This window comes from Ctenopharyngodon idella, chromosome 21 (assembly GCF_019924925.1).
Source record: "Ctenopharyngodon idella isolate HZGC_01 chromosome 21, HZGC01, whole genome shotgun sequence".
Lineage (NCBI taxonomy): Eukaryota > Metazoa > Chordata > Actinopteri > Cypriniformes > Xenocyprididae > Ctenopharyngodon > Ctenopharyngodon idella.
The window spans coordinates 9,162,427-9,284,322 of record NC_067240.1 but is presented as its reverse complement, the minus strand read 5'-3'; the positions used below and the strand labels follow the sequence as shown (position 1 = coordinate 9,284,322).

At 36.9% G+C, this 121,896-nt stretch overlaps 4 protein-coding genes across 18 annotated transcripts in view; all 4 read left to right on the top strand.

Moving 5' to 3' along the window:
- Nucleotides 1–8,199: 8,199 nt before the first annotated feature.
- Nucleotides 8,200–13,724, top strand: LOC127504324 (glutamine synthetase-like). The gene is made up of 6 exons (XM_051878873.1): nt 8,200–8,368; nt 8,454–8,597; nt 8,799–8,945; nt 9,826–9,953; nt 10,908–11,107; nt 13,379–13,724. The coding sequence occupies exons 1-6, from the start codon at nt 8,200–8,202 to the stop codon at nt 13,722–13,724; spliced, it is 1,134 nt and encodes a 377-aa protein (XP_051734833.1).
- Nucleotides 13,725–16,295: 2,571 nt separating this feature from the next.
- On the top strand, nt 16,296–53,026 carry arrdc1b (arrestin domain containing 1b). Its single transcript, XM_051878051.1, has 8 exons — nt 16,296–16,531; nt 36,825–36,935; nt 43,457–43,507; nt 45,169–45,323; nt 45,505–45,687; nt 45,823–45,999; nt 47,201–47,675; nt 50,028–53,026. Exons 1-8 carry the CDS (start codon nt 16,414–16,416, stop codon nt 50,093–50,095), a joined length of 1,338 nt encoding a protein of 445 aa, XP_051734011.1. The 5' UTR covers nt 16,296–16,413; the 3' UTR covers nt 50,096–53,026.
- Nucleotides 53,027–55,718: 2,692 nt separating this feature from the next.
- On the top strand, nt 55,719–90,489 carry ehmt1b (euchromatic histone-lysine N-methyltransferase 1b). 11 transcript variants are annotated; one of them, XM_051876922.1, is made up of 27 exons: nt 55,719–55,809; nt 75,288–75,375; nt 75,707–76,191; nt 76,348–76,510; nt 77,244–77,407; nt 77,634–77,795; nt 77,969–78,037; nt 78,169–78,286; nt 78,403–78,540; nt 78,995–79,140; nt 79,508–79,651; nt 79,835–80,061; nt 80,316–80,510; nt 80,635–80,717; nt 80,797–80,903; nt 81,146–81,268; nt 81,397–81,498; nt 82,499–82,603; nt 82,760–82,914; nt 84,060–84,227; nt 84,328–84,472; nt 84,643–84,720; nt 85,300–85,415; nt 86,111–86,197; nt 86,397–86,475; nt 87,424–87,599; nt 88,703–90,489. In XM_051876922.1, exons 1-27 carry the CDS (start codon nt 55,789–55,791, stop codon nt 88,884–88,886), a joined length of 3,828 nt encoding a protein of 1,275 aa, XP_051732882.1. In that variant the 5' UTR covers nt 55,719–55,788; the 3' UTR covers nt 88,887–90,489. The 11 variants fall into 11 exon arrangements, with proteins under 11 accessions (XP_051732882.1, XP_051732888.1, XP_051732881.1 ...); XM_051876928.1 differs by lacking the exon at nt 55,719–55,809 and adding an exon at nt 65,005–65,074; XM_051876921.1 differs by lacking the exon at nt 55,719–55,809 and adding an exon at nt 65,037–65,078.
- Nucleotides 90,490–96,037: 5,548 nt separating this feature from the next.
- cacna1bb (calcium channel, voltage-dependent, N type, alpha 1B subunit, b) overlaps nt 96,038–121,896 on the top strand; it is a 150,965-nt gene continuing 125,106 nt past the window's right edge. For 2 of the 5 annotated variants that reach the window (XM_051876914.1, XM_051876913.1), the window contains exons 1-3: nt 96,041–97,420; nt 100,166–100,271; nt 104,729–104,868. In XM_051876914.1, the coding sequence (XP_051732874.1) occupies nt 97,158–97,420; nt 100,166–100,271; nt 104,729–104,868 (509 nt within the window). In that variant the 5' untranslated portion in view covers nt 96,041–97,157. Of the gene's footprint in view, nt 97,421–100,165; nt 100,272–104,728; nt 104,869–121,896 lie in introns of all 5 variants that reach the window. The other 3 variants (XM_051876917.1, XM_051876915.1, XM_051876916.1) reach the window with 3 other exon arrangements.

The following is a 121,896-nucleotide window of genomic DNA, read 5'->3' as shown; positions in this document are numbered from 1 at the left end:
TTGTTACGAGATTTCAAGGAAAGTCAGCTTTGTTCGGTTACGAGATCGCAATGACAGCTTTGTTCGGTTACGACATCTCAATGACGGTCGGTTTTCAGTGAAAGTCGGTTTTGTTCTGTCATGAGATTTCAAAGATGGTCGGTTTTGTTCCTTTGTTCCTTTACAAGATTTCAAAGACAGTCGGTTTTGTTCGGTTACGAGATCTGAATGACGGCCGGTTTTCAGTGACAGTTGGTTTTGTTCAGTTACGAGATCTCAATGATGGTCAGTTTTGCTGGGTTATGAGATTTCAATGACAGTCGGTTTTGTTCGGTTACGAGATCTCAATGACGGTCAGTTTTCAGTGTCAGTCAGTTTTGTTCCATCGTGAGATTTCAATGACTGTCAATTTTCAGTGTCAGTCAGTTTTGTTCTGTTACAATATTTCGAAGACAGTCGGTTTCGTTTCGTTACATGATTTTCATGATGGTTGGTTTTCAGTGTCAGTTGATTTTGTTTTGTTACAAGATTTTAAAAACAGTCAGTTTCGTTCTATTGTTCTTTTACAAGATTTCAAAGACTGTTGATTTTTTCATCACAAGATTTCAATGAAGGTTGGTCTCAATGACGGTGGTTCTCAGTGATCGACAGTTTTGTTCTGTTATATGATTTCAATGACGGCCGGTTTTCAGTCTCAGTCGGTTTGTACTGTTATGAGATTTCAATGACAGTCGGTTTTGTTCAGTTACGAGATCTCAATGACGGACAGTTTTCTGAGACAATCGGTTTTGCTCAGTTACGAGATCTCAATGATGGTCGGTTTTTCTGGGTTATGAGATTTCAAAGACAGTCGGTTTTGTTCGGTTACGAGATCTCAATGATATTTGTTTTTCAGTGACAGTCGGTTTTGTTTCGTCACGAGATTTCGATGACAATCGGTTTTGTTCAGTTACGAGATCTCAATGATGGTTAGTTTTCAGTGTCAGTCGGTTTTGTTCTGTTATGACATTTCAAAGACAGTCGGTTTTGTTCCTTTGTTCCATTACGAGATTTCAAAGAAAGTCAGCTTTGTTCGGTTACGAGATCTCAATGACGGTTTTGTTCGGTTTACTAGATCTTAGTGATGGTTGGTTTTCAGTATCAAATTGGTTTTATTCAGTTACGAGATCTCAATGACGGTCGGTTTTCAGTGACAGTTGGTTTTGTTCTGTCATGAGATTTCAAAGATGGTCAATTTTGTTTGGTTGTTCTTTTACGAGATTTCAAAAACTGTCTATTTTTTTCGTTACAAGATTTCAATGGTGGTTGGTTTTGTTCGGTTACAAGATTTCAATGACGGTCTGTTTTCAGTGTCAGTCGGTTTTGTTCTGTTATGAGATTTCAAAGACGGTCAGTTTTGTTCCTTTGTTCTTTTACGATATTTCAAAGATTGTCGATTTTATTCGTTACGAGATTTCAATGACGGTTGGTTTTGTTCAGTTACGAGATCTCAATGATGGCTGGTTTAGCTGGGTTATGAGATTTCAATGATGGTCGGTTTTGTTTCGTTATGAGATTTCAGTGACAGTCAGTTTTGTTCCGTTCAGAGATTTCAATGACAGTCTGTTTTATTTGATTTTGAGATTTCATTGACAGTCGGTTTTATTCTGGTACGTGAACTCAATGGCTGTTTTTTTTTCTTTATGAGATCTCAATGATTGCTGGTTTTGTTTTGTTATAAGATTTCAATGACAGTCGGTTTTGTCCCATTTTGAGATTTCAAAGACAGTTGGTTTTGTTCATTTGCAAGATTTTAAAGATGTACGATTTTGTTCTGTTATGAGATTTTAATGATGGTTGGTTTTGTTCCTTTACAAGATTTCAAAGACAGTCGGTTTGTTTCCATTACCATTATTCCATTATTGTTCCACACCTGTAAGATCTTCACTCATATTTAAGATTAATTAAAATATGGCAAGAAATAGCAATATATTCTATTTCCACTAGGTGAAAATAGCGATAGTTTCTATTTACACCATGTAAAAGTATAAGTTCTTTGCAACAAGAGTAAATAGTAATTAGATGCATTAACAGGATGCAGTGATATCATAGAGTGTAAATTATTATATTTATTAAAATGATTAAATGGATGCTGGATAAATGGACAAATGTTTGGGTTAAAATTCTTTGAAGTTCAAGTATTAGCATTATAAACACTGAATTACTTCCAATATGAAATTAAATTAAGGACATGCATCAGAAAATTTGGGAATGTTGGACAATATAACAGAATATAACAGCTTGACAGAAACTGTTTTTGCAGTGTTGTCTTATATTAATGTCCGTTAAAGCAAGACTATGTAAACAAAAAAACACAGCCACTGTGTCCAAAAGTGGCAATTATAGGATAACAGACACAGCAATGCATTGTGTTCTATAAGGTCATTATGTTTGTAGCGTGATCTAGGGGATTAAAACGTATTTCAGACCTAGTGGAGTAATTTACTCGCAGCCAGCACAGCTATGTGGGGCCCAGATGGGTGTCACCTGGGCTGTCTAACTGGGGCCCAGCCAGTTTTGTCCACAGTTTCCATGGAGGCCCCACATGGGTTAGCCCAGATGAAATGAACACTGCTCAGTGTGCACACTACAGGCTGTAACACAGAAACATGCTGGAGTTAATGAGATAATTAGGTGATAACGAGCAAACTCACCAAAGGACAGAGGAACAACAAGAACTACGACTTCAGCCCTTGTATACAAGTTTGGTATACAAGTTGTTATTGAGATCTTTGTGGAGATCTCAATAACAACTTTTGTAGATGCATGTCAGAAATAAATTCAATCTGGTTAGTAATAAGTGAAGCTGGTAATGCTGTTTGTGGAGATGTTTAATCAGATCTTGAGAGACTTAATGTCTTTTATCTTCAGTTGATTTCATCGAAGGCTGTGGCTGAAGTGCCCATAGGTATACGTTTTAATCCCCTGGATCAGGCTACAAACATGATGATCTTAACTTTATTAATTATTAATTTACTATTAATAGTAAATATGTAAAGTTGCATAAAATGGAAATACGTTACCTCAGATGTGTAATGGTTGGATTCCACAACTGATCACATAAAACATATATAGGTTAAGACAATACAACATTTACTGTAGGTGTCATAAAATTTACTGAGTTTGAGAAATGTTCTATTGCGTTTCTGATTTGGCTGTGAGATTCGCCGTAAGATGTGATGGATTCTATTTTCCAGTTGGCATTTTCAACCCAAAATGGCTGCCGCGCTACCGAAGCGCCTCCTCGTGGCTGTTACCCAAAAAACATCAGAGTTTCGTTGGATTCTATACTCTGTCCTGTGTTGACTAGCGCTCGTGTGAGGGGATTAAAGATACCAGCAATTCTATTTTAAATGAGCACAGAGACATTTTATTCTAAGTTTTGGAGCGAAAAAACGCAGAGACTGGACAAGAATGAATCTTTCTAGTGCGCATGTGTCGAACACATGTGTTCGCGCACGCTATCAAATGCTTTTGAGACTCTTTGTAACGTTACGTAAAAAAAAAAAAAAAAAAAAACCCCCCCGAAATTATGCATAAAACAAATTCATAAGTAGAAAAGGGGTTTAAATAATGAATCAGCTCCATAGTGAATTCCAAGCGATCAAGGGCTTATGCGTTTCATTAACCTTATGCACGAATTCCGCCAGTAGTGGGCACTCATGCAACGTAAGCAATGACGCACATCCGAGTCCACGAGAATATATTTACTTTATTTTGTAATCATGCCTATCTTCGTGCCAGCGTGTAGTTTCACTAGTTGTGTAATTGGTTTGCCATGAATAATATATAAAAAAAACTACAAGCAAAAATAAATTTAAATCCTGATTTTCAAATCCCTGTGTTGACAGGTGTGCATACACCTTGCCCTAAGCCTACCCAATAAATATTATTAAACACTCGTTAGGCAATTTATTTCCATTTTTAGGAAATTATTTTAATTTTTATTGAAAATAAATGCCTTTCTGGTGTGCTATGTGTTGGTAAAATAGTGAAGAGCGAGCTCGGCAAAAGGCAGATTCGAACCCGCGTCGATCGCATTTAAAGCCGGATTTAGGAGTTTTTCGCACTACTGATGCACCACTGAAAACGTTGAGTTCTTTCGTCTTTTTTCCAACTTGAGTGGCCCAACCATACATTGTTGGGTGGATCTAGTCCAGGGGTTGGTTCATTGCAGTTGGGGCCCCAGTGCCCCCCTCACCAGACCTCTGATATTAATTTATGCTTCATTCTTGTTATTATTACTAGGCCTAATATATATATATATATATATAAAACTAAATACGACCTCACGTTTTATACGTTTGCAGCCTCTTCCGTCCGTCATTAAAATTAATTCGGATGGTTCGATTTTCTGCATTTTTCGCATCCGTAACAAATATTTTGAGGGTTTTTTTTGACAATTGAGAGCCACCAAATGACGAATATGAAAAAACGAATACGACAGTTTCGGACTCAGTCAGGGTGCAAGGACCTTAAACTTTTGAGGCTTGCGCAGCTTCTCGAGGAGAAATCAAACAAATGAGCGCCGTTTTCTAAAGTCTATGAGCGCAGCACACACAAATAAACTAAATTGACATACTGCAGTTAAATTTCAAAATGTGGTGTTTTTATAATTATAACATTTGAATACAGTTCAGCAACATACATCACACGACCTGACGACCAAGAGAGCTGACAATTGACCATCACTTAATTTACCATCACCTCGCGATTGAAAATGTGACACTGATATGACAGTTCAACAAACAAGTTAATAATATTAAGTCACTTACATTTTAGACGAAATAATGACTGTTTTGGTCTATTTTAGCAGCGAAAATAGATCCGATGGATCCAAACAAAGATCACAACATAGCGCATTTCACAGCAACACTCAATCGTGTTTTGAATGATTCAGTGTTTTGAACAAATCGTTTGAGTCAAAGATTCAATGACCCATTCACAAACATCTGTCTCATTCTTGATGAATCGGCCGTTTGAACGAATCGTGAATGAACGACTCAGTGACTCGCTTAATAAAACCGCTTATCACCTGCATTTGCGCTCACTATCGACAAACCAATCAAATTTGTTCAAAACCTTTTTTTTTAAATCAGTCCAAACACATTTTAATTTTATTCAGGAGTTATGTATATACAAAACTATAACTTTTTATGACAGTAGTTTAGTGATAAAAAAAATTGCAATTTTTTTTTTTTCAGGTTTTTTTTCCTCCCATCCTGTAGCCTACTCGCGCCCCACCGGTTGAGAACCATTGATCTAGTCAATGTAAATAGCGTTTGCCACCAGGGGACGTTATTTGCACTCAGAGTGAATAGACACTCCGTTTAGATATTGCTGATGATCTCCGAAAGGTATGACTCGTCTATCGACAGAAATTTAACCGACACTTTCAAGGTCCAGAAAGGTAGGCTACTAAAGACATTGTTAAAAAAAGTCAACCTTAATTTGATGAAGCGAAAAAAATAGAGTTGCTTCCATATAAGTTGTACTAATAAAGCAGTAATGTGAGACTAGCTAACTAACTAATGTAACGTTAGGGATTATTTTTGCCCCAGGGTTACACCCCTTATTTCTGAGGTTTATTTTAACCCTTTATTCAGTACAGCTTATTGCGACTGCACTGGGGCGTTGGGCGGTATGTGAATGTGCTGTAGGAACTAGATTTCACCAGGGTTACACCCCTTATATTCTGAGGTTTATATTAACCCTTTATACAGTACAGTTTATTGCGACTGCACTGGGGCGTTAGGACCCACTCAGGCCACAGGTTGATCAGACCCGCTGGCCTCTGACACCTCTTCCCGCAGCTTCCCAGGTCTCCCATCCAGGTATAGACCGGGCCCAACCCTGCTTAGCTTCAGTGGGTGTGCAGGTGAAAGCTTCAGGTTGACCGCTGCAGGCGGTCAACCTGAGGCATCGTTCCAACCATAGACCCTCTTACGTAGCAAAAATATATGGGAATATACTGCAACATATAATGTGATATATTACATAATACATTTCCATGTTTGGGAAATTGCAAAAATTAAAAATAATTATTAAAAAAAAAAAAAAAAAAAAAAACAGAACACCAAGACATTAAGAATCAGAATCTCAACAATAGTGACAATCAAGTGTCATGCCGCAAAGCATGCTGGGAACAATAGTACAAAACTCCCAGCATTCATCACAGCATGAATAAATTATGCAGCTGAATTGTCCTATTATTTTCTTTAATTCTAACTATTTGCTTTTATTTTTTGCTGTGGTTTTTGTTCTGTGTTTTAGTAGCTTTTTGTGATGTCCAGAGTTGATCTGATTGTCTGAATATTTTGTTGTCACCATTGTTGAGATTCATATGCTGATTGCTCATATTTGTGTTTGTCAGTTTAGTTTATGTATATGGTTTGACTTTCTTTTGCTATTGAAAACAAATCAAAAACAATCAAAACTTTGGGGGTGTGCTACTTTTTTTTGTTGTTAGTGATTGTATATGCAAGTTGTATTTATTTTTGACAAAGTGGTTATAGTATAAGCATTATCTGACTTGGTTCCTCCAAACTGCAAATGCAGAATTACAAGCTGCTTTTTTTTCTGTGTTTTTCAGTCAATTTCTAGCTTTTTTTCCCCCCGATGAACAGCAACTTTTGGTACACGTTAAAGGCTCATTGTGATGTTTTAGTTTGATAGATTAGAGCAACCATAAACAATTCTGAAAACATAGGGTGTGAGCTAAAACACGCCATTTTTGTGTGTCTCCCTTTAAATGCAAATGTACGGAGCCCCGGACATGGCATGTAGGAAAAAAATAGTAGTGCACGAATCATGTGCACAATTTACTTATTCGTTCCCTCGATTTACTAAATCGTGTGCACGATTTACTACTTAGTTCCCTCGATTTATAAATCATACGCATGTCAATTTTCAAGCGAATCGGACAAACAGCCAACGAGGAGTTTGAAAAGGTAGGTTTTCCGGAAAATTCGAAATAGCGGAAATGATTAATTGCTCGTCTTGAGCCGAGGATTCCAATGGTATAAAGCACTTGAGTCTACGACAGCCTACGGACAGAATGGCCTATATGGGAAAATTGGGTATCATTTGACTCGGTATGCTGCACTGAATCAAAAGAGACCAGTTTTATGATTTTTGGGCAGCAGTTTAGACTCTCTTCTATCAGTGTGCCAAATTTCATAACTTTCCTGCAGGCGGTTCTATGGGCGGCCATAGAATTCAAGAGAGGAAGAAGAAGATTGAAGAATACTAAAGATAATAGGAACACTAACGGATACAATAGGTGCGTACGCACCTTTTGTGCTTGGCCCCTAATAATAACCAAAATCTTTACAAAAACAATAGGGTTTCAGCGCTTTGTGCTTAAACCCTTAAAAATACAAAGAAATGCATACCTGACAGTGAAGAGACGTACAGTGGTGTTTGAGTTCTGAGTGCACAACTCATGAAACTGACACAGAAATGCATGGGGGTTTTCTGGTTACAGAATCCTCCTGACTGTTATACCAGTTTCCCTTAAATACCTAGACCAGAACAAAAGAGTTGTAATTATTTACTACACAAATATTTTTGGAATTGTGTTGGGCCTATTGATGTGCCCCAAAGGGTTTCACATGGTTTCGAGGAGAGGAGCAATGATTATCAGATATCTTGAGGGGACGCACCCACAACAGAAGAACAGAATTCTTTTAAGTTTTCAGTCTTTCTTATAATATAAGTGACTTCGACTGTGAAATTGAGACCATTTTACCAATCGCACTGAGACATTTAAAATGATACCAAACATGAAAAGGAATCATATGTGGTATATAGACATTCTTAGTGGACTTTCAGTGACTGGAGTCAGGTGGAAAGGAGAGGGAGTAGGTAGTGGGGGATGCACAAGCGAGGAGAGAAATTTGGGCAAGGCGGTGTCCTAAGCCCTTTCTTTGAGATCTTCTCTCCAGATTAGTGAGTTTTATTGTTTTATTTCTGTCTTAGCAGGAAAACTAGTCTTACAACTCTAAGGTTGTAGGTCAAATTTGAGGACCTCCTACAGGTGACAGCAGATATATTCGATGTGGATCTGTTTAGTTGTCACACCAGTCACAGCTTTGGAAAAAGAGGAGAGAGTGAAAAGCGATCAGCAGACCAAAATATTCATATTTTTACTTGGATTTGCTGCATTATATCTGGTCCAGCATGTCTTGCGTTTCTGAAAGCTCACATCTTAACAAGTTCTTGCGGCAGAGATACCTCAGTCTTCCCCAAGGAGACTTCTGTCAAGTCACTTATGTCTGGATTGATGGTTGTGGTGTGGACCTGTTTAGCAAGACTCGAACCATGGATTATGAGCCAAAAATCACAGCTGGTACTACAGAAATATCTCCATAATGGGGTTTCTTGTGTTTTTCATGCTTCATGCTTATTGTTTTGTTATACTTTTTTTTTGATAGATATACCAGAATGGGATTTCAGTCAGCAAGGATCCAGTGCTGAGATGCTACTGGCTCCCGTCTGCATGTTCAGGGACCCCTTCCTTTTGGACCCTAACAAACTAATTCTTTGTGAGGTGCTCAAGCACAACCGGGAACCTGCAGGTAAAATGGGCTGATATGATGTGCTGAGATGTATAAAAATACTTTTAAGATATTGACATACATTGGGTTATTTATCTCTTACTTCACCATTGTTACTGTTGCTCAACTTGTAGACCATATGCAGGCACAAGTATCAGTATGAGTAGTTTTACAACATCTACATATTTACATTCATCCTTGTGCCTTGTTTTTTCCTCTTAGAATCGAATCATCGTAACAGCTGTAACAAGGTCATGGAGAAGGTCAAAGATCTCCACCCGTGGTTTGGTATGGAGCAGGAATATACTCTCCTGGGAGTGGATGGACACCCTTATGGCTGGCCCAGACTTGGCTTCCCCAAACCACAAGGTTATCTGAATATTATCATGAATTGTTACATCTACAGTCTAGGGTTAGAGTGCAATAAGAAGTATAAACAGTAATACTGTAACTCCTCTCTAACATAACAGCAAATGTAGGATTGATCTAAACAGCAAACAATTCAGTCAAAAATAATATAAAGAATATATATACGAACTGGAGCAAATATATGCTACTGTGTGTGTATGTATGTACCATAAGTATATTTGCTCCAGTCCAGTTTGTTTAATCCAGCTTTAATATTGTCATAAAGCATCGCAAAGCACTAGAACCTAAAATTCTGTGGAAGAGTTAGATGGTCATTTTTGTAAAATAAACCCTTAGAAGTTTAAAGAAGTAACTCAAATAGATAAACAACAATTATCCATGGGCAACGACGAATAATAGGAAATAGTAGACAGTCGGCTGCTGTCATTTTTCCACTGGACTTTGTGGGAGTTTTTCGCTCTCGCCAATATGACAGGAACCATAGTAGGCCTAACTGCTTTCTCATTCACTTCAGCTGTAGGAAAATGATTTTATCATGGATTTCTGCATAAATTGGTCGTAAAATGTGTTGAGATTCTGGCCTGCAAGTCACAAACACAGTCTGCTTAAGCAGACAAACAATGAAATGTTATTGATCACACCATTCACAAAACATCTAAAAGTACTGTATCTTTGTGTGGTTGTTTAAGCAAATGGTTTTTATTACTTTTTAAAATTAATTTTATTCACAATTTTCCATGAAATTGCATGTCTTAAGATGCTGAGGGACAGATATTGGTTAATTATTAGTATGTACCACATTCTTTTATGGCTTATGTCCAACTGTACATCTTAACCTGTGTCTATCATTTTTTCTTAATCATAGAAATTTGAATTTCAGGTATGTATAACTGCAGTGTTGGTGCTGACAGAGCCTTTGGCAGAGACATTATGGAGTGTCACTATAAAGCTTGTCTGTATGCTGGCATCAAAATCAGTGGCACTAACGCAGAGACCATGCCCTCTCAGGTAACTACCATGAACTTATTAGGTGTCACAGATACAGTGGGCTTCACAAATATCAGTAAATATGAGCAAAAATGACTGAAAATGTGTTTTTGCCATTTCTCCTCTTAGTCTTTCATTCAAAATGTTCACAAAAGTTAATTTACACAAAATATAAATGTGGAATAAAAAAAAAATATATGGTTTTCTCCAAAATATGTGTGCCAAAATTATTAGCACCTCTACAAACTCTAATGAGTAAAAATGTAAATGAAGTATATTCCCATTCATATGGCATGTTTTTAAGTTCATCTTGGCCCAGTTTACACCTGGTATTAAAGGGTTAGTTCACCCAAAAATGAAATTTCTGTCATTAATTACTCACCCTCATGTCGTTCCATACCCGTAAGGCCTTCATTCATTTTTGGAACACAAATTAATATGTTTTTGATTAAATCCAAGATTTTCAATAGAAAGATTGAAAATATAGTCTGTAATCTACAGTAGTTCAACCTTATGAAGCCACGAAAATACTTTTTGTGCTCCAAAACAAAAATAATGACTTTATTCAACAGTTTTTCCTCTTCCCTGTCAGTCTTGTACACAGTTGACATAGTGCAGAGCTTCCATGTTCTATGTCCAAATGCTGGCTCAGTATTGGCTGAAGCTGTTCAAGAATTTTTTTCTTTCAACTATTTTACTGTAATTAAAGGTTAGATTTTTGTGAATATTTTGAATAAAAGACAAAGAGGAGAAATTCCAAAAAACTATTTTCCCAGTTCTGCTCATATTTACCAATATTTGTGGAGACTCTGAACCAATATTCATGCTTTTCTACTTCTGCATTTCAGTTACATAAACATAAAAATTATTATTATTGTATCAGATGTGAAATAAAACAATATCCTTAGATCTATTTTATGTATAGGCCTATCTATGTTCTGGATGACTAGTGTGGATAGTTTACTCTCTCTGCAGTGGGAGTTCCAGGTGGGTCCATGTGAAGGGATTGAGATGGGAGATCATCTGTGGATGGCACGTTTCCTGCTACACAGGGTGTGTGAAGATTTCGGAGTGGTGGCCACCCTGGATCCAAAACCCATGACAGGAGACTGGAATGGAGCCGGTTGCCACATCAATGTGAGCACAGTGCAAACAAGAGAAGAAGGAGGAATTGAGTATGTACTGACTTTCCCCGCTAGAAATTTTACGTTCCCAGAACATTCTCAGAACGTACCCACTGGTGCCTAGTAATGTTCCCAGTACGTTCAGAGACGGTCACGATGTGGAGTTCTTTTAAGGTTTGGGGGACGTTATTAGGCGGACCTTCACAGAACATTCAAGACGTTCTCTGAACGTTTAGGGAACCATATTTTATTTGTGGTGGGGACATTATTTGGCGGACCTTCACAGAACATTCAGGATGTTCTCTGAACGTTTAGGGAATGCCAGCTCAGTATTGGCTGAAGCTGTTCAAGAATTTTTTTTCTTTCAACTATTTTACTGTAATTAAAGGTTAGATTTTTGTGAATATTTTGAATAAAAGACAAAGAGGAGAAATTTGTTCTCAGAACGTCCCTGCTGCCCTTGTCAAAAAAAATTAACTGAAAATTAGAGCTAAATTGATTAACAAAAGTGGCTGTTCAAACAAAAACTAATTTCTCTTTAATGTCTTACAAAAAATGCACTCTACTGATATTTTCTGGATTGTTATTATAAAACCTTTTTTTTAAATGCAAATCTCTTGCAGTAAGTCATTAGCTGACACAGCACAAGCATGAGCTAACGTACTGCATCAGCAACTACACAGTTACTGTGTTTAAATAAAGCAACATGCAGCAGAACGTCAGTGTTTCTGGCTCATCACTGACTGAAGCACAGGCTCTACTCTCCAGCACAATGGTAACCTCACAAAACTCAGATAACAGAAACAGAACATTAAACACTAACAGATCTCTCTAGATCTCAGCATCTTCACTTATTACAAACCAGTCTGACTTTATTCCTTTATTCAAAACTTCTTAACTAAGTGTTGATGTTTTATTGAAAATAATAAAGTTTGAAGTCACCGTTACGGAGGTAAGCGCTTGCTTTAGTTGGGCTCCTGACCCTTGACATTTTAACTTCAACTTTTCTCCAATTGTTGTAATTGTGTGTTTCTAAAGCACATTTGTTATAAAATAACTGGAATGAAATCTGATTTGATTGCTTATATCATCAAATAGTAGCCTTATTCACCGACTTCTGAATATTGTATTCTTTCTGTTCCTGTCCTGTTTTGATAGTTTGAAAAGTGTTGGTCATTACAAAGAAATGATTCAGACATGATCATGTAGACACACACAGACATCAAGATTCAGCGTATGAACCTCAACAATGGTGACATTGAAATTTTCAGATAAACAGATTAACTCTGAGCATCACAAAACAAGCTACTAAAGTCACAAAAAACATTTTTGTTTATTGTCACCATTGTTGAGGTTCACATGCTGATTCATGATGTCTGTGTGAGACACTGCTCAAAGCTCTGTCTGTATAATGAAATTTAAAATCTGAAGGCACTCAGAGTTTAGTCTCTGGAGAGAATCAGTGAATCAGGACACTCTATGATGATTGAATCACCGTCACTAAACGACCAAATTCATCTGATCAGTTTTCACTGTAACAAGCTTGTTTAAAACACAGTTAAAGCAGCCAAAGAGAATCCAATGTTAAAATGTCAAGAATCAAGAGCCCATCTAAAGCAAACGCTCACCTCCATAACAGTGACTTCAAACTTTATTATTTTCTATAAAACATCAACATCTAACCTGGTAACGTTCCCAGAACGTTCAGAGATGGTCACGATGTGGAGTTCTTTTAAGGGTTGGGGGACGTTATTTGGTGGACCTTCAGGGAACATTCAGGACGTTCTGGGAATGTTTAGGGGACTATTACTATATGACGTTCTGTTAACTTCCCAAATGTCCTCTTTGTAGACCATAAAATAGCCAAAATAGAACGTCCCCCTAAACTCATATCGGGAACGTTATAAAATGACCAACAGAGGACCGTGTGGGAACGTTCTGTTAATGTCCCAAATGTCCTCTTTGTAACGTTCTTATGTGACCATAAAATAACCAAAATGGAACGTCCCCCTAAAGTCATATAAGGAACCTTAAACTGCAGCACTTTCATTACCAAAAGAGGATGTTTTAGGAACGTCCCAAATGTTCTGTAAAGGTTCAGAATTTTTGTCACCTTTAGAGAACTTTTAGGGAACATGCGCAAGGTCCTGAGAACATCGCCTTCTACGTGGGTTATACACACACACACACACACACACACACACACACACACAATCATAAAAGTCAGAGACACTAAAGACAAATATAAAACGGAGAGTGTGAGTTGTGTTACTGTGATATTAACATGTCATCTAACTTTCATCCTCCTCCTCTTTGCATCAGGCACATTGAGAAAGCCATCGAGAAACTGAGAAAGCGTCATGCAGAGCATATTCGAGTCTACGACCCAAGTGGTGGCGAGAATAACAAGCAGCGCCTTACAGGTATTCGGGCGTTCTCCAGCATCCATGATTTCTCAGCAGGTGTTGCTAACCGCAGGGCGAGTGTCCGTATTCCCCTACGGGTGGCTCAGAAAAAATGTGGTTATTTTGAGGACCGCCGTCCTGCCGCCAACTGTGACCCATATGTTGTGACCTGCGCAATGGCCCGCACATGTATGCTGGAAGAGGAGGAAGAATTTAAATGGAATTTTGGAAACAAAAATAATGGTTGTTTAATGTTAGAATGAATACTCATCTAATATTGCATATACTTATCATATTTCTTTCAATTTAAGAATTAAAATAAAAATCAATAAAGATCAATAAAATAAAACAATATATGCACTAAAATGTGGCTTGAATTCTTTCACTAATGAACATAATAAAACATGGTCTGGTAACACTTACAATAGTTACAATACAAAAGTTTCATAAATTAGCTAATTACATAACGTTAACTAACATTGAAGAATACTTCTAAGGCATTTATTGATCTTAGTTCATTTTAATTTCAACATTTACTAATACATTATTAAAATCAAAAGTTGTACCTGTTAATATTATTTAGGTCTAATAGAACTGAGCTAACATGAACTAACAATGAACAGTTGAATTTTTATTAACTAGAGCTAACAAAAATTAATAAATGCTCATTGTATTAACTAACGTTAACTAATGAGAGATTATTGTAAAGTTTTTTTTTTTTTTATTATTGAAAATAGAACAAGTAACAGATACAGCATAGCATAAAATAGTGCAGTGTGACATTAATTGGTAACAGGGGCTCCGAAAATAATATCATAACATTTTAAACATGTTAATGACTTTTAGTTTTTTAACAATTTCAGAGAAGACATAAAACAATCAAATTCCACTAAAAAAAACCTTAAATATTGGGGATGAATTTTAGCGTTTTTGTTTATGTATATAACATTTTGCCAGTAATATAAATAAATTAACAATGCATTCAAGACCTTTGTTAACATTGTTTTCATAGTACACAATAATATCCTTTAATGAAAAGCAGTATTACTAAATTAAAAATAAATTCTGCCAATTCCCTCCAAAAACTTTGGGTTATTTTATATTCAAAAAAAATAAAAAAAATAAAGATGATTGTAAAGTGTTACCCATTATCTCAAAGATTGTGACAAGTATACAAATTCTTCTGGCTGTCCATAAGAGGGCGTAATAGGCAAGTGTTTGTAATCATAATGATTCACGAGAAGCAACCTTTTTTATTCAAATGTTTTAATAACGCAGTTTTATTAATCAATATCTAAGTGTTATTTTCTAGTAAAAAATATCTAAACATCCATTAAACAAGATATATGTACCTCAGAATAAATTCGCAAATGATATTAATAGGCTACTAGTTTTTTCAAGAGTAGGCCTTGCCTATATCTTTGAATGTATGTTCCCTTATTCATTTAGACGATTCTCTTGTTTAAAGCAAACTTCTTAAACTTAAAATTTACCATTTATTGTTTCATATTTTAAAACAGCTAATTCTTGCAAAGTTACTTAGGCTATACGGATCTTGTAGATGCCGATAATGCCTGTTGCTATAGGCCCCACAATAACGCTCATGTGGGTTAGCACTGACCTTCTCTCTCTTTCACACAAGTGTATTCGAACAAATACCAATTTGACATAATTCTTTTAATACTCATGCATTCGAATGGCTTTAATAAAATTGCTGTTTTTCTCCATTAGGCCCTAATTGAATATGGACTGCACAAAGCAGACTTCTCAGAACAAGACTCAATGCTGATGTCAGCATGCACAGGAGATGGATTTAAAGTGGCTTCTATTTTCAGCAGATGACTGATGTGTGGAGCGCAGGAGTGTGTTCATTCCCCGTCATGAGGTGAATTTATTATTCCCAGAACAATGGCAAAAGGGATGTCTGTTCAGTTTTATCAGTGCTTGTGTCGCTAGACAGATGGAGTTATGGATCTCTGCTGTGTTCTGCTGATTTTACTTGTTGGTTATAGAGAAAGCACAGTGTGGTGCTGTTTACACGTTTACATCACAGCATGTGGGTCAATGACGTGACACTCATTTTTTGTTTGTCAAGCTCTAATTATTCAAAAAATACATTAGAATTACAATGAAGATAAAATAATTTCTTGAATACACGTCAGAGAGACTAAATACAAATGCTTTAAAACATGCTTTTAAATTCAGAATTATTTTGTATATGTTTGTGGTGCTTCAAATGTATGGTGTAACTTCAGAGCGTGTAAACAAGAAAGCCTCATTAAAAAAATATGAAATTCTCTCTCTCTCTCAAAAAAAACCTTAGTATATATATATATATATATATATGCTAAGTTTTTTTTAGAGAATTTCATCTTCATAAAGAACTGACAACCTGAACTGACAATAAAGATTATTCCTATATATATATATATATATATATATATATATATATATATATAAATGTATATATATATACACACACCTGTAGTTTTGTTTTAAAATATTAAATATGGGTTGTGGGAGGGTTTAGGCCTATATTGAGACAATCTGTTATTGGCTGCTTAAATGTTTTAAACCGAAAATACAATAAAAAAAAAAAATTATTTAAACACTCAACATGTTTTTCAATATCCTATTTAATTTTCTGCTGTTGAAAATTATATAAACGTTTTGTTGTTTACTATTTTATTTAATATTTTGGATGCTAATGACAAACTTTCAAGAAGATTCCCACGCAAACTAAATACATTATAGGTATCATACGATTATTTGAAACAACCTTGAGGATCATAAAGAACAGGGGGAGCCTGACTGACAATCCCGATGACGTCAGCGCTCGTGGATGGGCGGAGAGATGAGAGCCGCAGGTGGGACGTGAAACTGGACGCTTTTACCCGTTAGTTTTACCGACAACCTCATTCTCTGTGAGTGTGAGTGGTGCTTCTGAAAGACATGGGGAAGCTTCAGGAATTCGAGATTACTTTCACTAATAACAAAGTGGTCTACAACCCCGGTGAATCCATATCAGGAACTGTGAGAATTAAAACAAGCCACTCCTTACAGTTTAAAGGTAAGCGACGCTTGCATGTCTTAGGCTACATGTGGTTATAATAGGAAAAATGATTTGAAAGAACAGCATAGATGGTAAGCTCTAGGGTTTCCCCCGTTCAAGTAAAATGAGGGTGTTACAATAATGCATGTCAACATGGACGTGTCGCAATATGAACGTGTTGCATGTTTGCATGTTGACATTCGGCATCCGTTGCTGATCCATTTCATATACAGTGCAATACTGTGCGTTTTATGGGAAAAAGGACGTGCGATCAGAGGGTATCGACGTCTAGACTCTTGTCATGAACGTCAGTGTACATCCTGTTTCTTTTGTGATGCTGGTTTCGGTCCGATTGCACAATCACACCCAAACCGTTTCTGGATCGATGAAGCATATATCTATCATTTGCGTATATCAACAGGTGTGTTTTGATGTGTGTCATCACTTGGTTTCCATCTTTAAACGTGCACAAATATGCGCACTTTTAGTGGCAGGCGAAAAGATCCTAGCGTTCGTCCAGGACGCTTTCTTGCGTTCAAAAACTGCTAAACTTAACTTTACGTCTTAAAACGCTACCAAACGAAGTGTAGCCTACATAAACCAAAAACGAAAGAACGCGCCAATTATCGAAAAAAAAAAGTGCTTCAAGAAGTTAACTATTATACCAGTGTTTAGTCATACTATTGAACATTACCCATACGACCTTACAGATAGATAGATGGCAGTTTTTTTTCTCATTGTATCGATGTCAAAATTGTGGCCAGTGAAAATGCTGAGTTGAAAACAATTAGCTACAATGGCTGGTGGCTTTTTTGGTGAGCAAAAAAAATAATGTCAAGCCCCGGTCAAAACCCAGTTTTCACAACACCCTTTCCCCCCACTAATCAAATTTTTGCATACTGCTCGTCATTGGTGAAAGAGATAAGAAAGTAGGTTAGACAAGGTACTTTTTCACACTGTGTGAATGTGTACAAAGAATGCATTGTACGTGTTTTCACTGAACGGTTGGGCTTTAGTGTGTAGGCGAGACTTACAGTACAGACAGACACATGAGAGAAAGACAGAGATTCCAGTGAAACAACCCTGTAAGCTTATTTTCCCCTTATTGTTTGCATTCACACTTGAGACTAATCTGATGCATGAAATTGTTGTGCATTTACACTCAACTCTATGACCCACCCTTAGTGTGACACTTATGAAAAATGATTGATGCTTTGTGGTAATGTTTCTGTTCCTCTTAGTTGTTCCTGTCAACAGTGAGAGAGTCTTTTTGAGTTCAATCACACTGTGGATTGGCATGATGTTTTTGCCCGCTGTTGTGTTTATTAGTGGAATGCGTGACGGGTGACACCACTGTTGTATGGGATGAGGTCATGTGACCGGCGTGATGAGTCATTTTCACTTTAATTTATTAGGTCTTCCTGCATGTTAGTATTTTGGGAAATTGCTTGGACCGCCCTCAAGTTGTTCCAAACCTGTATGAATTTCTTTCTTCTGCTGAACACAAAAAAAGATATTTTGAAGAATATGGGTAACCAAACAGGTCCATGGACTTCTATAGTATTTTTTTCGATACTATGAAAGTCAGTGGGCTCATGAACTGTTTGGTTACCCATATTCTTCGAAATATCTTCTTTTGTGTTCGGCAGAACACATTTTTGGGTGAACTATCATTTTAATGTTTTAAAAAACTCCTCTAATATGGCGTTCCCTCCAGCAGGCATTGTGCATTACACTTTTAAAAATAGGAGGTTCTTCATGGAACCACAGATGCCTCCATGGAACAAAACATTGTGCAAAAGGTTCTTTAAAGTGAAAAAAGGTTCTTCAGATTATTAAAATGTTCTTCATATTGAGTAAAAAGTGGTTCTTTTAAGAACTGTTCACTGAAAGGTTCTTTGGGGAACCCAAAATGGTTCTACCCTGTGGTTCTTCACTGGTATCTCTGTGAAAACCCTTTTGAAACCTTATTTTTAAGAGTGTAGCATAACAAAACTGTTAGATGATTTGAGTCATGGGTATTAAAGGAATAGTTCTTCTAAAATGTAAAGATATTGTGCCTAACTTCTCCTTTTATGTTCCATGGAAGAACATCGTACAGTTTTCTAACTTTCATGAAGTTAAGTAAATGATGACAGTTTATTTTTTGGATACTTTAGAAATGACAATTTAGTTCCTGGTCTTTTAATTAGATGTTAAAACGACCAAATCCAAAAAAAGCCATGCTTTTTCCGTTTCTGCTAAAACTTGTGCTTAATCAGTGTCATATTATCCTGCACTCTTAAAATTAAAAAAAGGGTTCCAAAAGGGTTTTCTCACAGTGATGCCATAAAATAACCATTTTGGGTTCCTCAAATAACCTTTCAGTGAACACTTCTTAAAAGAACCATTTTTTAATTGTGAAGAACATTTGAATAATCTAAAGAACGTTTTTCCATTATAAAGAACTTTTTGTACAATGGAAAGGTTCCATGGATGTTAAAGGTCCTTTGTGGAACCATAGATGCCAATGAAGACCTTTATTTTTAAGAGTCAGCATAGAACTGGATACTTTCATTAGAGTCTTGCTGCAAAGTGGAAGACATGAACAGCTGTGCTTTTCAGTTCACATTGCTCAGTATGTTTTATTAAAAAGCAGCTGACTCATGCTTTGGCAGTCTTATCTGTCTTTTTTTTTTTTTTTGTCTGGCTTCTTTGATAAAGAGTCCTATCATGGACCTGATGAGTGTGAGAGACAGTGACATTTTTTTTCAGCCTTGCTCTGCATAACTTATTTGATGAAAATGAAAATTGTGATGTGAATATTAAAGCGTGAGTCTCTTTCAGTACATAGACAAACACCCTTCCATTGAAATAGGGTCTCTTATTTACATCACACCCGATGTATAGGGTTACTAGTCAGCAGACTGAACAAGCAAGACAGTCTCAGCTTTGGCAGAAGACAAGTATAATCCTTCTTAACTATAAAAGAAGGGCTTTAGACTGTTTTTAATCAGTCAGTTACAGAAAACCCCAAAGAAGACATGATTGCTTGAATCTGAAATGTTTAGAAACTTTAGTTAGAAACTGTTTTAGTACTGTAGTAGGGGAAAAACTCTACAGCCATAAGTACTAACATTGACAACTTTTAGCTGACATAGATGCATTTTAATAATTATTTTTCTTCTAGGAAATTAGATGATGTCTCATTTTGTTGCAGGGGAGTATGCAAATTTCTGCCCAACCAAGCAGCAGTAGATAACCAGAAAGTTTGCCTGGATGTGGCAAACTAGATTGTTAGCTATTACAAAAAGACCTTTGATTATGTCCTGTCCAATGCACAATTTGGGTGAAAATCAATTTGTGATTTTTCAGATTTTTCTTTTGTAATGTAATATTTCACTGTAAAATAAATAAGTATTTAAGACAATTATTATTATTATTAATTTTATTTTACATTATAACTAAAATTACAGTACTTATATTTATGGTTGTCTTAATTTCTTAATTTTAAAACCATCAAGCTTTTATTTTGGTGGAATTTTCAAACCATCAAGCTTTTATTTTGGTGGAAAACTGCAGGGAGCCCTTAAAGCTTGTTTTTTGTTGACAATAGGCAGTAAATAAGTGCTTCTCATTACAAGTTTGGGAAGATGGTTGGCGCATGTTGAAGTGAAACAAACTCAGAAGAGATCCAGAGATGAGTTTGCGTGCTGAATTCACCTGATCATGAGCTGCATGCATGTAATTAAACGCAGTGCTGAAAAACGCAGTGCATATATTTAATGAATTAAATCTCCAAAATGAAATTCAGACTAATCCAAATTGGTTTTATTTGGAGTAATAGTGCAATCCTCTGTTCAAATTCCTTTTCAATAGGAAATAGGGTTATCAAACATACCATACTACTGGTATACCACCAAGTACAGGGTATATTCAATACCCGCTGATAGATGCTTTTTATAAAATGCTCTTGTTCGTGTTTTTTTAACTCTCTGAGCATCAAAGGTTTCTATTTACAGCATGTTTTTACAAGCGTTAAGCATTGTAGCCAATCACAATCATATCTGTTGAGCGTGTGAATGCAATAGCCTATCAGAGGTGCTAGTAAGTTGTTTAGAATCCACTTAACACCACTGAAAGTGCATGAGGTTTTGCTTTGTTTTGTTCAATCCTTTCATTATAACCTGTAAGCGTAAATAAGATATTCATTGTACAATAAAGATAGCTTTTTTATTATAATGTGAGTTTGCAGTGTACTTAGCAGCATGAAAAACTAAACTTGTATTCAGATTGTGAGTGGGTAATAAACAGAAAGCAAGAGAAGTAATCACTAAGGCTGTCAATCTCTCAAGCGCACTGAATTCTGCTCTCTCGCGAAAAGTTTCTGGATTAATAACTGTATTTAAATGCACATTTGAAGCAGAAACTGTGATGATTGACAATGATAACCACAGACGAGACAAAAACAGTTTTTGCTTTGGTCCCAAAATTGGTACAGAGAACCTCGAAATTGTATTGATGTTGGTACCAACTAGTAAAAATTTGGTACCGTGACAACCCTAATAGGAAATATGTCAACAAATGTTAGATATGCCAGTATGGTATCATGTTCAATTTGTATGCTTTAATACAGTACATCTAGTCTGGTATCAAATGCATATTAATGATTATGATTAGCTTGTTTGTAATGCTCCAGAGCCTTTTGTCTCTCTGTGTCTCAAAAGGCACTCACATAGACAAGCCCGTCTATTCATTAGCAGTGGACTGACTGTCTTGTAAGGCAACACCACTGATATCAACATGATGCCATTCTGTCTCATGCTGGCTCTGTGTGAGTGTTTGTGAATAGGCTCACTGCCTATCCCTTATTATAACAGGGCATTCACCACATTAACAGGCAGTATGGCACATACGCCCTTGTTTGTGTTTAAATATTTGCCACACTATTGAACACAAATATTAAGTTCAGCCCGCAGCTGTTTGTTCCTTTCATAACGGGAATCTCAGGCCTCAAACGTCATTATTTATTAATGGAACACACTTTATTTTGGAGGAAGGAAGGTGTTTTTTGAGTATTCACTCAATACCTCCTGTTCCTATATCTAGGATGAGTTTAGAGCAGGTTAGAGAGTTTATCTGAGAACCTTCTAAGGACAAAACCTGATATGTTTAGCTTCAAATAGAAGTTTAGTGGACAAACTAGTATCGTTTGTAAAGTTAAAGCTATTTTGGAGAAGACAAAAAGGGTCTATGAAAGTAGTCTGATGACTTTTGCACTATATTTCAAGCCTCCTGAAGCCAAACGATTTACGCCGTTTTAATTGCTAAAAATCTTACCCTTTGCCAGAGTTCTCAAATCTCATTCATGTTCAGGTATGTTCCAATATGGGAATACATCGTTGAGCTCTTAAAAACATCTTGATATGATAAATTCATCCTGATCACATATCCAGTTTTAATTTCAGATTCATAATGAGAAAAAAGTAACAAACCTTTCCATTCAAACCAAGGCCAGCCCTTGTTGACTCATTGCATTTTTGAGTTAAACATTTCTGTGTTCATTCAAGGGTATAAACTCTGACGGTACTGCGTGTCTCGGCAGGTATATAGGCTGTCGTAGAGTTAACAAGAACTCGATGACCGCTTCTGCCAGCTGCAAATAGCAAATGTTCTGAGTCACGGTGAGAATATGCTCCGGGGCATCCAACCCCTAATGTGTCTGGACTTGGGGGCTGTACCTTTTAATTAACACTTTGCACACTGTAGTCATGGATGGAAATAAAGTGTCTTTGTGAAAGCATCATAATTTTACTGAATTTCTTTTAAACATTTCTGGTCATTTTTCAACCATTAAATTTCTCCTTTTTTTGTGTGGATTCAGCCAATGTATTAAAGGAATATTCTGGGTTCAATTGACAGCATTTTGGGGAATAATGTTGATTACCAAAAACTTTACTTTCCACTCCCTGAACGTCATGAGGGTGAGTAATTCATGACAGAATTTTCATTTTTGGGTGAACTAACCCTTTAAGTCTTTTAATGAGTTTATGCCATTGCATTGTCATGGTGGCGAAGTTGTAAAATTAGATTTTACACAGAAAATGTTAGTTAATAATTTTACATTAACATTAACTCACACATATTGTTTACATCTTGTGGCTAAACTTTTGAAAATTGGGTGCACAATATAATAATTAGTTCCTTTGTTTTAATTAAATCAAAACGAATTAGTACAACATGGCCACCAGTTACTAAATCGAGGGAACTAATCATTATATCGTGTGAGCGATGTAGAATAATGAGGGAACAAATTAGTAAATCGTGGTCATGTCCATGTCATGTGCAGGGCTCCAAATGATTGAGCTTAACTTGCACAAAACCTGAATATTCCTTTACATGAAGTGTGTGAAGAATAAAAGCTTGTTTGACACTAAAGATGTTTCTTGTAAATGTTTAACCTCAAGGTTTGTTAGACCTTTCAGTGTTTGTTATAGTGAGATATCTAGATTGGCACTTTAGCTGTCTCTCTGATGCCAACGGCACCCATGTTGGCACCTCTTACCTTGCTTTTTCCTGTTTTCGCCTTCCAGCAGTCCTGCCATGCCAGCTGCCCTCGATGGGGCTCTTTTTTTGGTCACAGCATCACGTGCCTAGAGAAGTGCGTTCTCTCAGTCTCTTTATGTGTCTCTTCCTGTTTCTTTCTCTTCCTCTCCAAGCTGACAGGGAAAGGAAGGGAGAAGATGTCTATTTCTGGGTTTTAGATAAGACAGTTTTATCCACACTGTCTTGCTAAATGAGGGATGCAGCTGTAGGGTTTGAAACGAAGCTGAGGATGGGACAAATTTACTCTCTTTTATGTTTGCGACTAATAACGCTCTCAACTCCTTTAATGACTGTTTTTAAGTGTACGCTTTCAGCTCATTCTCAAGCAATAATGAGTAATGTAGGACACACTGTACATCTGGCCCCGCTGAACATATCTGGTGAAATTTTAGAGCACTCACATTGTCTTATTAGTCTCAAAGGGAACCAATAAAGTCTTCTGTTTCATAACAGGAATATTTCAAGAAACTGATTGCATGCGAGAACAAAAGCCTACCAATCTCTCAGTGTCCCTTTTTCTGTCTTAGTTCCTACTGTTCCTTAGTAAGTACCTTATATTTTTATTTCAAAATTTAAATTAAGTCTTCAGCATCCATATTCTTTTAAAGGGATAGTTCACCCAGAAAAAAAAAAGTCATCATTTACTCACCTTCATGTTGTTTCCAAACCTGTATGACTCTCTTTCTTCTGTGGAACACAAAAGAAGGTATTGTTTCAGAATGTTTCAATTGTTTTTGTCCATATAATGAAAGTCAATGCAGTCCAAAACAACTGTGTGTGTCACAATACACATAAAATATCTTCTTTTGTGTTCTACAGAAGAAAGGAAGTCATAACTATCCCTTTAATGTATATTATTTCTCGGTAGTGCTCGAAGACAAAGAAGAAAATGGTTTCCACATCCTTTTACAGTAAAACCTCTTGGAAATTTCATGCTTAACCCTGATGACCTTTCTTTGTTCTCTTTTGTTTGTCTGAATAGTCCTCAACTCAGATTATTGAAAGAAGAAAAGTGGCCACACTTGACACATTATGATTCACAGTGGAATAATGACCTTGTGTAGAGGCTAGAATGTAACGCATTCCTCTCAAACAGTGTTAAGAATCTTCAGCTTCTCAAATATTCTTGAACAGTGCCCAACAGTCCAATCAGAGCCTTTGTTTACTTGGTAATCAAATGCTTTTGTGGAATTTCCTCTGTGATTTGTTTGTTTGTAAGTGTGTGTATTGGATCGAGAGTGTTTTATTGAGGCAGAGATGAGGTTAGCCTTTACCTGGCAGCAGGTTTATGGCCGTTACTTGGGATATCTTATCGGAATGTGGTTGCTAGGCCACCGGCATTCAGAAGTACTGGTCCCAAGAGACGTATGGGGTTTCCCAGCCCAGATGTCCTTTGTGTTCAGGTGCCCTCTCTCATTCACACTCTTTCTGAGGACAAAGACTCCTTTACCTTCCCAACAGAGTGAGCTGGATTGATTGTGAGGGTGCTTGAGAGGCCCATGGATTTGAGAGGACAGCACATGTTTTAGTGCAGTTTAATTATTCAAGTTAATGATTAGATCAGGTCGGTTTAGTTTAAGATCCTGTGGAAAAGTCAAGTTTAATGTGTGTTGTTTGTATGTTCATTTTTAACAGTAAGTTAAATAAATCTCTTTCTTTTAACACAGAGTAAATATCATAAAACTAAATTGTTTAAAATATTTTACTCAAAGGAATATATTCTGGGTTAAAGGATTAGTTCACTTCTGAATTAAAATTTCCTGATATTTTACTCACCCCCATGTCATCCAAGATGTTTATGTCTTTCTTTCTTCAGTCGAAAAGAAATTAAGGTTTTTGAGGAAAACATTACAAGACTTCAACAGTTACCAATGGGTTGAAAGTCCAAATTACAGTTTCATTGCAGCTTCAAAGGGCTCTACATGATCCCAGACGAGGAATAAGGGTCTTATCTAGCGAAACAATTGGTCATTTTCTAAAAAAAAATATATATATATATTATATATATATATACTTTTTAACCACAAATGCTCGAATTGCACTAGCTCTGCAATGCGACATGCATTACATAATCACGTTAGAAAGGTCACGTGTGACGTAGGCGGAAGTATCAAGTAAGTGTCTACAAAGCGAACCTGCAAAGACTTAAGTCAAACGACTTTTACAAAAAAAAGGTAAAACAACGTTGTCGGACTATTTTGAAGTTGGAGGAGAAAATTAGTTTTTTACCCTATACCGCGGTACTTCTGCCTATGTCATGCTTGATTACGTAATGCGTGGTGCGTCGCAGAGCAGTGCAAAGTATATACATTTTCTTTCTTTTTTTTTTTTTTTTTTTAGAAAATGACCAGAATTATTAAAATTGTATAGGCTACTGTTTTGTGTATATAAATCACAAATCAATCATTTTAGTTGCTACAAGTAAATTTTGGCAACGTAATATTATAATTTACAGAAATTGTTATGTTTTTAAAGATTAACTTCAAGTGAATGTTAGATGACGGAAAAGTAATATATGAAATGAAAATGCACAATTAAATATCCAGTACTGACCAATACATTCTTATCTGAATCTCCCATCTCAACTCACCATGTGCTCCAAAACACTGTCATTAATTAAATCAGGTAGTTAAAAAATGCCACCTGTCCTCCCAGCCCTGAGGATATTGTAAAGTAAAGAGAGGGGCTGATTTGTCTGAGTCATTGAGAATTTAATTACAGATCTTCCATCACTTCACCCGGAAAGGCTTATTTCTCTTCGTCTAAATGCAGGAGAACACTCATGATTTTCATGATATAATGAGTATTTAAATATGCCTACATTACAAGGCCTCTTAAAAAAATCAACAGCACTTCAGGACTAAATACAAGAGAAATATATCTGAAATTCTGTTTTCTGCTAAAACATTTATTTTCCATTGGACAATACAAAATTCCGAACTGTATAATGTAGTAAAATATCACAGACATTGATGGTTGATATTTCAATGCATATCACAGAAATTGCTTGACACAATAGGCCTGTTTTTCTCGGTGTTCATTATAGCTCATTAGAAGCTCATCATACTTCAAAGGAAGGGGTGTACTTCCTCTCTTTGTATGTCCACTTGAACAGGCCGTCGTGAGCTAGACGAATGTTTCAGTAAATCACGAAAGATCGGATTCTAGACAGCATTTACCCTCTGAATGAAAAACCTCCTGCTTTTTTAAATGAGAAACTGTGTAAACACCATGATACTTTATATGAATATGGTGATCATTTTGTACCATGGTATATATTTCAGAGTTTGGTACCATAGTATCATTGACTACAACATCAGTTATTCATAACTAATTGGTTCTTTCTTTTGTAAGCATATTTCTCTTAGAACCTTTAACAAATGTTTTATAATATTTGAGTAAAGGGTGAAGATGTTTCCGGACATCACTTTTGCTCACTATACTGACCACACTACTGCTTATATATCTATTTTGATTATGATGCAAAATAGTCGGCACAAGCTTTAACCGTAATCCTAATGACGCGATCCCACAGTGAGTAAACAAAAGCATCATAAACCATTTCTGCCTCAATATTGTACTAAAAAATTAATCCACCAACAGCTCCTATTTCAGTTCTGTTTGGGATGTATTCCGAAAACCTGTTTTTTACTAGGCAAAACCTTCCATAAATGTATGGAGAAAAATGTCATTTAAACCAAGGTGACCTGTCTCAGTTGAAATTCTCAGTTTGCTTGCACTAATCTGCCTGTTCCCTATGAAAGCAGATGTGTTGTTACCATCACTGGTGTAAATCTGCCTCTGAATGCGCGGCCGGCTCTCTGTGATTTAGAGCTCGCTTATAAATTCTCATGTTTATGTCAAAATTTCATGTGTGTGGTATGCAACAAATTCGTTTTCTTGATAGGAAAGGCTATTTCATGGACAGGCACTGCTGATCCATCATTCTGCAATGTCTTTTCAGTCTGACTTATGACACGTTAAATAATATTCGTAAGCTTGGCGGCGGCTAAACGTCTACTTATGAGGGCTGGGGGGTGAGAGACTTAACTGAATATCTTGGTCATTGAATGAGCAGCAGATGTTGTGACTTTGAGGGGTCAAAGGCTAAATGGCTAAACTATTTTCACACTCCATATCTAGGTCTGAACCAAATGTACACCAAAATCTGACAGCAAAGGAGACATCTTCAAGTGTAGCCTTCCTTTCTCTTTCACATTGACATGGATTTATGTGTGCTAAACTTCCCTTAAGTCATAAAAAAATGATTACAGATAGCTTTAGAGTGTTATCTTTCCCTCTGTGTTTTACACAGCCTCATTCGACATGTGGTAAAAAAACAAAGGTAAATTAATAACCTAATAAAGTTTAGGATGGACCTGTGCTGTAATTGGTATGAAAGTTTGGGGACAGTGAGATGAGGTAGCGCGTGAGAGGAACAAGGGCTGAATGGCCACAGTATGTTGCGTAATACACATGGATAAGCTTCTTATTCATAAACAAGAAAGATGGGTCAATAGATTCTTATGTTATGGATTATTCAGTAACACTCTCCATTATAAATTTTGTTAATAACATTGTTATTAACAACAGGTCAGTAAAGTACAATTCAGTTATTTGAATTGTCAGTAAATGTTAATTCATGTATTTCTTATTATATTATTTTATTATTTTGTTTTGTTGGATTTGTTCATGAGAATTATTATAAGGTGTTGTCGGTTATTCTGCTTGTAAAACAAGTTAGTGAATCAGTTTTGAAACAAATGCGTTACCTTTTATTACGTATCTTTATTTTTATTTACTCATATTTTGTGATCCTTTAGATATAAATTTTAATGACTGTATGCCAGGGTTATTATCATTCACTAAAACTAAAACTTTTATAATTTACTTGTTTATTTTTGTTTACTAATTATGTGCTTGAAATAAAATAAACACTGAAAAAATATATAAAAAACCCTTAAACTTATTTTATTTCAGCTATTCTGCTATTTAGACATTTAAAAAAAAGAAAACAAAAAACTAATAAAATTGAAGAAAAAAAGTAGTAAAAATAACTAAAAAAAATTCAATTGAAAGCAAAAAATATAAAATAAAATTTATCAAAATATTAATAATATATCAGTGATACTAAAATAACACTTCTGTATCCATTAAATCATGAAATATATATATTTTTTTTTTAGGGATGCACGATATATCGGCCACCATATTAGTATCGGCTGATTTATGTTCATAACGTTATCGTTATAAATAATGGATTATTTCCTTCAACTGAGACACTTCAGATGTGCACTGTCTGCCATTATGCTTTTGAATTGCTTGAAATATGATTGAAATCACTTCAAAAAAGAAAATACAGTTAAGTGCAACATGTGCAGCGCAAGTCTGTCATATAAACTATATAATATTATAATGAGAACACTATAATTGTGTGCTTGGGACATGGCTTTTAATGATGAAACTTTTGTTTTTGTAATCAGGCTCTCAAAAATTATATAAAAAATTTTATTTAGATTTATCTATCAATATATCGGTTATCGGCTTTCAAATATAAAGAAATATCGTTTATTGGTATCGGCCAAGAAATATCGGTTATCGGTATCGGCTAAAAAAATGGATTTAGATTTATCTGTCAATATATCGGTTATCGGCTTTCAAATATAAAGAAATATTGGTTATCGGTATCGGCCAAAAAAATTTTTCTTTAAAAGTTTAAATATTTAAGTTTAAATAGAAATGTTTAAAAATAGAAATGTATTTTAAAAATATTTATGCAAATATTTACATATTTCTTCCATCAAGCAATGCTGTGGGATTCTTGTTTTGGATGAGATCCTCTTCATAAATATATAGCCTACAAACCATACTGCTCTCACTTTCATTCTTTACTATACAGCTGAAGGTCTGACCAATGATGTGAATGGCAGATGTATTGTAGTCTCTTGTGCTGTTGAACAGAGCTGTGTGTGATCTCTGGTGCCAGTGGATAAAATGCTGTAATAAGCTCATAAAAGGAGTCATGATGGGGTCATGATTAAGGTGAGAGTGAAGAGGGAAAGCAAGAGCATCTAATTGCTCTTGAAGTTTTAATGAGGACATGGGAGTTGAGTTACTCCCGAGCATCAAGGATGATGGAGTTCCTCAGTCCATGTGAAATGCAAAGTTAGACTGCAGCCTCACTATTCAGTTTGGTGTATTTAATGTTACTTTTCAATTCAATTGAAATTTATTGCTATAGTGCTTTTCACAATGCATATTGAAGCAGCTTCACAGAACATTCATGTTTCAATGTTACAATCAGGAAGTATTCTGATCAGCCAGAAATTAATGTGTCAAATAATGTCCACATGGCACTAATATACAACTATAAGTACTATATAATACAAGTTACATGGTTAGTAAACATCATGTATTCAGTTAAGCAGACATATTGTCTACTCAAAGAGATCCAAAAAGGAAAATTCTGTCATTTATTCATCCTTATGTTCAATTTTCTTGAAGTATTCTTCTCTACATTCTTTTCCTTCTGTAATGTCTTGTTGCACTTCTATCATGATTTAGATGGGAAGAAGGCGGAAAGTTTCATCCATCTGTGGTTAAACTTTGTGTCATTATGAGACACGTAATGTTTTCTATAAAGTCGTTCATTGTGTTGTGCTGTGGTGATGTAGTTAGTGTGTCAGTGGCACACATTCATTCTCTGGTGAAATAAAGCAGTTCATTGCTTCCAGCTGATGGTTGAAACCAAATAATTACAGAGTCTGATCTCAAACAGACATTTGAAGGGTTATATTATATCTCCTGTTGACTGCATCACAATGTCATAGCCACATCATGATGCTTTCTTCGGTTTGAATGAAACCCTTTTAATGGATTTTTTTTTTTCTTTCAATCAATTACATTAATCTCATTAATGGCACTTTTGAAAATTTGTTGATGTGTTATCTGCTGTGATACAGTCCTCGTTTGTGTTTTGGCCTAGGGATCAAGGACTTCTTCTGTGTGGATTGTCAAGAGGAAAAACCTGACCTTAGTCAAACACACTGTAGCTCTTTTGTGTGTCTCCACTCCAGCTGAATTGTATCTAGCCCAACAGTAAACAAGGAAATATCAGTCTCTACCCAATCCCAGCTGTCTGTTTCTATGCCAGTGCAGGCGGCCCTTCATGCGTGCTGACTCATTGTTGCATTGCTGTGGTGTCACAGGGTCAAATTCTCTCTGATGAGTTTCAGAATACAAAGCTGCCAGTTATGAAGACATTTTATTTTATTTTATTGTATTTTTTATTAATTTATTTTATTTTTTTATTTTATTTTAGTGTATGTTTAATCAGTGTTTTAAGTTAAAGTCAGCATGAAATCAAAATAGACAATTCATCTGATTTATCTGTGCGCATCATTATTTGTGTCCTCGTAAACTTTAATTAATTAACTTTAACTCTTCTCTGATGATGTGGCACAAGGGCCTCTGTCACTCACATGACATCGCAGCAATAGCAAACCACAACGATCCAACAATCAAATTAATACCCGATGGACAAAATCTAGTCCCGCCGTACATTTTTTCTTGTTTAAGAAACCGTTTGGATATATGGATATATTGAAAAAAAGACAATCGCAACTTTTATTTGACTTTCATGCCAACTTTAAAGTATGGAAGCACCAGCTGTCTTGTATTATAAACTTCTAGGTGTTTCTTAAAGGAGGTTTTATGGTCCAAAACAATGCAGATAATAGCTTTTAGAGCCAGTTACGCATTATCTATGTCACAAAGAATCCATAAATTCCTGTCCTAGGGAAGGGATGTTCTCAAAGGACATGGCCGGCACTGGACAGAATCATATTGCAAACAGATAATAAACCTTTCTGTTAGATCTGAGATTTTTAGCAGAGTTCATTTTGTTCAGTTTTCTGTTAATCTGGTTTGTGTTCAGTGTTTTTGAACACTGTGTTGCAAATAGGTCTTTAGTATTCTTAGATATAAACCCATTGATAATAGATGGGTGCGCAGTCTCTCACAGTCGTCTGATGACTGGCAACAGTATTGTTTACGCTGTGTGTGTTAGGAAGCAGGTTCAGCCCACGCTGTCTTCCCATGTGGAAGAGTTGCGATAAACACAGGAGACGCTCTGGACGCCCACTGCGGTGTTTCTCTGACACATGCGCTGAACCGTGTAAGCTGCCAAGAGGCCTGGACCAACTCCAGCGTGTCCCCCTGTAGACTCTGAGTCACATCCCAGCTCACAGTGTACAGCTTGAAAGGAATATTTCATCCAGATATGAAGTTTTTGTCATCTTTTACTCACCCCTCATGTTTTCCCAAACTCATATGACTTTCTTTCCTCTGTAAAACACAAAGAGCTCATTTTATTTATTTATTTTTTCCATGCAGCTGCAATGAATGGGAATTGATATTTTTTGAGCTTGCAAAAAGCATCATAAGTATATCATAAAAGTGGTCCATAAGTCATACAATAGATTTAAGATTAATAAAATTTAATGAGAGAATTCCGGTCCGATTCTTGAAGAATCATTCAGACAGGTTTTGCTAATCAGATCAACCGATTCAGTGAAAAGATCAGATTCAAAAGAACGCATAATTTACCAACGTTCATGTTTGGAATGCTTTTTCAGAGAATAACGACTCAGATTTTGGTTGTTTTCCCACTCAAAGCTATCATATGACAATACAGAGAATGAGTCAACTTTTGTTATGCTTTTATAGTGCACAGGAAATGTTCAATAGGAATCCATTGCCCATTAGTGGAATACATTCAGAATTTCCCCTTTTGTGTTCCACAGAAGATCGAAAGACATGTAGGTTTGGAAGAATTTGTCATTTATGATCATAAAATAAGACGATGTGAAACCAATGTCAGTTCCTGAACCGTTGAATCTAATGCAAGACTGAATAAATGACAGAGATGTTGTAATAGTAACAGCGCACATAAACCACGCACTCATGCTACATTCTCGTTTTGAGGCTGTGAGGCTTATTTCCATTTCATGAAAGCTTCATTTCCATCTTGCTCTTTTGTCTGTATGAAGAAATAATGAATCCAGCTGGCCTCACTATGTTGCACAAGAACTGCTTTCATTTTAATGGCCACGTTCACTGTCAACACCTTTTACTTCTACACTTCCAGATAGAAGTTACGTGTCTGTACATCCTCTGTTTGGTTGTTACTTCCTGTAATATTTGAGTGTTTCAGTCATGGCTGATACAGACAGTAGGCTAACACTTGTAATGTTGTGAACCACTTAGTCTAATATTTACAGGGGTTCACTAGAGCCATAATACCCATTTGTTTAAAAATGTCAAAACATTTAGCAATGTAGTCATATTTAATTTTCTTGGTTTTAACATTTTCTTATATTTTATATATATTTCATGTTATTTCTAGTGATGCACCAATACTGATACCAAGCTCATGTAATTGTACTCGTACTCGTAAAAATACCCCCGATACCAAAGACCGATACCTCACGTGACGTAACTGACAGAATTTTCCGTGCACAGAGACACCGGCGGCAGCAACATAAACAATGTCAGCCTCAGAGGTATGGAAATACTTAAAAATTAATAATGACAACACACACATTGCGAACTGCATGCTTTCAATCACAATTCGTTATCGATTAGTGAAGGCGGGATAGGCGGAATCGCGCTGAATGACACAGACTAGAAGCGCGCTCTCTCTCGCACGCGCTCTCTCTCTTTCTTGCGCGCGATCAGTTCTCTTTGAGCCTGAATGGTCAAATGCACACATAGTTGTCAAAATGTCCATCGTGTGGAGTATTTCACGTAAATACAGTCGGTTATGGCTTAAGTGGACGTAAACATTTGGGTGAAAACAGGATATGTGTCAGTATGGATTCGGTCTTAAAGGGACCGTAGCCTGTATAATTTTAATAAAACAACAAAATATGTTAAATAAATGTATACATGGTAAATAAACCTATTGTATCTGAAAAACAAGTTTATTTAATTTGTATCTCTATAGTATTTGTTGTATTGTTTGTAATTTGTTTGTAAATTTCTTTGTATATTACAACAATTATATATATTGGTAATTATGCCCTTTGAAGATTACTGGACACACTGAAATTTTTGTTCTTTAAGTTTGTGACAAGCACATAAAAATGATTACTTTTTTCATTAGAGTAATAATAAAGAAGCTGTCCTACATTCATTAGTCTCACTGTGTTGTGCTTGGAAAACTGCAACATCACCAAAAGAGAGAGAGAGAGAGAGAGAAAGTAATAAATGTATAGGCATCGGTATCGGCGAGTACTAGAAAAAAGTATCGGTACTCGTACTCGGTCCTTAAAAAATGGTATCGGTGCATCCCTAATTATTTCTTTGTTTAGATATGTTTGCTATAGCTAAAGGTTTTTATGGTTGTGGAACATCCAGAAATAAATGAAAAATTAAATATTATACTGCTTTTTTTTAGTATATAGTGTTAGAATATAGTCAGCATAAAGTTTCCTCATGCCAGCTAAAGTGCCCAGATGGCACACAGCAGATGGCACCGGTGCTTTAATGCCTATTTATTCGTTCATGAATTGTCTGATACTCGGAGGACCATCTCTCCTTTGGATTTTGTCGTCTTATTTGTGCTAGAGATGGAAGGGGCACTTATACCAGTGTGCCAGTGAGGGCACCTGCCCAGTCCAGTGATATGCTGCCATCTGCCACAAATGTTTTGTGTCTGTGGTGAACTGATGCTGCCGGCCACACACAAACAGGCTTTAACATTCCCCAGACGTGTGTTATGCCTGCCCTGATTTGAACCCCCTTCTGCCTCTGTCTGAAAATGCAAACTGATGTTTTTTCTCTGTGAAAATGATGCCCGGTTTCATTTATGATGAGTATAATGTGGCCTTACTCACCCTGAGTAGTTTATCTGTCTATATGGAGTGGCACTGAGCTCCTTGACTTGCATACTAAAAAGTAAGAAGTAGTTCTGCGGATTTTAAACAGTAGAACGCAGATATGTTTTTCTAATTACATTATCTGATAAGACTTCTGCAAAGTCATTGTTTATATGCTATGTGTGTGTCTGTTTGACCCCATGAAATCCAAAATGGATTTTTGTGGTTTTCAGTGTCCATTAGCTTTGTGGTAAACTGTATGCTAATGTACTTATAAACGTTGACAAAACTAGCATTTAAAATTTATAGTCTTTGTCTTCTAGGAGAATGAACTAGAAATATTGATGATTCATGTTGTACTCAAGGGCGTATGCAAATATTTGTCCAATCGAATGTTGAATATCCTCCCTAGTAAAATAATCTCTCTTCGGCTAGCAATAGCATATAGCAAATGGTTCATAGTTGTGATTTTAACTAAAAACTATTGCCTATTTAAAAAAGGGATGAGCACTTTAATGTGTTCTGCTCCAGCTTCCTGTTTCAATAAGAAATACAAATGGGAGGGAAAATTATATATTTCAATGCTTTTGCGTTCTCTCACAAAACTTTTTTGCTTTTCCTCTGAAGAAAATTTGCGTTCCTCTGAAGAAACTTTTGCATTCCTTCGCGAAATGTTTGCTTTCCCCTGAGAAGCATTGTATTCACTTGCAAAACTTTTGTGAGAAGTTTTGTATTCGCTTGCAAAATGTTTGTTATGGAAATAATGAAGTGGGAGAAAAAATTACATATCAAGGCTTCTCCTGAGAAAGTTTTTGTTTGCAATACTTTTGCGAGAGATCACAGAAGCACTGAAATGTAATTTTTCTTCCTATTTATTTTTAATTTTTTTTTCCATCACCATGTTCCTTGAGATTTACTATACATTACAGATTTTTATGTGTATTTCAAATATTGGTTTAGTATTTTCATGTTAGATGAAATACAAATCTGTCACGCACGTTCAAATCTACCGTCTGTTTTTTATCAAGGAGCGTTTTTATCAATGTAAGGATCCAGAGCTGGAGTTGTTCCAAAGGCGAAAATGTGGTATCGAGCCAACCATACTAAGAAGTGCTACTGACATCTGTTATTTTTTTATCTTTCACATTCTGCTTTATCTCTATCAGTCTTGCTCTGTCTTTTTCCACAGTGTTTCTGTATCTTTTTTTGAATGCGAATGCGAAATTTGATGTACCACGACTGCAGGCTTGCAGAAAACCATGAGGGTAAATGTTTTGAGAAGGTTGCATATGTGAGAGTGAAGCTGATGGCGTTTACCCTGTCCTGCTGTTTTGAGTCAATCCAATTGAGATTCCTTGGGCTTTACCCACCATTACATAATCAGATCAGCGTGTGGTCACATGGCTTAGTCAGTTTGTCTCTCTTTTCACTCAAATTCAGATTTGCACTCACTGTATATTTTTGAATTGCGTGACAGGGTCATGTAAGGTGTTTATGTTCATCCAAGCATTCATTTTAACATAAACACTTCTCAAAAGTCACACCTAAAGTCATACAAAATAAATATTAATCTCAAAACTGTGTTAGTGGCACAACAATGGCAAATGCGCCAACACTACAGCCAATACAGATGCAAATGTCTTTGTCTATATCTTGTGACTTTGAGCACTAGGCTGATTTCAACCTGAATATTGGTCTTTAAATTGTCTGATGTTGGTCTGTCTGGGTTTTGTATGTTAAGGTGTCTTTATGTTTCTGGGTACGCCGTGTTAAGTCCTGTGTAGAGCTTAGCATCAAGTAATTATAATGCAAATAAGGATGGCTGTTTCTCCTCAATGCTCCAAACAAAGGGGCTTTTCCGTGTGAGTGAATGTTTAATTCGTACGGAATGTCTGTTCCGTGGATCAGTAGAAATCAGACCGGTTGTTCAATAAAAAGGAAACCATCAACATTCCTATTCAACATTTGCTGTGTTGATCTAGCCATCAAGTGCATGACACTAGATCTGTTTACTGGGGAAAATCCGAATCGATTAGATTTATCAGACACATCATTACGTCATGAAGGTGTGGAGGAAGTTTTGCCAACAGCAAAGAAACTTATCAGAAGTCGAACAGGTGTGACAAGGTGTGTCAGATATGAATAGATGTCCTGTTGCCAGCAGGTGCTGTTATGACTAACTGAATATTGGTATAGATGTCTTCAGGCCAGGACTCTTATCAAACGTGAAGTTTGGGGCAGATCGGACACTGTATGACTGAGTTACAACAGCTTCCTCTTTCATGGCGAAACATCAGATTTTGTCAGTCCGCCACGGACACACCCTTCAGTGAAATCTCAAGATCACTAGGGCCTTAAGATTAGACAGACCAAATATGATGTTGATCTGATTAAAGCTGTAGGAGGAGTTCGTTAAGGTACAACGTCTGGAAAAACTGCAAAAATTTTGCAGAGAAAATTCAAAATATCTCACTTCCTGTTGGGTTTTCAAATTTTGCACCTAGGGACTTTTTTGTAGGTATTGGGCTGTTACATCTGTCTACCGAATTTCATACTCGTACGTGAAACGTAGTGTGAAGGGCACTTAATTGAAATATTGTAGGTGCCGCTATTGAGCCATTTTGCCACACCTAATTCTGAAACCCATATCAGACGTACATTTTGAGTTTTCAAACATGTTTAGGCCCTCAAAACTGCAATTCATTTCGGAGAAGAAGAAGAATTGACTGAGCAATTACAATAGGGTCCTCACACCATCGGTGCTCGGGCCCTAATAATAGTAAATGCAAATTCATCATCAAAAAATAAGATTATCAAAACTGAGTTGTATCTCTGGCCTTTTGCAGCCATCAAAGTCAACTGTGTGGGGTCATGTGGCATCTCGTCCAAGCTGAATGATGCATCATGGATGCTTGAGGAGAAGTACTTGAGCAGCATGCTGTCTGTGGCCGATAAAGGTAAGGAGGCCAACTTCCATTCATCATCTCATTTAATTTCAGCGTTCTTTTATTCTAGCAATTAAATCATTCTTGATAATACTAGTCAGAATATTCTTTAATTGGCTCCTGTCTACAATATAAAAAAAAAACTTTGCTTGCTTTGAAGTATTTAATTGTTTACCTCTTAAATTCACATTGCTTGATCATCAGCTTGTGTCTGAAAGGTTTCCTGTTCTGAGTACGTGTCTTTCTGGTTTCTTCCTGTCTGCCTGTATGTGTCAGGTTTCACATAACACTTTAAGTATGTTAGATTTGAGTTTTAAACAGGAAACCTTTCATTTGTTTTCTTCAAACAGTCCACTTGATAATTATAACCAATCTGTTGGCATAGAGATTATGTTTAAAGAGCATGTGTGTTTTGTTATTTCTGATAAAATGGATTCTTTCAGAGGTGTATGTGTAGCTGTAGGCTGTATATGGTAGGAAATGTCCATACTTAAGAGAATACATTTGCTGTTTCCAGATAAAGCCTCAGATCTAGTTTTAAGCATTTTTTGGTCCCCATTACCTGAGAGATATCAATGAAATGGATGTCTTGAGAAAAATATGTTGTGTCTGTGACTAAACACTCGACAACAAAAAAGAAACGTCTATGTGTGTTAGCCAGTCAGAAAACTTTAAGACAGCTCTCTGCCGGTGATTTAAGTTTGGTACTATCTGTTTGTTTAAACTATAACAGATGGGGGACTGTGTGGGAACTCTTTATTATTGCTAAAAAATAATGGCTGATGCTTTCTTTTTCCCCCTGAATTTAAATTACATGACTCTATTCTACTCTTTAGCTATTTTGTTACACTATGCGACAAGTTTTCTGTCTACGTTGAGCACGAAGCTGCTGTGCAACATAACACAACCAGTCAGAAGATACTTGATGTTTTGGACCAATAAGGTTTCACAGTGGATGGGGCTACCTAGCAGAACATCACAAAAAATGCAACAGTGCCTTCCCACTTTTTCAGCAGACTAGGTTTTTCAGGGACTTTAAAAAGTCTTTGTTAAAGAGTAATAAGTCATAAACCAAACCAACCAGCAACAAGGTGAATCACAACAATACAAAATTATGAAGCAAAAAAGTATTTGAAAAGCAGACAAAAATACAAAGGAATAAGACTGTGTACTTAACGACTTTAATGAGGGAAAGAACTACAATCCCAAGCATTGTGAAAGACAGAATCATGGGTAATGTAGTTTTTCATTAGGAATTCTGCGGTTAACTTGTTGAAAGTACATGCCCTTAAGACACTTAGAGCTTTATTTTTCAAGTTTCAGAATTAATATTATAAAAAAAAGTATGGTGAAATGGAAATAGTTTATGCAAAATATCTTTTTTTTTCTTAAAATAAAACAGTGATAAATGTGAAGAAGTTGTTGAGGATAGTATAACAAAAAATGAGGTTCCTGCAAGGTTTTTTCTCTAACTAGAGCCTTTTCCAACACACAAACAACAAACAAAATTTTTTTTAACAATAAGTTGTAATAATGCAGGCTGATAGCTTCACCAAAATCATATACCATAGATTTACAACCTCGTAGCTCACAATAGGTCTTTCTTTTATTTCTGGAACCTGACTGTTTTCCTCTCCACTTCTTTCTACTATATCTCTCTGTCTCTCACCCCTGTGTTCAGGTCACACAGAGTCATTATGTTCTGCCGTGAGGTGAAGTGTGAGCTCCTGGCGTATGTGTCCCGGCAGGCCTTTTCTTCTCTGAGTGCTTGTTAGTTCACATGCCCAAGCTTGTCCTACGAGTCTATGACCCCTTTCCAGGAGACCTTTTAGCAGCCTAGTCGTCTGAATCAGCAGCGCAGACAGATGTGCTGGGTAACAGTGCTCATCTGACCCCCCAGGCCAACAGAGATAACAGAGATGCTGAATGGCTCTTATGCTGGCTGCCAGGAACTAATGCTGTCTGCCCATTAAGGGTTCGAGTTCCTCTCTTCATTGCTCAGTAACAGTACTTCTGATGGTCAGGGCAGTGTAGCTGGATTGAGATGCCTTTATTTGTCTGAGATTTGAAAATTGGGTGTTGTAATGTTGTAAATGATATAGTCGGTTGTGTTTCGTAGCATTTCAGCAAGGACACAAGAGAACTGACTCATTGACAAGGTGTGGTTCTGACTAGGGCTGCCCTCGACTAAAGATTTTTCTGGTCGACTAGTAGTTGACTAATCGCACGTTTATTAATAAACCATATAAATCATAATAAAGAACCCTTAATGCCTACATAGCCCAATCAGTGTTCAAGCGCACACATAAAACTTGCCACAGCGCACCAGCAGAAGTAGGGCTGGGCGATTTTTCGATTAATTCGAATTTAATGTTTTGCCTCGATTTTATTATTTTTTAAATCGAGAAATCGCGATTTTGAATAAAAATGTTAGCAAGCGTTACAATTAGACATGTTGACAATACAGCAATGATAACTGTATTAGGCGAAAAAAAATGATCCGACCACATGATGGCGCCGGCGCGCCTGATTAACCTCTCTCATGTGACGCTCTATGAGCTTAGAACACATCACTATTCTTAAGCGGCTGTTCATTCAGAAATGCGTTATTGCGTTATAAAAATGAGACGCAGGCAGTGGAATGAGGAAAAAAAAAGCAAAGTTATTAAACGCGAGTTGAACTTTTTTTTTTTTTACTTGACCGCTGTGTTTTTAGAATGCCGTTTCATGGGTGAGATGCTGCAAAAGATGTGAGACACAAGTGCAACACCTAAACATGTCCGCCAAACATAAAAACAATAGGACAAATAGCGCAATGGAATGCAAAAACCTGTAAACCTGTTTGATATTTCATGTTTGCATGATGGTGACAGGCTGAAAGCTGCTGTTGTCTTCTGTTTTTACAAAGCATTTGCTGTTAATAATAGCCTATTACTGGTGTTATTTATTTATTGCTATTACTTTTTGGCTAAGAAATATTTAGCATTTTCTTAAATTATATTATTTCTGAGTATATAGGATGTGTTTAAGGTAAGTTTGTACAACATTTGCCTTCATATTTCAGGCATATATCTACAAAGATATTTAACAAATTGTTTTACATTTACACCATGTTGATCACTTCATGTGTGGTGCACTTGGAATGGAACTTTTTTTAACCAGATTGTTAATAAAGAGAATGTTACTTAAATCATATTGTAGTTAAGTTTTTAAGTTGACTAGTTAAACAGTAAAAAACAAAATCGAAATCGTGAATAGGTCAATCATTCTGAAAAAATCAAGATTTTATTTTTTTTGCCATATTGCCCAGCCCTAAGCAGAAGTAATGATTATGAATGCGTCGGGCGAAAACAGCAGCTTTAACATTTAAATAATTAATTGATAAATAGTGTTTTCTGTATTTTCGGGTGCAGTGATGAAGTTGACGATGCTGACTCGTCATCTCCACAGTAGTGGATGCGCCTATATGCATATTTTATATGGATTACATAACCTGAGAATATTTGTTTTCTGTTTGAATTGGTTCATTTAAGTAGACATTTCGCTTTCTATATATATGTTTCATGTCTGTGAGGCAGGTTTACATGGAGTTTTGGTTCTTTTCTCTCCTTTTTTGGTGCGCTGAAGCTCACAGAGAGAGACGGCAGAAAGCGTTATTCGTTATTTTACAAACATTTTGTTGTTATTGTAAGTGCACATAAATAAAAGTAGACTCTTCACAGATTCAAAAGATGTATTACTCTTATCTGTATGACCAAAAATGACAGAGTATTTTAACTGCAAGTTATCGCACCGGCGCCTCCATGTTAGCTGTCATGCAGTAATCAAGATACTATTCAGCTTTTACACTCTGTACAAACACTTGAATAGCCCACATTTTCCCAGGTTAACGTTAAAGCGAGCGGCCATGTAAAGTTGCTACTACTTACATGTTTTAGATGATAAGCCATATTTGAGGTCGATGAATGTTTGGTGACTTCCTGTTTTTTTTTTTTCCTGCGACTAAGCAACTAATAAAATCTTGGTCGACTAAGCCTCTTTTCATCGACTAACGGTTTGTCATCTATTAGGGGGCAGCCCTAGTTCAGACAAAATTAAAGGGATAGTTCACCCAAAAATAAAAATTCTAAACCATTTACTCACCGTTATGCCATTTCAAACCTGTATGACTTTCTTTTTGCTGTGAAACACAAAAGAAGATATTTTGAAAAATGTCTTTTTTGTTTGTTTGTTTTTGCTTTTTTGTCCATACAATGAGAGTCAGTGGGGTCTAATGCTGTTTCAAACCCAACTGACTTTCATTGTATGTCCGAACATTCTTTAAAATATCTTCTTTTGTGTTACTCCGAAAAATTAAATTCATACTGGTTTGGAATGACATGAGGGTGAGTCAATGGTTCAGAATTTTCATTTTTGGGTGCACTATCCCTTTAAATTGACCTTTGAAGGAGTTGCGATCATCTCTTCTTTTCAGTTTGACAGCACTTCATGAAAGAGCTCCGGCAGTAAAACATGTCCTCATGTGACCTCTTGCTGCTGACGTCATGGAGATCTGTATCTTTGTATTTCTATTAAATATTTGAAGGCAAATACTGAACACGGGATGGTGACGTCTCTTCACACGTGTTCCACTTGTCACAAACATTCATGACGTATTTGGGAAAATTAAAATGTGTGTCATTATCAATAAATTAATTTAAATGTAATTTAAATGGGATGTCAGATATTGAACTTATGTGATATTCTGTAGCCTGAACAGGATTTGTTTCTGAGACGGCATTGTGTTTATAGCATCATACCTGTTTTACATGCACAACAGTAAACTGATGACTGTCAAACATAAACATGGCAATGCATTAAAACAGTTTATATGAGATTTGAAATTATTGAGGTCAAAATGTAAATAGTTTGCCATGGCTATGTGTTGTATACATTCATATATTTGAATACACTCCAAGCAACACTCCAAGATAAAGTGTCTGCCAAATGCATAAAGCTAAATAAGTTTTTTAAAGTACAGTAAATGATGTATAGGTTTTAGCTAGGCTAGTGTTTCCTTAGTCAACCCTAGGTCCTGAAATAATGCCCCTTTTTTTGAGGACTTCCTTCCTTACAAACACCGCAAGCTCAAATGGACAGTTGATACTGTATGTCTGCTCTGCTCTCCAAGCTGCTTGTGTCAGTGAATTTCCCATCATTTTCTCTAAGAGGTCTTTTCCTGTCAGGGACTGCGACTTATAAACAAGAACAGATTTATACAGTAATGATGACTGGTGTTAACTCGTTTTCTTCTCACGCATTAACTCAAGTACATTTTTGAAATCAGACAACACCCTTATAGTGATTTTACTGCCAAATTTGAAAGTCTTGATAAACAAGCACAGGCGGAGCATGTTGTAGCTCATGCGCGTTCATACGCAGTGTGCCAAATAACTTTTTTTTTTTTTTTTAACCAAGTGTCACTGGAGGTGTGTGCATTTACAGTGCTTTATTCAAGTAATATATACGCTGTTGATGCAAATCCTTCCAGATCTTTGAATAATAAGAGTTTGTGGAAATTCCCAGTTAGAAAGCACAGAAGAGGGCATTGTTACAACTGTCAGTGTGCTTATCTACTCAGATAGGCCGTCCTGTTTGAATCATTCTGTCTTATGAGACCTCCAGCTCCACAATACACTGTTTTCTCACAATAGTGAAGCACTTTAGGACATCTGCTGTGCCTTCATGATTTTTAGTTGATATATTGGTGTTGTATATTAGATATGCACACTTTCAGTAACACTTTCATTAAAGTGTTTGTTAGTTCACACAAAAATGTCACTTCTGTCATTAAGTACTCACCCTCATGTCGTTCCAAACCTGTAAGACCTTCATTCATCTTCGGAACACAAATTAAGATATTTTTGATGAAATCCTATAGGTTTTTTATCCCCCATAGAAAGCAATGTAATTACCATCATTTAAGGTCCAGAAAAGTAGTAAAGATAGTCAAAATGACTGCAGTGGTTCAACCTTAATGTTATGAAGCGACGAGAATACTTTTTGTGCACAAAAATAAAACAAAATAATGACTTTATTTTACTTTACCGAGCCGGCGTTCTGACGTAGAACCTGGAAGCACTGAATGTAAACAGCGTAGGAGAATGACAGGGGAGAGACAAATTTGTTGAATAAAGTCGTTATTTTTGTTTTGTTTTTGAGCACAAAAAGTATTCTCGTCGCTTCATAACATTAAGGTCAAACCACTATAGTCGTATATACTACTTTAACAATGTCTTTACTACTTTTCTGAACCTTGAATGTGGTAATTACGTTGTTTTCTATGGGAGATAAAAAAAATAATAATTCATGGATTTCATCAAAAATATACTAATTTGTGTTTGGAAGATGAACAAAGGTCTTGTGGGTTTGAAACAACATATGGGTGAGTAATTAATGACAGAAATTTCATTTTTGGGTGAACTAACCCTTTAATATAATTTATATCATTACTTTTTGATAATGCTATAATAATATACATTTTTTCTTCGCAGGTATTCTGCCAGCTGGTGAGCACAGCTTTCCTTTTCAGTTTCTCATTCCAGGTAATTCTATTTCAATTTTACAATTAGCATTTCAGAGCAGTTTAAGAGCATTTTCATTCGGAGAAACTCAATGTTAGCCATTAAATGAGGATGTTATGCACCTTAGACAGAGAACACTCATGTGTGTTAAACTGCTAAGTGCCTCTGAAGCATGATGAGAAGCTGGAAGAAGAGTTTAATTTTAATCTTAGATTTATAAAGTCTTCTTGTTATGGGCCTGCCCCTTCCTGCACAAACACATGCCCCGTAATGAGCTATTAAGGGGAGGTATGCAAGGAGGACAGGGGAGGACAGCAACATTCCTGGCTACTTAATTTTGGTGCTTTTCCACTGCATGATACGACTCGGTACGGCTCAATTTTGGTGCTTTTCCACTGCATGGTACGGCTCGGTAAAGAGTACCACCTCGGTTGAGGTTCCAAACGAGTGAATGTGATATGTAAGCACTGCAGATCACTGATTGGACAGAGAGAATCGTCACTAACTACCAGCATCATTGGATTTGAAACATAAGACACCAAAAACCCGCTCGATTTAAATAATCAGTAACAGCCACCGCAGTATCATTTGTTTGCACAACTTTTTTAAACAACTTGCTTTAAAAAACTGTCGTGCGCAACTCCGAGCCGAATTGAGCTGTGTCATGCTAAGTCGAGTCGTACCACAAAGTGGAAAAGTGGCATTAGCATCTGTGATAGACATCCAGCCTGGCCCACATCCAAGTGAGACGTCAGAAGCCAGGCCCACGCCACCCTGCAGCTGATTTTTTTGGTCATGTCAAACAGCAAGCACTGATCCCTAAACCTACCCATCACTGTAACCAATCAAATTACCTGCAGGGCAAGATTTCTGGTGAACTGGTTTAGCGGGGAATCACAAGGTGACGTATTGGACACGGGCGTGGCTTCTGGTGTCACACTTGGATGTGGGTGGAGTTGGATGTCCACCGCAGGCTGCAGCAAGCCCAACTTGTATTAGTGCCCTCTTGCAGCCTGCAGCTTCGCCCTCTGCTGACAGATAAAATGAACAAGGATCTAATCATAACAGGGGCTTTCCAGCCCATTATTCATAAATGCATTTGGCATAAAACATGCAAATACAAAGATAGAGAAATAGAGATAAAACTAGTTAATATCACTGGGTTGTTTCGGTTGAATTTCTGTGTGGTTTGCTATTACTTATTTATCTGTCAGAGCATCTGAGCCTTCAGCTTATGTTTTACTTCTAAAACAGCTTTGGAATGACAGCACTTAGAGTTGTATTGATTCATTTTATTGATTGTGAGCTCTAACATCATCCTGTCATCATCCAGCATTCTGGTCCTTGAAAGATAATGTTGTTTTGTCAAAGACATGATTATTTTATAAGGTGGCTTGGATAGGAAAGCTTTTGACAAGTCCAAAATAACTTTGGTAACACTTTATTTTACAATGTCCTTGTTACACGTTAAATATACTTACTAAAGTAATAACAGTAAAATATGCATAATTACATGCAACTAACCCTAAACCAAACCCCAATCCTAACCCTAACCCTTTAGTAAGTACATGTTGTTAATGTTACGCAGTACTTACATAAGTATAATTACACTGTAATAACAGTATAATTACACTGTAACAAGGACACCTTAAAAATAATCTTCTTCTTTATGTCCATTGTAGCATCCGTTCCAACCTCGTTCGAAGGCCCGTTTGGGAAGATTTTGTACAAAATTAGGGCTTTTATTGATACGCCACGTTTCTCAAAGGACTACAAGACCCAGCGGCCCTTCTACCTTCTCAATGTGCTCAACCTCAATGAGTTGCCAGACATAGAGGTGAGAATTCACCAACATTTATTAATTAGCTATGCTGAAAAAAAAAAAGAAATAAAGAAAATAATATATACACACGCATAGTTTACATTATAATATCACACAACTTTTTAAAATATTTTTCTTTTCGAATATTTTTCTAATCTTGCTTGCCAATTCCTAATGTCTGCCCTTCTTTTCCCAGCAACCCAGCTGTGCTGTGACAACAAAAAAGTTTAACTACCTCCTGGTAAAAACAGGCACGCTCATGCTAAAGGCTTGCAGTGATCTGAGAGGATACACTCCTGGACAGGTTATCAAACTATCTACTGAAATCCATAACAAATCTGGTAAAGACACCGGCTATGTGATGGCCAGCCTTATTCAGGTGAGATTCTAATGACATCTAGTTTCATAAAAATACTACATTTTTACAGAATTGTGGTTGATGATATAATATATATATATCAAATGTAAAACTGTCAGATAATGGCATTCATTACAACTGTTTATGTCTATACAGAGAGTGTCATATAAAACAAAGCGGCCAGTGTTCGATCTGCGACCCATAGCAGAGGTTGAGGGTGCCGGGGTGAAGGCTGGCAAACATGCAGAGTGGAAAGAACAGATCATCGTCCCTCCTCTTCCTCAGTCGGGCCTGACTTGCTGCAGCCTCATAGACATTGAGTATTTTATCCAGGTATGGGACAGGAAATCTTAACCATGGCACTACAAACCTTAGCACTTCTGTCATCATTTGCTCACCTTCATGTGACTCTAAACTTTTTCCGTTTGTGGTACAGTTTGATTAGTGAATGAATCATTCAGAGCAGTTTTTTGAACCGGATTAACTGATTCATTGAAAAGTTTCAGTGGGTTTATTTCAAAAACTGAATTAGTCTGATTCATTAATGAATCATTCAAAGCAATTTTGTGACCTAGATCAACCAATTCATAGAAAAAAATTTGACTCAACTGAGATGATCTTCGAAAAGACAAATCAGTCTGATTCATGAAAGAATCATTCAGAGCAGTTTTGTGAACCAGATCAACTGATTAATTAAACAGTTTTGACTCAGTGAGTTGAATTAAAGAACTGAATCAGTCTTATTCATGAATAAATCATCCAGAGCACTTTTGTGGCCTGAATTAACCAGTTAATTTGACAAGATCTGAACAAGATTTGACTCACTGAGATGATTTTCGAAAAGACAAGTCAGTCTGATTCATGAACTAATCATTCAGATCAGTTTTGCCAATGGATGAACTTATTAATAAAAAAGATCTGACTCCGTGAGTTCATTTCAAGAACTGAATCAGTCTGATTCATGAAAGAATCATTCAAAGTAGTTTTGTAAACCAGATCATCTGAACCAGATCAACTGATTAATTAAACAGTTCTGACTCAGTGAGTTGAATTCAAGCACTGAATCATTCTGATTCTTAAATGAATCATTCATAGCACTTTTATGACCTGGATCAACAAATTATTTAAAAAGATCTGACTCAGTGAGTTGATTTCAAAAACTGAATCAGTCTGATTCATGATCATTCAGAGCAGTTTTGTGGCCTGAATCAACCCGTTCATTTGACAAGATTTGAAGATTTGACTCATTCATGAGTTTTGAAAAAAAAAAAAAAAAAAAAAAAAAATCAGTCTGATTCATGAAGAAATCAGATCAATTTATGTCAACGGATCAGATGATTCATTGGTTAAATGAACGATTGGGTTCAGCATTAAAGATACAACTCAAAAGAATGATTTGTGCACAAATCAGACATTGGTACTTCTCTCATGATTTTCATTTTTGCTTTAAGATATTGCACTGCATTAGTCTTTCATTTTAAGATTCATCTCAAAATATGTCATGAAGTGCGTCTGAGAAAATGTCTCCTTGCAGGTTTCATTAAAATCTCCTGAGGCTGTGGTCACGTTACCCATATATATTGGGAACGTTGCTGTCAACTTGACTCCCTCCATTCCGTACCCCATTGCTCAAGGCGCTCCGATGCCTGCCATGCCGAGCCTCAGTCCTGCACCCATAGTCCCCAGCGCACCTCCTGTAGAGGACGACCTGGAGGGTGAGCTGGGTGCTGGAGGAGTAGACAGCGAGGAGATTCCCACCAAGAGTCATTCTCAGCAGGATCAGTCCGGCGTGCCTCTCACCCTGTCTCCCGGCGCGTTCGGTCTTGCGTCTGGTCCAGTCCCGCCGCAGAGCCAGCAGAACGTCCAATCCTCAGACGGCTCTGCACCTGTGTTCTGTTTGTCCACAGGGGCCACCATACCTTTCTTCACAGATGGTAATGCAACACCAGTGCCCACTTCTTGTCCCCTCATCCTGCCCCCTGAATACAGCACCTGGGAATACCCACATGGTGAGTGATTCTTTAGAATTATACTGTAATTACTTTTTTTACTAGTACTTTTTACTTTTTTACTGCTCTTGTGACTGGTCAGTGTTCATCTTATGTAACATTGTAGTACATGTAGTATTTGTTACTAACTCTATACCTAATCTAGTTGCACAATAGTTTTAAAGACAAAGCTTACTGTAGCTTGTACTGTAGGTCACAAGACTTATGTGTAGTCGCATAACAATTGGCTGTTCACTGATTTTAATAAGCAGCATTCAAATTTGGAAACAGAAATAGCATTGAAAAGCTGAGTATGTCAGTTGATCTGGTTACAATTGAGGTTTCAAACTTATTTTTACCAGGGTTATTATAGTTAACTCAAACTAAAACCATTAAAAAAATGTTGTCACTTGGAAATAAAGTAAAGTTTAACTAAAATAAATTAAAATGTACTTCTTTTACTTTAGCTAGTTGCAAAGGCAACATTTATAATTTTTTCATTGATTTTAGATTGATGTGCTAAAATAGCTAAAACTAAAACAGAAATAATAACTAATCTATATAGACATATAGGAAAAAAATACAAATGGCAAAAACACAGCAAAATTTATACTAAAATAACACTGATTTTTACTCATCTAACTGTTATATATAATGTTATCTGTTAAAATTTGATGTGTAAGTAATCATGAAATCTATTATAGTAATACATAAATGAATTATCTGTCTAAAAGTATTTTGAAATATGTTTTATAGGGTTATGTATATACAAAATTGTTTAGTCTTGTTTTTTCAGTAAGCTCAATTCAAGTGTTTATGTTTATTGTATTATTTACATTTATTGAATGTTGAATCTGTATCTGCCATTAAATAGCATGTGATGCTGATATAGCAATAAACTTAGAGGGTTAGTTCACCCAGAAATGAAATTTCTGTCAATAATAACTCATCTTCATGTCATTCTACACCTGTAAGACCTTTGTTCATCTTCGGGACACAAATTAAGATATTTTGATGAAATCCGAGAGGTTTTTTATCCTTCATTGAAAGCAAAGAAATTACCACATTCAGTGTTCAGAAAAGTAGTAAAAATATTGTTAAAATAGTCAACGTGACGTTACGTCCGAACGCCGGCGCATTATTGGCCGGCTCCTGCGTCAGCATCACACACATGCCTCGTGCTGCTCACGTGAAAAGGCGTCGGCCAATACTGAGCCGCCGCTCGGACGTATAACCTGGAAGCTGCAACGAAAATAGCGTAGCAGAGGAGAGACGGGGAGAGACGAATTTATTGAATAAAGTCTTTATTTTTGTGCACAAAAAGTATTCTCGTCACTTCATAACATTAAGGTTGAACCACTGTAGTCACGTTGACTATTTTAACGATGTTTTTACTACTTTTCTGGACCTTGAATGTGGTAATTTCGTTGCTTTTTAATGGAGGATAAAAAAAAACCTCACGGATTTCATCAAAAATATCTTAATTTGTGTTCCGAAGACGAATGAAGGTCTTACGGGTGTGGAACGACATGAGGGTGAGTAAATAATGACAGAAATTTCATTTTTGGGTGAACTAACCCTTTAAATATAACAACAACATTCAAATATGTAAATAATAAATATCTAGGAACTGTATCTAAGATTAATACAACATACAGGGAAATTTGTGATTTCTATTTATGTATTTATATATTTACTTATTTTTGTGTTGAAACCCTTGCGTGCAAGTAACTCAGCGAGACACACATACTTTGGGTCAGTTTTGTGCTTGAGAGCCATTTATGCTTATAATATTCTCTCTCTTAAAATGTAATCAAGCGTAAATTTCAACATCATCATGTACAGTAAAAGTGTAAAACTAAATATGAGCTAGTTGTAATCCAATCGCTCTGCTGTTTTATTCCAAATGTTACTGGTCAGAGGATTCTGTTAATATTTAGTTTATATATGGGGTTACATTTAAACTAAGGTTAATGTTGCAACCCTCAAATATGTTAGAGTGTGCAACAAGCTGTCACTTGTCTACATGTTTAGAGGAAGCACAAGTGAAACTATTCAAACTAGTTGACACTGGCCCAAAGTATATAGTGGCAGAACTAATCAAATTGTCAGTGCAACCCTAACCTCAGTAGCAATGTTAGGTAAGTTACTCTAAAAAAGTAATTAATTACTAGCTACTAGCTACTATCTTCAATAGTGTAATTAGATTACTGTACTAATTACTCTCTCTAAAAAGTATTGCATTACTTATTACTAATTACTTTATAAATCCCATATCAAACTCGACCAGTTGAACAATACAAGGATATATGAAAGAGGTTTACATTGTGACTGTAACTGATTCATAATTATTTATTTTACTCTAATTTTCAGAGCCGCCTCCCACATATGAGGAAAGCTGCAGTAGCAACAACTCAAGCTTCAACAGCAGCATGAGGTAGACCATTCAGAGGTCTCGCTTCTTCATAATGCCATTCATCTGGTGCCCCCTGCTGGACGATAAAGGAATTGCTGCCAGGCCCCAAACCTGGCCCTTCTCCTTCTCCACGAACCAAATCTCTTTAAACTCATAAAGGATCATGTCCTTCATTTTTAGTTAATTCCCTCAGTACATAAATTCAATGTTGCAGAAACAACCCTGAAACTGTGTAGGGAGATCATTTCAGTGCCTAAGAAGATGTAGCACTCCTGAGCAACCCCTAGACGAGACACACTCAGAGTTCTTGTGAAATGAATACCAGCATCTAACACATTTTGAAGTGAAAGTTAAACTGAGAATGTGTTTTCATTCAACCAAGGCTGGCCTTATGTATATCTCATCACAAAATATGCTCAGTAAAATCTGAAACATAATTCTGCCAGGCTGAAAGTCTTGTTGAAGGAATAAACACTCCTTTCCTTGTGACGATCATAAGGCACTTCATGCTTGCACCAGCAGGAATGGCTCTTGATAAAGACATTGGGCCACAGAGAAAGTTACTCTGGAAAGAACAAGTTTTATTTATTGATGGGGATTGATGTTGGAAGATTTCATCTGACTTTTTTTAAAGTCCAACTCATCACCAAACAGACACTGTGTGGATACAGCTTCGCGATACCAATGTAGTCAACCATCATGGGCACATAAGTCATTATCACTATTACGGCCAAATGTCGCCACTGTCCTTCGAATGCTTATAGGAACAACATATTACACATCATTTTTGAACTAGTTCATTTTTGTTTAACTGGTTTTACAGAGATTCAGGAGGACACTTTGGACTTCTGACTTTGTTTTTTTGTTACCTTATATTACACAAAACAAAGCAAAATAATCGTATTTTTCTTTTTTGGACTTTATCATTTCACTACCATTTCAAATAACAGATATTTGAAGTGTGACTTTTTTTTTTTTTTTTTTTTCTTTCTTTCTTTCAGACTGTGTATCATCAGTGCTAGTAATATGTTAGATGCCAGAAATTTCACATATGCATCATTTGAAATATGATGCAAACTGTGCATGTCTTTGTGTATGACTTGTTTGGTCTCTGCGTTGATATTTCTCATACTAGCCCACAGCAAATTAGAGATTTATGATGGATTTCCGGTGAGGCCTTAGGCTGTACTTGGGTTGTTGTGTACAGTCCTTTAATATGGCAAACACTTTTTCATTATGACCTGATCAGACCCTTGACCTGCTGAAGAATTGAAGCACAAAAAGGCACTTTTATGTGTATGTGTATGTGTATATATATATATATATATATATATATATATGTGTGTGTGTGTGTGTATGTGTGAATGTTTTTTCCACCCCATTCTTCAAGATAAATGATCATTTTCCATATTTAGTTCAGTATTGTGGTACATTTAGTACTTTATTCAGTGAGCAAAGAAAGTCAGAATTAGAACAGAACTACAGAACGGACCACATTTATCCTGATCTAAATGGTTTTGTATGAAGCAAAATTGCAAAATTATAAGACATGTTTTTGGTACTAAATCGTTACTTTATCATTTCTCTCTTTCCCTGAGTGTTTGTTTGAAATTTACCATTTACAGTGCTGACAGAGAAGAATCATTCAGGTCATTCTATAAAAAGGGTGCCATTTGAGTCCTTCATATGTATATAAAAAAAAATTACTTCAACAATGAATAGCTGATGACACTTCTCATGCGTTATGTATAGTTCTAAACAAATGAACAAAAAAAAAACTTTTCATTTTCTTTCATGATGAGGATCCATTTTCTGGCCTTTGTACATTTTGATAAAAACGTAATATATAGACACAAAAGCTAGCTTTTATTCTCCCTCTCTATACATTGTATTTTATTGGACATTTATTGACCACCGTGTTACAATCATATTTCCCCCTATTTATAAAAACTGAACTGTTCCGTAGCTCATTATGACATTATGATCCTTTCAGTATGCAATCTCTTGAAGGAAAAGTCGACACTAGTTTTTTAATCACTTTATCTTATATTTGTTATATTTGTCAGTAGGGTAAATTGATGGTGTGTTATTGTGAATATTGTAAAAATGATATTTAAAAAAAAATGGATATTTGAAGTTTGAAATGGATACATGCAATTAAACACTGTAAAACATAGAATGTTTAAAATCTTATAAAAATGTACTTTAAAAATTGCCTAATCAGACTGCAAAAGGCACCTATTTTTATAGAATGACCTGTTCATATTCATATCAAGGGACCTTGTCTTTGTTGATTGTATCCCAGCAGGCCACTGTGACTTCTAACAGTGCAGCTAAACATAAATTCAGATTGTTTCTTCACTGTGAGCAGCATTGTGTTAAAATTCAGCGATTGCACAAATGTAAAGAACATTGTTTTTGTTTATCATCAAAATCCAGTGAGGAAACCCTGACTTGAACACCTGTTCTCTATTTTCAACCACATTTTGCCTTAAATGTGAATCTGATGCATCCCTGGTTCCATTGTAATTGTAAAGAAGACAAGTACTTTGAGATAACACTGCACCACTTTTACTGTTTTCTTCATTTGCCTCAAGGCTCTGTGACATTAGAAAGAGTCTGGAAAATGGAAAGTAGATGGTTAGTTATTTTAGCACTGCAGGTGAAAGAAATGATTAAAATATACAAGTCCTCCATGTCTTGAAATGTTGAATTTGCAGCATGGACGAACACATTCAGTATTTATTTGCTATGTTCTGTCTTTTCCTTTTCACCAAAGGTTCAACAGCTTTATCAAGTTTCATTTCATCATTGTGTGGTACTTTCCTTTCCCTGGATCTTCCAGCAGGTTTTGATATAAAGTAGCACGATTGTGGATCAGTGTTCTATGTAAAGTTGTGATAGAATCAAGCTTGTACAGCAAAGAAATAAAATTACTCAAATTCTCATCCCCCCACACACTCCCCAAGATGTTGCTCATTTAAATTTCTAATTTCAAAGCTAATCATGCTTATTTACTCATAAACGTGATTAAAGTGGATATATGTAGAATTTAGAAACCCTTGTTATTAGCGACACTGGTGGCTGTTAAGTGAACTGCAGCCAGCATCTTAATACCCGTGCTCGTACTTGTGAACAAGAGGTTGAACGTGATTCAAGCCCCGATATACTCAAAGCGAAGTTGTTGTTTTTTTTTTTTTTTTTTTTTGTTCTTAGCTTTTAGAAGTAAAAAGAAGTTGGAAATACATTTGCAACAATATGCTGTTAACGAACATCCTGACAACTTACACGCTGCTGAGAGTAAAGTTTAGATGAATAGACTGCAGTGCTGCGCGCTTTCCTTTCAGTAACAGAATAAACACACCACAAAAAAGAAAGCAGCATTTAAGAAAGCATCTCACAGTGATGTGGATATGTATGCAACAGCTCTGCAATTCATCGGAATCATGTATACAGATGAGGTAATTCAAATGACACTTTTCATGTATATTTCAGACTAACTATACAGGTCTGGCTATGCGAGACTAGTTTGAATTAATCCCTTTTCTTTGCATGACACATTTACATTAGAGTACAGAATGGCTCTTTCGGCATTATCCTGAACATTGTATAAGCGTTCATTTCACGTGTCATTAATCGGAAGCAAAAGAGAGGCTCTCGGGAGCGCACGTAAACGTCACATGTTTTTGATTTTCCCGCCAAAAACGTCCCGAGTCCTTCACATAATCAGTCTACGATCTTTCATATAGACAACTTAGGAAGTCGGGGAAGGTCTCTTTTTTTTTAAGTTTCCTTACAAGTTTTTTATACATTGGCAATAAAAAAGTGGTTAATACAAATTAATTAATTTTAATAATTAATAGATTAAAACAAATTCTTACATATAGGCCCTTTAAATGCATGATGTAGCTATTTGTTCATTTATCAGTTCAATATGAACTGATCAAAACTGATTATATTTCTAAATACATGATCAAATGTAATTGATGTAGAAACCTGTGAATGGTTGAAAAAATCGACATGTTCCTTTCAAAACAGTAGTAATTTTAAATTATAATAAATAGTGACAAAAATCACATTAGTGATGGCTATATAACAATTTGTTTTGTAGTACATTATGTTGTTCAGTAGTCCTAAATAAATGCACTTAGATGAATATAAACCAGAATAGCTGGATTGATAGAATTGTTTGCCTGGATTTCAATATGATTCTCATGGACAGTTTTCTGGATGGCAACAGAAGGAAATAGGGGGTAAAAGATCAAGCGACCAGCTACACCTCCAGCACTGCTGCCTCTTTCTTGTTGCCATAGAAACTGATCTCAATCCATCATTATCACAGAGGCACACAAGGACATGGACATTTGGTGTATAGGCTGTATGGGTGGTACACACTCTGAAGGCCTTAGAAAGGGAAGATGGGTGACGAAAAATGTACAATATGGAGAATGTTGATGGGTGGTCTGAAATAAATTTCTTCCATGCTGAAGAAAAATGGTATTGTGTTCTTGTCTGGCCTGCTAACATGGTAAAAAATAAAATAAATTTGAGGTTCAAAGCCTACTATTTTTTCCTTATGAGCAAAGGTCAGCAATGTCCGAATTAGGAACGAATCGTTCATTTGAATCGTATATTTTCAGTGAATCTGTTGAAGAGTTGACGAATAAGGGCTGTGTTCCAGTTCGTTTTTATGCCCTTCCCTAGCTAACTTCCCTTGACTCGGATGTACGTCATTGCGCAAATGCCCACTACTGGCGGAACCTTTGCAATGGGCTGAATTGGAACGTACTAAGCCCTTGATCATGGAATCCCCCATAGAGTTGATTTATTATTTAGTTTTTGTGTGTTTGGGTTGTTTTGTATACAAAAAAATAATTAATATCATAGAGTGTGGTAAATTAAACGCGATATGCGGTGACGTCACAACCGTGTTGCATTGTGGTATATTTTGGCTGCCTGAAGTGTACATATGAAGTAGAATCGCTCCCTCAAAATCAAAGTCAAAATCAAGGGAGCGAGGATCTGTCCATATAAACTTTCCTCGTCCACTTCACGAAGTGGAACGCACTTCAAAATGGCGGCAGGGATTCCACCGAGGGGGGATAATTTGGCCGTTGAGGCAAAAAGATACTTTAAAACAGACGTTTTACAAATGAAACATACTAGAAATAGGACAGTTTCATCGACACATTGAAAAATATATATATATATTAAATGGTTTTGGCTGGCCTGTTGGCTGGTTTTGGTTTTGTGGGGTTTTTGGGAAGTTTTCAGCTTGGCATATTTAAAAATATGAACACATTTTACAGCTTTTTTGAATCAACTTTCCTTTTTCAAACTTAATACTATTGTTTTTATGTAACGTTACTGTTGAACTTCGGACTTTAAAAGGCCTATTTCCCCATGTACATTTATACATACTAACATGCATACTACATTTAGCTAGAAGTAGAACATTAATTATACCATTCCTCATGATAAAACAAACCGAATGAAACATTTTCAAGTTGAAAACTGGGCATGATGTGATACTTCATAAATGAACAGATACTCCAAAATAAAGCATATTTTTGCATGTAGGTGGCGTAATTATGTCCTGGCGTTTTTGAAACTGCTCGAAAGAACCGATTCTCAGAAATGAGTACTTCACTACTCCACATAGCTTCAAGTAAATCGGTGACGTATGCGTGAGGGGGCGGGGTCTCGGGCTGAGGAGCCATGGCTTCAATGAAAACTGAGGTAAGAGCAGAGCAACGATTCTACATTGTAACTTGGTTTATCTGTGTAATCATGCGGTTTTTACTAGTTTGACCCAACGACTGATTGACAGACCGTTTGAGGTATATTGAGCAGCCGGTTGAAGCTTTGAGCGGCTATCCCGGGCAGGTTTCGTCACGAGTCTTTCAAAGAGCCCGCCTGACGGTCCGTTTCAGTGTGAAAACTCGGCGCTTTTGTGCGAGTGAGTGCGCGTGAAGCTTTGTGAAGGAAAATAATGAGGCGGCCTCCCCTTTTGCAATGCGGCTGCTGTTGCCTGGAAACCTGAATACAGTTCGCCTTTGCATTTTGTACACGGCAAGGTGATTGTTGTTATGCTGGTTCCAGGGCACTATCCGGCTACAGATGCTGCTGTGTTGCTATTGTAAATACAGCGGCAGTGCATATTGTTATAATATTGTACATTATCCACAAGCGCATCCCTTCGTCTACCAACCAAACACTCATCAAGCCTATCCCTTGTGTTTGGGAATATTTTAGCAATACCAGTAGTTTGTAGCGTCTTTCATGCAGGAAGCTGAAGCTAAAGGCTACTTGGTGCTAAAGCAGTTGTCAACATTAGTGTTGTGTGGCGAAAATGAAATTACATGTACAGTTGGTTACATATAAAAGGATTTTAGACACCGATTTGCTCTTTGGAAAACTGTTATGTCCCTAGTTAAAGATTGCAAGTGAATCCATTTGGAATTTCACTATCCTATCCAAAGGATCCTAATGTGTATTTTCCCCCCCATATTTTAATAGAACAAGCAACCGAATAAAATACCTCTTTAGGGCATTAAAATGAATTTTTAAAAAAAATCTTTCAGGACTCTTTATAATTCTTGTGATATTCTTTTAATTCTCCAATAGTATGACATTATTCCAACTCATACGAATGGGAATTCAGGAATGATTTAGTTTTATTCAGATATCGGATAATATTGAAGTACTGCAGTTTTATCGCTGATGTCTTGAGGGTGTTCAGGTTTTTAAATAATGCTCACTATATGTAGTGTTATGAGGAAATCAAACACATTATCATGTTTATTTATTGAAGAGAACCTGCACTTGTTTACCGACAGAGGGAGCCCTGTGATTGGGCCTTTTCAACAGCTTCTAGTGTCGGTTGTAGGAAGGTATGAGGTTAAGTACATAAATTATACAAGCATTTGTTGGAGAAATGTTCTGCCTGACACATCAAACAGATGTGGCAATTGAGGATTTCTCAATGAAGTGTTATTGTGTTGAATATTTAAAGTTTAAAATTAAGCAATGCTTTAGTGAAAAAGTTCCAGGCAGATATTGTTTTAAGCCACCACCATTGATTTTTCATTGCAGACATTAATGACAGCATCCAGTGATTAACTGAAGCTGACGTTGGTTTTTCTACTTTCAAAATGTTTTTGTCTTGTGCAACTGACCTACATGGGTGACTGTGGCATACAGTCTAGGTATGGTATGGGTATGATGAAAAAAATTTAAGTGGAAAAAAGCAAAAACTTCAGAACTTGTTTGACTAGGCTGAAACCTCATGAGAAGGGGTGGTAATCTTTAGACACCTAGGCCTAACAATTTGATTTTCAATTAAAAGTATAGTTCACCCAAAAGTGAAAATTTGTCATCATGTGTTTGATTGATTGATTGATTGACTGATTTTGTTGTCCATAAAATGAAAGTCTGTGGAGTCCAATGTTGTTTGGACCTCCACTTTCTTCAAAATATCTTCTTTTGTGTTCTGCAGAACACAGAAAGTCATACAAGTTTGGAACGACATGAAAATGAGCAAATGATCTCAGAATTTTTTTTTTTTTTTGGTGAACTATGCCTTTAACAGAGTCACAAGTCAAGTCACCTTTATTTATATATTGCTTTCTACAATACAGATTGTTTCAAAGCATCTTTGCAGTAATAACAGGAAGTTCATTTCGGCTATACAGCAGCTGTAAAAGAAAATAGTGTCATTGTTCAGCTGAAGCCAGTTCAGTGTTGATTCAGTTCCATTGTAAAGATCATCAATTATTAAATTAGTTAATTTAATCTTTAAAGCAGTTCTGCAGAAAACAGTGACGTCATCGTCCAGCTCAGCTCGGTTCAGTGCGTAAGTTCTTCTGTAATTGTGTACATAAAATGCATGGCATTAAGTCAACTACCTAATTGTGGGAATGCTATTTGATTGGCTTGTAAGCTCAATAAGAGACAAAAATTATATTTTTTAATAAGATTAAATGTTTAGGTCATGGTACTCTGCAAAATATGTACTTTGAACATCTAAGTAAAATTTTATTACATAATTGACCCAGTAAGATGACCTGCTTCTTCATTATTGAATGGTAGGACAAAGTTTGAAGCCCTTGGTTGATTGACAGGTGGTCTAGACATATCAAATGTAATGTGGATGAAGCTTTTGATGAATCTATGTAAATAAAACTTGCAAATGATGGTTTAAATGGAACCATCTGCCCATATTTTATTTAGCCACTTCTTGACAAGGGTTACGTTCAGTAATGTCTTGAATGGATTGCTGTTTTAGTGATTGATTGAGAATGAAGTTGAACTCTTTGGCCTGATTGGAATGTGATCTGTTTGGTGCAAGCTTGAAAGCACCAGCACTGGTATCTTGTTGTATCCACCCATGTGGCAAACACAATAATTTTTGATGTTTAGTGGTGGATAAAAAAATATATGATACAACAATAACAGTACCTCATTTAAATGATTGAGTTCTTCTAGAGTGAGTAGGAGCTTACTGGTCCTTCCAAAGCCACAAGGTCACACCCAACCAACTGCCAGCATTGATATATGACCGTCAGCAAGGCCATTAACTTAGCAGGAAGTTAAGTCACTAGGGCTGTTAACATCTCCATTGTTTGACTATATAAATAAGTAAAGCATACAACTGAAAATTGGTGGGGAAATAGTTGCACATTTGAGGAATTTAAAGTCATGTACATTGTGGTGAAAAATTGTGTCTGCTCTGCTGCATCATTTTTATCTGAACTAGGGCTGGGTGGTATGATGATATATATCGTGGTGGTATAAAATGTCTATCGTTAGAGATTTTGCTATGTTGTGTGTATTGTTGTATGTAAATAATATGCCTAGCACAGCACTATTGACATTTTAGAGTGATGTACGCATGAACGAGACAATAAAGAGCAGGATGTGCTTGATGTTAAAAAGAGTTATTAAGCACAATAAGTCGTGAAAAAGAACTCAATGTGGTGCTCGCGTTGACTTACACAGAAAGCTGTGTCTCTCAGCATGAAATCGGTAATTAATTTCTCTTTTTCACATCTTGTTGCGCTTGAATTGTCGAATACACACACTAATTATGCCAAAATGCCTATCACGTGAAGTATTCATGTAAACACAGTAGCTTATGTCTCAAGTGAAAGTAAACAGTTGGGTATAAACCGGATGTGTATTTGTATAATGAATCTGTGCATTCGGTCTTTAAATGTAGGGTAGGTCATTTTCAGAGAGACTAGCAATAGCGAGCAAGCTTTGAAAGCATAAGATCCCACCGTCCCTTCAGAGTGTTTCCAAAGCCACGCCTCCTTCAAAACACATGAACACGTACAGCAGGGAGCAAACAAAAGCATCACGAGAGACGGCGTTAAACTACCTCATGTCTCAAAGCATATAACTTTACAATAATAATGACCATAAACAACTTAAAGAGCACCGAACTGTACCACATGACTGCTGCAGATTAATTTCAGCGTTGATAGTGTTGCCATTAAAACATAAATTCAAGCCAAGAACCTCTCAGAGTATAACGTAATTGGAAGATGGCTCTTACAAATTATGGTAGTTATGGCACGGACGCAGCATAAGCTTGTTTTTTGGTACAGAAAGAACTGTAAAAGGTGGCTGCTGTTTCAGTTGTGGTACTTGATGACATCTGTCTGCATAGCATGAAACGCGCTGATGACATGATGTCTGCGCGAGCAGGGTGCGCGAAGGTATAAAAATACATACTCTGACAGGCAGGTAGGACATCATATCAGTGCATTTGGTCCGATTGGACGTACATTTTATGGTCCTACGCTTTACACAGTCGATATATATACATATAAATACATTTAGACCATTTACATTTAGGGCCCTATACACCCGGCACAATGCGACGCCAGGTGTGACACAAGTGTTTTTTGCTAGCCCGACTCAGTTATCATTTTCACATCCAGCGCCACGTTGCATCTGTTCGTCCATGGGCGTGCTGGTCTGAAAACAAGGCGTGTTCAGGCGCATTGTTGGCGCATTGCTATTTTGAGGCAACTGAAAACGACTGCGCCAGTGACCAACTAAAACCTGGTCTAAAGTCAATGGCTTAGTATTTTTATTTAATTTTTTTTTTTAATTTAAAGTGTGCGTTAGTAATATGTGCCTATAGGCGGGTGCACAACGCATGTACACTGCTTGTTACACAGTGATACCCAGCAGCAGACAAACATTTTTAAATATTAAAAATAAAAAGATTCCTCTCTGGAGAAGCATTCAGTCTTTCCACTTGCAAATTCTACCATGTAAATAGCGAATCCACCATGGCCCAAGCGCAACTGGCTTTTAAAGGGAATGGGAGATGAGACTCTGACTGGTTTATTACACGTTATGCCCAAAACACATCCATGACTTATTAAGAGACTAGGTACAACCCTTTTGGACCATGCGCCTGGCACGATGACCGTTTTTTCCATCGTTAAACTAACAAAAGTGTATTCAGACACACCCTGAGTGCACCTGCGCTGTGCGCTTCAGACCATGCGCTCAGATCTTTAAAATAGGGCCCATAAACTTAATGATTGTTATCAGGCAGGATGTAAAGAGAGTTTCATCCAGCATAACAAAAAATTTTTCTGGAACAAATCTCCTACCCTGCCTTTAAGTGACAGCAGCCTAATAAGCCTGCTGCTCTCTGTGTGGTTAATGTTAATCAAACAAAAGTGAAAATAACTTACTGCTCTTGACTGAATAACTTTTGTAGCTTTATTAACTATACATTTATTTTTTAATTCATACAGTGTAGATTGCAGTATTTTATTTTTACATTTGATTATTCAGTTTCTGTTAAATAAACCTATTGTACCTGAAAAATGTAATTAATATTTTTGTTATATTGTATTTGTTGTTGTTATTGTTTGTAATTTACTTCTTTGTTCTTATTTTTAATAACAAAAATAAAACAAAATAACAAAAGCTATATTGTGATATATATTGTTACTGTGAAATAAAATTTCTCACATTGACCAATTATTGGTCATTGGTATTAGATATTGCTATAAGTGTTCGGTCATATCGGCCAACCCTATTCTGAACGAACAAAAATTGAGGCTACTAATTTTTTCGTAATTCTAAAGCAAATTCCCCCGCTGGCAGTGTTATATTTGACAGCAAGTTTTGATTTAGTTTTAGTCATATTTTAGTCATCTGAATTTTTTTAGTATAGTCAGAAACTCCAGTGAGAAATACTACCTACAGAAACTGAATAAAGTAATCAAATGTAAAATAAAAGTTTATAGTCTTCCTTGAAATCCTTATTAAAGCTACTAAAGTTACTCAGTCAAGAGCAGTTCTAAGTGTTCATTTTGTCTTTTGTTGTTTGATTAACATTAATGACAAGTTTATTAGGCTGTTGTTTCTTTAAGAGCGAATGCACGGGCCGAATATACTGACACACATCCGGTTTTTACCCAAATGTTTACGTTCACTTTAGACCTAACAGTGTTTACATGAATACTCCACACATTGAGCATTTTGACAATTGTGTGTGTATTTGACCATTTAAGCGCAATACATTGCTAAAAAAAACTAAATTCAGGATTGCATCCTGTTTGAGAAAGGCATCTTTCGGGTGTGTCAGTCAGTGTGAGTACAGCATTGACATCTTTTATTCATGACTTGTTGCGCTTAACTCTTTTTAACATCATGCATGTCCCACTTTTTATCTGCTACGTGGATATATTTACATACTGCGAAATAAAAGATATAACAAAATCTCTAACGATAGACATTTTATATCATCGACGCTACGATATATGTTGTCATACCGCCCAGTCCTAATAAATTTACAGGTGTGCAAAAATGTGTGTAATATTCAAACAGGTTTCCTGCAGATTGGCCTAAATTGTTTAAGCCAATATTGCTATGTTGAGTATAGTTGAGACAATGCACTGAAATGAGTTTTTTATCAAAACACTGAAAATGAAATTCAAGTTTTCATTTAGCTGAGAAAAAATAAAAAAATAAAATAAAGTTTCAGTTAGAGGTCGACTGATTGATCTGCCGGCCAATTAATCGGGCCGATATTTTTTGGCATTTTTTAATTAATCTGCATTGGCTGATTGTGCTGCCGAATAATAGGCAGGCGCATCAGCTCAGCGTTGTTGTGGAACATGTGACACTGCCTCTTGAGGCAAGCAGATTACCGTTCCACCGGCATAAAGGCCCGGGAATATTTCATTTTCACAGTTAAGGGCACGAGCCTTTCAAAGTATACTCCTTTGGCTGTAAGTGCGGAAAATCTATCGACACGTGGACTGCTGTGGACTCGCACATGCACTGTTGTATGCAGACTGTCCACACAGTCTCAAAAATTGGGCTGCACACGGACGTGCGAAAACCTGGTAACAAACCCAGCGTCTAAAAAAAAAAAGAAAATCGGCCAAAAATATCGGACAACGGCTGCCCTGATTTCTAAATATCGGCACCGGCCAGAGAAAAATCCATTAGTTTGAAAACGCTGGGGTTGCGTTTCAGTATAAACAGACCAAAACGGAGACTTTTGAAAACGATGGCATGGCTGCCCACGTTCGCTCTGCGTATCCTTGACGACCGTGAAGAATGAACTGCAATCTTTGCTGGCTTTGTTGTCATCTTTAGCAGCCATTGTGCAGTTAAACTGCCTTTTTTTTAATACTGCAGCTACCTACATGCGCAAGAGGCAACTGTTTACACTTGTGTGCGCATGCCCAGTGTGCATGAATGGTCATATGACATGCGTTTTCGGTCGTGTAGTGTAGACGGAGATCATTTCTGAAACACTGTGGAAACGCAAGTGTAGACAAGGATCGTTTTCATTTTAAAACGAAAACACACTAGTGTAACACAGTGTCTACACCAGACGCGACTTTTATCACAACGTGCCGCAACAGCTAAAAGCTGTCTACATTGAACGCGACAAGATGACCGTTGGAAAGCACTTGGACTATGTCAGAAATAGAACGGGGAATCCGTTTACTGTCGGGAATTTGCCCCATCCAGTGTAGACAATATCACGGATTATAATGGGTTCTATTGTCTTTTGACGCGTTGCGTCATGCCGCTCGCGTCTGGTGTAGACACGGTGTAAATGAGCCCTAAGACTGATTTCCATGATTCCATGATTCCATCCATGTATTCCACATCATGGAAATCATAGGGCCTACTACTTCAGCATCATTTTTGGTCACGATAAAGTGCATCCACACTACTGACATGTTTACCTGTTGTGCGTAGAGCTGCACGGTTCTGGATAAATTGAGAATTTTTTGTTTCAAATAGAGATTCTGAGCAGACAACTAAACAAAATAACATAATTTACTAGAGGTTCTGACAAAATGTTTATTACTGCAGTCAATTTAATATGTTTAATTAATTTGAATGAATTATTTTTAAAAAATCGGTTTGAATGAATGATTCAATGACTCATAAATATTTCACTTGTTTCATGACTGGATGAATCAGCATTTTTGAACAAATCTCTTGAATGAATGATTCAATGACAAATATTTTTTTCTAATAGTCATTGTTAACAGTAACAATGTAATTGAAAAAGAGCAAAGTTACTTTCAAAAGGTGATTTACTCTATTTTGATCACTTCCATAAACATCAGTGTTTATATCCGAACTTTAAAATTTTATCCCAGTACTTCTGTTGTATTTAGAATATTTGTAACACAGAAATAATGATACTGTGTGGTTGAAAAACTGTTTCATACTTACTGTATATGTGACAACTGCTCTCTCTGGCTCAGTGACAGCACCAACGCAGATCTGAATGTTCCTGTGTGATTATCTTTTTTTTTTTTTTTTTTTCAAAGGTTTAATAGACACAGGAGAATCGTTGTCATTAACGGAATAAGATTGCGTGGGTGTTTGAATTGAGATCGCAATCTTTTAATGATTAATCGTGCAGGTCTAGTTGTGTGCATGAAATAGACACTGACAGTCAAAAAGCATCATCGGAAAAGCATGGTTTACTCTTAAAAAAACTGATATTTTTTCTTTTCTTTATGTGCTGCTTATTATATTGAATATTGCCGAAAATTTAATTGAACCTTCTCATGGTTTACGTATAGTTGTCTCTGCATATTAATATGGAATATAAGATTTATTTTAGATTATACACTGCAGCTTTAAGGCTTCATATTTTATTTTGTGGATCTATCTATGCCACTTGCTTTGCAGAAATTAAAGGGAACTACGTTAGACACGGTCTCAACCTCATTTTACCATGTTAAAAAAAAAAAAAAAAAAATCTAGCCTGATTCTTTCGAGTGGTTTTCGTAATCAAACAATCACAATTAATAATTTCCAGATTGTGTATATTTTATTGATCTTTGATTTATAATTCCAGTTGACATTACATTTCAAAGCAGATAGATATTTATTATAGAAAATGTTAGATATGTAAAACTGATTTTAAGAGAGACATGATTCAGCTAAATTATCTTTTGCATTTTTATGTAACTACTTGTTTAAAATCAGCTCAAGGAGTTTTTTGCTTAAAAGCCAAACCACATTGCTTAAAATTGTCATTTACTTTTTCATATTGCAGGAAACAAAGTAATAATTCATGTGTAAATGCATATTTTTGACATTTCAAATCCAAATGAAACATTGATATATATGCTTATTCAAAAATGTGCTGTTTATGTATTGCTTCTCATTAAACCGTCAAAGTATCACCAGGGTAAAAGATTGAGCAACAGTAACAGGGTTAAAGACACCAAAGAGCCCATTGATTGTAGCTAGATGCCGTTCCATGAAATGGCTGCAGTGTTGTTTTTTTTCTGCTCTTCCTTCTTCGTGAAGAACAGTAGAGCTCAATCTGAGCATGCTCAGTGTGGGCCATGTCAGAGCTTTATACAGAGAGCTGGTCATGTGACCTGTGCTCAGGGACGGTGCATGTGTGGGAAGATTGCTAGTCGTTTGGAGAGTGTAAATTTGTTTACACCTCCCCCATGAATGAAGACCACTGCTTAAGGCAGGTACAACCTTGTTGCTGGAGGGTTTGCAGGATTATTTCCATCTCCATTTTTGCTTTTGTGGTCAATGGAACAAGCATTGCCAGATAGCTGCTGCTCCCAACTGGTTTGCTGTAGGTTTTTTGAAAGGAATGGACCCGGTACTCTAAAACTCTGTTGTTTTGGAGCATGGAAATGAGTGTTTCTTCTGATTTTGGATATCATCTGATTCACCTGCCATCTTTCTGATTAACTGATTAAGCTCACATTCCAGCATCTGAAGAGCAGGCCTGTTTGAAGTTGGGCAGGAACTTGTAGCAATCTCAGTTCAGAGAGTTGATCCTGCGCTCATCCCAAATCAGACAAGCAGAGGATTTTTCCTGCATGGATTTTTTTCAGGTGTAGCTGTACGCCGAAACCGTATTCAAGTTGCGTACCACGCGTCTTCATCAACTTGACAAGAATACCCACAAATTATCTTGATCTCTTAGATCTGTTTTAAAACTCACTTGCCAAGTCATTGACCATTAGAAAAACTGAAGCCTCTCAAGTTCCTGTCAAGTCTTAGACAAAAACATTATCTAAGCATTATTAGATGGTTTGCTACATTGTTTTTGCATTTGTCTTCAGTGGCAGGAAAGAAGAACTTGAAAGTAGGATAAACTTGAGCAGCCAAGCATATCGAGCCAATTATGCAGGCAATCCTTGATGCTTTTCTTGATACCCGAGTGATATCGGCTGCCTATAATCAGCAGTGCAAAACATAGTCTGCTGTTTCTCTTGCTGGCAATGAGCTTTGTTTCGCTGATCGGTCCTGTTGTAGATTCCATTGAGGTGAATACTAGGATCCCTCTGCATTTGTAAGAAGCTCTTTTGCATGCCTGAAGCCATCTGGATTCATTTTCTCAAAACACAACTCTGTGTGTGTGAGTGTGTGTGTGTGTGTGTGTGTGTGTGTGTGTGTGTATATATATTATAAATGCAAGGAATGAATAGGCCATCCAAATAGGTTGTGATAAATAGCCACACTGTCACTCTCTTTTCTCTGTGTTTGTATCTCTCCCTCCTTCCTTCTTATTCTTTTCCATCATTGTGCTGTAGAAAACCAGGAAAGCATAGTAAATCTTAGCCATTTCCCAACTGAAACATATGAAACTACATTGTTGCTCAGTGGAAAAGATCTTCAGGGCCTTCTCAATATGATAAACATGGCTTCTGGGAAAGCGGACTCTCAGTGTCAGTGGTATGAGGTGACTACAAAATGGCAGTGAAACTCCTAGCATGCAGGCTTCAGTTGTGAAGCTCCGTTCTGTGGTGGTGTCAGTAGTGCAGTTATTTGGCAGTATGACAATCAAGAGACTTTTTCTGCCCCTGCCAAGGTTGCAAGACGAAGCCTTGAAGCGTGTTGAGAAATGCTTCTTACAAAATCAAAAGGAATTTCATGAACTTTCGTTCTTGTTAAGATCTATTTCATGGCTGCAAAAGTTTTGCTATCATGCAAAGCATTCATACTCCTCATATAGAATGTAGTCATTACCATACATTGCATCTTATGTATTAGTACTGTGAAAGAATTTAGAGCCATGGAACAGCTGTGTATACCTAAGATTTCAGTATTGATTAGTATGAGGGCACTAGATTTCTTTCAGAGAGCAATGTATAGCCTACAGGGCAATATTTTATGAACTGATTAGTCCTCCTGCTTTGTATAGCTTTGAAAAATGTAGATATGTGTCATAAAAAATGGGGTTGTGAAAAGCTGTTGGGTTTTTTTACTATTTGGAAGAACAATACTACATGGTTCCTGGCAATGGTGGAGGAAAATAAAACAGTATTACTGTCTACTTCCTGATGAGACTGTCCATGACCATACATATTTAAACATTCTTTTGTATGTGTGTTTACATACACTACCGTTCAAAATAGGACTGTTAATTTACATAAATTCCCAAATTCGATCGTTGTTTTAAATTAACAATCAATTAATCTTTAACTTTAACCTTTTAAATCCAAATCCCAATGTTTTTTAACAACTACTTGCTTAACCAACACAAAATAGGTGTTATTTTAAAGCTTAGAAGCTTGGCTTTACAGTGAATATGGGGAATATGGCCGTCACTTAACAAGTGCTTTTAAATTTGCTGACATATTAGAAGTGCTTTATTTTCAAAGAGTGAAAAAATAACTGTATAATCTGTAAAATCATCATACATAACAGATAAACTTGTGTCATGTATTGTTGAAAAGATTTCAACTAGCAGTTTGTAACTTTGCGAAACATTAGTAAACTATAGTAGATCACATAGAGCAGGTGGTCTGGAACGAGCCAAGACAATGCGTAGATCATGGAGTGTCATGACATGCTGCTTGGCTAAAGCTATAGGACTTCTGGGATCTTATCGTGTTGTGATTTTGATGCAGTGTTTTCCAACTTCTTTCGAAAGTTTATCCAATGGAAACTGGATTTCGGATGTGGTGGGCCGGACACTGTTTTACAGCTGGAGCACACTTGGATTGGTTTGATTGCAGATTGACAGGTCTTGATTTACCATGCGCTGTAGAATAGGAGCTCACAGCTGAAACAGGGCTGGAAGACCATTGCTCAAACAGGATATTATTAATTGTTGTTTATTCTATCTACTTTTATTGTGGATTTAATTTATTTGGACCCTTGATTATGTTTCGAAATAAACAGCTAGCCTACCTAATCCACTGCATGGATTAATACATATAGAATACGTAACTACGGCACGCTCGCTTCATTTTTCCTTGTGGGTCTGCCGCATGGATTTTGCGGATAAGCCGCACGTACCTCAAAACTACGCACTCTAATGATGACCTTGCTTAATCGACCATCGATACGTTTTATTGATTAAATTATTATTGACAATTAATCAAACGTCGATTAATCGTTAGCATCCCTAGATGAAAAGTGTGGGGTCAGTAAGATTTTCAGCGTTTTTTCAGCAAGGATACATTAAATTGATCAAAAGTGACAAGTTATTTTAAATTGTAATAATATTTGACAATATTACTGTTAAATGCAGTCTTGGTGAGCATTAGAGACTTCTTTCAAAGAAAGAATCTTAAAAAATCTTAGCGACCCCAAACTTTTGAACGATAGTGTATTTACCATTTAAATGATAAGTTTAGTTGGGACAAATTGAAGGGCTTGTCGCCTTTTTTTTTTTTTTTTAAGTAGTCAATAGGCTTAAGTTGTGTAATCTGTTAATCATGATTTGCTACTTGTCAGTTTCAGGTGGTTTTAGGGGGCAGGACATTCTTATTCTAGATCGTTTGATTGGACAAAAATCAGTGCAGTGCAGGATGAGTCATTAACATTTTTTGGTGTGTCTTCCCTGCAAAACTACAAAACTGTGTGAAGGCCTAGAAATACACTAGCATATCAATGGCCTAAAAGCAAAAAGGCATGGGCTTAACTTGTTTTTTTGTTTGTATAATGGAATATTTAAATGAATTTTTCATTGAAAAGAGCGAAATGAATTGAGCTAGTCTTTTTCCTCATGACTAGTATACAGCTTGTTGAAATATACCAGATTGTGCTGTTGAAACTATATCTGTGTATCTGTGAAATATGCTATTCCTGAAGTATCTTTTAAAAGGAGTCATTTTACCTTCATAGACTCCAGTAGACAGCCCTTGATAAAAGTGCTAAATGATTTCAGTTTTGGTTCCAGGGAAATTGAAGCTGATTCGCAGAGACTATATCTTCAGTGTTTTTCATTAGCCTTTGCTAGCAATTACATGCTTGACCACCAGCCCGTTTATAAAGCAGCATGTTGATTTCTGCATCTGATTAAAATACAAGTGTACCAAACAGCTTGTTTTCAGACAGATTTGATTTATAACCAGCATTAAGAAATGTTTTTGCCACTGGCTTCTCTAGGCCTTGTGTCTCTTGTGACATCCGTGCCCTACTAAGGGGCTCAGTGGAGATAAAGACCTCTTGAGAGATGACAACAGATTAGGGATAACACAGTCTTACTCCTGGTTCCTGTGGTAGACAGCAGAGATTCAGGTTTCTATGGCTTCACCATACCTTTCCTGGTCCTTTCCAGCAATGAAATGGCTGCCTGAAATCGTTGTTGCCCTGCTCTCAGGAGTGGAAAAAAAATTGAAATTTGAACTGACTGAGCATGCTCAGTGTGAGCTTTAGCTAGCTCGGCCGACAGAGGGAGCCTCTAGGTCACATGATCAACAAGCCGGTTGAATGCTTGCATGCGGGAGGAGAAGAGAAAAGAGGAGCAGTCAGCTCGAAGCTCTTTCTCCCTCAACGGAGGCCATCGTTGTGAAAGCAGGTATGAAACCAATGGAGGAACACCTTCGGTGATTCAATGCTTGGGTTCTTCATCATGCTGGTTCTGAATGTGCATCGTTTGAGACTCATCATCTTGATACCTTGTGTTTTGCCATCACTTACTCATCTCACCATTCACTTTCAGCCCATTGATGTTCAGAGGAGAGAAACGGTCTGAGAAATGACTGAAATATGGCACCCAGTCTTCCTCTTAAGCTGTGAGCCAGTGCTGTAGTCAACGGCCCTCTCAGCTGAAACAAGAGTGTGCAGTGTCAAAATCCGTTTGAGCTTGAAGCCCTCAACAGTGGCTTTTCCTTCCTTCACAGAGTCAACGTTTGAAGCCTTGGGAGAAAAAACAGGGGATTAATAGCGTCTGTGGTCAGATGGTTGTTTCTTCTGTTGGCACTGATCTTTAGAGTAATGTAAAGCAAGAGAAGAGGAGTGGTTTCTCAGTACTGGGCAAGCAAACAAGTGGTGGTTCAGTTTTACATGCTCGCATCTCATTTTGAATCATCTCTTTTGATGTTCTGTACCTTTCTTTAGTTTGTATTTCTTCATTCTGCCTGTTTTGTCATCTTCATTGGTCTGGATCTAAATGATTTTAGATGCCTCTAAAGAGTGGAGACGTCCCAAAGCGTACTGCATATTATTTTATTTTTGTACAATCATTATGAAATATACATTTTAGTTCCTTTTTTTATGCAGTGTTGCTGTGTTTATTATAAATGACATTTCTGTGCACATCATTATTATTATTTTTTTTAATCCATGCGCACTCGTAATCTTTAATCAAAAGCATTCACGTTCGCTCACAACATCTCTTCACCGGTCCAATGATGTGAACAATCCAATCTTTTCCAGATGTCCAAAAAATCAAGTCCTGCCCTACATTTTTCTTGTTTGAGAAGCCGTTTCACACAAGAAAAGACAATCCACAGTTTCTGTTTCATGGCGACATTAAATAACATTAAATATGGTTACTTTGAATTTAAATCTAACTTTTGGCAGTCAGATCAAATATTGATGTTGGAAATGGCTGATGTTACTTCTGGTTCATCTGTTACACTGGAAATGGGCTGGCAGGTCAAGTCGATTGTAGGGGCATTGCCTTGTGGGATACAGTATTTCTCTTTGTGTGCTCTGATGCTTAATTTGCACATTTTGCCCAATAAGTAATATGAGTATTTCATGCACAATATGCACAGTATGCATACTACATCCTGCAGAAATGGTAAGAGTAGTATGCGAACATAGACATATTGTTCAGGAAGAACAATGTTTGCAGGCCCAGACCTGTTAAGAGATCGTAGGCTGCAAATTTGAGGAGACTAGGCTAGAGTACTTCGGAAAACTTGCTTTTTGTCTGTTTCCAGTTTAGTGGTTAGTCTTTGCTGCAAGACCTAAATGAGGCCTGTTGTTTTTCCCAATCTTCTTATTTCTTGTTCTTTTTATGTCTCCAAATGTGAACAGACTAAACACAATGGTATAAAGTCATGTTGAGTTTCAATTTGTTTGGTTCTGTATTCATTTTAGATTCATTTTGTGATGATAATCCTTTTTAGTTTTTGTGTATCAGACTTGTTTCAGTCCTTATTTGTTGCTTTTCAGTGGATTGGTCACATTGGCTCATATTTTGGTTTCTTCATTGATTGCCATTCATGCGTGAGTCACAGCCGCAGCTGACACACCGGACTGTGGCTTCGGCTCTGACGTTTGGCTGCACACGTAACTGGATATTAAACTGAAATGAAGGTGTGAATCATTTTTAGCGCTCTCATATTTTATACGTCCTCATTAAGACATTGCGTTCTCGGCTTGCGGTTTGTGTTGAAGCTATTAGGAATGTAAAGCCAACAAAAACCTTATGGGGTTTTGTTGTTTGCACTTTAATCTCTGCTGCCAAATGGCATGAGAAAAACCCTGTCACATTTACCTCTGAATCCACAGCTCAGATTATTCAAGTCAAGTCTTAAAAATCGAACTGGGCAGCTGGTTAATTCTAGCAGATACCAGAGAAGCTGATTGTATGCATGTGGAATGGAAAAATGTTTATTGCTGGAGAGTTGAAAAGTAATGCTGCGTTTGCGCTCTCCATGGACACTGAAATAGGTCATTAGTAGGAAAAATATATCTCAGCTAGCTATAATATATCCCAGCTAACGTTTGATAAAACGTTAAGCTCATTTAGTTTTCTGTATTGTAGCAGGTATTTATTTATGAGAAAAAAAAATAAAACTGACATAATGAAGTTAAAGTGGGTGATATCCAGACTTATGATCTAGACAGGTTGTGTTTTCTTATGAACCTCAATATAGTTTTATATGTGTGTATAATTTTGTAGCAGCATAAAATAGAATATATAAAATATTATTTGATATCAGATCTTAATCATTAATTACGTCTCAATTCTCAATATAAGCCCTAGATGTTTCGTTCGGCGTAGATAGATGTTGGTCTCCTATCCCCAATCCACCCAAATCCCAATCCAGTATGCCATATCCAGTGGAAAGCATTCCCTGTCTGGCTCGTCGTATCAGTAAACACTGTGGTTACAACATGGTGGAAAGGAGCAGGAGGCCCTTCCCTCCTCTTTCCTCTACTGAGCATGTTCCCTGTTTAGCCTGTAGGGGGAGATCAAGGGAAACAACTGGATATTCGCAGTCAAATGCTTTTCTCTCAATAAGAGGAATGTGGAAGCTGATATCTGGGATCCAGTTCAGCTGGTCTTCTTGGAAAGTGTTTTGGCGACGAAAAGATCACTGGAGTTAATACTCAAGGTGATGGTTTACAGTATATTGATAACATAAAAGGTCTTGACATGATTTTGGGAGAGTCTGTGAATGGAAAATGGTGGGAAATGCAGCTTTATTGATTGTTCGTTTTGGTTTTAGTTTTGGAAGTAGTAGGAAACTTAGTGTGCTCTTAAGTTCCCTTTAACATCTGAAGCTAGTGCACAGACTTAGGTCCTCTGTCTTGAAACTATACTGAATGCATTTCTCTCAGTTGTCCGACAAAATACAGTGTGTTTAAGACTTAAAATTACAGAGGTTGATTGAGTGATTGAGTCTATATTAATTGCTGTACTCTGATTCTATGTTTTACAAGAGAGATCTTTTACTTTTTAAACTGTATGGCATCTAAAGAATAGCATGCTAATTTAATATGAAAACTAAAAAGAAAAAAATTGGATTAGTCAGCCTAGCTAATTAGCTAGTCTGTTGTTATTAGTCGCCTATTGTTGCTCACTAGACAACACTGTGTCAGTCCATATGAGATGAACTCTTAATGTTGGTACTAGCTATTGTTGGATATTTTAAACCAGTAGTCTTTATAACTAGAGGCCTTTAGCTAAAATTTGGGTTATTTTGTGCAACTGTTTCTTTTTCTGAGACCCTGTCATGTCATGTTTAGGAGGAAATTTGTCTTTTCAGCTATTCTCTTTATGCCTCAAGAATGAAAAGGATAAACTAATTTCTGAAGAAATCTAGACCAATGATTCCCAACCGAGGTAGAAGTGGGCACCTTAAAGGTTCCAGCTTTGTTGTATAAAACCTATTAAACAGACGTTATCACTTCAAATAGAAACATTATGACTGTCCTGTCAATTGATTTGAATTAATATGATTTGTCTTCTGATTAAACAAAGCAAAGCAATTAAGTAATAAGACACGCATAGACAATCATATATAAAGACTTCAGAAGGAAGCAGATTTCTTTACTGTTCTTCTCATTAAAGATTGCACTAATGACTGTGTGTTTCTCTTGTATAAATTGAGCTTTGGTGCTAATTACATGCCACTTTACAAAGACTTGTTAATCTGGATTTTGTTCATGAATAAATTTGCTGTTACTGTGGATGGAGGGGTACTTGATGGGGCAGTTGAGGCACACAAGGCAAAAACAGTTGGGAAACAGCTCTAGACCAAGGATTTACATACAGTTCATTGCTTTTAAAAAAGGGTACTCTCAAAACGAAAGACATTTTGCAATCACCAAGGTATGACTGCATCAGAGATGCAGCTGAATGCTGGTAAGACAGAACGTCTCAATGTGGCAGACCTCGGAGTTTAACCACAATCTGTTGGTCTGATTTGATAAGGTGTGATGGGGACTTTGTAGTGTCAGTGGGGCAGATCTTGCCTGGTTTGGTCAGGGAAAAGGGGGACTCTTATTATGAAGTGGCTCCCCTTGTGGTGAGAGAGAGGAACAGAAAGCCACACGACCTCCTTTGTTGCAAGAGCAGCTCCAACGAGCGGCAGACATTTTCTGGCTGTGCAAAGGAAGGCAGCCGGTGCGTCTGCCAATCAGATGAGGTCTGGGGATCGAGGTTGGGGTGGGGGAGGGGACAAACGGTGGGAGAAAGCTTGGATTTGCTTGTAATTACTGCACCCTGTGACCTACCTCTTCCTTTTTGAGCCTGGCCGCAGAGATTCACTCCAGTAGTTTGAAGCTGGTATGTGAGTGAGACTTTATGCACCACTTCAGTTGCATGGCTCGAGGACATCTGTCTTTGCTTCCAGATGCAAAAATCAACAAGTCTATCTCATCACCTCATTCCTTGCTGTTTGTTTCCTATTGGTTTTTTTTAGCATGTTTTTTCAGTGACAAGCCAATTGGGTGAAGCTGGAATCCTTGATGAAGGTGATCACCTGACATTATTGCAGGTTTCTCCTGGCTACCTGGGTTGTGGTAGTAAGTTGAGTAGTACCTCAAAGGATTATGCATGATCTTAGGTGACTTCCCAGGCCAAAGTGAACTTGACCTGTATGGGAGTCCTGTAGATGTATATTGTCTTTAGGAATGAGACCTCTAGGCATTGGACACTCTTTCTTGAGTTGCGTTTTCTTGCGATCGCATTAGATCTCAGGGATGTGGCGTATCTGACAGTACCAGCATGATGCTGTAGGTGTGTTTGGCAGAATATCACATTTTTTCAGATTCTTAATTTTTTTTTTTTTTTTGTCATATCCATCGAGGTCTGTTTTTGGGACTTCCCAATGCATCATTAGAAAGCACTTTCTTTGAAGTCTCTTCTCTATCTTAAATGTGTCAGAAAGAGATCAGAAACTCCTTGCTGAAACAGGGATTTGTTACCAGTGGTTTGTTTTGCTTCACTTTCGTAGCAGGAGAGATGTTCCAAATGGGCTTTATCAGTCTCCGGATCAAGCTGTCTACTTCCAGTGGACCAGTAGCCAAGAATGAAAGTGACCAATTCAACCAGAACATGAAAAATGACAGAGAGAAAATGGTGGCAATTAGGGAGCAAGAGCACGCTGAGCCTTGGCATCATTTGTTCTTCCTGCTCATATTATATTGTATTGGGCCTTGTCATGACTGGTTAATTTTCAGTAAAGATGTATCTTTATTCTTGTGTGGAATTTTCAGATGTGATGAACCAGTAGGCGTTTGTTGAAACCGGCCATGGCTTATGGCATTGGGAGATGTTGAGTCTCGTGAAAATATTACCTTGACTCAGGAGTGATTGACAGCTCAAAGCTAAGCCAATCAAAACCCTTGTTATTCAGATGTTGTTTAGACTGAACCTGTGGGATAAGCCTCTCACATTCCCAAAGGATGTCTCCATGTTTTTTCTTCCTTGCCAGTGTTTGTGTTTTGTTGCCAGTAGCCATAATGATTATCTGCTATTTTGAGAAACAGAGGGTCATTTAATTTCGATCCAAACTCTAATTTGATCCGCTTTCATTCTTATTGCCACTTTAATTTATTCCTGCAATCAGCCTGGCTTGGACTTTTGTGAAGTTTCATTAATTGCTTCATGCATTCTCTCCCCTCTCTTTAAAAGACATATTATTTGTTAATGCTTTGATAGGCATGGTTTGCATACTATTTTTTTTTCCCCATAACATTTCATATGTTATGGAAGTCCAGTAATTCAACCGTGTGCTTCTTTTCAGCCCTCCAGTTTGGCCAATGGGAATTCGGGCAAGAGGGAAACCATGAAGTCTGAGGGGACAAAAGAGTCTCGCAGTGATCAAGAAGAGGGTAAATACTAAATTTGTTTTAATACATCTGAGCGTTTGTGGTATAATGTTGATAGCCATGTATTGACTTGTCTGACCCTTGATAACCATGTCTTAACACATTTTGAATTGTTTCTTAGTTTTTAGTGAGTTATTTTAATTTTTTTTTGCAGAACAATGTTTTGAAGCAAAATATTAAATATTATGTGTTGACTTCATCTGCCTAGAACAGCAGTCCTAACCAAAAGAAAATATGATTTACAGAACTATACAGTTTTTTTAACTCGACGTGCCAACTTGATTTGAACCCGGAACAACAATTCTGTAACTGTTTTCTGTTATTTTCCTTGTAGGTGGAGATGAAAATCACTCGGACGGTCGATCAGACCCTCTTAGAGAAGCCACTGAGCTGAATGGGACCTATGAAAACACGGACACAAAGAGAACTGAACAGAACCTTTCTGCACCAGCCCGATCCTCAACCATGGAGAACGGACTGCCAGAGACTGAGCCGCCCCACGGCTCTACAGTGGGCAGTAATGGATACATTCTAAGCAAACAGCAGGAAGACACAGTGTCAGCCCTACACAGGACTAACTGGCCCCCCATAGGGGGTTCCACATTGGGGCATGGGACTAAAAGCTCGCCACCTTCAGCTTCAATGCTGCGATCCCCGGACCAGGGTTCTTCAAACGGTGCTGCAAGCCTAGGACTGAGCCCAACGGAGAGGCGAGCAGAAACAGAGACTAAAAACGGCAGAGTATCGAATACACCCCCACCAACGATACATCGAGCACGCAAAACTATGTCAAGGCCAGCCTCAAACCAGACACTAAAGGTAATGAGGATTTACCTCCATGAAATTTCTCCTACATCAGCTGCACTAGTCATGACAGGAGTGCATTCAGCACTGAACATCCAACAATTTTATTTTGGGTCTGCTCATGAATCATGATCATGGATATATATAATCACATTTCTGTTCCTCATTCAGCTTTTGAATAGGGAAAATAAGGAGCCAGTCGTGGTGAAAGATGACGGTGTGGGCAAACCAGAGGCAGTGCAGCCACAGCCATCTCCAATCCAAAATCAGCTACCTCAAAGCCAAACTGACGCCACATCTGTACTAAACACCACACCAGCCAAGCCACAAACAGGTTATACACTGTATTACCTTTCTTTGCAACAACACTGGTTACTTTAATGCTGTTTTTGGTATGGCATTCCATTTACATTTTCTTTACATACACATATCTATTGTAAAATTTAGAGAAGATAACCATATTGGTTATCGTTTGATATTGGAGATTTTTGTTTTTATTATTTATCTGTATTGGACATTTAATTGTGCTCATTTCCCCAATTTTTGTTATTTACTATTTAGATTACCTTTGGTGTCATTTAACACTCACCTAATGTTAAATAATTTAAAAATAAATGTAATCTTTAGCAAATCATTACCTTTTTTTAATACTGATTGAGTTTGTTTTTTATTGTTTTTATCATTTTATAAATTTAAATTAAGGATTGAATTGAAAATGAAGTATGATGATGTATTATGTATTTTAGGCAAAGCCAGATTGCTTACTAAAGTTGCACAATATACAGCTAACAAACTCAGCTACTCTTTCAACATTTATTTCTGCCTGAAAATAATAGGAAATGTCTGGTAAAATTTAATTTAAGAGCATATTTTGTTGGTTGAAGTTTTGGCAGCAGCACGTTCGTCAGTTGTATAATATTTAACTTTGAAATCAAACACAAAAGTTTGCTTTCAAATTGAAATGCAGATAATCCAACATGCATTTTATAGTTTTACATGGAAATTATTACTTAAAAGTGCTTGAAAACAGGCCTGTATTCCACAATTCTCTCTTTATGCATTGACAGTTGAACCCAGACCTGTCTCTCCCTCAGTAGCAGCCGTGTCAAGGAAGAAGAAAAGAAAGATGGGAACGTATAGTCTTGTGCCCAAGAAGAAAAATAAAGTCTTGAAACAACGCACAGTTCTGGAGATGTTTCAGCGTATGTCCCAGTCTCCACCCAACCCTCAGGTCAGAGATTGAACCACCAGATTCACACCTAAAGTGTGAATAACTACCTTTTATATTGTTAATAAAAGTAATATTTGAGTAGTTGCGTAGATTGTTAGGCTGAGTCTTGGCCATTAGTAATCCTTTCATAATATTTTTGCATTGCTAATTAGTTGACTTTTTCCTGTACTTCTTGAGGCCAAGACATGTGAACCTTGGCCTGTCTTTTTATCCCTTGGTTTCACAGCAGCCAAAGGAGGTCGTACATGTGAATGGAGAGAGAATGGAGAATGAGTCTGATGAAGAAGAGTCAGAGGAAGGAGAAGACACAGAGGAAGATGAGGAGCTGGTCACTGAGGACGGAGCCAAAGCTTCTCAGGAGGGACCCACGATAGCTTCAATCTCTCAGGTGGGAATTCAGCAACAAAGCAGCAGGGATTCATGAGCCAATGAAAAAATGGTGTCATCCATTATTTTCCTCCATCTTGTCATTTAGTTACTTAAACATTGAAATTAGTGTGGCTTGTCTAGTCATTACAGTCCTTTGAAAGGATGTTTATTCATTCATTTTTCATTCATAAGCCTCTTGATGAAGAACAAGAGTCAGAGGAGTCACCGGATGGCGAAGAGGAAGGGGATGAATCAGACTTGGTGAGCTCCTGAACATTCTCTAAGATCACTGAGTATCAGACAAATGAGTTTCCCAGATCTGAATTTAGGTTCCTGAGTTCCTGATGCTTAGTATCAATTTGTGGACTGTAAGTTACTTCTATTCTCCTCAGAGTTCAGAGTCCAGTTTGAAAAAGAAATGGAAAAAGAAAGCCAAGGGAGACCACGCCTGGCTCCGACCATCAAGGAAACGCAAGAGGAAACTGAAAGCGAAAACAGAAGGACTTTCTGGTACAGAAAGTGTTTAAATGCATGTTTTCCTGAAATATCTGCTGTAGGGCAACACCTCAGCTGTTAATATGAGTTAATTTACAAATCTTTCTATGTCTGTTCCATCATAATTTCAGGAATGGAGTTCCAGTCTCAATCTGAGAGCCAGAGCTCTCCATCAGCCCCTCCTAACCGCAGGAAAGAGTATAAAGAAATCCCACTAAACTCCCTCAACCTGGCAGCACAGGAAGCCTTAATGACATCTCAGAGTTCAGGTGAAGAAAAATCCTGTTTGCTATTTAACTTGGAAAAGCATTGAATGATCTTGTAAATGAAAACAATGGTTTGCTTTTGACTGTTTCTGAATGAAATTTCTAAGATTTGAAAGTTTTATATCTTGGACTTTTCCATTTGATTGGTTTCAAGCTCAGCATCTTGAGAAAGACACATTTGTTTAAAGTTCAGACGATGAGTATTCTCAGGCCTTTGTGGTGGCCTCCATCTTGGATAAAATGGGTCATCAAGTCTCAACCGATGTGGTGCCCCCTGGTGGTCATGTGTCTATTGTAGAGTAATGCATAACAGAAGTGTTATGTGCTCTGTCCAGTGTTTGTCATTGATATACATCTGATTATGAAGTAACATAGACTTCCTGCCATCTGTGTTTCCAAAATGATGGTTTTTCAGGACTTTCGTGATTATTTGAGTCTTAATGATGGTGATTTTTAGCTGTTTCAGGGTCAGTGGAGAGCACAGACGGCGATATGGTGCAGGAACTTCCCCTCTGCAGCTGTCGAATGGAGACGCCCAAGAGCAGAGAGATCCTCACGCTCGCGGACAGAAAGTGTATGGCAACTGAGAGCATTGATGGTCAGGTGAGATGGTTGCCCTTGTGAATATGTAGAGCAATGATGGTTGCAGTGATTGCATTTTTTGGGAATGCATTGTCTCACTATATACCAGTGGTTCTCAAGTCTGACCCTCAAGGTCCAATTTCTGATCAGAGAACCCCTGCTATATACCATCTGAATACAGTTTGGGGACAGTTTTTGAAATGTGATCAGGTGAATAATTCACTTCAGTACAGAAGGTCCTAGGATTCATCTAACTGCTGAATACTTGGCATCTTCATTTTTTTGGTAACATTCTGTTTTATGTTACAATACAGTTTTTTTTTTACTCTTTTTAAAATCCGAGGTTCTGAACTCTATTCTAATTGGTTCCCTGTTGTTCTGGGGGTAGCTGAGCCGTTGTCAGAGTGCAGTGCTGAAGCACGAGATGATGAGGCCTTCAAACTCTGTCCAACTGCTGGTTCTGTGTGAGGACCATCGCACAGGCATGGTCAAACATCAGTGCTGCCCAGGCTGTGGCTTCTTTTGCAGAGCCGTGAGTCTTTGGCTTTACCCAAGAGAACGTTTTAGGTCTTTGATTGGGTTTCAATGACAGCATGACAAGCCAATGGCCAAGAAATATTTGACTGAGTGCATGTGTCTGAAAAGCTCCAGAGTTTTTTACTTCAGCCACATTTGAGCAAACCTCTCAAAGTTATTTCATGTGGCCATCGTGTAGGGCACCTTCATGGAGTGTCAGCCAGAGGTGAATATCTCCCACCGGTTTCATCGAGCCTGTGCCTCGGTGCTCAACGGTCAGAGCTTTTGTCCACACTGTGGAGAGGAGGTCAGCAAGGCGAAAGAGGTCACCATTGCCAAGGCCGATACGACGTCAACTGTGCCTCTCAACCACAGCCCCTGCACACCCAGCACCTCAGAAGGCAAAGCGGACACCACCACTGGAGGGTATGTGCCAACTGCTTAATTATATGAACCTAAGTAGCAGACAATTTTTGCACCAAGCAGTTTATAAAATAATTTTGCTAGACTTTTTTTAATCTGGACTGAATTCAGTGTGCAAATTCAGCAATTTTATTGTTTGTTTGCAACAAACCTAATTAGGACATGTTCCTGGATCAGCATCCTTGTAGGATGTCCTTGTAGGAAGATATTTTGTTTCTCCTCCATTTGCCCTTAAATTGATTTGTTGGTCATCAAAGGTCCACTCGGCTCTCTGTTCTTGGAGAGGGCAAAGCAGACAGCACTTTACTCAAACATCCAGAGTCACATGACACATCTGTGTCCCCTGTGGGCTCCAAAGCTGGGTCTGTAGGATCAGGGTCTGCAACGGGGCCTTCACTAGGACCACCTAAAGAAACTCTGGAAAGTGTCCTGCTGGCTCTAGATGCAGAGAAGTAAGAAAACCAACTATTATGACCTTTGATTTAGCCACTTTTTCTATACTAAAATGGGGTTTAATCATTATGAACTCCTGTGCGACTTACACTGATTCATTCTCACCATTTCTTCTACTTCAAGACCCAAGAAGCTCCGGTTCCACCCAAAACAGCTGTATATTTCTGCCAAACAAGGGGAACTACAGAAGGTCCTACTGATGTTGGGTAAGAGTGATTAGTAAAGTTGTTTTATTTTATTCATGGTTGTCTGCTTTGTGCTGGAAACCATCTTTCTTATTCTCAGTGGATGGGATTGACCCTAACTTTAAAATGGAGAGCCAGAACAAACGCACACCGCTCCATGTAGCAGCTGAAGCAGGTCATCAGGAAGTCTGCCATATGCTGGTGCAGGTGAGGGCAGATGCTAGTGAACTAATATTAACTTACACAAAGATGAAAATTCATAATTTACTCACCCTCATGTTGCTTTAAACCTGTATGACTTAATTTCTTCTGTTAAACACAAGAGAGAAATCTTCTTCCTCTGTAGTCGTCGTCAGATCTCAGTTACATATACAAATATGGCCTATCAAGATGTGTCACGACCCCAATGACTTTGACATTGTCATGAAAATCGTGATCTTATTTCTCAGGCTGGCGCAAACCTTGACATGTGTGATGAGGACCAGCGGACGCCCCTAATGGAGGCCTGTGAGAACAACCATCTTGAAACAGTACGCTATCTTCTGCGGGCCGGAGCCATTGTCTCTCACAAGGTCAGCAGCCACAAGCGAGAGGATTGATAAGCCAGTCTGTTTAGTACAACATTCTGTAATCAAAAGCTTTTGGAAAAACATTCATTCTGTTTGAACACTGATCACATCCTGTTTTCTTTTCTTTTAAGGATGTTGAAGGTTCAACATGTCTCCATCTTGCTGCTAAGACTGGCCATTTTGCCATTGTACAACATCTGCTGTCTACAGGCCTTATAGATATTAACTGCCAGGTGCTGGACTTTCTGTTGCATTTAACATTTGTAAAAATGTTTTGGGAACGTGAGAAGGGTGTTTTGGGGGATTTACAACATTTGAGTCATTAGAATGTGCCAAACATATCTGAGGAATTTCAGAAGACAACTGCACCAATACTCCTCCATCCTAGTGAAGACTTTTTCAACACAACTTTTTCCCCTCCATCCTTCTTAATGAGTTTCTCAAAGAGAAACATTGTTTTAATAAGTTATTTTAAGGTAATTGGAATTTAAAAGGCATTTCTAACCAAATTTGCTATAGATAAATTGTAGTGCTATTAAATATCAACTCCTAAAATGTATTTGGTCATTTTGGAAAATACTGTAATTCCTCTAAACAACATGGTAGATATTGTGTTGCTTTGTACATTACATTTGTACAAATGTATATTTAATAACCATAGCAAAGAACTTTTCACTTATCCATCTAAAAAGTTTTGTCTTAAACTTAAAGCTATTTTTTTTTTTTTTTTTTTTTTTTATATCTTAAAAGGGCTTTATACCAATAGTTCTCAAATAAGAGCCAAAGCCCACAAGGGGGCCTCAGGGTCATTTAAAATGATTTACATTTAAATTTTAATTCAAGCGTGGTTTCTAGAAATGGAAAAGTCATGTAAATTAAAATGAAAATAAAATCTTAAAGCACCATGGGCATTTTTATAATGAATATGCATATTTTTCTAGTTAAGCCAAGCTCTGAAAGAGATTGAGAGCTCTAAAAGAGATATGCTTACACAGAGATTGAGTAAAACCATATTTTTGAAAATACTGATCATTAACCCTTTAAATAAATGGTGCTTTGAATATTGTTATGGACAGTGGTAGACCCTGGAGTCAATGAATGATTCAGCAGCACTTGTGGTGAAGGGAACTTTTTTGTATATCCAAATATTCCAACGTGTTTCTGCTTGGAAGCCTTCATCATGGTAGACGAAAAAGGTTGAGGTTTCTAATGAAGTTGCATTTCCTGTCCCAGGATGATGGAGGTTGGACAGCCATGATTTGGGCCACAGAGTACAAACATGTAGACCAAGTAAAACTCTTGCTCTCCAAAGGGGCTGATATCAACATCCGAGACAAGGTATGTGTGCCTTGTTTTATATCTGGAAACCTCAATTTAATATAGCAAAATTACAGCTTAATCTGCCATTTTACAGTTTTTTTTTTTGTAATTTACTTTGTCGATTTAGATGACTAAGTGTTTTTTAATTTGTTGCAACGTCAACCTTGATTCTAGGAGGAAAATATCTGTCTGCACTGGGCGGCATTCTCTGGCTGTGTGGAGATAGCAGAGATCCTGCTGGATGCCAAGTGTGATCTCAACGCTGTCAACATCCACGGAGACTCACCACTTCACATAGCATCACGGGAGAGCCGGCTCGACTGTGTGAAGTGAGTAAACCTCCACTGGGTGTTATCGATCCAGACGGATCATGGATTGATTGGGGAAACTTCCTTTCAGTCTCACAGGTTTGTAGTGAGCTAGGCTTATTTACAACTTAGGGACGTCTGAGCCATCCTCCTAGAAGATAACAGTACTGCAGGATTACATCTATATCCGATGTACTGCAGTCTTAATCAGGTGCTTGTGTAGATTCTAATCAGCTTAAAGCTGCATTTTTATTTGGAGACTGGATCAATGTCATGTAGGCTTATTGGAGCTGGACACTAGCAATAAAGGCTTACTTTCATCATTTCCTGGACAAATATTATTATTGATCTGTTGGCATTCAGTTACAGTGATTGTTTAGAGCCCTGAATATAATATTGCCACAGGAACAGATCGATTACACATATATTTTTACATCCCACGAGTTGGTTGATTAATTTGTGCTTCAATTCCATGTGTGTGATTCACAAAAAAAAAAAAAAAAAAAAAAAAAAAAAAAAAAAATATATATATATATATATATATATATATATATATATATATATATATATATATATATATATATATATTGTATTACTATTTATTAATAATATTAATTAATAAATTAATTCATACTAAATATGTTTAATTTTTGTTTTGTGAGTCTGTCCTAACCTTTAAAGGATTAGTTCACTTCAGAATTAAAATTTCCTGATAATTTACTCGCACCCATGTCATCCAAGATGTTTGTCGAAAAGAAATTACGATTTTTGAGGAAAACATTAAAACATTCTAGGATTTTTTTTCCATATAGTGGACTTCAACGGCTACCAATGGGTTGAAGGTCCAAATTGCAGTTTCAATGCAGCTACAAAGGGCTCTACCCGATCCCAGGTGAGGAATAAGGGTCTTATCTAGCAAAACGATTGGCCATTTTCAAAAAAAAAAAATGTATATATATCCCCGCCTACGTCACGCGTGACCTTTCCAACGTGGTAGCCGTTGAAGTCCACTATATGGAGAAAAATCCTGGAATGTTTTCCTCAAAAACCTTAATTTCTTTTCAACTGAAGAAAGAAAGACATAAACATCTTGGATGACATGGGGGTAAGTAAATTTAAATAAGTGAACTAATCCTTCAAGTATCCCTCCTTTTTGCTTCCTGTAGCTTGTTTCTGTCACGGGGTGCTGATGTAAGTCTTAAGAACAAGGAGGGAGAGACGCCCATGGAGTGCTGCAGTCAAAACTCAAAGGTTTGGAGCGCCCTTCAAGCCAGCAAAAAGCAAAGAGAAGCTAACAGGAACCAGGCTGCCCCTGCGGAGAAGCTTCTCAACCGGTAGATTCACTTAATCTCACTGTCCACAGTATTGTCATGTTTATCTGTACCAGAATTACAACTTAAACCAGCCTATTAATGACACTGTAATTGTGTTTAGGGACATCGCCAGAGGTTATGAGAAAGTCCCTGTCCCGTGCGTGAACGCAGTGGACAGCGAACCCTGTCCTGACAACTACAAATATGTCCCTGATAGCTGTGTGACGTCTCCAATGAATATTGATAAAAATATCACTCACTTGCAGGTAAACAAGCTGAAATGTTGTTTTTATGGTAACACTTTAAAGTGTTCGTTGATATTAATCGTTATTGCAATGTACCTGACAAATATGATTTGGCTGGTTAGTTAAGACACCATGTTGAATGAGTAATAGGAAGGAAAAAAACGGTATAATGATGTTGTTTCACATTGCAGTACTGCGTCTGTAAAGACGATTGCTCCTCAGCTAGCTGCATGTGTGGCCAACTCAGCCTGCGCTGCTGGTATGATAAAGTAAGTCAGTTTCTATGCAGTCCGTCCATCAAACCTAAAATCTAAGCTGTTTGTTACTGTGATTAATATATCTGTAAATATTTGGGTAATTATGAAGCACAGCTACATGAATTACTTGTTCTAAACTTCTGTTAATGACATTTGACTAAGCAAACATCTCCACCTAGAGGTGGAACTAATTAAGTACAAGACAGTGTAAGATGGTCTAGTCATAATTATTAGTGGTGCTAAATCAAACATCAGTTACTAATGTCCATACTTAGATTAGATAGTATTAAACTACCTTAAGCAATACTGATATCTTTATCTAAGCAATTGATATATTTATCTATGGACAGTAATATCATAGAACCTTGGGAGAAGCGCTATTAACTTAGGCCAGTAAGTAACCATGAAGAAACTACCCAGAACACTTTAGCAAATTCATAACAGTGCCCTGAAAACCACTCACAATAACCTTGCATGGTGGTGACAAGCTTTGTACGGTCAAGCACCGGAACTGAGGTTTTGTTGTTTTGAATTTTGTTGCAGTGTGCTTTTTAGTGTGACATTTTAAATACTTTGTGTTTGTGGCATCAGGAGAGTCGTCTGCTCCCCGAATTCTGCAATGAGGAGCCGCCTCTTATATTTGAGTGCAACCATGCCTGCTCTTGCTGGAGAACCTGCAAAAACCGTGTGGTACAGAATGGACTGAGGTACCTCACATACACTTACATTCTGGATGATTAAACCCACCCCTACATTTTTAAACAGCTGTCAGGTTAAACAATATTAACACATACATCATGACGTCGTGAAGCCGATGTGAGTTTTTTTTTCCCACAAATACCCACAAATGTGGAGATTTATGTGAATATATGCAAATGTATTCAGATTTTCTTTCTTTTTGTCAAAAAAAGATGCTGATGTTGATCTCATGATTTCCATTCTTTAAAAATTAACACAATTTTTAAATCATTTAAAGAATTTAATAAACACATTTAGTTAATACTTTGTCATCTCTAAAAATTTTTGAAACAATTTATTTTTCTTTTTTTTTTTTTTGCCTCTCTACTTCACTTAAAGATCTGCATACCCCGGTTTGAAAACTCCTAGAGAAGAGGATTACTGATGGCTGATATATTGGCTATATCTGTCATGTAGTACAATTTAGTTATAGTATATGAGATGTACACATAAATACCTGAAGTTTATTTTATAAAAAAAAATTATTTAGTAATATTTGAAAACAGGAAATGTACACACTCCAAAAACCATACAAAATCATTTAAACATCAGTGAACTATTAGTCGATTAATCACCCTAACCAACTAATTAGTTTTCACATATACTTGTTTTTCGATTTGTAGTATATGATCTAAATTGAGTGGTTTCTTCTTAAATTTCTTAGGATAAGACTGCAGTTGTTCAGGACGCAGATGATGGGATGGGGTGTCAAGACATTACAGGATATCCCACAAGGAACGTTTGTTTGCGAGTGAGTTTCTTATTTGCTTTCTTTTTGTGTTTTATTATATTTCTACAGGTCATTGAGGCCTGTGTTATATCTTCCTGTGAATGAGTTTAGGTCTAACGGTGTGTGTGTGGCTGTGCAGATGTTTGTTTAGGTGTGTCAGTATGGATATGATTGTGTGTTTAGTGTGTTTGCACCCTAATGTCTCATTTCCTTCTAACAGATACGTGGGTGAAATCATCTCTGACGCTGAAGCAGATGTTAGAGAGAATGACTCCTATCTTTTCAGTCTGGACAGCAAGGTATCGCCGTCCTAGGATGACTCCCATTCAAAATCACATTACCTTTGTTGTTTGCTCCCTTCAATTGTGGGTTATCTGCACTCCCTCAAGCAAATTTTGCTGAAATAATTTAGCTGACCCCTGTCAGCTCAGAGGAATGTTTTATTTGGCTACACAATGATACTTTTGTATTTTAGGTCTTCTTGCATAGCTAGATGTTGGATTGTTGGCATATAATCTGGACTGCATTGCAGCTTATTCTGGCCAAGAACCATCCACTGAGACAGGAAGAATCTAACCAGCAACCACAATTTCTTTTATGTGCCAATTAGTGTAAAACTGAAATGCTGAGAAATCATTTTTTATTCTATATATATATATATATATATATATACACATACACAAAATACAATATATATAAAATTTTAATATTTTTATTCAATAAAGATGCATTAAATTGATTAAAAGTGACAGTAAAAATGCTGTTCATCTGAACTTTACATTCTTCAAACACAACTGTTTTCAAGATTGATAATAAGAAATGAGCACCAAATCAGCATATTTGAATTATTTCTGAACGATCATGTGACACTGAAGACTGGAGTGACGGCTGCTGAAAATTCAGCTTTGTCATCACAGGAGGAATAAATTTAAATTTAAAATATATTAAAAAAGAAATTTTATTCTCAATTGTAATATTTCATAACAGTACTGTTCATATTGTATTTTTGATCAAATAAATGCATCCTTGATGAGGTGAGGATAAGAGACATTAAAACATTTTCAAAAATCTTACCAACCTATCTAGAATCTGAAATATTTTCCTATCATTTTTTTCTTTAAAACAAGCAAAAAAAGACAGCCCATCTTTATTGAGCTCTGCTGAATAAATCTCATATTCCTTTCTCTTTACTCTGACATCACTCTGCAAGCATCTTCTCAATTTATTTTCTGCCTCTGCTGTTGCAGGTGGGTGATATGTACTGCGTTGACGCACGTTTCTACGGCAACATCAGCCGCTTCATAAACCATCACTGTGAGCCGAATCTGTTCCCCTGTCGAGTGTTCACCTCTCACCAGGACCTCAGATTTCCTCACATTGCATTCTTCGCCTGCAAGAACATCAGTGCGGGAGACGAACTTGGGTCTGTTTCACATCATTATCCATTTACTTGCTAATAGTGAATTTAGTTACACTGGATATGTTAGTTTCTAGGGGTGTAACGGTACACGTATTTGTCCCAAACCGGTATGGACATCACTGTTCGGTTCATGCAGTTAGACGACAAACAGTCAGTCACACCAAAGTCCCTAGTCTTTGGTCACGCTCACAGGCGATCCACACTCGAATCCAGAAGGGGGCGCGTGTGCAGTAATGCATTGTAGCCTAACCACTTTTTTTTTTTTTTACCAGCATTTACCACCAGTAATCGCAATAAGCTCTGTGTTTCGTTGCTTTCGATGAGAAACAATGTGTCCTCTTTCAAATTGTCGATTTTTATTTTTATTTTTTTATCACGAAATTCAAACAATAAATTCCGTTTTGACGCTTTTTGATGTGGCGTAACAACTAACTAACTACTAGTTACAGAATGAACATGAATGAACATCTGAAGGTATGTTGAAAGATACAGTACAACTTTCTGAAACGTATCGTATCTCGTGTAATTGCTCAATCAGTGTTTCAACTGCAGAAAGATGTCAATAAAACAGCTTGTAAACAATGTCACGTACTTAGTATTACATTTACCTCAGAAATGCCAGTGTCCACAGCTTATGTGCAATTTACATGTTTACATACAATTTTTTTTATTATTATTATTATTTGAGTGTTGATGATTATATCTAAAAAAATAAATAAATAGCAACTGAATTTAATAGTTCAGGCTCTGTTGTTAATTGTAACCTTTAATATTATAGTAATGTGCAAGTATAAGTATAATTTATAGCATTAACAGATAATTTTCTTAAGGATAAAAAAATCTTTAATTATAATTGAATAAATTTAAAGACAGAGACACAGTTTGTTCAGTGAACCACTGTTTAATAAAAAAGAAAAAAACATTATTAGTTTTCTCACCTTGCTGTACCAAATCCTTACCGAACCATGACTTCAAAACCGAGGTACGTACCGAACCGTCATTTTTGTGTACCCTTACACCCCTATTAGTTTCCCATCATTCACTTCATAAAAGCATTTATGTTTATTATTAGAATATATAGTTTTTGATTTCTCTCCCCTCCTCAGGTTTGATTACGGCGATCACTTCTGGGACGTAAAGGGGAAGCTGTTCAGCTGCCAGTGTGGCTCATCCAAGTGTAAACACTCGGCAGCCGTCATTGCCCAGACACAGGCGGACAGCACGCCGGGAGACCAGCAGCCCAGCGCCCTGCCTGATACTAGCTCGTCCACCCCATCCAGCCCCAGCTAAGCCCTCCAACAACTACCAGCCTGTCATCTCCCATCACCAGCACAGGCACACCTCTGCCATCTCTAATCAGATGGGGGTACCAACCCGGGCCCCTTGATGCTACACCCACAGTGCCATGTTTAGCTCTGGTGGTCTGAAAGCCTGATTGGTTGACACGGTTTAGGGGTTAAAATCTTGAAGGTGAGAGGTGCACAGCTGGACTGGTGTTTCAGGTGTTTAGTACGCACATTTTGTATGGGTTTTTTTATTGCCAGCCCGCCCCTTTGGACCACAATACATCCTGTTTGACATAGTAAAAAAGTGGATTTTGGGGTTTTTGTCTCTCAAGAACGAGGCTGTTTGAGCCATTTAAGTGACTGTGCGGCATGTTACCGTTGAATACTACCTTACTCTCGTCGCACAATTCAGACTTCACAATGTGTTCTCCTGCCTGACTCGAACTTCTCATGATCTTTTATGAACTTTATTCTTCACGGTTTTACTTTAGCAGTCAAGGTGATCGAAAACTGAACGATTGATTCCAGAATTTCAGATGATCGTTTAACAATTTATGCATTCATTTGTTTTACATCTTTTTTTTATTTTTTTTTTTAGTTTTTGTACATTCACAGAATATGCAGAAAATTATGTAATGACATTCAAAGACCAACCTTGTGACTTTTTTTCCCCCTAGTACAGTCTTTTCCATGTCCTTCAGTGGACTGTATTACTTGAGATGAGCTATAGGCTAGCAGTCATTGGATATTAGCGCCCGTTGTGCGTGTCCTCCTCTGATCTGTTCACAGACGCAGGGCGTCATGTCAGTGCTACAAAAAACATGAGAAGGCCTCTAAACAGGACATTTTTGGCCTATTTCTCCCAGTAAAAGCCTAGTTCTTGAGTAAAAATGCGTTTTAATGGCGAATCGCCACTGGAAGTGCAAAATAATCCTGGACGAGGCTTAATCTGTGTCTAGAAACAAGCCCTATGGGTTATATCCTGCATGTTACAGGCCTGGATAGACACAGCTGTTGTTAAATGCATATTACATGCACCCCCGTCAATGCAAATGAAAACTGTAAAATATCAACATTTCTGTACGTACTTTCGGTCACAATGACGGAACCTACTAGCATGCTTTTGAGACACGTGCTTTAGGAATAGGACTGGAAAGTTTCGCTCTGATGGAATTAAATGCGGTCAGGTGTAGGAAAACGCAAATGGTGCTGAAAAAGGTTTTTGTTATGTTTATTTTTTTATTACTCACTAAGTGAATACAAGTTGTACATTGCGATGAAGAAGCAAGTGTTTCATTTTTTTTTTTTTTTTCTTCATTTGTATTTTTAAATTGACCTGTTTTTTTTTTCTAACTGTAGTTTGACATTTAGCCTGTATCAATTTTTTTCCATGAGTTCATGTTGATGGTGAAACTATTACAGTCTTTTTAAATGTTGATAGTGTAGTCATGTCCTTCGTGCAAATCAAGACTTATAGATACAAAACACTGCAAAATGAGGGGGAAAAAAGAAAACTGTAACATATTTCTGGACATTGAAACATGATGCACAATCTTACTGGTTGTGTTTTTCTTTTTTCAATAAATTTACTACTAATAAAATATAAACATCTCTTGTCACTCCTATGCAAAAATAACCTGAAGTATGATGATGAATTGTAGTTTTGTGAATCTAAAACTTCTTTTCATCCCATAACACTTTGAGAAAGCAAACAATTCACATTTTTATCTTTAGATAAACTTTAAACCCCAAAAATAAGACCAAAGGAGTTTTGCGATGCAAAGCAGGAAGCCTTTTGATTGTTTATCAAGGTCAGGTTTATAAACGGTTTGATTATTCTCTTCCTGATTACTTAAGATTCTGATTGTAATTGATCCAATGAAATTTAAGCTGGTGATTGAGGCCCTCTGACTTGCCGATAAAGGCTTTTAACTAACAAAGCAGGAAACCGCCTTTCCGCATTCCACAGCTGCAAACTTTAAGACCTTACTATGTCTCACTAATACAATGGTCAGTACAATTATGAGGATCACGCTTTGTGGATACACTACATTACGGCTGAGAAATTGGATTGTGAAAATTCATATAGCCATACAAGGTTAACAAATACGCATCACTATGAAGAGGTCAGCGCGACACGACTCTGACTGGGAGGAGAGAAAATCCACTGTTATCTATGGTAGGATGTTCACTGGGTTTGCGAGGTTGCTGTGTCAATAACTGGGTTGTGGATTGTTATTCATTTGTATCAGTGAACTCTTCGCTTATTTTAATGATGGATGATGCTGTAAATAACTCGCTTTAGTGACATTTAGTGGCATTTAGATTTAGTGACATTAAATGATGTGCTGAGACTGAATATCTTTTTGTGGGTGATTCTCACAAAAAACGCTCAGATCATGTGATATATAAATACCTTAAGTACAAACTAATGTATAATATTTGCATTACAGTAATGAGAATATTTTTTTTTTTGCCTTGCAGTAATTAGAAGTATTAGGGACATTTCTGTAACTGTCATTAAAATGATCACAATGCAAAAATTCTTATTGGTCCTAAACATGAACTTTGTAATAATTGTTACTTTATGTGGCCTAAAAATCACAGCAAGTTCTTTATAACTGGCCCTATACCACTTTGTCTCACTCCTTTAATTTGCACAATGTATCAGTCCATATGTTTATCATCTCTCACCCCATTTCAAAAATAAAGCTGCCCGACTGGCCACACTTGGAACTTGGCGGATGTTAACTCTGGGAGCAGAGTTCAGTTCCTGGGCTCAGACTTCTGAGCCAAATGACAAGCAGAGGAACAGAAGAGCAGCTTTCACAGAACTGTCCAGCAAGGTTAGTCTGTATGAGGAGAGCCAAACTGCAAGAGATGACCACAACACTGCAGAACCTAGCAAATATGACACTGTTATAGAGCTGGAGAGGCCCAGTGAGCTGAGGAACACAGATATCATCAGCGCCCATGAAACGTTTCAAGAGCAGGTAACAGCATTGGAGAAGAGGTGAGCACAAAGTCGTTTGTAATGTAACCCACACTTAAGGTTATTAGCTTCTTTATCATTGTCTGCTGGAAGTTTAAAGTGCAATGCTGTTAAAGGTCAATACTGAGAACTTAACTAAGCTGAATTTCCCAAAAGTCACAGAAAGTGACAACTGATTATTTGCAATTCATTATATTAGCCACTAGGGGGCCTAAAGGTTCAACAGAAAAAGATATATTATATGAGCTGCGTCCTCAGAAGGACGCATTTGAAGGCTGCTTACGTCATCGAGGCGGTCTCATTTAAGAAAAGTAACCGTTAGATTGCAAAGTAAAGAAATGACAGTATTTTACACCTCACGAGGAATAACAGTCAATTTTTTTACGGTTACTTTTCTTAAAGGGTTAGTTCATCCAAAAATGAAAATAATGTCATTTATTACTCACCCTCATGTCGTTCTACACCTGTAAGACCTTCGTTCATCTTCGGAACACAAATTAAGATATTGTTGATGAAATCCGATGGTTCAGCGAGGTCTCCATTGCCAGCAATGTTACTGCACCTCTCAAGATCCATAAAGGTACTAAAAACGTATTTGAAACAGTTCATGTGACTTCAGTGGTTCTATCTTAAGAATTTTTTTCAACTTTCAATTTCAATAGACCATTTTCACATTTCTGGGTTTCTCAGAAGCGGAAGTCGTCATAGTGGTGAATGAGAGAATACAGTAAATATATTTTTTGTATTTCCATTTGCTCCAGTAACAAAAGGAAAACTCCACAATAGTGTTTTCACAACTTTAATAAATAGGAAAAAATAGAGAGCAATTGATAACGGCAGTCAGAAGAGAGAAAGATGTAATTTTTACTGTCACTCCCATAGCTGCAGTATTAGAAACACCCTCACAGTTAACTAGGTTTTTGTAATTTGATGCAAAGGTAATAAAATACTAAGTATCGTGTTATAAATGTACATACGTTTTTCAAAAAATGAAAATATAAAAAAACTTTACAGGATTTACGATATTGATGACCGTTAAAACGCGTCATCACAAAAAAAGGTCCCTACGCCTCATGATGCTTTGCGCGAATTATGTGTGTAACTTCCATTAAGCTGTAAACAGTTAGTGAAAGGCTCGCTCTATGAACGCAATAATACATTTTATTTTTAAACTGGGTACAATGAGATGACATTATTCTACTCACCCTTCAACCAACGAACATTACAAGGACATTTGAAAGTGTAAAAGCATCAACAAGGTACTTTCAACAGGCCATGAAAAAGCGCGATTCTTTCCACAGCAATAACGGACGGGTTAAATATAACTATATATATGTATTATGTAATATACGTTGCCTTAATAAAAATAGATATTCTTGTTATAACATGTTACGTTAAAATACCAAGCGTTACGTTATTCTCATGATGTCTGGAAATAAAACATGAAAGAAAAAATGACAGCTCATTCAGTCAAACTGACGGATAAGCTTTATTTGTAGGGAAACCTTATGATTTGAAACGATTCGTTTTTAGTCTTTTTAAATGGAAGTTCCCCAAACCGGAAGTTGAACCCATAATTCGAAACGCAGTAGGCTAGTCAGGAATAAGGTGGATATGGGCCGATTTGAAAACACTGCTTCATGAAGCTTCTGAGCTTTATGAATCTTTTGTTTCGAATTAGTGATTCGGATCTACTATCAAACGGTTAAACTGCTGAAATCACGTGACTTTGGCGCTCCGATTCACTGATTCGATTCGTAAAGCTCTAAAGCAGTGTTTTGAAAGTATTCTTATCGCTTTATAATATTAAGATAGAACCACTGAACTCACATGAACTGTTTCAAATATGTTTTTAGTACCTTTATGGATCTTGAGAGGTGCAGTAACATTGCTGGCAATGCAGGCCTCACTGAGCCATCGGATTTCAACAATATCTTAATTTGTGTTCCGAAGATGAACGAAGGTCTTACAGGTGTAGAACGACATGAGGGTGAGTAATAAATGACATTATTTTCATTTTTGGGTGAACTAACCCTTTAAATAAGACGTCCTTGATGACGTATGCAGCCTTCAAACGCGGCCTCCGAAATGAGACGCAGCTATAGTTGCCTCAAAAACACTTGCAGATACCTAAAATGTATGAATTGTTTTGCGCTATATAATTGATTTGATACAGTGTGTAACGCGGCATTAAATACACTTGAAAGTATGTTGAAGCCTCAAAAAGGTCAGTTTGGCTTAAAGAATGCATAAAACAATACTGATGTTATCATCTATTCAATGGGAAAATTATCTTGAAAGATACCCTGAGATTGAAAATGAAAACTGAATTCCTTTGTAGCTTCCATTTGGTTGTGTTTGTGTGTGTGTGTGTGTTGTCCACAAAGATGGTGATATCTGAAATCTTTGTCCTTGTGGGGACTTTTTATGGTCCCCATGAGGAAAATAGCTTATAAATCATACTAAGTGAGGTTTTCTGTGATGGGTTTAGGGGTAGGGGTAGGGGATAGAATATGTTTGTAGAGTACAAAAAAAAACAACAACATTATGTCTAAGGAATGTCCCCATAAAACATGAAAACCAAACGCACGTGTGTGTTGAATCGTTTCCACTGTTATGCCCTAGGGTGTTGTATGGAGCTCTGGTATGCCACACATCCAGAGATTAGCTCAACAGCCTGGAGTCTCTCATGAGATTTTGTGCCTCTGGGTCTGGACTGGCTTCATGCACACAGAAAATCCTTCACACTTACTGACCGTAATGCCATGAGCTTTACATCTAGTCATGCTGGCTACTTTTCTTTCAAGAATCTTTCCTTCTTTGGAGAGGTGGAGATGCCCTGTCATTCTAACTGTTGTGTTAGATTTGTAAGATTTTATGTTTTATATGATATTAAGATTTAAAAATAAATGTAGTAAGGTTTCTGTGAGTGATAGGGTATAGAAAATGTAATTATCTAAAGATACAAACAACAAATAAACAATGCTGTTCTGAAGAGTCTGAGATACTCTTCCATTTTGCATTATTGTAATTTAATATATAAATGATAAAAATGCAATATATAGCATATTAATGTATAATGACATAATACAACATGATTTCAAACTTATTCAAAGAGCATGTTTCCACATGTGACCTTTACACATGTGGTGTAAAAATTGCTTATTTGATAGTGAAATAGGAATAGTGCAAAATCTTGAATGTTTATTATTCACTGTTTGTCATGACCTTCAAAATCTTGAAACTTCATATTTATTTCCATGTAGATTTTAAATTCCAGTTTTTAAAGCTGCTGTTCTTAACCTTTTTTGGTTAAAAATTAACCAAAATAAATTTTTGAGCAAGTACATAATCAGCCTGTGTTCAAAACTATCTCCTTACCTTAGCTCGACTCAAAACGGTAAGCTTGTAATAATGTTTTATAATAAAATCGGTACTGGTAGGTTTCCGCGGGAAATTCAAGCATGCAGTCGTTCGTCTTTGCGTCATTACGTAACGTCTGTAAACAGAAAGGAGTCCCAACTATAGGCTATGTGAGGACGCTACTAGTTGCGGATCATTTAAAGCGTTTTCTTACAGCAGCTGAAATAATTACACTTATCATTTTGATGGCGGATTGTAATCCAGAAAGGTCCAAATGACGATCATCAGTGACAACTGGAGATTCACCCGTAGTCAAAAGCAAAAGTCTTCAGACTGCGGAGTGGCTACTGAAATTGAAATCTACAGGTAACGCTAATATGCACTAAATACACATAGTCATGCAATGCTGATGTTGTTAACATTAACAATTTGAGAACAAAGTATAATAATAATAATTTGCATGGTTTGACCTGATATGAGCTAAGCGATCATTAGATTTAATCACCATTGGCACCGCGATTTTTATGCTTTTTTTTCTCAGTTGGTCAGAACAAAAGTGGCAGACATGTTACTTACTTGTTCAGATGACATTTTCTGGTGAAAATTCTTATTTTGGTCATACTTCCAAGACTACAATCTGTGATTCTGAAGTACAGTATCACCGATGTGGTGACTGAAAGCAAACATTAGATTCATTCGCACTGAGGAGCCGTGCCTATGCACAACCCACGTAAAGATGATGATTCCGCAAATAACTGCAATTGCAGGTTTCAAACAGAGATGGCGACAAAGAGACGAAACTTACGGACTGCAGCTTTAATGTGGACTCTCTTGAACCGCTCTATATATAATGAAACATGATTTCTTTTAGGGTTAATCTGTAGTAAATATAGCTTTATTTAAAAGCAATACAAGTCTATGGTATTTCCTCTTTTAAATACCTAAATTTGTTCAGTCATCAAAACTGTCCAAGTGGATTATTAGCCATGCCACAATAAACCCCGTATTATGACTGAGTATGTTGCCAAAAAAACATTTACATTAAAATGAACAAAACAAAGGCACACAAAACACCTTGATAATATACTGACGGACAAGAATAGGCCAGCCACAATTCGCTTTTGTGTAATTGGCCATAAGTGTGCTATTTAAAAAAATAAAAAAAAGACAAAAAAAAAATAAAAAATTCATTTCAAACTCTAAATGTAGTCATTTATCAACAAAGAAATACTTTTTTCTTGGTGCTTTTACCTAATTCTCGGTCTAAGCAAACAATAAGACATCAGTAGTTATAAATATCATTCATTGAGGATCAATTAAAACACCCTCCCCCTCCCGCGCTCTCCAGCAGGTGGTCCTGCCTATAGGGCCGTTTGCGTCACGTGTGAGAGTCTCGCGCACCAGCTTCCACTCATTTGGCACCATTCGTACCGTACGCGTTTCCAAGTGGAATTGTTGTGTGGAAGCGGAAAGCAAATCATTGCTAAAGAGAAAAAACAGCCGTATACGTGTGCGCGTGCATATGGAATACCTTTCTTCGCGCTTCTGATTCCAACAAGTATTTTTTTCCGTCTAGCATGACGCGTAAGTGATGGTGCACATTTTGGTTTCGTGACCTGTCAGCTGGATCAGGTTGTGTTGGATGGATGTGGCACGAATTGGATGTTACACATTTTCTATTGTTTGAAATGCACTCAACGGGAATGACATTTCTATGACAAGTTTCCATTTTTTGCAATTTTCTGAGCAATGGAGTGAGGCGAGGGCGCACGAGGAGCTTGTCAAAAGGGACTTTTATATTTTTATTTCACTTCACATAGACTGATGGGGACTCTAAGTGGTAACAGATGTATGTACTGTAATGTGCACACTCCATCTTCTATTTAATGCCAGTTTGGATTTTACCTGTTGGATTTCTGCATGTCTAGAATGGCTCGCTTTGGAGACGATCTGCCCACCCGCTATGGAGGTCCAGCGGGCGCCGGGAGAGGGGGAGCCCGGGCGGGAGGTCCCTCGGGCGGTCAAAGAATGTACAAACAGTCGATGGCTCAGAGAGCCAGGACAATGGCTTTATATAATCCTAAACAAACCAAACAGAACTGTCTCACTGTCAACCGCTCTTTGTTCATCTTCAGTGAAGACAATGTCATCAGGAAATACGCCAAAAGAATAACCGAATGGCCATATCCTTATTGTTCAACATTTATGCGAAATGGATATATCTCCACTTCTACATTTGAGTCCATTATTATTTAAAAGCATATAAATACACGCTTTTGGATCTGGCAATGTCAAATTAGCTGTTGCGTGCTGAATTGTTGATTGACACCATGTCTTTTGTCTTCACGTGTTCACGCACTTTAAAGCAATTGGCAGCTGGTAGTCGTGTCCGGGTGTTGGCTGATCAGCCTCTTTTATTTTATAATTCAGGCGTAGTCAGGTAAAGCAGTCGCTCATTTGTTAGGTAGCGCTCGATATGGCTTTTCATACTGCACTTAACCCTGGGCAAGAGGATTTTTTTTTAACCCTGGTTAAACTAGTTTTTATCCGTGATCAAGTAACGTTTCAAAGGCGGTTTGGCACCGCCAAATGTATGTATACAGTGTGATGAAACAAGCGAGAACGTCACGGCGAATTGATTAGCAACAGACAGCCAATCATAATTGCCTCAGCGCTTCTTCATTGAATATTCATCCCCTCATTATAGTCCCACAAACTTTCACGCGCAGTTTAGTTTCAGTATTTAGTGGAATCGGTTAAAACGTCGAGCAATGAAGAAGCAGTTGTTCTGGTATGTGTTTTAAAACGGTTGTACGTTTACACAGACTGAAAAACATTTAAACAGGTCTCGTGTCATGTTCCAATAAAATGTCAGGATATCCCGGGATAAACTATGAACAGGGTGAAACATGGAACAAAATAGCACCGGATAACGTTTACCAAGTTAAAAAAAATCCGTCTCAGCTATGGTGTAAATCTTTTTTTTTTTTGTTATAAGCGAAATAATGCTAATGTGTAGCTAATGGAGAAATCGTACTGTGTACACAGTATTTCCGAAATGTTTCGTCGGCAACAGTAATAATGTTTAATAAATAGTTGCATTCACTACTAGTAGTATTAATAGTAGTAGTGGTTGTAGTAGTTCCGCCAAGTAATTAGTTGATTAGCATAAAAGGTAAGCTGTTAATGGTTGCCAGGCGATGTAGCTCATTAATACAAAATAAATTGGTGTATGTATATCACTGTTTTACAACGGTTAATTCAGTCAAAGGTTAGAGTAATTTACATTTTAAAATTCATAACTCAAAGTGGTTTTTCAAGAAGAAATATATGAGCCCAACTTATTTTTAATTGGATAGCACAGTGGTTCTGAGGAGCTGTAGCGCTCTCCAGGGTCCTGAAATCTCAACACTGATTTTCCAGTCACTAACATTTACTAGAATCCAGTTTGTTATGCAGTCCATTTAAGATGTATATTTATGGACTAAATTCAGGAATCCAGGCACCTATAGCATTGGGTTACTATAGCGTGTAGAGATCCCTCAAGGGGTGACAAGAATGTGATTGAAGTGGCCATTGGACCTTTCCTTTCCATTCCTTGCCAACATGAATAGCAATTCCATAAAGACTATAGCCATAGGGAACAGGCATGGAAAATGAATTGGAAAAATGGATCCTGTCCAAGAATGGAATATAATGGCTGACCATCCATAAAGATGTTAGCAGCCTTTCAGTATTTCCTTTAAAAAGGATGAAAAAGATATTAATAATGACAAGATGGGTGGGCTTACACAAACATTTTATAGACGCAGTAAGGTTGCACAAATGGCTGCGCTGAGAGAGAAACCATCATGCCAACCCAATGGGTAATCATGATCTCTGCACTGTAATGTTTCAGTGTGGAAATCACTTTTATGTCCAGACCTCTGTATGTCATTTCCAGCATGGAGTGAAGTGGTGCATATGCATTCAGCATTACTGCTAGTGGCTTTGTCTAACATGGTCGTCTAGGAGTGCCAAGGACACAAAGGCATGTTGGATGTCAATTGCTTGATTGAGCTTGGAGGTATGTGAGTTGGGCTCTGTTTGGCTTGCTCTGTCCTCATCTTCTAATGATTTAGTGATTGAGTGTTTAAATGACACAAACCCTTTTGTCCTTGGTGTGGTATGTGGGGGAAATTCACAAGTAGTTAGCCTTGAGGAATGCTATTAAAGGGATAGTTCACCCCAAAAGTTCTGACATCATTCACTCCCCCTCATGTCATTCCAAATCTGTATTAAGTAAAAAATGTTCATGTCAAATACACATTTGCTGTGTACAAAATCGCATACTGTATAGTAGGTACTACATTTGCTTTAAAACTTACATCCGTCATGTTGTCATTGTCATATGACATACGGTGTCAGTTGTACCGCTTCACCTCCATTCACAAATTCTCTCCAAAGGCCTCATGGGATAAGTAAATTAATTAATATCTTAATATCTTCATGCTTTATAGTCACATTTAGAAGATTAGAGCTGGGTGATAATATTGTTTACTTTTTGCGATGAAATAAGCAACAAGCGGGTGGTTGAGATATGCTAGATAGTATATATTGCCCTACATAAGTGTACTGTGTGAATGTGGATTACGTTGGACATACTTATATATCCAATATACTGTATAAGGTGGGGGATTTTTTTAAAGAAATCTTCCTTTTTGTCATTGTCTTGACTTATATATCATATTTTTTTTTTTTTATTCCTACTTTTTTCTTTTTTGGAAAGTCAGTGGGGTGCAAAAAACATGAGACTCCATTGGCTTTCATTATATTGGGGGGCCACTTTTTTATTGTATTATAAATCTTCCTCTTCAAAATGTTTTAAATTTGTCATTGTCTTGACTTGCATTGTTTGTTGTTCCGGCATTTTTCCTTGACTTATCCACTCCATTTGAGTACCTGATCCTCACAACCATCATCGCCAACTGCATCGTACTGGCCCTCGAACAGCATCTCCCAGCCATGGACAAGACCCCCATGTCTGAACGCTTGGTGAGCATCAGCATTCTTTATTTTCTTGTCATTCACTTTTGATTATTAAGATTTCATTGCTTTAAACATGTCTGTCAGATATTAGGTTATTCATTCTGTACTGAATACGACTGTAACCTTATCTCTTAGGAGAGAGAAACAGCAATGACAATGCATTCTGCGAAAAGCAGAGCAAGTCAGAGATAACTGTGTATTTGGCTTGCTTTTCTTTCCGCCCACACACCCGACATCCCCGCTGGAGTATATTGATTGATCATTTTAGCGGTCTTGCACTGGTTGGCGTGGGTGACCGGTGAGCCTGTTGGAGCGGAGGCTGTTATCCCACTCTCAGAGCTCCCATCCAGGGCCACTGAGAACCACCCAATCACTCCACAGAGGAGCCATGTCTCTGTCTCATTAAAACCCAACCTGCTGGGAACCATTGACAAACGTGTGCATAACGCTGCTTCTTCATGATCCGACCTTAACCCATGCAGAGCAGGCTTTGATCCACTGCCTTGCTCTTATTCCCCCGCTCACAACAGCAGTTGTGCCTGTTGAGTCAAAACGATGTAACGTAGCTGCTTCAAAGTGTGTTGTTGCACAATTAAAGCAGGGACTGGACATGTTGGCGGATTAAGGCAGTAATAGTCTCTTTGTGAAGCTGAATATGGAGGCGGTAATGTTGGATTCCATACTCCCTGGAGGAGTGCTGCAATCACAGAAAGGAAAACAGCATGAGCCGATAGGGTCAAGGGGATCCTCTCGAATACAGCCTCCTGATGCTAGAAAATACAACTTACCATTGTTATTTGCATAGTTTTGGTGGTTATGGGGTCGTGGTAGCCTAATAAAGGCATTGTTAAAGTCCCCCTGCAGTCAGTAATTTTACCTCTTAAAACTCATCTTTGATAATCAAAATTTTTCTTGTGAAAATAATTTCTTCGTGCCTTAAAAAAGCTTGAATGTAACTCTACAACCTTTGCTTATCTTATTATATGTAGATCCATGAATATGAAAATTACTCCCCACCTCCACTCAATCACACCAGCTCAGACTACCTGATCCACTCGGTCAACTGTAGTAAACAACAATGGCAAGTGGAAATATTGGTTTAATTGAGCTATATAAGAGCAAATTTTACCGGGTTGTCTACAAGTCGCTGTATAAGTATTTTAATGTGTTTTGTGTATCACTCTCTACAATGTCGGACACATAACGGTAATTGATATGATTAACCTTTGGCTTGACTATGTTATCAAACACCTAGTAATGTGTTGCTAATGTTACACAATTTGTTCCAGCTGCCATCTTTAGAAACACTTTGAACATTACAGAAAGTCAGTGAAGAAAAGCCCCGCTCCGCACAATGACGGGATTGGTTACATGTTTGTGACGGAAGAAAACAGGCGGTTTTAAATCTTGTTTGTGAGACTGTCTTTGGTAAAACTGCAGTTTTAAGAAGAAAATACTTCTTAAATAGCAATGATCTTGACTAATGACTTATGACTTGACTAATTTAATTCAAAAATTAATATTCTGTCATTATCTCACCTTCATACTATGATTCCATCCAGTGGGAGGATATCAAAACATGTTTGATATTTTGAGCCAATTTTTAGAACACATATCGTAGTGTATGACGCGTCGCTACTGAATACAGTAAGTACATACTACAATCATACGCTTACGAGCTGATAGAAATCATTTCAGCCTTGCATATATTGTGCTTGTTTTCAGTCAATCTTTGTTCAGTATTCGTCTTACTAAGTTGGTTGTTCCATTCCTGTGGTTATTCCGAGATTTCTTGAGAGTTTCTGTTACATTTTGAGTTTTGTAAATAAACGAACTGCTGCAAATAGATTCTGGGCTGAATCTATTCGCAGCGGTTTGTTTATTTACAAAACTTTTTTCTTTTCTGCATTTCAACCAGCTGTGACACACAAAATGGTCCCATGTGACACATATCATGTATTGAAAGCAGGCGTCTATCACGGACCAGTCTGCTGAAAAATGCCTGCTTTCAAACGCTCCCGTTCCCGCTTTGAAAACGCTTTCAAATTCAATCACTTCTATGTGCTTTCAAACACTCCTGTGCATTGATCATTGTAGCCAATCACGGACATATCTGATGAACGCATGAACACAACGTCAAATCAGAGGTGTTTATGAATCCGCTCAACAGTGCTCAGAGCGTCACATTTTTTAAATTTCAGTACCGATTTGTACCGAAGTCAGTTGACAACTCTAATTCCAAGTGTTCTGGGGGTATACAATAGGGTTTTGTGAAAAACACACCAAAATTTAATGTGTTATTTAATGAAAATTCTGACCTTGGCCATTGGTCTTCCGTGCTCTACTGCGCATTCATGACCATCTATTAGCGCAGCGGTTCACTCTGACTCAACAAGAAAAAGCACACAAGTTAAGAGAGATCAAGATTAATAAAACATCGACATGTAATACATCCCCCAAAAGTATCTGTGTACTTTCTTCACCGAGTTAAATATCTCCGGACCGGAACTCCGGTTGACAGATGACAGTCAGAATGACAGTTGACAGATGTGAACGCGATAACTTCTTGTTGCGACAAACACAACATATATATATTCACTTCAGAGAAAAAAGTGCATGGATTGTATTTCATGTCACTTAAGGACTTTGTTTTATCCCAGATAGAGGCAGTGCTTAACTGAAGAGTTATTTTATTCTTCATTGTTCCCTGTAGCGAGGGTTCAGCCTCAACCTGTCAAATTCATCAACAGCTTGTTTGGTTAACACCGCGACGCAACCAATTCCCTACCTGTTGCAGAGCTAAACTAGCCCCCTGATACCCAAACACTACAGACAGGATGTTCATTATTAATAAACTCTTTGAATCTATACATAATAGATTGAAATATGCTGTCTGCTGCCACGCTCACTCATTTCTCTGCTCCCATAAATCATCCGTTATGCACATCCTCACATCTGCTCCCGCAAGCACAATTTTGCCAAATGATTTCATAGAGACAACAAGACAGGTGCTGTCTAGCACCACAACGATAATTAGACTATTATTGGGAAAATATACACCAATAGAGTGTGATTGAGCTTTGGGCACCTTAAGGGAGTATTCAACATAAAATTAGTTTTTGTTTGTTTAATTATTCTTGTGTTTGCTAATGGAATGTTATATAATGCATTGCCAAAGGCACAGTTATTTTTACAGACAGTAGAAAGATTTAACAGTGCAGCATTTTCCTTGCTGTACCAAACTATCATTACAAAATGGCATCATGCTGTTGTTATTGAAGACTACCATAAAGAATTATATTGCTAGGATAAGGTTCCCATCAAAAAGAGGGCCATAAGAAGACTTGTTTGCGAGCGGGGTTGATAATTGCACTCATAAAGTGGGAGGGATTTCTGAGAGCAGAGCTCTGGAGAGGTTAGTCTGGTATAAGTGCCTGTAGAGCCTTAGGGCTCTGGTGACATTAATGGGAAGGAGTTCAAAAGCAATGTGACATGCAGTAGCCAGGGCTGAATCTCTTTAAGTACATTCTTCTAAAGATTTAGTAACTTATACCTGGTATATTTCCTCCAGTTTCTCTAGGTTTCAGAATTTTGAGACTTTTTTTCCCGGAAGATAGCATTCCGGTTTCACTGGTACTAAAGCATATGAAACATTTTAAAATTAAATATTTTATTATAAAATATTTAATTGTGTGCGTTTATATTTTTATATATATATATATATATATATATATATATATATATATATATATATATATATATATATATATATATATATATATGTGTATGTATTTTTAATACATTTTTATTATTTTTAAGTATTTTTGACTTGTTCTTTAGTCTGTTTAAAGTAATGCACAAGTATTATTTTAGTTTTTGTTTTAGTTTTAATATTGTTTTATTAATATTTTTAATTATTATTTTTTTAAATATGTTAATTTTAGTTTAATTTTTAGTAATTTTGTTATGTGCTTTTGTCATTTTATTTATTTATTTTTTATTTTTTCAAATTGCTATTTAGGTTTAATTTATTTTTTATTTCTGTTGTAGTTTTGGTTTAGTTTTAGTTTTGGTTTTTATTTATTTTCATTTATTTTCATTTTATATAAACTTCAGTTCATTTTAGTTTATATTTTCCAACTAATATTTATATTTTATTTTATTTCAGCTTTATTTCAGTTAACAGAAATGTTTTTAATAGTTTTAGTTAACAATAATGCACTTAATAATGCAACCCTGTAATGCGCTTACAATGGATTAAGTCCATGTCTCATCTTTACCTTTTCCACCACAGTGCAAATCCATGCATCTTGACCTATTCTGTGTGTCATGCAAAAAAGTGAAAGCTACAACCTATATTCTCTATTCTGCTTTCAATCTTTTATCCATGCATCAATAGACACGCTCTTCTTTCAGACACACAAAAAACAAGTTGTCCTTCTTTTTGCTCTCTCTTCCTGCAGGACGACACAGAGCCCTACTTTATCGGAATATTCTGCTTTGAGGCCGGCATTAAGATCATCGCCCTGGGCTTTGTGTTTCACAAAGGCTCTTACCTACGCAACGGCTGGAACGTAATGGACTTTGTGGTCGTTCTGACAGGGTGAGTCCACAACCCACAGCTGGGGAGGCAGAAACAGTTTCAAATGGATGTGTGTGTGCTCTATGTCTTCAGGAAAGTAAGGGATCGGCTTTATTTCTTTGCAAAAGTGCCTGTTACAAAGTGTTCTAGCCTGGTTCCCTTCTGTGTTTATGTAAACATTGCCCTCTGGCCGATCCTGTACTCCTAAGAAAGTTGAGAGTTTTTAAGATATTCGACTGTTTAGACAGCATTCCTTTTCCAAATGTTGTTTGAGTTACAATTATTGACAAAGGACGTCTGGGATTTCATATGCTGATTGTGATGGCTGTTGGTTTTAGGTTAGAATTGGAGTCTCTGTCTGGAATTGGGTGTTATTGAATGTCATCCTGAATCCCATTAAAGTAAACAAAGTAAATTAAATTATATATGTGATATAATTACAACATTTATGTATACAATTAAGGGAACAAATTCATTCATTTGACATCAAATTACATGCCAGCGGTAATTGAACTGTTATTTTGCCTAGAGTGTTAGCAAAAAGGTCTCAATCCATAATGAATGTGCACCAGGAAGCACAATAAGAAAATTTGGCTTTAGTTACGGTATTTGACAAAGGTCAGAATAAATGAGGGGAGACGTTGTGAAAAATATGCTGCAATCACAGACATTCCTACCCAGACAGCATTAGATTTCTCAGAGGACCCCTGGGTTAGCTGAAAAACTGGTAATTTGGTTTGTCCTGTCTGAATAGGGCTTTTGCTGTTAAGTAAAGTCTGACATTTACTATTATTACAGAATCATAAAGTTGATTCAGACAGTTTTGCAGACTAGCAATGATTTCTAGTACAGGTAAACTTACCTGCTTCTCTCTATATTTGAAAAGGAGATTTGATTTAGGCCAATTTCTACATGTCTAAAATCATTTGTGAAACATTTATAAAGAAAGAACTGACTTAAAGGGTTAGTTCACCCAAAAATGAAATTTCTGTCATTAATTATGTCGTCCCACACTCGTAAGACTTTCGTTTATCCTCAGAACACAAATTAAGATATTTTGATGAAATCCGAGAGTTTTTTTTTTTACCCTTCATTGAAAGCAATGACATTACCACATTCAGTGTCCAGAAAAGTAGTAAAAACATTGTTAAAATAGTCAACGTGATTACAGTGGTTCAACCTTAATGTTATGAAGCGACGAGAATACTTTTTGTGTGCAAACGCCCCCCCAAAAATAACAACTTTATTCAACAATTTTACCTCTTCTCTGTCAGTCTGTTATGCAGTTGGCGCAGTGCTGTGTTTCCGTGTTTACATCCAAATGCCGGCTCATTATTGGCTCATGTGAAAAGGTGTTGACCAATACTGAGCCGCCGTTCGGACGTAGAAACCTGGAAGCGCTGCAACGAAAATAGCATAGCAGAATGACAGATGTTTTTACTGGACATTAAATGTGGTAATTTCGTTGCTTTCAATGGAGAATAAAAAAACCCCTCGGATTTCATCAAAATATCTTAATTTGTGTTCCAAAGATAAATGAAGGTCTTACGGGTGTGGAACAACATGAGGGTGAGTAATTAATGACAGAAATTTAATTTTGGGGTGAACTAACCCTTTAAGTACTCGTGATTGTAATATAGTACACCACCATTCAAAAGTTTGGGGTCAGTAGGAAAAACAATCCTATTCCAATTTTTTTTAACGATATCACGGCTTCCACAAATATATTAAGCAGTACAACTGTTTTTTCGATAAGACGTTTTCTTGTGCACCAAAGCAACATATTAGAATGATTTCTGTGAATGTCTCACATTTTTACCACTAGTCATGATATAGAATGTAATACTAGCAGGTGTGGGTGGTATCTGTTGAAGCTAGATTTTAACCAGGCACATAGTGCTGAGTTTTGTGAAAAAGGTGCAAGCTATAATGATCCTAAATTACATGCCATATTTGTGCTATTTCAGCACTTTGAATGTCTGCATAAACTGGATTGCGATTGGTTAGTGAATAAAATATAGGGGTTTTTTTGCACTGAAATACAGCAAGAAAAAGTTGCTCTATCTTGCTTGCTCACTTATCTTTCAGTTTTTAAGTGGTATAAATATTCATGGTTCCGTATATCTGGGCACTTCAGGAAGCCAGAGGGAGGTTCTTAACTTGCATACCTTTGTACAATTGTGCTATATGAGCCAGCACACTGCTGAGCTGCAATCTCTCTCCTGCTGTCTGGATCACTGATGCAGGGCTGCTATCTTCGTGTTGCCCTATGTGTTGTCATGCAGTTCAAGTCCAAGTCTCGAGTATTGGTTCATAAAGGCCGCATTTACACTATGGGGTCCAGATTCACCAAACATTCTTAAGAATACATTTTTTCTTAACTGCCAATTTCTTCTTATTTTCTAACTTAAGAAAAAAGATAAGGTAACACTTTAGATTAGGGTCCAATTCTCACTATTAACTAGTTGCTTATTAGCATGCATATTACTAGGATATTGGCTGTTTGTTAGTACTTATAGAGCACGTTTTAATGCTTTATTCTGCATGACCATATTCTACATCCCTTAAACTTACCCAATACCTAAACTTAACAACTACCTTACTAACTATTAATAAGCAGTAATTAGTAGTTTATTGAGGCAAAATTCATAGAATTGGGCCCTATAAACTAAAGTGTGACCAAAGATAAGAATATTGTGTATTCCCAAAAACGTTTCTTAAGAATGTTGTTCTTAAGATAAAATTTAAGAATATTCTCGAAAAGAATGTTCTTAAAAATCATCATAAATAACTTCCTAAAGTTAGGGTAACCTCCAACCTGTCTTAATTACCCAAATGTAAGATGTTTAATGAATATATTGGGTTGTTTCAAATATTAAGCATTACAACATAATACTAGCTAGCTAAATATAGCCTAATACATATTACTACTAGTACCATATGTGGACGCGTACACTGAAGTGACACTGATCGATAATTTGTTTTTCATTCGGTGAGTCTTCAGTAATACCTACCTTTTAATCAAATAACACTAAAGCCTTTAATTTTCTTCTTAAGAAAAAATCGATGTTCTTAAAAAAATATTTGAGAACTTCTTAAGAATTTTTTTTTTTAAGAATTGCACTTAGGAACATTCTTACGATCTTCTTAGAATTTATCATAAGAATTTTCTTAACTTCTTTCTTAAGAAGATTTTTTTATTTTATTTTTAATTTTTTTTGATGATCAGCTTTCATCTTTTAAAAGTGACCCCTATCCAGTATCTGCATTTACACTATACACTTGGCGAAGCAACCCAAGGTAGACATACTGACCAGGTAAGCTTAGGTTGAAAAGTAAGTAAAAATTGCGCGATTTGCAATGGATGCAGAAGAAATGATAATACAAGCTTTTGCTTTACACACCATTTTTAAAGGTCACTATCTCTTCACCCCAAAGTCTCAAATGACACAAAACTTCAGCATGATTCCACTGGGTTGAGACTTTGTCCTCCATTGCACCACTGAAAAGAGTCATGTGATCGCGGTTGGTGTCCACCTGAGTTGACGTCATTCACCACCGTCACTTTTTCAATGACGTATGACTCTCGTTGACAGGGCAATATCTGATCTGTCCGCTTACATGGCAAACGCAATCATATCAGATTTATTTCCACATATGAATTGGGCCTGAAACCGATCTGAGAATATTGGAATCCATGTGCTTTTGTCCTGCTTACTCATGCTCATGGGCTATATCCGATCTGTGCCACATGGGAGGAAATTGGGTCACATGAACTATGTAAATTCAGTCTTAATCAAGCAAATCACAATTCCTGTGTGTTTTGGGTGAACTGTCCCTTTAAGAGGGACAAGACAAAGGGTTTGCTGGCTGATCTGTAACTGTAGAGCAATTGCATTGTTTATCTCCAGGTGTCTGTATTCCCAATACCTGCTCTTTATATTGTGGTCCATTTCAGTCCACAGTTTATGTTTGTCAAGCTTCCAGTTATACTTTCAGTGACTGTGGATTTATGGAGCAGATAATAGCAATTCTGAAAATGGACTTGACAGATAAATCAAAGATGGGCAGGGATAAAAAGCAGACAGAGTTAGAGTGGTATGACAGACTGTGATCATTTTAAAGGAAGCAAGAAAAAGATGAAGAAGAGGGGAACAGTATAGATAGATTTTGGGATCAGGATTTTAGTTGCTTTATAAACTTTATCACCCTGGCTCATGAATATTAATTAGGTGTTCACCCAGTAGTCATAAATGATTTGCTGTTAGAAGGTAACTGGGTGCTAGCCAAATTAAAATTACCACTTACTTGTTCTGCACGATTTGGGGGGAAAAAAAATCTAATTATGATTTTTCCACAGTCGATATAGAAAGTTGGCAGAGGCTCTTGCTTGGTCTTAGTCATTATTTTATGCAGGCTAGAAAACCAAGATTATTTTTTCACAATATGTTCATTTTGGAGGGCATCACCATTCCCATGCCCAGACAGTGCACTGTTATTACTATTGCCTACTGTTATCTCGACAAAAGTAATCTGGCCCATGCTGTCCTCAGGCAACCCGGTTAGGCCTTGAAACAATGGCATGCTCTGTTCTTTTATATTTTTCTCTGTGATCGTCCACGTCGGCTGTCCACTGCTCCTCTGATCTGATTCCTGCAGGACACTACAGATTTCACTCCCTGTTTTATGTGAATGCATCATAATGGCTCAAACACCATTAGCTGTAAAACCGCATTCACATTGACAGTGATTTTAATAGCTGGAGACCACTTTATTGTTGGTTGTTTGTAGGCTTTAGTGCCACAGGATACCCTAATGCTATTGGTAGGCTACATAACTGGCCATAACTTATAAAAATGACCACACCGATATTATAGATATACACTTTAAAAAAAAAAGTTCTAAAAATGTATTTTCATAGTGATGCCATAGAAGAACCAATCTGAGTTTCTCAAAGAACTTTTCAGAAACGCTTTAATAGAGTGATGACGGACAACCAGGAAGTTAGCATCACTCTGGTTCCCATGACAAAAAACCCAATAGGATTTGTTCATATAGACTTTTGGATTAATGCAGAAAATAAGCTCTTTGACCAACAAAAGTTAATGATTCTTACATTTTAATTTGTTCATTATGATAATCTTCACAAATAAATGAATTTTGAAGCTTAAATACAATCGCTAGATGAAAAAAGCTAAATAACACTACACCACAAATGCATGACTTCAGTGCCACAACAAGCTTTTGATAACTCTTTGTCTTTATTTAAAAAGCACTTTGAGTTAGAATAGTATGCATGAGTGTGATTATGAACACAACAAAGCTGTGAAAGCAACTAGTGAGTAGATGAGTTACCTGTTCAGCTGATGACTTTTAATCTCTGTAGTCCTTTAGCCACTTGTTAGTAACCACCTTTTTCAAGACAAGTAAAAGCTTTTTAAAAAATCACATTGGGGTATTTTATGTCATTGAATAAAATGTAAAAATAACTTGAGCGTGTGTTAACCAAAAGATGCCAGTAAAGAACCTTTATTTTTAAGATACATGTATAGAATGTATATCTTATGCAGCCATTATTATATCACTGTATGTGTTCAGAGACAAAGCATTGACAGAACAGTGAAGTCCTTCTCAGTAACATGAACTTCATGAATTGGTAATCACAGAATCAGAATTGCTTCTCATTTTCAATAAGTTAAACTTTTCCAAACGTTTAGTCACTGGACTTTCAGAACTTCCCAACTTTGACTGAAAATTAATGATTTCCGGTCACTTTGTTGCAGTCACTGTCAGTGTGAACTGAGCTTAAGGCAATGTCCCATGATACGCTCATGCCCTCCCACCAATCCCATCTTACTTTTTATTTGCCTGGTTTCTTTCATCTTTCTTCTATCAGACTGTCTTCATCTCATTATCTTTCTACGTGTAGTGAAGGTAGTTCTGGCTGCATATACTGCTCGTTAATTTAAAGATGTCTGCTGAGGGTGAAATCTCAGTGGAGTGTCTGTCTTTTTAGATTCATACTAAATGATTGTTTAGCTCCTAGTGGACTCATAGTCATCGAAAGGATGATTTTTTAAATGAGCGACATACAGAGACATGAGTTGCTGCCTTGGCAGAAGTGATGGAGAGGGCGTCATTGTAAAGGAGATCTTTAAAACAAGAGGCATTGAGCCAGTTTGGAGAAAGGGACAGAATGCAGAATGTGAAAATGTGCAAAATTTTAACAAAATAAGGGAGATAATACAAAATGCATGTTATTTTTTATTTAGTACTGTCCTGAGTAAGATATTTTACATAAAAGATGTTTACATATAATCCATAAGACAAAAAAAATAGCTGAATTTATTAAAATGACCCCATTCATATGTTTGCGAACCATTGATTCTTAATACTGTGTGTGGTTACCTGGATGATCTACGACTGTTTTTTTTTTTGTTTTGTGATAGTTGTTCATGAGTCCCTTGTTTGTCCTGAGCAGTTAAACTAATCTCTGTTCTTCAGAAAAAATCTCCAGGTCCCAAAAATTCTTCAGTTTTCCACCATCTTTTGCATATTTGAACCCTTTACAACAGTGACTGAATGATTTTTTGAGATCCATCTTTTCACACTGAGGCCGATTGAGGGACTCAAACACAACTATTAAAAAAGGTTCAAACATTCACTGATGCTCCTGAAGGAAACACGATGCATTAAGAGTCAGGGGGTGAAAACTTTTGAACAGGATGAAGAGGTCCAAATTTTTCTTATTTCGCTTGAATATAATTTTTTTTCATTTAGTATTGCCCTTCGGAAGCAACAGAAAATACTTGCATGTTTCCCGGAAGACAAATTAAATACAATTTACCTTGATCTTCAAATTCCAAATGTTTTCACCCCCCATCTATTAATGCATCATGTTTTTTTCTGGAGCATCAGTGAATGTTTGAACCTTTTTTAGTAGTTGTGTTTGAGTTCCTCAATTGTCCTCAGTGTGAAAAGACGGATCTCAAAATCATTCATTCACTGCTGGAAAGGGTTCAAATATGCAAAAAATGCTGGAAAACTGAAGAGTCTGCAGGACCTGGAGATTTTTTTCTGAAGAACAGAGCTCAGTTTAACTGCTCAGGACAAACAAGAGACTCATGAACAACCATCACAAAACAAAAAAACAGTCGTAGATCATCCAGGTAACCACACACAGTATTAAGAATCAATGGTTCACATACTTATGAATGGGGTTATTTTAATAAATTCTGCTATTTTTTGGTCTTGTGGATTATATGTAAACATCTTTTATGTAAAATATCTTAGTCAGGACAGTACTAAATAAAAAAAATAACATGCATTTTGTATTATCTCCCTTATTTTGTTAAAATTATTAACATTTTCACAGATTCTGCAAGTGGTTCACATACTTTTTCTTGCCACTGTAAATGAGAGAAACTAGAAAAAAGGACAGAAAGAGACACTGAAAGGCCAATCTCAGGGTTGGTGCTAAAACTGAAATGCAATTGTTAATGTACTTGGTTACTTAATGAGTTGGACTTTGCTGGTTCGAGTCAGTACCGGAAGGAAATGTAGGTGGGGTGAGTGAATTAACAGCACTCTCTTCCACTCATTCCCTTGAGCAAGACACCTAACCCCAATCTCTCCCCGGGTGCCACGGCTCAGTCTATGAGAAAAAAACAAAAGAATGTGTGTTTTGGATGTTCTTTTTCCCATAGTCTGAAAGAAAACAAGTTTTGGTTTTGCCTGTAGTGCCTTGCATGCATGCATGCATGCATGCATCCATCCATCCATCCATCCACCAACCAACCAACCAGCCAACCAACCAAATAAATGTATATATTTATGTATGTATGTTACGTAGTTTTGGCCCCATCAGAAATGAATTTTCCCTCAATGACTCCAAAGTCTGTTTTGACATATTTCCTATTGAAATCAAAAGTTGACATTCTGAACGACTTGTCCATCATTGCATTGAACATTTGATTGAACAAAAATCTGTGTAGTGCAGGATAAATGGTGAATATTATTGGCACATTTTTCTAAAAGAGAAATTTTCAGGTACTTATTTTAAATTATAAAGCTATTTATTTTAAGTATAAATTTTAAGTACTTTAGAATATATTCAAAGTTAATAGACATGGACTAACAGGCACAAAAAAACTATAGCTAGTCACCTACCTATCAATGGAGACAGATCTGAGTTGAGACATGGAGCATGTTGAATTACACAGTTGCTTCATTAGGTCTGGTAATAAGCACAGTGTTTCAGAGCTCACTGTGACTTTGACAGACACACTGTTCATATAATACAGCAGAATATAGATTTTAGAGTGCATGTATATGAGTGCATGGATGTGTCAAGTGATTTTCACATCAGAAGTAAAAGGTTGTGGTGTTTGCCCATGCCTTTTCTCTCCTCTCCACTCCGTTTCTCAGTAAGTGTCAGCCTGAGCTGGCCTAACCTTGACTTAACTCAATATTCAGTTGTTTAATGAATAGGCCCGTGTAACAGTGTTGCTCTGGGCAGCAGCAGACCTTTAATCTGTAGCCATCACACAGCAAAAGCCTCTAATAGGAGAATAAATCTCCTCCCCTCCCCGCTCTGAGGTTCAGATCAATAGTACAATGTCCAGCAGGAACAAAGCAAGCAGGGCAGGGAAAGGAGGAAGATGAAGATAGAATAGTCTTCTGATGACAATAAACAGCAGAGCATTTGTAGTAGTGATTTAGATCCGATTCCTTGTTGTGATTTTTGCTCTGTCTACCATAAGACTATATCTGATTCTTATTATTTTATTTTATTTTATTTTGGAGAAATGTACAAATATTATTTATTTTGAGGTTTGGTCCCCTCAGAAATATATATCCCCTTAATGACTGATTCAAAGTGTCCTTACTGTCTTAAAGGGGTGGTTCATTTCAATTTCACTTTTTTGACTTTAGTTAGTGTGTGATGTTGCTGTTAGAGCATAAACGACATCTGCAAAGTTAGGATGCTCAAAGTTCAATGCAAAGGGAGATATTTTCTTTTAAAGAATTCTCTGTTTAAGGACTACAACAAATGGCTCGTAGGGACTACAACGAGCTTGTTCCTGGGTAAGTGACATCACTAACCCTAAAATTTACATAAACCCCGCCCCCGAGAACACGCAACAAAGGGGGTGAGGCCATGTTATTGCAATACAGTACATAACACAAATGCAATAGCATGTCATAAAAGCAAGATGACAACATGACAAATTATAACCATAATTAAACTAAGCTATACCTGTTCTATCTTCATGCAGCATATATTCTCTGGCTCTGTAGGCATCTTACAATAGTTCCCACGCGAGTGATTTATAGATTATAATGATAGAATATGCAGTCAATAACTTTAAGATAGTTAACTCCACATCATCTAACCATTTAGAAACGTCCTGTTGCATTCTACATGTTGTCACTTCTTCTTGAGTCTCTCCATCATTATCCGACTCCCGTTTGAACATAAAAGGCTGAACAGTTTCTGACATTTTCAGTGAGTCTGAGGTAATTGACCCTTCGCCAGGAGTTTGATTGACAGGTGATCTAACCAATCATAACGCCGAATCCGCCATTTTGTCTGACAAAGCAGTCCGGAGTTAGAAGATTAAACTCGGTGGACTTGAACTTAGAAAATTGTGTGTACTGACGTCTTTCCGCGTTTGAAACAACATTCCTTCTCATGTTCATTCATGTTTATTTGATGCTAGAGGTTAGTGTAACAGTTCCATACGTGTAATTGTGTTCGAATCTATCCTGCGATATGTTCTAATTTCATTCCCCAATAATTTCCTGTCTTGTCTCTAATTTAATTGTCAACAATGGTGGCAAAAGCCCCCAAATTAGGGATTTCTATTGCAAATTACTTTATGATATAACATATACAGTGGCTTGCCAAAGTATTCATTTTTTCCACATTGTGTTATGTTGCTGCCTTATGTTTGAATTACTTTTTTCCCCACATCAATCTACACCCCATACACCATAATGACAAAGCAAGTAACAGATTTGTGACAACTTTGCAAATTTATTAAAAAGGAAAAACAGAAATAAGTACAATGCATAAGTATTCATACCCTTTTCTGGGACACTTGAAATTTAGCTTTGCAGGAGCATTCCAAATTTTGCTTGTAGATGTTACTACACTTCGAGTGAAGTTAAATTCAATTGAATGGGTATGTTTTGGAAAGGCACTTACCTCTCAATAAAAGGTCTAACTGGGTTTGAATAGTTCCGCAAGCCACTGTATATCATGATATCACATTAATGTAATTAGATTGTGATTAAAACTGTAGCAAATACGTGATAGATACCCAGCTACATCCAATTTGTCTCTTTTATTTAGACAAACCATGTCTTCATTAATTAAACCGTAGGAAAAGATATGAATGTAAAAAAAAAAAAAAAAAAGGATCAATGCAATATTGAGAAAAAAAAAAAGCCTATATCTGCTTTCTGTTGGTATGCATGTTATGTATGTTTGATGTGCCTTGTTCTGAATGGGCGGAACGTTATGCTTGATGGAATGTTACGCCTATGGCAAAATCCTCATTGGTCAACACAAGTTCATTTGAGCCAATCCAAACGAAGCCTCAGGTCAGACAGATTCGTCTCCAGTTCAGTTCAAAAACCTGGTACTCCAGTATTTACAGAGGATACTTTGCCTTAGCTTGTTACCATGGTTACAAGCCCACCTCCCCCTTTCTGTGGTCACAGGCTGTTGAACATTCAGCCAGTATGCAACAAACAAAGCTGCGGTTGACCTGATCTGACCTTTAACACCGCTGTGATGTCTTTGTGGAAGTCATTTAAAAATGCCATTAATCGTCCTGACAGCACCCAAGGCGCGAGCCGCGTGCTAGTACTATTAGCTACCTTTGCCTTAACGATTATTGTTCAGCTTCTTTAATTAGCTTGTTTTACAGCTCCAGGGCCTGGTAGAGAGGATGTCTCCATGTTATCTCAGTCTGTCTCACATCTGTCCATGTTGACGTCAGCTCTTCCCCTTTATTGAGGCAGAGCAGGTTGGGTTGATGCCATCGTCTGTGGTTGGTTCTTTATCCCACTCAGAATATTCAGGACTCCGATCAGTGCTGAGACTGCTTATCCAGGAACACAAAGTGCTGACTTCAAAGAGTCATGTTTAATTCTGATGTCTTTCATGTGTTTTGGATCCACTGAGACAATGAGTTGCTTCAAAGTGGTAGAGACCTGGCCTTGCTTTGTTTGTGCCGGAGTCAAAGAGATTCATAATGGAGTACCATTTGAATGTGTGCCAATGTTTCTTGTTGCAAAGACAGTCGACTATCTATCTATCTATCTATCTATCTACCTATCTATTAGTGTTGTTAAAAGTACTTCGATACCAAGTCGGTACTGAAATTTTAAAAATGTGACGCTTAAAAATTGAGCACTGTTGAGTGGATTCGTAAACACCTCTGATTGGCCATTGTGCTCACACGCTCATCAGATATGTCTGTGATTGGCTACAATGATCAACACACGGGAGCGTTTGAAAGCACACGGAAGTGTTTGAATTTGAAAGCACTATAGGTACTATCAGTGACGTAAGTGTACGTTAATTGGTCAAATGCATGTCAAACACTGGCACCCGGCATTTTTAAAAAGCCATGTAAACATATTTACTTTACGAACATGGAAAACAGTGATAACGGCATTTATCTGTTGTCTGTAGGGTTGTGTTCTTTTCTCCACCTCGATGATATGTAATACTGAAAATTGTCAAATTGTTATCCCCACTTTTTGCTCTTTCAGTCACGTAAATTATGCGTTTACATTCCATCTTCGTTATCACGAAACCCAAAACACACAACAAACACAGCTCCGATCACGGCATTCTCCATCCACCGGTTTTTAGCGTTTATAAATTCCGCGCTTAAAGACACCACTATCGGCCGCTTCAGAGTTACTATTTGCGGTGTGAATGCAACCAGGATCATGGCAAATTAGTTAGTTAGAAATTAGTTCTCGGGAACTATCCTAGTGGCTAGTTCCTATAACTGAGTTCCTAGAACTATTCGGTGCGAAAGCCCCTAGTGTAGCCAATCACAGTCATATCTGATGAGTGCGTGAACACAATAGCCAATCAGAGGTGTTTACGAATCTGCTCAAAGCGTCACATTTTTAAAATCTATCTGTCTGTCTGTCTGTCTTCCTACCTATCTTCCTATCTGTCTAGATAAACTTTGCATTTCTTGTTATATTACCCCACATATTTGACTTCACTGTGTGTTGATCAGTGATGCACAGTGTGAATTTTCAAACTGTTGCAGAAAGGTAGCAGCTTGTCCCAGTCATTTCTCTATCAAGTGGAGCCCTCTGGGAATGTTTTCTTTTCTCTCTCTCACTTGTTGAATTCTTTTATCATCGCTACACTTCATATCTCTCTCGCCTGATGCTTTCTCTTGAGACTATCATACGTTTCCAACCACGAATCCAGACTTTATAACACTGAGTAAAAAGAGCACCTTGTAAAGCTCGTCTTAGTGAAAAAAGTAGTTTATTTAAAAAAAAAAAAAAAAAGAGAGAGAGAGAAGTACAGTAACATTGTCCTCCCATGATATCCCTTGACATGTTTCTTTTTCAGAAGCACAATGCTCTCGGGCCATAAAAAAAGCACTTTTGACTGGCATTTGATATAGCGGGTGGCTGCAGGCCCGGTGCATGTCTCTTTTCTTTGCCTTTCCTCAGCAGGGTACAGAAGGGATTTCGACCGCAGTCAAAAGCTCTTTGTGCTGTAATCTCTGCAGTTTTTCTTCTTTGTTTTCAGAGATGTCTCCCGGGTCTATTTGCACCTCTTCTCCAAGTGTTTGTTTTTCCTCACAGGGCTTTACTTAAGGATTTAGTTCAATCTCCAGTCAATATCATATGTCAGATAATAGGTCCATATGTGCAGGTCTGTACAGTTGTGTAGAGACATTTGCATAGGTTATCATTGATTATCTTTCAGAAACAGGTTTTGCCAAACCTTTTTGTTAGATTAGTTGGACTAAAGTGCATATTTCATCTCACTTAGGAAGAAAGCCAAGTGGTCTATGCAGTATGCACATAATTTATGTACTGTCCAACTTTATTATTTCTATCAGTCCTGTTGCTAGACAGATGGCAAGCCTGCCCTGGAGTTCTCAAAAAAAGAAGCATTCTGTCTTTCATTCCCTTCTGTCATTGTATAGTTTCAGGTGGAAAGTGTGAGAGTGAACCTCCATTTGACGTTTATTATATTGTATTTTATTTAGGGCTGTCAAAACTTTTAATTGAGCTAATTACATGATGATCACACATCAAATTTGGCAGAGAACTTACCCCCAAAAGATCATTTAAAGTCATTTTTGTGTTAAATGAGAAAAGTGTCAAATAGACATTACAAAAAGTAGCTTTAGAAATGTATTTATTACACAATAACTTTTAGGCTTCAGTGGCCATGAGGGTGAGTAAATTGATAACAGAATTTTCATTTTTGGGTGAACTATACCTTTAATGGGTTTTTTATTTATATGGAAATACATATACATATATATATATATATATATATATATATATATATATATATATATATATATATATATATAATATATATATATATAATATATATATTTGTTTTTTTTTGTTTTTTTAATAAAATTATACTCTAAATAAGAAACTGCCAGTAGGTGGTCGTAAATGTCTAAATGAGTAAGTCACTGAGTCGTTTATTTATTCGATTCGTTCAAACAGCTGATTCATTCAGGAATGAAGTAAATGGCTCTCTTTATGAATGGGCCATTGAATCATTGGTTGAATCATTGATTCACTCAAAACTAGGATTCATTCAGAAACAAATCGTTGTATGTTACTCGGAAACACACAACAGTTCTGCTCTGGCTTTACAGGTAATATTTTCGTTGGCAAAATTGAGCAAAAACAGACAATATTTTGTAATATACACCAATCAACTGTATGAAATGTCATCCATAGGTCTGGGGCGGGTGCGTTAATAATTTTAAGGCGTTATTTTTTCTCCATAACTGATTAATTGAATAAACGCGTTAAACCGTTAAACAGCCCTAATTATATTATATTATATTATATTATATTATCTAAATGTATTATACTTTTTAATTATTTTTTTATAATTTTATAAAATTATTTTTTCTGCTCTACCTTCTGTACTACTCTGGCTTGCATTATGGTATTGCGAGTATTGTTAGCTCTTTTATAATAAATTGCTTGTGATTTTACTCATTTGTAGTTTTGGACAAAAGCATGTGGTTATCTAAACTTTTTTGCTATTATTATTATTATTATTATTATTACTCGGTTCTGCCGGACACAATGCGCAGTGATTACAGGAATCATATTGTATTAAAATTAAGCAATAAGCCACAAGAGACCAAGTTTCACAGTGATTTTACCATAATTCAGAAGTTGTTAAGCATGATGCAATGCAATGCAACCCCTTGCCCTCAAGTGGTTTTTTGCTTTCATGCTAGCAACAGCAATATGATGAAATACCCCAATGTTACAAAATAATTACGTTTATTAATAGTAATAATCTTAATATCCATTTTCTGCCAAGTAATAAAGCTCAGCTGTAGGCTGTTTACAGTTGCCAAGCAACTTGATTCATTAATATGGAACTCATGTGGTATTCTGTTGTTTTCTTTCACAATAGGACAGAATGAGATTCAAATACTCAGCAGGTCAACACCTGCGTTGATTTTTCTCACTCAAGTCTAAGTGAAGATTAATACCCATTATGTAAGCTGAGAGGGTCAACAGTTGCATCAGGGCATATAACAACTGATCAAGCAACAGCTGGCACAGATGCGGTTTATTATGTCTTTTTTCATGATGTTGTTTTTGTCCTATGATAATCACAGAACTAAATGTCATGTTGTGCATGTGCAGCAATATTTTTTGATGGTCATAGCACTTTGACATGTAGAAATGGTCTGTCTTTTGTTGTTGTCATGTTTGCTGTCTTTGAGCTAAGGATCCTGTTGTGTATCATTGCATTTGTGTGTATGAGAGAAAGTGGGGGCAGTGCTTTGTAGAAGAGATTGTGACATTTGCGTCAGCTTCTTAACAGAGCCCTGCTGCGCATCTCCCCCCCTTAGGGAGGGGGTCACCTTTCAGCTTCACTGTGTGCTTGACATGACCATGCCCCCCCAACCCCCATTTGTCTCGATGACCGTGAAACAGACCTTTTGAAGTACACTTGAAGGAAGAGTTCATGTGGGGGGAACCTGTAAGTGAGAAGACACAACATACATCAAACACAGGCTTGTCTAGATGATCACAGTACTTTGGAGTGTTCCTTGTAGATTATGGCTATAACAAAAATTCAGCACTTTATAATTTAACAGTAGACAAAGCTATTAAATATAGAGGTCATGCACCGTTAGTGCCATATCAGGTTGTATGAACCTGCTTGTAGACCTTATGATATTTAATAATTAAAGGTATAATTCAAACTTTTGTCTACAATAGTTTTATAGGAAGTGCTCAGTGGCTGTTTTATGGACTATGAAATGTGATTTCATAAAAGACTGTGTTCGGAACTACCATACTACTCTACTTCTGCAGTATGCTTACTGTGCACAGTATGCAACCTCAATGCAATATTCTGGACCTGACCTTCCATTCCCAGTGTGACGCGTAAAATCTAAGTAATATCAGCTTATTGACCCATTATTCATTAGACTGCTAGAGCCAAGAATTAAAATGTTTTGAGAAAAATGCAAAATGACAGTTTTTATTGTTAATTATGCTATATGGAAGCTGCTCGCAGATTTAAATATGCATATAATGAGGTCATGTGACAATGATGTAGCATACTATTGTTTGAAACGGTGTTGTTTTAGTGTTATTTATTTATACTAGTATTGTTTTAATATTTTGAATTAGCATTTAGTTTTATATTTATTATTTTTTATTTTAATTTTAAGTAATTAGTATTATTTTATTATTTTTTTTATTATTTTTATTATTTCAGTTAAAAAAGGTATGGTTAGGTTTAACGGTGTGTTAAGGTGTAAGGGAAGGGTCAACAGTGTAATTATAGATCTAACTACAGCTGCAATTACATGCAGAGATTTTTAAATATATATAAACAATGTAAAAACATATATGTAGACAATAAATGCATTGTATCAATGCTTAATCTAAATGTTAGCACATAGTAGTTAAAGGCCTTGTCCACACTAATACATTTTTGTTTGAAAATGCATCTTTTTCTCTGCATTTTGGCCTTCCGTCCACACTGAGATGGCGTTTTGTCAAGGAAAACTGAGCTTTTTGAAAATGCTCTCCAAAGTGGATAAATTTGAAAACGCCATTAACACTACAATACGAAAACGGAGGTATTTGAAAAAGATGACGCATGTTGTACCCATAGATATCTATAGCTATACCAGCATTGTTGTCTTCTGCTATTTACATTAACAGTATTGCTCAAGAAATGCTCCTTTGTAGAATCTTCATATTACATTCCTGCAAAGATGACATTAAATTTACTCACATTTGCTGTCCTGCGTGGCAAAATATGATGACAGTTCTGTTTTAAACCTGATTTTGAGCGCGACCTGGACGCAACAGTAAATGATGTGATCATATGCTAATACAATGATTGTGCCAGAAGAATAGCGTGAGAACTTTATTATGTGCTCTGCTCTCTCTGTATCATCTTGTGAGCTTTTAGTATGTTTTATACATGTGCAGTAAGGTGATTTAAGCGTTTTCAGATGTTTCAGTGTGGATGAGCAACTTTTGGAGAATGTTTGAAAACGTTAGTGTGGATAGGGAGCGTTTTCAAATGAAAACTCAGTTTTCAAATGTCTCCGGATCAATGTAGACAGAGAAAAAGACACCTAATATAAAGTGGGACCAAAAAAGCTTTCATTTATTTTTATTTCAGTTTTAGTTTTAGTCATTTTAGTACTTCAACTTATTTATCTCATTCAGCTGCCAAGGCAACATTTCTAGTTTTTGTTTATTTTTTTTGTTGTCTAATATTTATATTTTATTTGATTTCAAGTT

Excerpts from the sequence above, each read along its gene's own strand:
- LOC127504324 (XM_051878873.1), top strand. The coding sequence starts at position 8,200 with ATGTCTTGCGTTTCTGAAAGCTCACATCTTAACAAGTTCTTGCGGCAG. Across the intron at positions 8,946-9,825 it reads TGGCTTCCCCAAACCACAAG|GTATGTATAACTGCAGTGTT; the intron begins GTTATCTGAATA and ends TTTGAATTTCAG. Across the intron at positions 11,108-13,378 it reads AGAGAAGAAGGAGGAATTGA|GCACATTGAGAAAGCCATCG; the intron begins GTATGTACTGAC and ends TCTTTGCATCAG.
- arrdc1b (XM_051878051.1), top strand. The coding sequence starts at position 16,414 with ATGGGGAAGCTTCAGGAATTCGAGATTACTTTCACTAATAACAAAGTG. Across the intron at positions 46,000-47,200 it reads ACATTGAGTATTTTATCCAG|GTTTCATTAAAATCTCCTGA; the intron begins GTATGGGACAGG and ends GTCTCCTTGCAG. Across the intron at positions 47,676-50,027 it reads CACCTGGGAATACCCACATG|AGCCGCCTCCCACATATGAG; the intron begins GTGAGTGATTCT and ends TCTAATTTTCAG.
- ehmt1b (XM_051876918.1), top strand. The coding sequence starts at position 65,844 with ATGAGCTTTGTTTCGCTGATCGGTCCTGTTGTAGATTCCATTGAG. Across the intron at positions 65,889-75,287 it reads CTGTTGTAGATTCCATTGAG|CCCTCCAGTTTGGCCAATGG; the intron begins GTGAATACTAGG and ends GCTTCTTTTCAG. Across the intron at positions 80,062-80,315 it reads GCGGACACCACCACTGGAGG|GTCCACTCGGCTCTCTGTTC; the intron begins GTATGTGCCAAC and ends TGGTCATCAAAG.